This window comes from Scleropages formosus, chromosome 23 (assembly GCF_900964775.1).
Source record: "Scleropages formosus chromosome 23, fSclFor1.1, whole genome shotgun sequence".
Lineage (NCBI taxonomy): Eukaryota > Metazoa > Chordata > Actinopteri > Osteoglossiformes > Osteoglossidae > Scleropages > Scleropages formosus.
Window position 1 is genome coordinate 16,534,443 of NC_041828.1, and position 116,013 is coordinate 16,650,455.

General features: G+C 43.2%; 5 protein-coding genes across 25 annotated transcripts; 2 read left to right on the top strand and 3 right to left on the bottom strand.

Moving 5' to 3' along the window:
- Window positions 1-5,732: 5,732 nt before the first annotated feature.
- On the bottom strand, window positions 5,733-41,664 carry LOC108919250 (protein spire homolog 1-like). Of its 2 annotated transcripts, XM_018727114.2 has the most exons (18): window positions 40,832-41,664; window positions 34,843-34,874; window positions 25,014-25,247; window positions 22,738-22,863; window positions 20,615-20,689; window positions 20,336-20,500; window positions 18,583-18,669; window positions 18,125-18,254; window positions 16,083-16,130; window positions 14,103-14,278; window positions 13,732-13,825; window positions 13,397-13,539; window positions 12,993-13,016; window positions 10,103-10,240; window positions 9,773-9,843; window positions 8,892-8,919; window positions 8,673-8,806; window positions 5,733-7,815 (listed from the first exon to the last, which is right to left on the bottom strand). In XM_018727114.2, the coding sequence occupies exons 1-18, from the start codon at window positions 41,157-41,159 to the stop codon at window positions 7,563-7,565; spliced, it is 2,286 nt and encodes a 761-aa protein (XP_018582630.2). In that variant the 5' UTR covers window positions 41,160-41,664; the 3' UTR covers window positions 5,733-7,562. The 2 variants fall into 2 exon arrangements, with proteins under 2 accessions (XP_018582630.2, XP_029103872.1); XM_029248039.1 differs by lacking the exon at window positions 12,993-13,016 and having other exon boundaries at window positions 5,734-7,815.
- A 1,833-nt stretch (window positions 41,665-43,497) lies between these two features.
- On the bottom strand, window positions 43,498-46,883 carry LOC108919249 (brain and acute leukemia cytoplasmic protein-like). Of its 2 annotated transcripts, none has more exons than XM_029248392.1 (4): window positions 46,807-46,883; window positions 46,080-46,406; window positions 45,143-45,264; window positions 43,498-44,331 (listed from the first exon to the last, which is right to left on the bottom strand). In XM_029248392.1, the coding sequence occupies exons 2-4, from the start codon at window positions 46,234-46,236 to the stop codon at window positions 44,242-44,244; spliced, it is 369 nt and encodes a 122-aa protein (XP_029104225.1). In that variant the 5' UTR covers window positions 46,237-46,406; window positions 46,807-46,883; the 3' UTR covers window positions 43,498-44,241. The 2 variants fall into 2 exon arrangements, with proteins under 2 accessions (XP_029104225.1, XP_018582629.2); XM_018727113.2 differs by having other exon boundaries at window positions 43,498-44,334.
- Window positions 46,884-49,385: 2,502 nt separating this feature from the next.
- LOC108919209 (V-type proton ATPase subunit C 1-A-like) lies at window positions 49,386-60,489 on the bottom strand. Of its 11 annotated transcripts, XM_018727050.2 has the most exons (15): window positions 59,802-59,964; window positions 59,600-59,654; window positions 58,317-58,404; window positions 57,971-58,104; window positions 57,104-57,171; window positions 55,904-55,989; window positions 55,221-55,315; window positions 55,016-55,107; window positions 54,098-54,196; window positions 53,392-53,460; window positions 52,106-52,198; window positions 51,725-51,818; window positions 51,418-51,515; window positions 50,999-51,125; window positions 49,386-50,021 (listed from the first exon to the last, which is right to left on the bottom strand). In XM_018727050.2, the coding sequence occupies exons 3-15, from the start codon at window positions 58,360-58,362 to the stop codon at window positions 49,926-49,928; spliced, it is 1,197 nt and encodes a 398-aa protein (XP_018582566.1). In that variant the 5' UTR covers window positions 58,363-58,404; window positions 59,600-59,654; window positions 59,802-59,964; the 3' UTR covers window positions 49,386-49,925. The 11 variants fall into 11 exon arrangements, with proteins under 11 accessions (XP_018582566.1, XP_018582565.1, XP_018582562.1 ...); XM_018727049.2 differs by lacking the exons at window positions 59,600-59,654; window positions 59,802-59,964 and adding an exon at window positions 60,280-60,489; XM_018727046.2 differs by lacking the exon at window positions 59,802-59,964 and having other exon boundaries at window positions 59,600-59,784.
- Window positions 60,490-64,898: 4,409 nt separating this feature from the next.
- LOC108919213 (antizyme inhibitor 1-like) lies at window positions 64,899-74,868 on the top strand. 4 transcript variants are annotated; one of them, XR_001964900.1, is made up of 13 exons: window positions 64,899-65,075; window positions 66,828-66,950; window positions 67,907-68,098; window positions 68,441-68,614; window positions 69,180-69,352; window positions 69,610-69,738; window positions 69,842-69,923; window positions 70,021-70,095; window positions 70,485-70,650; window positions 70,984-71,099; window positions 71,265-71,464; window positions 71,559-72,452; window positions 73,993-74,868. XR_001964900.1 is itself a non-coding variant. In XM_018727060.2 (12 exons), the coding sequence occupies exons 3-12, from the start codon at window positions 67,997-67,999 to the stop codon at window positions 71,632-71,634; spliced, it is 1,293 nt and encodes a 430-aa protein (XP_018582576.1). In that variant the 5' UTR covers window positions 64,899-65,075; window positions 66,828-66,950; window positions 67,907-67,996; the 3' UTR covers window positions 71,635-72,944. The 4 variants fall into 4 exon arrangements, 3 of the variants coding, with proteins under 3 accessions (XP_018582576.1, XP_018582577.1, XP_018582578.1); XM_018727060.2 differs by lacking the exon at window positions 73,993-74,868 and having other exon boundaries at window positions 71,559-72,944; XM_018727061.2 differs by lacking the exons at window positions 64,899-65,075; window positions 73,993-74,868 and adding an exon at window positions 65,105-66,585 and having other exon boundaries at window positions 71,559-72,944.
- A 4,847-nt stretch (window positions 74,869-79,715) lies between these two features.
- ubr5 (ubiquitin protein ligase E3 component n-recognin 5) lies at window positions 79,716-114,270 on the top strand. Of its 6 annotated transcripts, XM_018727173.2 has the most exons (59): window positions 79,716-79,951; window positions 87,074-87,118; window positions 87,285-87,366; window positions 87,697-87,773; window positions 89,212-89,331; window positions 89,670-89,940; window positions 90,189-90,348; window positions 90,626-90,775; window positions 91,465-91,676; window positions 93,397-93,513; window positions 93,755-93,865; window positions 93,951-94,105; window positions 94,191-94,308; window positions 94,589-94,773; window positions 94,868-94,977; window positions 95,530-95,642; window positions 96,109-96,252; window positions 96,592-96,703; window positions 96,808-96,962; window positions 97,150-97,347; window positions 97,610-97,820; window positions 98,100-98,226; window positions 98,540-98,706; window positions 98,791-98,886; window positions 98,995-99,118; window positions 99,222-99,319; window positions 99,561-99,715; window positions 99,805-99,896; window positions 99,976-100,122; window positions 100,294-100,412; window positions 100,831-100,957; window positions 101,043-101,181; window positions 101,285-101,445; window positions 101,626-101,865; window positions 101,948-102,071; window positions 102,185-102,296; window positions 102,735-102,866; window positions 103,732-103,989; window positions 104,199-104,467; window positions 104,793-105,004; window positions 105,232-105,465; window positions 105,707-105,780; window positions 106,035-106,207; window positions 106,537-106,650; window positions 106,815-107,032; window positions 107,204-107,324; window positions 107,468-107,813; window positions 108,039-108,126; window positions 108,269-108,413; window positions 111,416-111,546; window positions 111,637-111,697; window positions 111,857-112,038; window positions 112,126-112,210; window positions 112,299-112,454; window positions 112,707-112,820; window positions 113,102-113,246; window positions 113,373-113,458; window positions 113,690-113,915; window positions 114,054-114,270. In XM_018727173.2, exons 1-58 carry the CDS (start codon window positions 79,890-79,892, stop codon window positions 113,900-113,902), a joined length of 8,493 nt encoding a protein of 2,830 aa, XP_018582689.1. In that variant the 5' UTR covers window positions 79,716-79,889; the 3' UTR covers window positions 113,903-113,915; window positions 114,054-114,270. The 6 variants fall into 6 exon arrangements, with proteins under 6 accessions (XP_018582689.1, XP_018582688.1, XP_018582690.1 ...); XM_018727172.2 differs by having other exon boundaries at window positions 113,690-114,270; XM_018727174.2 differs by having other exon boundaries at window positions 98,555-98,706; window positions 113,690-114,270.
- The last annotated feature ends 1,743 nt before the right edge of the window (window positions 114,271-116,013 follow it).

Here is a 116,013-nt window from a genome sequence, read left to right on the forward strand (position 1 = left end):
TTATCTGTCACTATTGTCAGTGTGTGTGTGTAATTCCTATTGTGTCCCAACAGATCAGCGACGGAAATACACCCTGTTGGGCCTCCAGCTCCGTCCTGCTGCAAGGCCCTGTGGTCCTTCTCTGACGTCGTCCTGCGGGATCCTGAGCTCAGGTGAGCAGGTAGAACATCTTATTCCGAGTGGCGAAACAGCTGAACTTGTGTGCGATTTGTCGCTGGAGCTCCACCGAGAAGCAGGCTGAACTGGCGCGCATCTAACAAATATGTGTTTTGCCATTTGTTCGGACGCTAGGTGGAGCAGTTGTTGCCGCGCTGCGCTGATGACAAGGTGGCTTTAAGGTCAAACTGGTGGACACTGCTGTTCTGAACTGGAGAAAGTTACAATTAGTTTGTGCCTAGTGTTTCATTAAATACCCGCATGTGACTGCTTTTTAATCTCTTGCAGCTGTTGCGTATTTGTGTAGGGTATGTTCTGCAGTATTCGGCTCCCACCAAGCACAGCCTTCTCCCACAGATTGGCCTTTTGTCCTTGATGTACCCACAGAGGTCACCTGTCACCACAGAGAAATACCCAGGAGAGATGGGCCTCCACTGGTACTTAGACCCCCAGAGGTTTATTTTTCTCCCCTTGTTTGCTCTTGGGGTTTTTTTGTTTTCCTCTCCTCAGGTGTCAGCTGGTTCATCCTAATATTAACTATAATTGTGGATAATCTGTATTGCAGATTAACTGCAGTTGTAATGTGTGATGTAATTAGCTGAGTGCTCCTTGTCACCTTTGTGGGAAAAGGGCTCTATGAAAATAAATTCAACTGAGATTCAACTGAATTTAACTCGACAGAATACAGAACGCTGGTAAATTACTGTACTGTATTATTACACCAAAGTGGAGACTGTGGGCTGGAAGGGACATATGATGAACAGCGTTACAAACACGTTTGTGTCCAAGGGCACCACTTAGACCCACATGGTCACCCCATCTCTCCAGAAACCGTGAAGAGACCATCGTCTTCAGAGTACCATAAGTGCACACTTTGTTGTAGAGACACATGGTGACATGTAGACCAGGCTGAACACCCTCATGTGATGTAGGCTATTTCAGAACATTTATGTTGACATGTCATCCTCAGACAGTAGCCAGACGGCAATGATCCCAGGAGGGTTTTCCACACGGTAAGGAAAAAAATCCTATTAATGTCCTATTTTGTTTGTGTCTATTAGTGTCATGTGTTTTTAAAAAAAACAAGAGGTATCTTTTGAAGTGCCCGTTAGTTTGGAGTCTTATGCGTTGCTTGAAACATTTAGGAATTAAATACTTTTTGTGCTTTGTTGAGATTGCCAAAATTGTTATTAAATAACTTGAACTGCTATCTATAGGTGGCGCAGCAGGTGGGTCTGGGGTTCAAGCCCTGCTTGGGATGCCTTCTGACAGACTGGTGTCACATCCTGGGTGTGTCCCCTTATACCCTGCGTTGCTGAATTAGGCTCCCGTTTGCCACAACCCCACTTGGGACAAGCAGTTTCAGACAGTGTGTGTGTCTGCTGTATGTATATATATATATATGTATCAAAATTGCTTCTTGAGTAATTTCATACTTTTAGATCATCTCATCTCTCAACAGTTCCTGTAAAAGTCTATTTGTTTTCTAATACTGGGATATTTGAGTTTTTGTTTTGGAAGAATATGTCATGAACTATTGAAGGAGGAAAAATAAGATATTTTGGGGGCTTTTTTCATATTTATGCTCCATTTAATTAAAAGATTAGAACTCAACTAGAATAGGAGAGAAGATGATGTAAATGCCTGAAAACTGAACTTGGAGGTAAAAATGTGTATTGTTAATTCATTGGAAATTCATGTTAATTTCATCCTTTGAGAATATGATATTGTTCAAAAACTGTTTACGCAGATTTGCCTTAACCACTCACTTCCATTGAGCTCATCAGAGGAAGTGGCAAAATTTCCAACACCTAATACTCGCGGGACGTCCGTTCATCTGCCATCTATTACCATCCTCAGACAATAAAAGTACAGACGCTATAATAAAAATACAATAAAAGTAACTAGTGAAAGCTCAGTGTGTACAAACGAGATTTTTTGTATTTTGCTTACATATTTGTAGCTCATTTAGTCTGGTTTTAGGACTAAAACAAATGAGTAGTTTATTGTGGCCATAGTCCAGCAATAGCTCATTTTCACTGCTCCTCCTGTTTCTGCAATCCTCATGGCACCACTCACTCTGTGCTCTGAAAGCAGCATATAAACCAGGTGACTTTTTACCCTGGTAAGGATTCTGTGGGTTTCCTCATTGTGGCTCAATGGTGCCCCCTAGTGGACAGAATGGCAAACAACGTCGCGGCCCGTAACAGCACTTTAAATAACAACTGTACATGTTGTATACTTGTGCACATATTGCTTTGGATACTTTGGATGACATATTTTTGGACAATAGTGTGTTCAAGTTTTCAACAGGACTAATTTAACATTTGGGAGAGTACAAACCAGAAGTAAAGTAACCGCACATTCAGACACCTTGGGTCACTTCTCACTTCATCCCACTTAAAACAAACAAACAAACAAACAAACAGACAGGAATTTGTCTTAGTTGATCAGTTATGTAATTTAAGGGAATTCATTTGAAGTGGCTGTTTTCACTCACTGAATCTCATAACTGCTCTTCCAGCACATGGTCCTGGTGGTCTAGAGCCTATCCTGAGCACAGGGTGTGAGGCAGGGGACACCCTATATGGGTCTTTCCATTAAACCATATCTTAAGACATTAATAAATATAATGTAACCCCCCACCATAATATTTTTTTCTTTTTTTTTTTTTTTAAACTTTCATTCTGTTGCATGTAGAGCAACTGGACACAAATCTCATGGCTTCACAGAATAATAAATTTTGCCAGTAGGAGATACTAAAATCACTCCCAGCATAAAAAAGTATTTTTAAAATATCACATCTTAATATTTAGTTTTGCTGATTTGAGCTAAGGGGGTGCAGTAGTGCAGGGGGTTTGACCAGGTCCTCCTCTCTGGTGAGCCTGGAGTTCGAGTCCTGCTTGGGGTGCCCTGCCATGGACTGGCATCCTGTCCGGGGTGGGTCCCCTCAGGTCCCCTCCCCCTCGAGCCCTGCATCCTATGTTGCCGGCTAAGGCTCCAGTTTGCTGCCACCCTGCTTGGGACAAGCGGTTTCAGACAACATGTGATTTGAGCTCTTTTCAGCAAAATATCTCATGCCATTCCATTTTGATACTGCTTTCAGCACCAGCACCTTTCAGAGGGGGGACAGCAGGTGGCACAGTGGCAAGAACTGCTGCCTGGCTGAGGTACAAATCCAACTCTTGACATAACCTTGATCGAGGTACAGTAGAGTACCTACAGTAAAAACTTCCCTACTGCCTAAAACGGTGAATCACTGTAAGAGGATCAACACTCCCAGGCCAAGCTGGTAGAGTCCAGTGGTCAGAGTTGCTGCCTCTGGCCCTGCAGGATGCAGATTCAAGACTCTCCTCCAAATGCAGTACCTTTGAGCAAGGTACTTACCTGGCTGTATGAATGGGTAAATAATTTTAAATAGATTAATATTCAAAGTTGCTTTGGAAGGAAGTGCTAGCTAAATGGTAATGTAACAAGGCAAGTTGCTTCAAAGAAAATTGCCTGATAATTAAACCTTGTATGAGATTAATTTTCTCAAGAGTTAAGCCCCCCAGGAGGGTATTTATTTATAGGAGATATGAAACTGCACGCCGGCATGACTGCTGCATTTCCCCCGGGACTGATGAAAAGCCATATGGCAGCTGAAGAGAATAATTGAAAATGAAAGGGGAACACAACTCATATCCAAGATACATTCATGTTCCACAGGCTGCAGTCAGGATCAGTCCCCAGCAAAAAAACGTTGGTGCTACATACGACATTTACAAAAAAACAAAGTTCTCAAAAAATAAAGAAAGCAAAAGCAAGTAGGTCTGAATGTCAACTGCAACAAAGAGCCCGGGACACCATTTCTGAAACACTTTGTTGGTTTAAAAATCACCACCGGTTTCTGCTCACTGTATAGGAATGAAGGTGACACACGGACTGCGATGCTCACACAGAGGCTGGAAAGACCTTAGAGCCATCATCGCCTCCGTATGCAGTAGCCGTACCGCTGAGACACAAGGCAGAAGGGTAAAAAAGGGTAGCGTGGGGAACTATTCCTGAAACAGAAAAGACGACTGTTTCTGAACGCAGACTTTATAGATGTTTTCTCAGAACTGCTGAATCCTTCTCAACTTCAAGGGCTCAACACCTCTTTCAGACAACTTCATTTTCTCTGGATCTCCTGTCCACTTGATAAATCTGTTTTACATTCTCTGTCTGTCAGTTACCTTTGTATTTATCAATTCTATATGCTGCTATTCATGCAATGTTACTGGATTTAAAAACTGCACAATCACTTCTATATGCAGCTACCCCTCTAATGCAAGCTGGTTTCAACAGTGCCCGACCAACCCCCTACTCAGTGTAAACAAAGAATGCAGACGTGTGATTCTCAGAGTTGTACAGCACTTTAGAGTAAAAGTGTCTCCTAAATGAACGAATGCCCATGTCCAAAGGAACACGGTGATCCAGGACCATCGTGCTCATATGCTGCTTCTGTTCAATGTGCCACTGCAGATTTAAGGCAGAGGGACACACCCCCCAGCTGTGCTGCTTTCACTGCTGTGTAATTTGCAGTGGTCATCCCAAGCAGAGGCACCAACCATGAGCACTGAGCTGAAGATCAAACAGCACCTCAACCACAGAGGCCTCACGTCACGGGCTGGACGGCGCGCGCGCGCGCACACACACGCAGAGAGAGAGAGAGAGTCTGAAACCGCTTGTCCCAAGCGGGGTCGCAGTGAACCGGACCCTAACCCAGCAACACAGGGCGCAAGGCTGGAGGAGGAGGGGGACACCCAGGACAGGAGCAATCATACAGGACTTTTATAAAAAAAGAAAGAAAAAAAAATTGGAAAAAAATACTTTTGAAAACAAGGTCTGTTTAACTTCCATAATTATATTAGATACAGAAAAATAGGGAAGTGAAATTTCATTTTGCATGGGGGGGGTGTCCATCCTCCCTCCAAGCAAGTTAAAAACACTAAGTCTCAGTGGTGCTGATGCTGAGCTTCACCCCACTCTTGTTACTAGAACTGTGACCTTTTCTACAAATGTACCTCATTGCCTTATTTACTAATTAACTCAACATTCCAACTATTAAAGTACATGATGAGCCGAGCATCACAGAGACACAGACAGGTTTTCCTAAAGTAATGTTTTCAATACTTGAAGACTAATGTTGGTGGACTAATGTTCCCATGGCAATGAACCTTGAGAAACTGTTTCCTGCCTTTTATTTGCTTGTCTTAACTGCACATTCAGATACTTTGGGTCACTTTCTCTATAGCTAGAGACAAGTATTTCATACTGCAAATCATCACAATGTGATGTATAACTATAAATCACCTGTACCTCCTCATCTGGTCAAATATCCCCCATGACTCCCACTAATACATTTCACTAATCACACTTTTGTTTACTCACTGTAGCTGAAAGTAGTGGTAAACGATGAAAAAATAAGTACATGATAAAATATTACTCAAGTCAGCAAAGGGGGGGGGAGAAAAAAAAAACACAGCAGCCAGGTAAAACAACATATCATTGGATAAAATTCCCCAAAGTAAGCTGAAACTGAGTAAGTACCACAAAACAAAAAAAAAATAAAAAATACACCTCTCCCAATGTGGGAATACTTGCACGTAAAGGAGAAATATTAGTAAACACAAAAAAGTTCCAGATATGATTCTCAGATTTATAGTTAAAATTAATACATTCCTACTATACATATCGTTTCAGGCAACGCAAAGCTGCAGAAAAAACCATAAACAGAAAACAGCAGATATGGAAAGATGGGAAGTTTAAGTGAATGTGGTTCTAAGCTTCAAAGTGCAAACGCACCAGCTACCGAAAATAGGACAGCCACTGTTCACATAATGCAGAAGCCTTATTGCATTTTAATATGAGAGAGAGGAAAAATTCTCATTAAAAACTGAAACAACTGTGCAGCAAAGAACAGACATTGTGCCAATATTTTTAAAAAATAAATAAATAATGCATTTAGCCCATCTGTAGGACATTCAGCAGCACAGCTCCTACGCCATAAGTGCCATACACAGATCTTACAATCTGTTTGTGATAAACAGGCCTCTTGAGTACATATCACCTCTGGTCAAACTCATGCCAGGCATAAATGGAAATTTAGAAAAAAAAAAGGGATTAAATTAAAATAATGTAAATGCAAAAGTGCTATTCCAGTGCTAGTTTAGTAGGAAGTTACATCACAAAAAAATAATACAAGTAATAGAATAATAGCAATAATAATAGCAAAGATATTCTTGTTGAATTATCAGATATCCCAACAGGTCAGAAACTACAAACAAGTAACAGTTTGCATATACAGGAATATTATAATATGTTTTATTATATTACATTATACTGTCACATGTGCTCTGTCTGTATTGCTGAGCACAGAAGTCTGTTGCTCCCTTTGGAGACATTACTGAACGTCACTGTTATATATTTACAGGTATAAAACGCATCCCACTGAACTATTTTGGCACTGGACAAACCTTCTGATTGAGTAATAAAAAGGGCAATAATAAAAACCAGTTTCGTCTCCTCCCTCAATCCTCTCAACTCCTCAGACAAACAAAAAACAAACAATGACAACTTTGCTTATAAAAACCTACACAAAAAGCCAAGGACTGTGCTTGTGCGATTTCAAAATACGACTGCTGGTCAAAACAATCAAAATTATCAATTTAAAATTTGATTTGTGAATTTCAACCAAACTTTTGGACAAAGACAAAAGCATTTGCATGTTAAAGTCAACATTCACTGGGCTTAGGAAAAAAAACAAGGATGACACAGTCTGAAATCCCATCTTTGGGTAGAACCCAACTCTAAATTCTACCCATTCATCAAATAATAAAAACATAAGCGCGTGCATAAGCACACATCTATCTTCATTGTAACCTGTTCATTTCCAGTGCTCGTAACTGTAAGGCTGCTGCTGCCACCATGTGCTCATTGGCTGTCCTGTTGACAAACAGCCAGTGGCCACACCCCCTGCAGCCCTGAGTAGATCCTCTCACTTTTCCTGAGCGAGCAGTCTGACATCTGTCAAGCCTCTCATTGCGCACTGCATCAGCTAGTCCTCCCGTTGTGCTGTATGTGAGATGCATAAGGAGGGGTGTAAGGGTTACGGCCCATACGACATGACCGTGGAAGAATGGCCACATGGCCAGTAGAGCACATAGAAATGGAATGGACCCTTCACCTATCCTGCTTCAGCCACCCTCAGCCAACTACACAGCGATGTGAAGAACAAGAGCGTGCCTGTTGCCATCTGTGATGTCACCAAGAGACAGACAGAAAAAGAATCACAAAAACGCAGGCCGACTGGCAGGGATCTAGAGCCTTTGATGGGCGCTGTTGGAAGCCATCTCCTTGACAGGAAGTGGAGCAGCCAGGAGCCTCTACACCTCGCTGATAGTCCTCTCGGAGGGGCGGTAGTCCAGCGCACGAGGAGAGGACACGTAGAGAGAGTGGGTCTTGCGCTTCAGCCGGGTGCGCTTGGTGGCCAGAGACAGGCTGTGCTTGCTGGAGGAGATGATCTCCGAGATGAACTTCTTGCAGTCCACACACACCTCCATGGTGCTCCAGTCCTCGGTGAGCTCCTTAGGGAGTTCCAGCTCGTCCCGTGATGATCTAGAGCCGTGCCTGGACAGCCTGGAGGGGTTGGACACACTCACCAGTCTGGACAAGAGATCTGGACTATTTGGAACTTATTAAAAATGTCCCCAGTCAGGATCAAGATATTTCTCAGTTACTCAATGTGGGTCTTGCAGTTATTCAAATATTCCATAAAAAAGGGAATTTTTTTGGAAAGGCTAAGAGTCTGTTTTTGTGAATGGAATGAAAATGGAGGTTGTTTGAGATTTAAAAGTCAAAATGACATTAGGGGTGAAACATATGAATAACTATCATTTTCATTGTTATTGTTCACTTTATCTTTGCACTTAGCCAGAATTCAGGTTACAGTGTTTAATTTCTATTATTTATACTTTTATTGTTATTTGTAAATATTCATTAAGTGTTGTTCTTGCAAGCATAGCAACATTACTGACATGTTTCCACTTTGTTGAAATGTAGTTGTCAAGCTACACAGTTTTTGTAACTTTATATTTTGGTATCATTAAAGTAGTTATTTTATTGGAAAAAACTATTCTGTCCACTCTTAGTGCATCCAAGAAAACTTAACAGAGCAAACAAGAAGTTTTTATTTACAGTATACACAGACACTACAGGTTTGTGTGCTATAATTACATGAAGTCAATTTAAAAAGATATTGCACTACTGCTTACACTGGGGGTGCAAATTAACTTCTGTTTTAAGGCCCCCAAAAAGCAAAGGCTAGCCTTATTATTACTCAAAATACTCTGTTTTGGATGTTTTGATACCATATTCTTGAAAACACTAAATAAAGCTGATCATGTGGTCTGGCTCTGTCTGGAAGGAGTTCTTGGGCCCATGAAAAAAGTGCAGTAAACATGGGGGGCACCACAGAGGGGTGGGAGGTATCGTACCTCGAGACTGTGCGGTGCAGGCTGTGCCGGCTGCTGGAGCTCTTCTCAGGCTTTGCTGGGGGTTCTTTGGGCGTTGTGCTGGGGCCCAGGGAGTAGATGGGCAGGCTGGCATACGGCTTCGAAGGAAGCCTCATCTGTGGCAGAGAGGCAGAACATCAGCACCCGGGGGGGGGGGTCAAACCCCAGACATGCAGACAGGTCAGTAGGGGTGAGACCTACCTTTTTACAGCACTGCGAACACACAGGTCTGAAGGGAAAAAGGAGCAAGAAGTGGCATCAGTGTCTTTGATAGTCATTCGTGGGCAACAACAACTTTGGCCAGGAGCCTCTTCTAAACACTACTCGCTTAGCAGATGGACAGCTCTGCCCAGCGGGTTGTTGTTTCAGTTCTGCAGCGAATCACCTGATTCATCTTACTCTGTTGACTGAATCCATTTAACTGCCTATTTGGGCTTTTAGTGGTGTAAGCATAGCTGGGGAAATGTTTCAGGGCCAATAAACAATTAGACACGATCTCAATTATCACTTAGGACATTCTTCTAGCAATAAGAAATATAATTCTCAATGATATTTATTTTATTTCTGTGGTCCACATCTGATGTTCCCCTATACCAAATATTTGGAAAACCAAAGTAATTAGGTTTCTTCCACTTGAAAAATGAACATTTGATCTGCATGACGAATCAGGTGAATTTTGAAATGTCTGGACACCCTTCTGCAACTTCTTAGACATGGCTGCGTGGTCACATCGTTAAATATCGTAACCCTCACCTTTGTTCGTGGACGGACTAGTAATTGGACCTTTTTTTTTTTTTTTTTAAACTCATATGTTGCTGTGAGCTGCGCTGTTATGTTGTTAAACAAAACAGTGGACAAAGAAAGAGAATTACACTGAGCTTTAAAGATTTTTTTTCTGAAAGGCGCTAATCAGATTTCACTGGGGCAACAGTACTTCAGATTACAACAGGCAATGACTTCAAAACACTGAATGCACGTGGACTGTGTTTCCCCTTCCTCTGGATTTAGCAACTATTGCCCTCTGATCCAAATCCGCTAAAGCTCTGAAGGACGTTGACAAGCTCCAGTTATAAGCTCTTTACCTTTTGCAGAACTGGCAGGTGTAAGACCAGGTGAAGAAGGAGAACCTCTTGGTCCGGCATGAGAAGCAGAGCTGCCAGGGTGGAGAGGACAGCTATGTTAAGACTAGCCAAGGTTTGTGATCACACACAAAGTCCCACCCAGTTGTTACAGTCATACTTACAGCCATAAAATTTCCATCTGTATCTTTCAAGACTTTGCAAACCTCATGAGCTCAAATCTTCAGCGATACTCTACACCAGGAAAACTTGCATACTGCACATGTGCCTTTGTTAACTCATCACCTGGGCCTGGACTGCGACACAAGGTACCGTCCAGTCAGTTATACTCACTTTGCCCTTCTTCAGTGAATTATACACATCCCTGTACTGCTGGTACTTCTCCAGCTCGGCCTTCACCAGCACCTGTCTGATGTGCATCACCTCCTCCACAGTAAGAGCCAGGCACTCCACTGGGTAGCAGAACTCCTCCTGCAACATACAGTCTCCTGGTTACAATAACCTCCATTCCTCCTTCACCCCCCCAAAATCTCTTTGTGCTTTAGTTCCTGTTCAGTTGCCAGGTCTGCGAGCTGAAGGCAGAAACTCTTGAAGATCATGTGCTTTTCCAGCAATTCTGCACCAGAGGTTTCTTAAATCGAGCTTCAATATACTGAATAAAGCTACAGGACAGAGAGACTGCCAACTAAACTGTAGCAGAACAGATGCCTTTAAAAGGTCAATGTACCTCTGCTTCCTCATAATTATAAGTTTCTTCAAAGAAAAGCATTTTGACGAATGAATGTACGATAATTTTTGTTTTATTACCCAGCTGTAAAAGTGGATAATTAATTGCACATTTATGGGATTCAGACAATGATATAGTTAATAGAACCACTGCGTTCAGATCTGAAAGTTCCAGGTTTGAATCCCGTATGGTGCTGTAGGACCCTTGGGCAAGGCATTCACCCTAAATTGCTCCAGTAAAAATTACCTAGCTGTATAAACAGGTAAATTGTAAGCAGCTTAAAACAAAGTTGCTTTGGAGAAAGGCATCAGCTAAATTAATAAATGTAAAAAAAAAAAAAAAAAGTATTACCTTAGCTGGCACTTTTTGACCAAAGCATCTTACACTAATTCCTTATTTATACAACAGGGCCTTTAACGTATGACAACAAGGTATGTTATCTTGGTCAAAGGTACTACAGCAGGAGATGGGATCTTGATCGTATAACTCAAAGTAAGGTATCTCAAGATATGTTTAGCTGGGCCTGGTGAACATCAATCGGGATACACAGGCAGTGTGTGAAAACTCAGGAAGACAGAGCAAATCTTTTTTTGAATCACGGATGTCAATATGGAGGAACCTGTCCTGTTTCATTTTTAACTGAGATTATATTTGTCACATTCAAATCACACAGAGACACACACAAAGACACACAAAAAACTGGTATTATGGCCTGGATCAAACTAGTTTGTTTGCCAATGAACAATTCTGGCCCTCCGTTGATCAATCACCTTCAAACTACAGTTCCTGCAGCACTGTTCTCACAGTGATGTTTTGAGGTCAATTTGAGCAAGAACTGAAAAATATAACACAAAGGGGGCACTTAATAAAAATAATCAACTCATGCAGTCTCACATGAGATGTGTTTTCATGTTCTTAACCCAAGAGAGAACGAAAGAGACAGAGAGTAGCACAGCTAACCCCATGTTCTGTTGCTTGATTTAAGGCACGCGAGGTGGTACCACGAGAGAAAACACAGAGAACTCAGTGTCAGCAGCCTGAACCCAGCAACTGGCCAGGATGCTAGCTCCACCTCAGTGAGGAAAACTTCTCATTTTAGAAAAATAGCATGTCTCCAAACAGCCAGTTACTCCACGTATAAAGCCCCCACCAGAGAAACTCAACTTCCAGAGCACTTCCAGTTGAGTAGCTGGCTGTCTGGAGACAGCAGATTGAGAATAACTGGAAATCCAGCACAAGCGTGTCTACACTATTCAACAGTTAATTTCCAGATCATTTGTTTGAATGAATACATTAACAGTGAGAAGGGCACTGTACAGCATATCGTACTCAGATTATATCTAAAGGTCCATTTTAATAAACCTAAAGCACTACAGCAGCAATCATACAGAAAACCTGACATGGCTATTAATTATCCACTGTATGTAGAGGTGAACTACAACTACTATTACAGTCCATCCACAGAACAACAGATGAGGGGAACAATGGATAAATGCTGGAATTTTAAGTTTTGAAAAGTAGGCATTAAAACATTAAAAACTGATAAATACACCCATACATACAGATGTTCATATACTTGTGTTTAGACAAACATTTGCAAAACATATTCAGAAGAGCCACGTACATCAACCTATCAAAGCTCGTGTTCCAACCAATCAGAGCAAGCCCAACATCACCTATCACCAAGGCTTAGTGCCTCCCTCTCTCAAAGTTAGTAAAGCAGGCGCTCATTGGCATGTGTTTAACAGCAAAAGAGTTAGCCATTGTGGGTTTTTATTCTTTTTCCCCCCCAAATTTACACAATTTTTTATATCAGGAACATACATATATGCATATTTATTTACATTTTCATATAACAAAACACTGTGTATACATTGTACAGTGCTGCCTGAAAGTATGTGAACCCCTTGTGTTCCTTTAGTTTATTTAAAGAGAATCAGTGTTTCTCATGTGACATAATAGGTGTGTAATGATCAATTCCATATGCTCCTTTAGAGGAAGTCAACAGCACAGTAGCAACACAAAAGCAGAGCAGGTGCAACAATAGGTGAACCCCAAGTTGTATTGATTAAACCAAGTAGGTAAGTTGAATTAGATGTGTAAATCATAATTTATTCATTGTATAAGTTTATTTTAAAAGTTTAGATTTTAATCAAAGAATAATTACCATTCTGATAGGGTTCACATACTTCCAAGCAGCACTGTACATAAGTTTGTTTATTTATTTATATATATATATTATACATATACACACACACACACACACACACACACACACACACAGTAAATGAAAATACGAAAAGTTGGGAACAATGGATTTTTGAAGCAATGGACACTGCCTCACCCCATATGGCCCATTGTTCTGAGGATGGACTGTACAACTAGAGAACATTCGTTTTTCTGCCTGACGCCAATTCATTTATCCAGTATCTGACATTCCTAATTATGTTGTCCGACAACAGGGCAAAAAAAGCGCATGTAGTATGAAGCGTTTACCTTCCTGTTCACATCCGACGGCAGCTGCAGCAAAAAGCAAAAAAAGGACATTTGAAATAAAAAAAATTTTTATAGGAGATGCAGGTTTAGGTTATGGCAATATTACGGTTACTGGAGGACAGCTGATCAGTCTCCACAGCTGTCCACAAATGCAGCGTATCATGCTACTGTACTCCAGCATAACGGGTGACAACTACATCTTCAAAGCAGGAACTGCTGCTTCACCGACCTCAAGCCTAATGACGGACACCACGGCATCCACAAGGACACATATACTGTACATACAAACAAACAAATACACACATGGTGTGGAGACCCGACTATGGAAGCAAGGCCCGGAAAGGTGTGTGTGTGTGTGTGTGTGTGTGTGTGTGTGTGTGTGTGTGTATCCCATAGCTACATACGAGGGACTTGGAGCTCTGCCGGGAAGGCGGGATGAACTGGCGCACGTTGGTGGGGGTCTCCTTCTCAATGGAGTGCCTCCTCTGCTGTGCCTGACGTCTCTCTGGCTGCGGAGTCGAGGAGATAGGCAGGAACATGGGTGGAGCTTGAAGAAAGAAGAGATGACAAGCATCAATCTCTGCAGGTAACGCATTCACAGCATGTGCTCTGTACATCTGTCTACGTGTCTGGAGTCTTCAAACATGGGCGGGGTGGGTGTGTGTAGATAGACACACTCATTTTCCCCATAGGGGACTTCAGGTGTGACAGGGTGTCTGTGTGTGCAAATACGACGCACTTTTTTTGCCCACAGCAGACTCTGGGGAAGTGTCATCCATCAAGGAGGTGGAGATGCTAGAGCTGCTGGCTGACTTGCGACCTGTAATCTCCTCCTGTAGGTACAAAACCACATTACAACAAGCTGGTAAACAGAAAACACACAAACCGCTACTAAGAAATCTGAAGGGATGAGAAACCAAAGCAATTAAGAAACTCAACTCTGCTGACACTTCAATTCTCAGCCGACACCCTGAGCTCACTGCCCCACCCTCTTCTGGAATAGATCCAGGAGTTTATCAAGCCCTCTGACTGTTGGAGCAGTCTAAGCAGTCTCACATAGACATGGTGACATACACACACACACACACACACACACACACACACACACACCTCCGAGTCAGAGGTGTCCAGCTCTGCCAAAGTGGGGGCCTTGAGCACCTTCCTTCTCTGGGACAGCGCCTGCGCCTGGTCCAATCCATTCGGCTGGCTTCGGGCTGATAGCGTACCGTTGGTCAGTGCCAGTGTGCTTGCAGCTGTCTTCCTGCAAGTCTCAGGGGTGTAGGCATCTAGGGGCAAACGCAGAGGACCCACGCTGAAAACGACATGATGAAGCACCACAGGGACAAGGCCACCTTAACTGGGCCTCCTGCCACATGAGCAATGAGGCCCACATTTTGTCCCCAGGAGTCCTCCTCTCCTGTCCACTAACTAACCCCACTAAGCCAACGAAGAACATACAGGTGGTCTTCAGGTTGCAGCATAAATTACTTACAACCAACCAAACTTACAATGTCTGTCCCATTGACCTTAATATATTAGACCGAGATTTCAAAATCTGGTCGTAATGTCTAAGGACGACGCTCCATTTGCTGTACAACAACACTTAAGTGCCCACGCTGCTGCACCCCACCATATTTCCTATTGACTATCAGCAAATTGTATCTTATTAAAAGGACTAAATATTTTGTTTGTGATTCCATTGAAGCTTTTTATTCACAATGGTCAGAATCATAAATATAGTGGTGCAGTAAAGAAAAGACCCAAAATAAAACAGATTAAAGTGAAAATAATGGTGCAGAATGAAAATGTTGTACTGCTTTTTGCATTAGTATTAAATATTAATGATTATTATTATTATTATTATTATTATTGTAATACACTACTAACATTGTTTCTGTTAATAAATAACTATGTGTGAAATTAGTGAAAAAATATAACAAACCCCTATTATAAAACAGAGCATCCATGCATGTTAATTGTTTATATATTCTTATGTTTCATATAACACAGTCTCGAGGTACTGTGTATGAGAGCTATGGCGAAGTCAATTTACAACAGGGTTCCATTCTGAGAACCTTCTTGTAAGTCGAAGACCCATTGTAATTACAGTCCAGTTCCAATGCACAATCAGTTAGCAACCGCTTGTGGCCAAAAACACAGTAGAAATCTGGACTTTTTACAATACACTTTATCAAGTATTATTAAGTTGATGATTTTCTCTAAAGCGTCTTGCAATGTTAAGTTACCCTGTTACAAACCTGGGTCATTTTCAGTGGACCATTTCAGGGTAGGAAAGGTCTTATAGCAGGGGGATTCGAACCTAAACCGTGAGGGTCCAAGAGGACAGCTCTACCCACTACGCTACCAGCTGGTGATGTAATGCCAGTAACCAGATGTTTACACAATGAAAACACCCAAAAGGTCTTATGCTGTTTAGGTAAGATAGCAATGCCACACTGTCCATACAGTCTAACTGTAAAGACTAATCGTTTCCCAGACTGTTCCGGAGCGGAGGCCATTTGTTTACAGACGGGCCGTAGGCTCCAGTGTACCGCGTGACCGCAAGCAGGCAGCAGGCATGTGACACAGACATGTGGGACCAGTTATTTGCCAAGAGTCACGGTACACAAATACTGTAAAGGCAAGAAGGAGAGCAGGAATAGAGCCACTGCGGCTTAATCACATCCTCTGTGTTAGTGCTGCGATCAGAATATCACCACATCTTCTGTCTTCTGCTTCTTTGGAGGATCTAGAACCAGAACAGCCCCATTTGTGGGGGACAAGGAGTTGACCATTGGAGGAGGAAACCGTATGAAGGAAAGGAAGTAGTCAGTGTTTCCTTACTGGTGTGTGGCAAGGAAAAAAGCCAACAGATGAGGATGAAAAGTAGCGCATCCGAGTGATGTGTGCAGCAGCCCGCTCCACTGAGAGATGGCCTACTTTGTGTGTGCAACTGCTGCCACCTCACCTCGCAGCAAACCAACACCCTCTCACTCACACACATGCAAAAAAAAAAAAAAAAAAACAAACAGAAATGTGTGTGAAGCATGAGGTGTGTAGCAAAGCAGTGGAGGAGCTGAAACACTTTACCTGGACCACACAGCAGGACCTGGGGGGTGCTGGCACTTTTCCCGGAGCCTGGAGAGAGAACAGATTCCTTCAGTATGGTACCTTAACCGCTAAGACTTACAATGATCAACTCAACATCACTGACCATCTACTATTCATTTTTTTTTGACACAGGACTTGCACACTTTCAGGATGAGGTGGGAGTTTGCACGTGTGATGGTTCTGCACTCACTCACGTGCGTGAGCACACACACACGGACACAAAGAGGAATGGCCACCAGGTAATGGGGACAGGATCTCAGCCAACGGCGCTAGATAAAGGGAGTCTGATGCAGACGTCCTACAGGAGTTTTCTATCAATGTCCAGAGGTCCCTAAGGAGGAGGTTGGATCTACAAGGTTTCAAGGCCAAGTATGGAGCAGACCAACACTGCAGAGACATCAAAGGACGAGGAAAGGACACAAAGCCCTAAAACAACAGGCCAGTCCACTGTTATCCCTTCATTGTCACAGCTGAGTCACATGAAAACAAATTTCAGCAGTGAATTCCCCACACTAAATTACCACCATGTGGCTTCTCAACCGGTTCAACCTGCCTTGTTCAGAAAATTTTCAAAAGAATTAGTTATGTGAATATGGTATAGCTTTCAGCAAGTGAAACACACGTGCCCTCATTGGAGGAAAAATGGTCAGATACTTTTAAAAAATAAAAAAATTAAAAAAACATTTTTTAAAAAGATGTTACCACAGTTGTGCCTGTGACCTTTTGACCCTTTGCCCTGATCAGTTTCTGTTAAGTGTAACACACAGACACACACACATACGCACGAATGAAAAGCATGTATAACCAGGTCCACAGACAGGAGTGGTCAGGACACCACCGCAGAGGGACATTACCTGACACACCAAAGCAGTGAGACATGCTAAGTGATCAAATTACTGCAAAACAAATAACAGGGTGTTACACAGTAGCAGGAAGAAAAAAATAAATAAAAAACACAGGGGGGGGGAATGAAAAATAAAAAACACTATATGCTGCTTATAGATTTATTTTTTAATAGAAATAAGAGGAAAGATAGGTAGCCCCAGAGGGTTAGCTTGGCTACTAGGTGCGTGCAGGGCTGAGTGTTTTCCTTTCAAGAGATACCTTCATCAGCCCATTCGAACATATGAAAGTTGGTTGGTCATTTTTACTTAGAATTTGTTCTTACTATGCTGCAAATTTTTGAAAGCAACCATAATTCAGCAGTAATTCATTATCTCCTTTTTCAATATATGGGCCATTTTTACAAACAAATTACCAGATATCAGGAAATAAGTCCTAACTTTATACTCACTACATTTTCTCAAAACCGTACCATAAACCCTGGCAACACAACATCCAGACCCTAAACCGCTTCAAATGAGTCCAACTGGCACATTAAACATCTATGTAAATAATAAATTTTCAGACTCATGGGTTCGAATGCCACCTACTACTGTAGTACCCTTGATCAAGGAATATATTGATACAGTAAAATTAATGACCTGTATAAATGGGTAAATCACTGTAAGTACCTTAAAATTGTAAGTCTTGTGAGAAAAAACGAATAAGTGTAAATGCAGCAGAAGAAATAAAAAGGGATGGATGGGAACAAAAAGAAAACAGGAGCACTGCACATCCAGATACAATGTGCACAGACACACAGCAGTGTGCAAACAGTAGGCACACAGCATGTACAGAATGGAAGAAGCACAAAGCAGTAATACAGGAGACCCTGGTGAGGCTTGATCAAAACAGCTCAGGGGTCTGAAACTCTCTATGTCTTACACAAGTTGTGTGAATATATTTCAAAATATTTCAGATTGCACCTGTGTGGCAGTTTGACCCAAATCTTGTAAGTAACATGTGAAGCTTTCGACATGTTATTTGTGGAGAAGCCTGCCAGGATCCATCTGTAACATTTTGGAATAAATGTATTCCTTGGTCTACATGGCTGATTCAATCCAGCCGAGAGGTACTGAGACTGTGTGTGTGTATTTCATATATATACACACAAATATAGACAGAAACACATCACTCACCAAGGCGGCTTCTCCGGATTTCATCCGGTGACACAGGTCTCAGCTTCCTCTCAGCCTTGATCTCCTCCAGGATTCTCTCATGCAGGCTGCGGGGTCTTGGGGGGTGGGGCTTCAACTTGCGAGCAGCCACCTGCATGCATGCACCACACACACACACACACACACACACACACACACACACACACACACACACACACACACACACACAGTTAAAAAATGGACAGCATGATAATAACCATATGTTTGTCATTGGTGAGAAATGACACAGGGGCAGTAAAAAATGATTCAGTGGCTCATGAAGGAAAAGTACTATTTAAAGGAATCACCATCATCATCAGGATTCAATTGATTAAGGATTGCGATCCAACTCATTAAGAACTGCAAAGAGATACAGACAGTGGCATCACTGCCAACACAGGTCTTCATGGATCGGAAGGTCTAGAGCAGAAAGAACCTACGGGGTTGAGTGGAGGTCTTGACCTAATGAACTCCAAGATGACTTCATGGGCACTCTTCTTTAATCTGGGTGGGATGTCTCCATTCACCTGGAGAAACAAAAGCAAGGAGCGTGCCAGTTAGGGTGTATACGCCCTGGGGTGTCAACCCGCACAGTCACCTTCGACACACTAGAACACTACTTCCCAGTGTCCGTGACAACACACCACACCCAACAGGTGGCATCTGCGGTTTGTTCCACTCTGTCTGGATCCGGCTACTCGCTCAGCCTAAACAGGGCATTAAAGCTTTCCATGACGGCCCTCTAAACACAACACAATTGTGAATATGTGATTATCAATGCAACAACACAGAAAAATTAAAAATTTTGCTTTATTTAATGGAAATGTTCCTCACCTGTTTAATTAATCTTTAGGCATGACAATGTAATTGCTTAATATGGGCAATGGAAGCCACATAATGCCACACACACACTTGAAAAAGCTACATAGGAATTACTTTTAAAATTACCGACTTGTGCTTTGTCAAACAGGTTTGAGCTTCATGATAGTTAAGACTTTTGTGACTCATGTCCTGGGTGTGGACAGAAGCACTGAACTCTTGGGGAGGATCACGTCTTGGACTCGTCCCGGCCTAGGTGTGTGCCATCCCCCTTCGGCCTTGCTCCCTTTGTTGCCGGGTTAGGTTACGCCTCGCCTCAACCCTGCTTGGGTTAAGCGGTTGTTAGTAATTGATGGATGGATGGATGGATGTCTTGGACTGCAGTCCCAACCCATCAAGAGAATAACCAAAATAATTATGGCAACTGTAGGAGTGTAAAATCCAGAATAAGGACTGAATGTTCCAGCAATTATCAGGCAATGAAGCGAAGCAGGTAAACACTGCGCACCGTAACGTGTTCATGTTTATAGAACCGCCCTATACATAGTGCACTTAATGACAATAGCAAACACCACACCTTGTGTTGAACAAGCTTATCTAGGTTTTTTCTGACAGGACGTATTGAACACTGGTGGACACAGAGATTAAAAAGTCTCCTGGCACGTTTCAGCCACTGCTGTAGACTTTACGAGACATGTATTGTGGTAACCTCACGATGAGACTGAGGTTATCATACTTCAGAAACATCAAAATCAGATTCTGTTAAAGACTGATGCTTTGGAAAGTTGGAGGAAAAGGAAGAGAACAGTCAGCAACCAAATGGATGGATCTAATCTCAGTGACAATGGACACACCTCTCAGAATATTAATGATCCAAGTGGAAGATGTATCATTCTGGAGGAAATCTATCTATGTGGTCATCAAGAGTTGGAATCAACTCAACAGCACTCAAAAAAAAAAAAAAAAAAAACATTTCAATCCCAAATTCTTTGCAATAAGGTTGCTATAAATCATAAGTACTGGCCAGTGGATTAACACCTTGGAAGGTATCAGGGGACCCAAAAATTAGAAATAGTACTTAATGGAGTTAATATGCTGGCTTGCTGAAAACTGAGGGGCACACACTCCAATTATGAATATGACACTAGTTGTATAAGGAGAGAACCCAATGTCTGACACTGAGTTCACATGCTCTGAAAGATGTATTTTTCCACAGAACTCGTGCTGTACTGACATGATGACACAGTGGAAAACATAACATCAAGAATGAGTTTAAACATAGCTCTTGAAAGCCCTACGCACTTGGGTTTTGGGTCAGGTCTTGGGTTTTTACTGTGGTGGGGCTATGGGAAAACAACTCTACTCCAGACTCACCATGACCTTGCGGAGTTTGTAGCGCTTGCAGCGAATGTCATCCATCAGCATCTCATAGGGCGTCAGCTGGAATTCAATAGGCAGGGGATTGTACTGACGTTCCTGGACCTTCTTGAGCTTGACACCATGCCGTAAATCCCTCATCACCTGAACCCAGAACCGAGCCTGAAGCAGGAGAAATCATTTGTGGATACATGGCAACACTCAGACAAGACAGGGAACCCTCCCAGAATGCCTGCATCCAGCCACTCAGTATGACCATCACTGCCCTCCTCATACCCAGTCAGCATTCTGCAGCTCATTCAAATCTCGGACAGGCTCCTCTGCTCGCTCGGCCTCCATCTTCCGCAGGTTCTGCCCAGTTGGAGAGAAACCAGTCATTAGAAACAAGACCCAAACTAAATGGCTTATGAAGCATCCTGGAGACGCCTGTGGATGGTGAAGTCAGACCTATAACTGCATATCAGTTACCTTTTGAAAGAACTATGATTTGATAGGGTAAAATAAGGTCAACATTATCACCTCAGAGGTAGATACTTCAGCCCACTAAGTCCAATAAAAATTCTCAGTACAAAACACATAGCATCATTTAAAAGCACATAATGTCTTGTTTAAGGTGGATTAGGAGTCAGCATTGTAGCATGTACAGTCTGGGAGCTGCACTTAAAAATGTGTGCTCGACAGTGGACAAAAATTAAGTGGTCGCAGGTAGTTAGCTGCAATCAGGGTAAAACACAGTTGGAAAGTACCTTTAAACTCCCTGACCAACTGAGCCTAATGACCCCCTGCAGGAGATCAGGGCTTTCATGTCTTATTTAACAGCTCTTCTAACGGAAACACAGCAAGAAAGCACAGACAGGGTGTCTGAATGGGTTTAACGAAGAGAAGCATGTACTTCCTGGAGGCCTGGTTGCTAGGCTTAAGACAGGTACGTATTGAATAGTAGCCGCTACACAGATGGCCTGGAAAGAAAACAGAACATAAACAGGCATGGGCTGATAGCAAGAAGAAGCTTCTAGAAGGTTCTCCATTCAGTGAACAAGATCTTCATATGTGATGTGATAAGGGATATTACCTGCCTATCTCTCCAAAGGACACCCATAGAAGGACAACTGTATTACTCAAAGAGACCGCCTCAATTATGGTGCCCAGTGAAATACGGCATCACATTATGCTCGCTGAAACACAAACCTTTATTTTACATTTATTTATTTACCAGACACTTTTCTCCAACAAATGTGATTCTTAAGTAAACTTTGTTTGTTTCTACTTTACGCACCGATGCTGATCTCACGAGCAGGTGCATAAAACGCAGAAAAGACAATTCCTTATCACCTTCCTACAATTTTTTTTTTTTTAAAAAGCTACACAAACATTTACATACAATACAGGAGTAGCAGCTGTGTAAAGGGTTATCTGGGTGTGATAATAAAGTTACGGTGCATGAACATTTACACCATACATGAGTTAGAGAGATCACGGGTGAAGTGAGGACGGAAAGGCAAGTTTTCAGACCATTCTTGAATATAAACGGAGTTTCAGCAGTTCTGAGTGAGAGGGGGAGGTCATTCCACCACAAAGGAGCCAGAACTGAGAACCTCCGTGCTCTCCTCTTCAATACCTTTCATTTCATGACACTAAAAATGGAGAAGGCTGCGACAGGTATGTTGTGGGTTCAAGACAGCGACTGTAGGCTAATCAGCCTGATTAGAAAGAGCTGGGGGATAATCCACGGGCAGCTCTCTGGTGCGCCCATGATCCAGCAGCCCTCCACTGGAACACAGCATCCACTGGCGATGACTCAGACTGCAGATCATCCCACTTCCTCCCTTCTTAGTACTGACAGCTTCTTCATGTTCAATACACAACAACTAGCTGATTTGTGTGGCTATACATGAAAAATTGACACCGCTGCCATCTGACAGCTTATTTTTTAATTAATTAATTTTGGCTGTAACATCTTTAAAAACCTATATAGTCCAGGGTATACCAATTAAGAACCTTAGGGAAACTAAACAGCATACTTTACCATGGATGAGACACCTACCTTTTGCAGTGCACACATACACCAATGCTTCTCCTACTGCTGCCTCAGTCAGGAAAAGTACCAAGAAAGTCAAAAAGTATGCACAGTATTCATTTGAAAACCTATTATTCACTTATCCTCATACCTTCAAATAATTACATATGTACTTCCTGACCTTAACAACACAATCAGGGGTTATGAGTGAAGTCCATACTACCTCTCAAGGTGTAGGCTGAACAGGTACCCGACCCTGCCTTCAGTAGACCTGTATGCCATGTGGACACTATAGAGAAGCTCTGGTTGGCACAAAGGGGATGTTCAACATGGTCTGAATGACCTAAACAAACTGTCCACCTGAGACCTACGTGAACCTCACCTCTTTGGCACTTCTGATCTTCTCCAGGAAGGTGCGGAGCTCCATGGTCTCAGCATAGAGAGCACGGCACACAGCCTGGTAGTGACTTGGAGCATCCGAGGGGCTTGGGAGGTGGGCTGTACACAGCTGCCGAGAAGGAAGAGGGAGATCATGCAAACGTTTCTATGAAAGGCAATCTGATCTGAGGATCAGTCACACTCATCTCAATCTTGGCTATTCTGCATGAGTAGAAGGAGCCTAAACCTCTTGTTAAGATGTTGGTAACAACAGCATAGGTGTTCTTCCATGCTCTTCAACTACCTCAATTGACCCACAGTGTAGCAAATTACAGAAACGACACTTGACCTGGCAGAATTTCAGAGCACATCTATATAATCATCACCACCGTCACAATATGTGAGGAAAATGTATGATGAAGAAAAGATTTGCACTTTCCATCCCACCTTGAGACAACCATACCTATCCTTCTCTGCGGGTGATAGTGTGGTACAAGTAAACTTATGCACCTTTCAAAACCAGAGCCTAGATTATAAACCAAACCTTCTGCAGAGACTAATATCCAAACTCTTATGACTCTGGGGGGGAAGAAGAAGAAGAAGGGGAAGAAAAAAAACTGAAAGTCTCCCCGCATATACATATTGGTTTCCAAGTCATTATAAAGACCATTGCAAACTACCTGATGCCATTTTGCAGCATAGTCCTCCAGTGACTCACACAAGAGGAATTTAGAAGTCATCCAATCATGCAGAGGTGTATTGTGGGCAGGTTTTACTTCAGTGAAATCACTGCTCCCATGACTCCCAGGAGTTCCTTAATGCCATTTCAGTGGTGTTCCACAAATACATGCAGGACAAACAATAGATCTACTATAGACCTCACTGTACAGAGGCATGCAGATTTAATAAGCTGTGCAGAGCTGTGTACTTACAGCCTGCAAAACTGCCTTTGAAATTAAAAAGTTCTGAACATTCCTCATTCCTTTACATAAAAAAATTCACATTACCAGAAGTTATCAAAATCTTTTGGAAACCAAGAGTAATTTTGTTTGCCAATAAAATACTTTTCAATTTACTTCCAAAAGTCTGTATATAAACAGACACATACACCTGTCTTTCTTATAGTACCCATGTGAGATATTTACCTTGTTTATTACAAAGGAAACATTTAATAGCATATTTTACCTGTGATTTCTGCTAATATTCATAGTGATTGTTTATTGCAAATATTTCTTTACAAAACAGCCCAACAAGTGCCAATGATGATCCTTAGGAAAGGACCTGCAATATGAGCAGTTAAAAATTCACAACAAGGGCTGAAATAAATTTGTTTATATTTCTGTCATCACATGATAATTTAGAGAATTTCAAATACAAACTAGTGACTTTTTTGGCTCAGGAAATCCTTGTGATTTTTCACTCACTGACTATCATTAACTGCTTATCCAAGTCAGGGTCACGGTACGCAGGAGCCTATCCTAGAAGCACCGGACACAAGATAGGGTACACTCTTGATGGGACTCCAGTCCATTGCAGGGTACTTCATAATGCTTTCCCATTTAACAACTTAATTTATGCCAGAATTTATGAAAATCCCTATTACATTATACTTTTAAATCAAACCAAGTAGCTTTTAGTATCAATCTGTAAATAAATCCCTGTAACATATTCAAGATGTATGCTGCTTTATCAACACAGACCTGTTCTCACATGTCTGAGGTAGACAGTCATTTGCAAATATGTAAAGTCATTTTTAACAGACACATTGCCTGTTGCTGAAAATATAATGGATTTTCCTGTAATTACCTCATTTTTCATTAACCTGATGACCAATTCTCTGAATTTGATGGGGAAAATTTATAATTTAAAAAAAAAAATCTCCACACATCCAAGGATTCCTGTCAAATTTGAAGAAATGTGGTAATTGCACCACTGTTGTCACCCGTTTCATTTAGACCTGACTGTCACCACCAGGTGTGATTGCTGATCACACAACAGCTTTTCCACTAACCCTTGAACACTGTCTGAAACAAGAAAAACATTCAGCAATACATGGCCAAATAATGGAATTAAAGAACCGGGGCAGATGTTTTTCCCCCCTTTTTTTTTTTTAAAGTTTGGTGCAATACAGTGAAGGCTTTGCACAGGTTATTTTAAATATTCCAAAGGAAGTTTAAACGATGACCAATGAGGTGCAGCAGCAGAAGGTGGACAAAGAGTGTATGCGAGCAGAGTCCACCAAATCAGCTCTACCTCCTCACAGCCCACCAGTCCATCTACCTTGAGGACGTCCCGGAAGCCTCGAACACTGCTCACACCAGTCAGGTCTTCTTCACTCTCGTCCTCCTCAGCAGCCTCGTAACCCTCATCAGGGCAGGCATCTCCCTCCCCCTCGGCAATGTTAGTCATGGAGTCTATGAGCCGCTCCAATGGGGGACTCAGCTCCCGCTCCTCATTCTCCTTCAGCCCATAGTCCAGCGCCTTGTACACCATGATGCCCAGAGACTCGATCACCTGTGGGGGGGGGGGTAAACAGGGTATACTGTAGCATCAAGAGCCAACAAATTTTCACCAGCCAAGAATCCCTTTTGACTCTCCTTATGTAAATAAGACTGTCATGCTGATATTCTTGGCACACATTCACACAAACAGAGCACAGAATTTGTGTGTGTGTGTGGAAATCATGCGTGATCTCAGCCCTTACTGACTATCCTGCCAAAAGTCATGAGACATTTAATTCCAAGAAATTAACAGCACACTGGCCTGCCTTTGGGCAAAAAGGCCACTTCAGAAAGTCATGCAAGACCAATAATTTCCAGAAGGGAGATGGTGCTATTGGGCCTCCTCACCCTTTAAAGCCTCAACTATCTGCATTACTCATGAGGGCCACCACAGTTTCTTGTTCACATTCATCTCAAAGATGCTACAGAGGTCTCCTGTTCTGGGCTTGAAAATGCCATTTTCAGCATTAGTCTATTCAAACCACACATTCACAGGTCATTTTTTTTGTAGGGCAACATGGAGATGTTAAAAACAGCCAATCATCAGCCTTGTTTGGGGGCTTCAAACCTGCTCCTGACCCCTGGTCCCCGATGTAAACCAGGAATTCACTCGATGTCTGCGTGAATCCTCAATACGAGCACATTGTGCCTCTCCAGTCCAACTCAAAGGGAGACATGCTCCCAGAAGATATTTACTGCATTATCGCCCCACCTAAAAACCTTATAATTCAAGCAAAACACAAACTTGAATAGGGTGCAGAGTAGTGGCGGTTTTAGTAACACCTGGAAGAGGGCCGAACATGGGCTTGCTACCTGGCGTGACCTAACCCCAAAAATGCAAACGCAAGGGCATCAATTACAGGTAACACAATCACAGCAGCATCCATCATGAGTCCTGAAAGATGAGCCAAGAACACGGTTTCCTCGAAAATAGCTAAAAACAACTTCCCTTTGTTGGGAGATTCGTTTCACTGGGGCTCTGATTGCTGTCCAGGAGACGATAACTCCCAGCGTCAGCTTGCAAGGGACCTATTGGGTCCAGAGCCATATCGCAGGCAGGGAGTACAGCAGGACATGTCCTTTCTGGTCAGGGACTTCTGACCACTTTCCGAGCATGATTTCAAAGACACGTAGTGAAAGCGGCCACATTTCTGAATGAATCAATTATTAGTAAGGAATGAATGTCGATAATTTTAATTAATAATACATCTACAGTTGTATCAGCAGATGCTTTTCACCAAATTATATATGCTTGCTCAACTATATACAGTGCTAGTTGATTTTTACTAGAGCAATTTACAGTAAGTACCTTCATCAAGGGTACTACAGAAGGAGATGGGACTCAATGCTGTGACCCCTGAGTCTAGAGGCAACAGCTCTAACCACTACGCCACCTGCTACCCCTTAACATTTTTGAAAAAGGTAAACATTTTGAGAATGCACTTGAGGTAACAGGTGAAGAACCCCTGGGTTCAACAGTCTAAGATTTAAACTAAATGAAAGGTTTCTAGACATTTTTATGTGGAGGGAGACTAGGACTAGCAAACTGGGAGATTGGAACCCTGCGAAACTGCACCAAACAAATCCCAAAAGCCACATGTGCAACACACACACACACACACACACACACACACACACACACACACACACACACACACACACACACACACACGTTTCCAACTGCATTTTTTGATCTGAAAATTGCAGGTCCGAATCCCACCACCTACCCTAGTACCCTTGAGAAAGGTGCTTACACCGATTTATCCTTTTATACAACTGGGTATTTTTCAGGGTAAGAACCTTAACGTTACAAGTTGCTTTGGAGAAAAGTTTCAGCTAAATTAATAAATGTGATGTTTCAGCACATTTCAGGGACAACCTCAAATCCCATAACCATCATCACACCAAAAACCCATCATCTTGTACCAAAACAGTCCTTCCCCATTACTGATTCCATGGGGGGGGGGGATTAGCAACTTTGTTCCAAAGAGTGTGCAATACACACACAAATAATTATCCTAAATCACAGACATAATCTCCCAGAATACCATAGCATATAACATGTAGTGGTACACTGTGAATTGCCTTGCTGCATAAACAGCTGTGTGCTTGTAGGAAATGTAGTGTACTGTATGCTGCTTCGGAAATTAATTTGGACAAAGGTGTAGAAAAAAAAAAAAAAAGTACAAGTTTACAACCTGCCCGCGGCCCTTTATCTCAGTAATGAGTCCTTGTGGTGTTTGGGTGGTACCAACATTACTGCTACCTTTAAACTTTATTTTAAATTTATTTGCACTCGCTGTCTATTTCTACACAACACATTTATGCATATGCTATTCCAGGATCTTTTTCCCCCATTCTCGTCGTTGGAAACTTTATTGATCCCGATGGAAATTGCATCTGTCTGCCTATCACATTGAAGAATAGCCCCTGCTAAGTAAATTAATTTATAATAGGATTATTATAACATTTCTAAGTGACTTACAGTTTCTCAGCACAATTACAAAGCAGCTAAAAAGGTGTTACTGGATGTGAGAACCTGAACACCCTGCTGTTGACCAACATGGAGGTGTTTGCTGTGAGAAATAAGAACATGGTGTCCTTCTGCCCCCAGAAACAGGCAGCCCAACTATCAGCATCATTTACAGGCCTGTGACTCAGTGGAGGGACAGACTGCTTCCGCCACATGGAAGAAGGGAGGCACTATACATAGCCGAATTGTTCGTCCATGCGGTCCTCACCAGCAGCCCTAGAATAGGGTGGCACAATTAGCACTGTGGTCTCACAGTGCCTGGGTGGTGCAAGAGGACATGAGCTTGATCTCCACTCCATCTGTGTAGAGTTGGCATATTCTCCTCTCCAAGTCCTCTGGTTTCCTCCCACACTCCAAAGACATGCTGTTCAGGTGGATTGGTAATTAAGTCACCCCTAGTGTGTGAGTGACACAGAAAGTGTGTTTCACCAATGTATGGATGAATAACTCATTTTAAGTAGTGTATGCAGAGCAGTGTAAGTCACTTTGGTGAATAAGGTAAGCTGGTAACACTACATAGCGTTCAGTGGAAGTCACTTTGGAGAAAAGTGCCTGGTAAATGAAGTAGCGGAAATGTAAAATCCATCATCACGTGGTGACTCCAGATTTCAGACATCATGGGACACAGAGAACAAAGAGAATTTAAGCTACAGCGTAAAGCTCTGTTATACAACAAGGTATATTCGACCAAACGACAAAGATACAGATGCAGACACATGACTCAAAGTGCCACTAATTAGTGCAATAGCACTGTTTGGGCAGCATGCATTATTCATTATATCGCAATATGCAGCAATTTTTCTCATTTTTTTTAAAAAAAAAAACATAATATAGTTCTGAGAAGTTAGGCGTTCAAGAAAGAAGTGGATCTGAAAGATGTCTTTTGACAGTCTTCCTGAATGTTGAGATGAATTTAGCAGTGCTGAGAGATAGGGGGAGATCATTCCACCACACTGGAGCCAGAACCAAAAACCTTCAGGCTTTTCATTTTTGACCTCTTGTGAGTGGGACCACCAAGCAGCCAGAGGTATAGAAGTGTAACAGTCTAGTTGGGGTATAGTGAGCGCTCAGGTTCTGAAGGGATAGGGAAGGAGGTCCGCTCATGGTCCATACATCTTCAATGGCTTCAAGGCTCACTGCAGCACACATATGCCTCTGAAAGATTTCCTCCACTCCCAAGATTGCTTGCTCTTAGAATTCAGAGAGTTTAAAAATCAATGAGTGCATTGCAACAAAGCAGATGAAAAATACTCATAGCGCAATCACATTTCTGCAGACTGTCATGAAATTACGGCCCACACTGCCAGCTCCGAGCATCTAATGATTTAAACGCACCTAAAGTGATTGGTGGCACAGTAGCCCACAGTTCTGGTCTGACAGCATTTATAAATAATGCTCTTAGCATTCAGAGGTAGGGAATCTACAAAGCCAAAAAGAAGAGGGGGGGGGGGGGGGGGGGGAAACAAAAAAAAAAAACAAAAAAAACCAAAGTTTGGTGAGTGAAAACTGGAAAGAGAAATTGAAATGCTCCATGACTGATTACTGATAAATTATAGTTCATAACTGGTGTCATTCCAAGATGTCCTCTGACCACACAGAGAATTGGAGTTGATTTGGTGTGATGTGCTATACATTAGTGCTTGTTTGACACTGAGCAGCAGCGGTCAACAAGTCGTTTGAGACTATGGCTACAGGGAACTTTGGAACGTGCTCACATCCGAATACTAGCACAGCGGAGCTGCACTTAAGTACAGATTAAGGAACAGAAATAGCAATAAAATACAAAAATTACATACAACTTCCTGATCATACACCTTATGGCATAACCACCATGAGACTGAATTAACACAAAATGATAATATTGCACACAACAAGAAAGATGATTATGAAAAGTACATTGTAGCCAATCAGTCGGTTTCTTTCTACTTGTCCTGGAGAAGGGCACAGTGGAAAAAAACATTAAGTATTCATAACACATGAATTGATTTATTTTTATCTTTTTGGTTTAAGAAAGCACAAGATGCATGACGGGGTATCATAACTCACCGATCTCAGCCGACGTGCCATGCATGTATAAGTGGCATTATTCACATGCAGAAATCCATTTTGAACATTTGTATCCCAGGCCACAAGACACTATTACTGGTCAGGGAGAACTGGACCAGGACAGCCAGTAAACAGAGCCACACGGAGGACCTGAAACACTCCCACGTGTTCAGAACCGCTATTAATGAAGTGTTTATTTCTTATTCATGCAAACAACTAGAAATAGCTCCATAAATCAACTGCAGAACTAGTACGTTCAAATGGAACTGCTTTCATTTCAAACACCATTTTAATCCTACAACTTCCCTCGTTTTGCCCTACCACATGTGCACCTCTGAATGTGACCAGATACGATCTTTCTCCATCCAGGAGGATCTCAGGACAGCACCTGCCATCTGTTCATATTGCAGCCTGAAGCAAACAGTAACTGTAAACAGATTTAAAGACCATTTCAGCAGCAGTAATGAGTCAAGCTCCTGCTCATGCTTTCCTGGTGGAAACGTCGAGAAGAAGCGTAGAGCTCTGCTTCGTCCCGAGGGAACGCAGACACTGTCTCCAGTGGCCAGTGACCTCATTGACCTGTATTTACTGTACTTATGATGGCAAGGAAGGTGTGCTTCATAGACACTTCGGGAGTTTTACAGCGTGACATTGTGGGTAACCTACCACCACAGAGTACAGCCACCAGTTCGACCAAAAACATTGTTGCCATGGTTACACTCAGCAAAAACGGATTACAGCTCCAGGATGGTGAGCTCTGGGAGACACATCACATTCAAAACAGCCTTCCAAAACATTAATTTAAAAAAATATATAAAGAAGCCAAAGAACACGTCCTTCTTGACAAACCTCCCAAACAAGAAAAACACCTCCTGATGAAAATAAACTAAAGCACATTAAGGCATTTTACACCATCTGTGTCTTTCATTTCAGTGAGCACTGTGGAAATGAGCTTCTCAAGCACAAGTTACTAGTATAGGGCAAGTTAGACATTTTGCTAGAACTGATTGATTTCCAATTCCACGTTCTTCAGAGTTTCAATAACAAGACACAAAGCTTCAACAGCTGGTTTATTACATTTCTGGCCATATGTCATCCTGCCTCTGCACATCACTTCTCTGTCTTTTCATAATTCCAAAAATGTACTTATTAGTAGCTATTCAAGGCCTTTTAGCTTCCCATTTCTATTTCTGTGGAAAATTACCAAGTTAGAGAGCTGCTTTGTCTTCTAAAACTCAAAGGAAAGATAAAAACACACTAGTGGGATTAATGAGGTCAAAGAATGATATGGTTGATAATATAATAAAAAATAATTAAGTAATAAATCATAGTAACCAGAACATAATAATCAAAATCTCTTTAATGGAGCGCAAATGTAAATCTAAGGTCAGATCAGATCTAAATCCTTGGTCTGATTCACCGGATCCCACATGGCTCACATTTCAGCCACACTCACAGGACCAACTACACTTCACTTACCAGAAGCAGCTGCCAACATGTACCATTCACAAGGAGAAAGAAAGAGAGAGGGGAGAAGAAAGGAAAAAAAAAAAAAAAAAAAAAAAAAAGAGAAGCCAACTTTATCACCCACCGTACACCATCCTGTCTCTTGAGAAGAACACACACTCTGCTTGCCTCTGGTCTTAGCCCAGCTCAAAGTAAGGCTATTTAATGGAAGTCCAAATTACAATTATAGATAGCATGTTTTTCTGAAGGATGAACCTGTTTAAGCAGTTCCATCACAGCGAAACATCTGAAGGTGAGGCTTATATTTGCATGGCTAACATCTTTACTTTCACCATCAGTCCATGTTTATTTAAATTCATTAATTTATCCAACAATCCTCCTCTTACAGTGTTAAGCTACCGGCAATTGTTCACCCATTTATACAGCTGAGTATTTCTTACTGTATCAATTCAGAATAAGTACCTTGACCAAGGGTACTACAGCAGGGGGTGGGATCCAAACCCATGACCCCCAAGGTTCAAAGGTAGCAGCTCTAATCACTACGCCACCTGATGCCCATAACAGTGACCATAACAGAGTGGACAACTGTTTTCCTGTGCTGCAGAACCAGATCAACGTTGTGGTTAACCGCTTTCAAGGTAAACCATTAACATAGTTAAACACACATGAATGCCCCATGTTGCCACTCCCTGCGGCGCATGAGAACAAGAAGGTTCGACCAATTCTCACTGTGCTGCACACTGCGGTCTTTGTTCATAAGCATCCCTAACCACCCAGAGCCGGAGGGGCAGGGTTGGTAATAGACCAGCAGGACCCCTCCTCAACAAGCCAGACAGCAACAGGGGAAATCAAACTGATCCATCGCTTTCGCCAGGACGACAGGCTGCACATAAAGGCACCCGGTGTTTGACACCTTTACGCAGGGTTCTTTACAGACTACAAGCTCGACCATAGATTGCTTGTTCAGTTTTTCCCCCATTAATTGATTTAAAGGAAATTCATACGCCTCGTAACAAGGTGCACAGCTGTATCTGAACAAAAAACAAACAAGTCCATATTACAGTTGAATGAGGGCAGCTAGTCTACGGTCTCAAGACACGTTTTTGATCACTGTACTAAAGAGCTGACAGGCCCTCGATTGGTGCTGTGGAGGCCAGAGGCTGTTGGTAAGAAGGAAGCCCCAAAGCGCCTCTTTGTGCACCTTAGCAGAACAACACATGTACCATTTTGTTACATTTTAAAAAACCTATATGCAGCTTCTGGTGAAATGTATACTGGTTTATACAGTGGTATGAGAAAGTAAGTCACAAGTCTGCACCCAGATCTCTGCTTCTGGTGGCGTAATGCACTCTGTATTGTTGTCAGAGAAAAGGATTTGCTAAATGAATAAATGTTAATGTAAAGGCGCTCATGTCAATCACTTCACAGGGGGATGTGAGCCACTGTCCATATGGGTATTAGTTTCTGTTACCCCCCCGTCTGCCACTGTCTCCACTGCATCAGTGGTCAGACGCAGGACAGAACCCCCTTCTTTACACATGTAGAATGTGCAGCTCTCGCTAGATGAGACATTCCCCCCCCAGGATCCAAAGCATTACTGGAGTGTTAAACCTGGAGATCTAAGTTTTGCCAGTTCGGGCTTAGTAGTCTGAGCTGCTGAGAAAATTTATAATTAATAAAAAAAAAAATTTTAATAATAAATAAAAGTTAAGGATTTTCTTAAATCACAATAAACAAGCAGAATTGTAGCTGCTATACATTTAAACGTACCGACAGAGCCGCAGCACAACTGTTCCCTGTCAGTGTATGATCGTATTCCCGGAAGAAGGCATTGGAGAAGAATGGTGTGATGTCATGAATCTCTCCCTTTATGTAAACAAGGAGGCAGCCTGGGGGGCCTGGAGCACAAGGAGCCACTGCCCCCACATTGTTGGAGGGACTGTCCAAGGAGCGAGAATAGCTTCCAGATAGGGCACAGTCCCAGTCAGGGTGTGAGCACCTGGGCTGCTGGTGCAGAACGGGGGCAGACAAACATACCATTTTTAAAACAAAAATCACACTGCTAAACAAAATGCAAATATCACCCATTCTCCCCAAGTAGGTGCTATATTTAAATATAAACCTAAATATATTGCATTTAGCTGACACTTTTCTCTAAAGCAACTTACAATTATAATTCCATTTATACAGCCAGGTAAATACCTTGCTCAAGGGTACTACAGCTACAGATGGGATTCAAACCTGTGGCCTCTGCATCCAAAGGTAGTAGCTGCAACCACTACAAAGACTCTGTTGCACTCTGGCTGTCCATGGTCCATAGTGCCATCCTCCTAGAATCCCAATTTACACATAAACAAGCTGCAGGACCCCCAGCTAAACCCTTCCCACAGAGCAAAAATGTGAGGGCATCACAAAGGTGTCTAACAAAGTATTCCACCTGTGCTTATAGGAAATATGAAGACAATTAATACAACTGTACAGCCAAAGCACACAAACACCAGCAAGAGTGAAACAAGTGATGAGACAGCTAAAGCCTTCACTCAGCTCACTGGGGAAAACCTGTCTGAATTAACAAAGTAATTTTAAACTGCAGTGTATCACCCGACTCCTCGTCTTGGATCGCAAAATGAAAAGCAGCCGCTGTGGAGACAGACAGATTATTTCATAACAGTGACTTGACTTCTTTCCTCTCAGACCACATGACCTGTACCAGCGTGCACATGTACACAGGCTGCCCTCAAGCCAGGCTGTCTGGCTCCAGTGGATATGCCCCATAGAGAGCAGGAGGCACCATTCTTTCCTTTTCTCACTCACACACACACACACACACACACAATCAGTGTGGTAACAACAGCACTACAAAGGCCCTATCTGGGCTTTTATGCAACGGTGAAGTCACTAACTAAATCCAGATTTACCACTAACATTGACTAAAAGGTGTGCATCACAGGTGTCTCTTAACAAAAATGTGTGTATGTACACCACACACAAAACCTCATCAGCTCACATTTTTCCTCACCATCATGCTGCTCCACATAACTTGTACTGCATGACCGTGTGATCGCCTCCAGTACACTATGGCAGACAGGCCCTGCTAGTCTCTCTCTCTCTCACACACACACACACACACACACACACACACACACACACACACACACACACACTCTTTGAGTCCCAGATATAACCACAAGAGGAAGATGCAGTCATGCACATCAAGGAAAACCGCACCAGGCTAACAACTGCTCCACGGGATGGACGGTCCAGAGGGAGGGGTGCAGAAATCATAATCATGCACCATGCGTGTCCTCTGGCCGAATTGGAGAACACAAATTATTATCAATCAAATTCTTTCGCTTTACTTCGCCACATCAGACTGCTTTGACTACATTTATACTAGCATCAGGGTGCGAGATACAGTCAGTCAGTCAGATCAGTTCAGTAGTCATTCACCCAAGAGTACTTTCACCTCCTCATCCCCCTGCTAATTATCCACCATACCCTTAGAGTAAATAAGCAATCATCCTACAGCAGAACCCGGCAATACACAAGGAGAGTCACTCACCTGTACAGCAGAGCAAGGCTTCCGGTATTTATCTGTGGAAACAAAGTAAGCAGGTTAGATGATGGTGAAAGACAAAGTTCTTATTTTTCCTTCCATGGGTGAAACTGAGCCAAGAAGCAGTAAAAACTACATTAACTAAATCCAGTTCAGAGTCAGTGAATGTTTGGCAATGCAAGTATGCACATGACAGAGGTTTCTTTGCAACAAACATCAAGCATCACAGCACACTTAATTCATTTTTATATATAATTTTGGACCATTCTTCTTACAATACAGAAAGCAGAAGATAAACTTAATTATGGTAGTTGTGAAGAGGAAAACAAAATGAAACAAAAAACTCCTACTACATAGAAGGGGAGAAAAATAAACATCTGGAGCTTAGTACCAGTGGCTGCCCACCCCTCCTGGTGTAAGCATCACTTCCAATGGGAGAGTGTTTACTACACTCTTCACTCTTCTGAGGTAGTCCTGCTACCATCCCCAACCATGCTCTCACTCATCTACAGCCAGTGATAAATTCACACATACCAGAAGTGTAAGTCCCTATGTGGCCCCGTGAAGTCTTTCTGAAGCTATAGAGTGCCAAGATATGCATTTAATGAATGTCAACAAACATTTAAGTACAACCTACAGGAGCCAGATGTGGGGAGCTGAAGCAATACCCACAATGAATGCACTTGTGTGTATTGTGTGATGCAGACAAACAATAAAACCCAAATAAACTGTTCTAAATATTTTGTTTTTTTCCTAGAGGGTGTCTCACAATATACCAAAGTACTAGGACAGAAAACTGGATTTAGCTGCTCATGATTACCAATAATTGTCTTTATGCATACATTTATGCAGCATTTCTGTATTTCCAAGAGTATCTCAGCACAAAATGTACAAAATTCAAAAATCTAGGAGGAAAAAAAAATTAAATAAGCAATGATCTCTAGTGGAAGGCCAGGTGCTCCATTTCTTATATTATAAAGGTATTTTGATGAACAAACTACATGACTGGGCATCCCAGCCATGGCCTTCCCACATGCCACACTGCCCCTGGTTACCATGGAAACACAAGCCCTGCTCAAGTGACACAACAGGGTAATCAAAAGGTCACTATCAACCAACACCAGTCTTTGCTGAGTGCTTTAGGTTCCCTTCAAAAATGAGCCCAAGGTTTATATTTTAGACAAGAACAATCACTAATGCTACATAATGCAGGGTTCACTTCATTTACTATATTACCCATGAATCCCTGTCATTACTATGATTATAATCTCAGTTACCAGGTATATTAGAACAGTAGAAGATAAACAATGAATTTTACAAGGGACAGTAGCTGACTAAACAAACCTGTGCATAATTTTTCTAACTTGAATCCATAAGAAAACACAGAACTGTACCCTGAACATTACTGGTTTGCTTCTGAAAAGCATTAAGCAAGGCACCAAACTTAAAATTGTTATAGAAAAAAAAAAATACCCAGCCCTACAAGGAGTAAAAATTTAATATTAATTTGTGCCACATTGCTGCATAAGTACTCAAAAATATCAATATATTATCTCAGTGCTCCCAGGTTTGGGGGAGTAAAAAAAACTAATTTGGGTTTTTTACCATAGAGTTAAATAGGCTCACTTGTTTCTCACCTAAGGAGGCGCAGCAGGTTTGGCCAGGTCCTGCTCTCTGGTGGGTCTGGGGTTTGAGTCCAGCTTAGGGTGCCTTGCAACAGACTGGTGTCCCATCCTGGGTGTATGCCCCACCCCCCCTCCAGCCTTGCGCCCTGAGTTGCTGGGTTAGGCTCCGGTTCGCCGCGAGCCCACTCGGGACAAATGCTTTCAGCCAGTGTGTGTGTGTGTGTGTGTGTGTGTGTATTTCTGACCTTTTAAAAAATAAATAAATAAATAAATAAATAAATAAATAAATCCTATGTTGGGACAGATCTCCTAAAAATCTATAGCTCATTAAGGTATGAAATCTGCAAAGCTGTCTGAAAATTTGAGTCCTGGAAAGGAGCACCACAAATTTTGACCTGTTGTGTAAGTGTACCAAACATCACAGGCCAATAGATTACAGGGGAATTGTGAGCTTTAAGTATTTGTAGCACATTAGCTTTCAGATCCCTTGATGACTGATTAAGGCAGTGGAATGAAGAGAATTATCATGAGAAGCTTAGGCTGTCCAGATACCAGTAAAAAGAGACTTGAACCAGTGATCAAAGCTACTGGAATTATGATCGTCATGGGGGGGAATTATGTCCCTACAACTAAGTCCCCTCGGATAAGCGGAGGTTAGAAACACTACAGATATTCCATCAACAGACGTATATTCTCTAGACACCTTTCAATAAACAATCCCTCATGCAAAGCAACATTAATATTCATAGTCGTTTACTATGAAAGCACAGAAGCATTACCGTGGGATATAAAAAAAAAAATAAATCAACTTAATCTTGCTAATTGGAGTGCTTTGGAATATTAATCCTCAGCATCAGCAAAGCAAGATAACACTGGTGGTGAATCAAAACTGAAAAATAAATAAATAAATAAAAAAATAAATAAATAAATAAATAAAATCATCCTTTCCTGATGCCAAAGATAGTGGTCATTGTGCTAGCAGGTAAAACAAGTAAGAAGAGCTCAAGGGAAGGGCCAAAAGGTCCACGGGCCGGTCCATGGTATGGCGAAGGTGACACGAGGGACTGTCACTGTCATGCTGCTGTCATCAGCTTGTGAGAAACCAGGTGGGCTCAGCTGAACAAAGAAAAGGCGCAGAACACCCAGCGCAAACACTCCTCCTTTGTGGATGGTGGTGATGAGTAATGCTTCCCGACGGCCCTCTGATGCGCTGTTTAATCACCATAGGAGAACTTTCCCCACGAACGCCTCCTGCACTCGTACCGTGTCATTTCAGAAGAGCAAAAGTAAAGACAACTGAGAAACACAGGAAAAGCTACCACATGACTCCTGAACCTGCTGACTCGCTATATAACTCTTTACCTTTTCTACTCACAACACATAACTAGTTGGACTAAAATTATAAAACTCACATTTATGAGCAGCAAGGCGCAGTGAATGGAACACAAAGAATGGAGGATTAAAAACATACTGAAGGTCATAACTGGATAGTGGAGAGTTCATCTGAAATATTACTGGATTTCCTTACAGTCCTAGAACCCTGACATGCAATGTGACTAAACTACTGTGATGAAGAACACCCCACACACACACACACACACACACACACACACACACACACACACACACACTTTTTCAGTCCATCAGTTGTCAGACAAGCAGTTAATGTTAACGGATGGATGGACAGCTGGTTATCGAACCCAGGATCCACCAATCCAGAGTCACAGCTGGGGAGCAGAGGGCATTGGGAAGAACACACCTTGGAAGGGACAGTGTTCATACAACAAGGACATCTCACCAAATCATTGAACAACATGCATCTGGAGTATATGAGGTAAGCAGACGACACAGAAAAACCTAAAGGCAAACCAGGAAAATGTGAGATTTGCATGTTTTCCAAAAGACAGAACAGGATGGGGCTGTGAAGCGACTGAGTCCACAGTGAGCAATGTAATTACACTATCTGTAATAAATTATTTTTTTAAATAAAAATGTATTTACTAGTAATTATTATTTTATATTTAATAAATAACAATGCTAACACTATTTCTTGTTTCTGGACCACACTTTTACGGTGATATCCTGACGGCAGAAATAAAACGGAGAACACTGCGTTAACATGCACCGATGTCTGGCAATGATAACGGCCTCCTGGAATAACGCCCTTATAACATCTCATTAATAGGCCGCATTGTGTTGGCCTTTGCTTTCCGTAAGGACCGGAGCAGCATGATTTCCCCCGAAATACTGATCCCACCCGCAGGGCAGCACACATCACGGGCTGAGGTCCATGAAACCGGGTTTTGTGCTCAGTGCTCTCATTACATGAATCAGGCCACCGGCACATTCCTCCCATCTCTCTTTCCAAAACACCAACACTCAAGTCGTTTGGGTTCCGGTGTGAACTTTTCTACTGGATAGGAAGGACGCTGAGGGGCGACCCCAAACAGCAGGCCAACAAGTTTGCCACGGCGAAGGGACGGGTGACACAGGCACACAATAACTCGTTTAAGAGTAAATATTTGGATTGCAAGTTCGCTCTCCAGGTGTGTCAGGTGTAGCTCAGGGACCATTTTAAAGCATTCTGACACCTGCAGGACTTTGGATCTCTAAGAATGGAGTCACCATGTATTAGATCAAGGAACCTTACTGTGCCCATGTGGGAGCTATGATCCACCGTCACACGTCAAGTTCTTATGTATGTCACCAGAAGACCACAGGTGAAGATGGTGACCACAGTTCAACACTCAGGTCATGACCTATAAGACCATCAATGGATCTGCTCCCAGATACCTAAAGGACCTGATCATTCTTGTCCCAAACAGACTACTACACTCCTCCACCCCTGGCCACTTGGTGGTCCCACACACAAGAGGGCCAAAATTAAAAGCCTAAGGTTCTTAGTTCTGGCTTCAATGTCACATGATTTCCCTCTGTCCTTCAGCACTGCTGATTCTCTCCAGAACATTCCAGAAGGGTCTCAAAACATTTCTTTTTGACCTACTGTATGTCTCTCCTGTCTACTCAAACTCCATTACAAGAGATGCATGAGAACATGGAGGGGCAATACTTGAACGCCACATTAAAGAGCAAGGCCACAATAAATGCTGTAACATGTACCTGAAGGACCTGAACTTTAACTCAGCTGATCATCCCTTCATCCACCTGCTGTCTATGGTTCACTGTGCAAATGTCATCACCCAACATAAAATTAATGTTCTACATACGAGACAGTAGGTGGCATCCTGGTTAGAGCTGTTCTTTTCTAACCTGAAGGTTTCTGTTTTAAATCTCCCCTCCTGCTATAATACTCCTGATTAAGGTATTTACCCTGAAAGGATACAGTAAGAATACCCTGCTGTATAAATCAATCACTGTAAAGCTACAGGACTAATACTGTAAATGGTCTGGGACTAAATGTTAAAGATAATCAACCCATTAAAACATTTAAACAAATTCATTAAAATCTGAATTATTCTTAGGTCTCAAATCACTTGGTGCTGAATGAGTTTCTGCTTCCATTTTAGTCTTTATTATATTCTAAAGTAGGGGCAAATAGCAAAAGAAACAAACTAAAGGCTTTATGCAGCTCATTTGGTTCTTCCAAACATCACAGCAAAAATTACAATTTTATCTAAGCGCTATCAGCTGAATCTAATCACATGGTTCCATTGTTTGTCACATGTGGACAGACACATGACAGGGGAGGTGTGCCCCTGCAGCATGTGTGTAAAATTGCTGATACTTCTCCTTCCCCCAGTAGCTGTCATTTTGAGATGTCACAGACACACACACTGAACAACCCAAGTGGTCTTCTGTGTTACGTAAGTGCTCACGATTATTCTGACAACTCAGTCCAGACACACAGGGCACCAAGTGCACTATTTACTGTATAGTAAGACAGGTGCGAGAAACCTCTCTACATGCATACATGTGTATGAACACACTGCAGCTCCAAAGTGTAACATTGTTACCAAAGTGCAATGTAAAAACTGGGCTCTGTCCTCCTTAGCAACACAAGGCACAGTGTGTGTGATGCCATCTTCTCAGAAACAGTACACACACAGGGCAGCCAATCTTCATCACTTCTACTCATTTATCTGATGCTTACACTGAGCTGCCCATTTACAAGCTGGGTAATGTTTACTGGAGCAATCTAGGGTAGGTACCTTGATCAAGAAGAGAGAGGGATTTGAACCTGCCACGTAAGTGCAGATACAGCAACTCTAACCATTACCTATACCCCCAATAGCTAATCATGTGGAGATGCAACTTATTGTCAAAGAGTGTAAATATATGTTGATCATCGAGTAGTAGCGCGGGAGGCGGGATGCGAACCAACAACCCTCGCGCGTGCCGCTGTGTTTTACCTGGAGCGCCGCGATGCTGCAGCCTCACCGTCCCGTCCTTCTGGATGCTCACATCGGCCGGTCCCTCCACCCTCCGGGGATGCTCGAGCGCCGCGGACACCACGGGGCTCCTCCTGCGCTGCTCCTCCGCCAAGAAGCGGCAGCACTGGTAGCACACCGCCCACGCCTGCTCCTCGTTGATGGGCTGCCCGTATAGAGTGAGGATCTCCTCCAGGGACAGATCGTCTCCTCCGTCCGCGCAGTGCGCGTCCACGGCGGGAGGCGGCGGCTCGCCTGCGCGATCCAGCTGGAGCGCGCAGGTGGGCTGATCTCCCCCGACGTCGGCCATGCTCTCATCACATCCACCGAGAGAACGGCCCCGGGTAACTGGACGGGTAACGCAGCCTTACTAACTTAATCATGCGGCTGCGGTGCAACACCGTCCTCCTCCGCTTAGTGGCTCCATTCACTGCGCTCCTGCTCCTGTCTCCGCCTCTCCTTATGCGTCCCAGTCATATGACGGCTCAGTCCGCGAGGTCCCAAAGCCCGTCTAGTTCACGGCTGCCCTGCATGTCACCTGCTCTTGTCCCACATGTGGGCTGCGACGTTACATTTACACAGGCTAACACAGTGTAAGCGCTTCTCGTACACCTGTTTTGGCTCTATATCGTTTTCACCCTGTTCTGTTACTAATAAAAATGCAGGCTAAGTAAATCATGGTCAGACAATGAGCAGATATTTACAATAGGGCAGCAGGTCACATCGTAGTTAGAGCTGCTAGCCTATTACTGGATCTAAAGGTTGTTGCTTTGAATCCCACCTACTATTTGTAGTAACCTTGAGCAAGGTACTTAAATTACTCAAGTAAAATTACCCAACTGTTTAAATGGGTACAACATTATAAGTCACTTTGGAGAAATGTGTCAGCTAAATGAATAAATATACACACACACACACACACACACACACACACACACACATTTTCAGAACCGCTTGTCCCATACAGGGTCGCGGGGAACCGGAGCCAACCCGGCAACGCAGGGCGTAAGGCCGGAGGGGGAGGGGATACACCCAGGACGGGACGCCAGTCCGTCGCAAGGCACCCCAAGCGGGACTCGAACCCCAGACCCACTGGAGAGCAGGACTGTGGTCCAACCCACTGTGCCACCGCACCCCCCCATTGAATAAATATATAATATGTAAAATTATAACACACTGTTATTACATCTCTTCTGTGTTACTCAAACTCATTCTCACAGTAAAATGTTCAAAACTCCAAATTCTGGGTAATAAGTTGACTTTGCCTGTAAACTGTTGTTCTTGGCTTGTTTAACATTTTTTGTTAAATGACCATGTTTTGTGTTCAGACCAGTCCATGGCTGATATTGCTGGCCATAACACAAGCACTTTGTTTGGACAAAGACATCAGCTGGAAAAACAATGCTTGTAATAAATTATAGTGGAGGAACTGGCTTCCAGTAAACTGTCTGCAGTACAGGCATAGCAACAGGGGCATGAGAGGATGTGACCCCTCCACCCCCCATATTGAAGGAAGCCTTCTCCGGCCTTTAGGTATGCTCCCTCAGCACTACTGGTATTTTTTTAGTCCCCAAAATACCTGATAAATAACATTATTGAATTGAAGATCACTGCTGCTTTCTTTCTTTACCAAGGCTTAATAGTGATTTCTCAAGTAACTTCTGGAGTAACGGATATTGTGGAATTATGTTTTTGAAATGTCATTTGAACTTTTAGTTCCTTAAAATTTCTGTCTCACCATTTTTTCCTCCTTATTTTTTCCAGCTTTTTGAATGTTTTGCCTAATTCGTATTTGAATGAGCTGTTTCCATGCTCGCCAATAGATGGCCCCAAGTCTTCAGCTTATGATTTTACTGTTTATTTCTTGTGACAGCTGGGCTTCACATTTAACACTTTTTAATTCCTGAGCATTAATACGGTTCACTGGTCTCTCCTATAACAAATTTCTTCATATGCAGAAAAACTAATCCAAAACTCAGGCATTATTGATGTATGTCCTTTCCTGGAAAACAATACAACTTCTGTACCTTTTTTGAAAAATAATGTATTTCATCTTGTAAGGATTCATTTTTTAAGATTTTAAATGTTCCATCTGAGATCTGTTCTCTTTTTAAATGTAAACAATATCATAATTAAAGGAACGTGTGATATTTTGTATTAATACATGATCGTGCATTGTGACACTTAACACAGAGAGCAACGCTGGTTGGTCACAGAATATAAAAGGTTGCAAGAGCTCAGAGACAACTTATTTCTGAGGATGACTAATGAAAACAACAAAAGCAGGCACTAACAAAGCAAGAACTCCCGTTCATTTCTGAGTGCATAATTGCAATTTCTGTCTCCCTCTGAAAAACACAGGGCTGTAGCTTGTCCATTGTTCCCTACTGTTGAAAATATTCTAGGCATTTGTGTGCGCTAGTTCCAGCGATGCTATTGGAAATAAACCGGAGGGTGGGACAGGAGGTGATGTGAACTGAACATTTAACATCAAATACTGACTGTATGCAATCCATACTACAGTAATACAGTCTCACAGGATTTAAACACAGAAGTTAGGATGAGCCATATTGACACAAGTCATTTTCCGGAGACAGAAGAAAAAAAAAAAAAGAGCTAGAGCTGATTTGGAAGTACCATCAGTGGCTTCATGTTTTTCACATGTAAGAAAAACAAATCTTTTGTGAGGCATACCTTTTTTTCCCTTGACAAGAAATATCACTTCTGTCAGCTTCTCCATGATGGCATTAGAATTAAATAGCAAGTAAAAGTTTATACCTGAGAACATTTATTACAATCAAAACAGTTTATTAATTACAACACAGTATTTAAGGAACATTAGATATAACACTGTTGGTGACATGTCATTGTTATAATACATGGGCACTATTTGTTCTTTCCTGTTTAGGCGTTAGGTAAAACAGCTGTGTATCAGTTTACACCTATACATAGTGTGCAGACCAGTGACTTTGCACTGTCTTATTACAATCACCACCAGTCCTTTGAACATATACTGTTTATACAGTATGTTGGTATAATACTACTACACCCAATTATAACTGCTTTGAAGTTCTTATTTCATGATAACCTGGACCTGTTGCAAAGGTAATGGGCACCTTTTAAGCTTGTGCTCTGTTGCATGTTTGTGTATCCACACTGGGCTGCATTCACACTACATCTGCAGCACTGCATCTTTTTCCTGTTATGCCTGTGACCCGAGGCCCTTGTGACACTACAGAGTGAATCGGGGTGAATGTTGCGAGTGACACAGCTAGGTCTAAAAAACCCATCAGCTCCCAGCAATTTGCTGTTCTCGCACCTCAGAGCAGTCTGACTGGAATCACTTCTGCTCCCAACTTAGTGCAACATAATCGCCGTAACATCGTCTGGGTCTACTTGACATGGCTCAGTGTGGCTTCCCCGCTGGTCACCAGCTGAGTGACTTTAGCAACACTCCCTTCCTTGGTTGCCATCTTCTTCACCTGCTGAGGAACAGGAAAGTCTCAAGCTGTATACAAAGTCATCCCCAGACACCCATACATTACACAATGTGCACAATCAAGACAGAGAACTTAAACCCAGGAACGGTAAAATACACATCCAAACTCCTTGACAAAGCAAAAGCAATTAGTGTTCCCAGCTCTGTGACTAATACATGGTAACAGTGGTAAAAATGGTAACAATTATCCTAGCATTCCCATACAGCTGGTATCTCAAAGTTCTTGGGCTGTGGGTTTAGACATGGGGTTGAATAAAGTCTATGTCTCTCCGAGTTCAAGTGGGTTTCCTCCCACAATCTAAGGGCATGTGAATCAGGTGAACAGGTGACTCTAAATTGCCGCACGTGTGTGTGATAGCCCTGTGATAGAATAGAGTCCAATCTAGAGTGTAATCTGTCTCCATTAAGAGGTGCCATCAGGTAGCATAAATTCTTTAATTCTCCAGGAAACCCATGCAGTGGTACCCTTGGGCGAGGTAGTCAAACCAAACAGCTTTGATATTTAGCTGATGCTTTTGTCCAAAGAAACTTACAATTATTAACCCATTTATGAAGCTGGATAACTTTTACTGGAGCAATTTAGGGTAAGTACCTTGCTTAAAGGTACTACAGCTGGAAGGAAGGTGAGACTCAAACCTGACATCTTTGGATCCAAAGGCAGCAGCTCTAACCACTACACTACCAGCTGTCCTGCTTTCACTTTCTTCAGTGCGCCCGTACACTGTAATACAACGATTAACAGATATGATACGTCTGTTGCTTATGAGGAGAAATGGCTCAACTGTGAGTCACACCTCCTCTCTGCCGCCGGGCCTTCTCTGATGCTTTCCCCCGGAGCCGAGCTGCTTCCCGCACTGCGTCCCTATGTTCACCATCTTCTTCTCCCGGTGGGACGAGGTGGCCTCCAGAACCCTGGCTGCGACGGAGAGACCGAAGCGGCACAGCAGTGTAGGACAGCTCCAAGCGACAAGCTAAAAACACATCCTTGCACTAAGGGTGAAATCACCATTTCACAGGGCTGAGGAGCAACATCCAGAGGAGCGCAGAGCCATCAAGTCTCTCCCTGAGGGAAACTCACATTGGTCATTGCAACAGTTAAGGCATTTTCAGCATTTAGCAGCACTTACAGCCACATCCGGGTGTCACCAGTGGACAAATTCCGCACCTCACCTGAAGACTCCGCGTTCATCAACAACCAAATCATGTAGTGTAGTACTTGGTCCTTAGGTTTTCACTGCAGTTTTACTACAAAACACGTCTGCGAAGGCACATACAAACGCGACGTTTTCCAGCAGCATTTTTTCGCATCCTACTTGGACGACGCCGGCGCAGTTGAAGAGAAGGTGTTTTTGCCACTTGAATGCTGTTTATCATGACACAACTGCTTTTACAACAACGTATTACTAATTACAATTTCTGCACAGAAACGGCAGTGTGGAAGAATGGGCTGGGAAACAATGTCGCGTTACGCCGGCGCATCGCGTTTTTTGTTAACTCCGTGACCAAATTACATCACGATATCATATCTGAGGTAGAAAACGTGAGGGTTTTGTTTTCGGATGTTTCCTACAGCCCAGCCGTTAGGTGACGAGAAGAGAGAGAACGTGACAGCGTTTCGCACCTGTTACATTAATGAACGTTTCGCTGACGTTGTCTTAATATTTCGGCAGCGTTCAATAATCTTCTTGTTTGTTCAGTGCTGCTTTGCTCTGTCGCGCGCTGGCTGCTTACCTGTGTTGGCGCGAGCGGGAGCTCCGTCCTCTGCGCCGGGCGGCGGCGCGCTGCTCTCGGCGTCCGTGTTCGTGAGCCACGTTGACTCGGTCTCGCGCGTCCAGCTCTCGTAGTAGCGCGGCTCGAGGGCGTCCGCGCGGCTCCCGCCGCAGCCCATGGAGAGCGGAGCGCCTCAGCGCGCGCGGCAAGAATGGCGCCGAACCATCGTCCTCAGAGCCCCGCGCGGGCTACGGGATGACTCCTGAGTCAGTGTGTGCGCGCGTGTGTGTTTGTGTCATCCTCAGGAGGAGCGCCACACGAACCACTACGTCATTGTGAAAGAGCACGCTGAAAAACAAAAAAACAAACAAACAAAAAACAGAAGTACGCTGCTCTCACACTGACACTCCTCACTCAGGAATTCCTCATTCTTCTCACTCGTTTATCCCACTCAGCTCCTCCGGAATGAATGTGCCGCGTGTCCCTGTGCTACACTAGTATTATAATACTACTTATACTAACTAAGTATAAGATCAAGTTTTATAAAATGTATGTGCTTAGGATGCAGATTATCCTCCGCGTTCAGGTGACTGAGGAAAAGACAATGTGCGATGACTCGTTAGCTGCTGAACGGCCCGGGTCACATCGCATTTTTGCTCTCCGGGATCATCTTAGCTTCAGCCTGGCTCTGCAAAGCCCTCGCGAAAAAAAAGCTACGAAACACATGAATGACCTTTTACTCTTTTACCTTTCTCTCTATATTCATCCACTGTCAGAGACCGTTGTCCCAGTCAGAGAGGCGCTGGTCCGGAGCCTATCACAGCAGTATAATAGGGTGTGTGTGTGTGAGGCGCTGAGCGCGCTGGACACAGGCTGCCAGTAGCTACACCGAAGCCCAGTATATTAACTTTAAACTGCATTCAGTCTAAAACAAATTCAATACTAGCCTGTACTATGTTTAATTTTGATGGAATGAGCTCTAACTGTGGGCTGTAAGTGTGTGTGTGTAAGACAGCCTTCAATGCATATCTCTGTATCTGAAATGTACGTCGCTTTGTAGAAAGGCGTCCGCTAACCGAACGAAATGCAGTGTAAAGTAGCGTCTTTTAAAAATATGGAAAATAAAAGTCAATAATCTCCCCACCCTAAGTTCCATTCAGTCCCTGTCGCTGAAATGTAATGTTCAGTTAGTGTTCGCTACTGTACGCCAACCTTCTTTATTGTTCTTATCCACACAATGAGCTCAATAATTCAGGTTTACTTCAATTCAATCGTTTTCCATAAAATCTTATGTAGCTATAATAAATATAAGTACTGAGACATTTAATTAACGTTTGGCCCGCATAAAAACAAGGGTAAAGTGAGTGAGAGCAGAAAACGAACTCCTGCCCAAGGCTGTCAACAGCAGTTCATCCCACAAACGTGTGTTAATTTCTCTTTTTCACCCTGTTCCTCAGCAGCACTCAGCTGTAAACACTGAGGAAACGAGTTGAACGAAGGAGGCCCTGGCTCCCACTGCCATTCTGTTCTCTCTCAGTCCATTTTACATTTCGCTCATGGGTGGGCACAAGAAAGCAAGTTGCTTTAGCTCCAGAGCTCACAGATATTTTAGAAAGCAGTACAGTACACTGAAAAGTGTTTGTGTCTTTGAAAATTCGTAGCTCGGGCATTCGCAACAGCAGAGGCCACTGTGTAGTATTACAGCTCAACTGCAGAAAAAGTGCGTGCGCACACACACACACACACACGTCCCAAACGGGGGTCACAGCGAACCGGAGCCTAACCCGGCAACACAGGGCGCAAAGCTGGAGGGAGAGGAGACGCACCCTGGATGGGACACCAGTCCATCACAAGGCACCCCAAGTGGGACTCGAACCCCAGACCCACCGGAGAGCAGGACCGAGCCAAACCCGCTGCACCGCTGCACCCCCCTCTGTAAAAAGTGCTTTGGCACATATTAGGCAATGGCAGCAGGTGGTGTAGTATTGATGTCAGTCCCGCTACAGACTTGACAATTCTGGGTTCAACTCCAACTGTAGTACTTCAGATCAAGGTATCTGTCATGAACTGTTACAGAAAGAACATCCGGCTGTATAAATGAGTAAATCATTCTAAAGTCCATTATCTAACACTGTGAAACACACTGGACTAAGGATTCGGGTAAATAATACTAATAATAAGGTCCAGTAAGAAAGGATGAGAACTTGGGTTAATACCTTGAGTAGGCAAGGAAACAGCAAAGGCCTCCAACCAAAAGTCTGAGATAGAAGACAAATTATTTAAATTTTAAAGGAAAGCGCTCTAACTGTATTGTTACAGCGCATGTATATATATATACATACATATACATACACACACATATACTGTATATGTATGTTACAGATGCAGTAAAGGCCAGTATTCATTAGGACACCAGTGAAAAATGTTTTTAAAGTCTCACCCTTTCCTGTTATTCCTTTTGGTTTAAAATAGAAAGGAGTCAAATGTCAACATAATGTAGCCGTGTTCAACGGTGACTCCAGTGTGTCGCTTGTGTGTAGCGAGGGTACAATACTGTCACACACACACTGGTTTGCTCAGCAAATCCGCAGTCCACACTCACGTCGCAGCTACAGCCTTTCGAGAAATGTTCGCAATAAAGGAGCTCTCCCGTACAGCGGTACCATTATTGAACGTTAATATATCCTTACGCGCATGTCCGAACCACCATAAACCTGTCTTGAGAACAAGCAGTCACAGCAATGCCAACACCACCAGTAGTGTGGAGACCCAAAGCGCTCGTAGAAATAGAATTACAACTAGAAGGGCCGCATGAAATAAAGGAGCAGGAAGTCAAAGTGAGCATTAAGATGACCTATAATGAACGGCATCGATGGGACGAGATCGGACGCAGAGTGACCTGTTAGACATGACGCGTAACAGTTTCCCCCTCCCCAACAAAATTCACTTAAACATAAAAATATGAGGGAACGAGACCCACAAAGAAGCAAACTGAATTTTCTCCCCGTCTCTCATTGGCTTCCTGGTACTCATTTCAGTTAAATTTATTTTACAGAGTGCTCTTCTCACCAAAGTGACACAGAACACAAAGGTTGTGGTAAATGATCCCAAACTACAATTACGAAGAGATAGTTAATAATATTCATTTGTGGATTTAGAACCAGTACCTGCCTCTCAGATGTGACACAAAACAACAATAGTATTGGACAGACAGAAGTGCTGCAGCACAGCAGACTGATCACATTTTTTTGTGACACAAGATACAAAACATGAAATCAAGTGCAAGGTATTATTTTAAATAGTTTTTATTTTTACCATTAATATAGAGCTCGCACATCAAAATATACAGACATTTTAAGATGAGACAAACACATATTGCTTCTTGCATCAGTGAATCACTACAACTGGGATGAACCACACGTAATGACACGAAGGGGTAAAATGACCCGTTCCTCATGCAAATACCACACATCGATGTATTGTTAACGTGGAAAAGCTACAAGCCTCAGCACACAGCACAACACCCGGCGGAATGACTTCAGCCCTCTTCTTTATGGGTTTCGCTGCACTGCAAAAATGGCATGTCTTTGACCAAATACTTGCACATCTCGATCTTTTCTTAAGAAATTGTAAACACAGATTGTATTTTTAAAACGATACACCGATATAAAAAAGGCTCCATTCACCAAGTTCAAATGGGGAGTTTTTTGGAACGAGAACAAGCATGCAAATATGTGCGCGTGAGCATGTTTCAGGATAGGGGTTAGGGTTCACCCACACAGAGAGAAAGTTTAGAAGAAAATCAGGGACGACGTATTTCATCTGAGTTTAGTATTTGTGTTGCAGGAGAAGGGAGAGAAAGCTGCTCTACTTAAAGTCCAGCAGGTTGCAGTCAATCTTGTAGTACACGTATGGGTAGTATTCCTGCTGGTTCAAGTTCAGCCCTGGGATGTCCATGGAAGCCTATGGCCAAAGGATGAGGAGAGAAGAAAAGATGGATCCCAACATGGTACACACTACAAAACACTGCTCCTGTACCTAGGTCTGTGTAAAGAAATGTGCCTGGACATAGTACACAGCATATACTGTACTTACTTCTTGCTGCAGAATATACTGGAAAATATGGATGAAGGTATGAAAACAATGACTGTAGTTACACAAGAGAAAGGATGAATGAACAAGAGTAGGGAAAGGAGGGTACAGGCAGTCCTCAACTCACACCTCAACTTACAATGACGACACTCATGATCGCTGTCTCTCATTATATAAATTTTTATTCCCCGCTGTAATGTGCGCAACATGTAAGGACGATGCTCCATCTGATGCGCGATGGACGCACTGCTACAAGGCACCGTATTTCTTACTGACTCAGTCAGTGCGTCTGTCAACAGCTGCATTCCATTTACAAACACCACTCAAGTTACTTTGTGTTTACAATGGATAGCAAGTGAAAAAGTGATTGTTCTAGTGGTGCAGAAAAGCAGAAGGAAACAGAATTAGAAATGAAAGTGAAAATAATAGTGAAGCAGAAAAATACAGTATAACACTACATTTACACCATTGTTCCATATTAGTATTATTTTAACATGAATGTTAAATTACTGTAGTTTTAAAAACAAAGCCGTGTTATACAATATAGCATTGTTTATGTATCCTTTTTGGTATCAAAGACATTTCCAACACATGGAGAGGTTGTCACAACAGGACCCCGTCATAAATTAAGGGCCACTTGTATTGCTAAAAACAACTTGGAAATGGTAAGCAAACACATAGCGTCTCAAAAAAGTTACACTATTTCTCAATGTGAAAGCATACAAGATGAGACCTTCCTTACCTGTTAATATAAATAAGTAATATTTTTTAATAAGCCATTGCAGCAGCCACGTGATTCGGTACCGGCGGCCACAAAAGAGCAGGGGTGAGGCTGGGCTGGTACTCACATCGATGATGGCGGCAGCACTGCTGTCTAGGTGTTTGTAGAGCTCATACAGCACCTCCCGTAGCTTCTTCATGGTCTTCTTGCTGGGCTGCAGCAACATGGCCTGGAAGTTAACTGGCAGCCCATACCTGTAGGCACACGGGTGGCTAAGCGTCTGCACCAGAGCCAAACTTGGGAGGGAGCCCAACCACAGATCAATCACTCCTTTAGAACATGTTCTCCATATTCTCATCCAACACAACTCCTCATAATTCCAGATTACGGAAAAACAAATGTTCTCTTTTTACAGAAATAATCCAGGCAGAGCTTCTCATTTAAGGCTAGAGCAGCCAGGTCTCCCAAACACTTCAACTTGCAACCTCTTAGTCACAAAGTCACCAGAAATATCGTTAACTGCTCAGTGAGTAACAGTTTCGTCACCTTAAGACGGATTCCACAAAAACGCGAAGGGCTTTTATATGGATCCATGCGATAAAAGCTTCACTGAAGTTGACTTTGAGCCACCGAACCAGCGGTCCCTGTAGGGAGAAGTGAATCAGAACTGTCTTCGTGTTCTTTGCTGAGTTAGAGAAAAATCTGAGCAACTTATTTTACCATAAAACAAATCATTTCAAATTGAACAGGGTTCAAAGTCGTACTTTGTGAACAAATGGTAAAACAAGACGTGGAAGACGGATTCTAGGACAGGCATTAACTCTGCCGAATCTCCTTTCTCCAACATACTTACAAACTGCTTCTTCTTGTCAGTTGAGAGGCGCGTCATTTCCTCCTTGTCAGCTTTCATCTCCTCCTCATTGTACTGGAATTCCCGTATGGTGAACCTGGACCAGCAGAGATTTGCTCAGTGGCTCAGACCTCCCACAGATCCTCAACTGCTGCTCCAGCAAGTCCGTCTCCATGTTTCCCACACTCATGGCCCACACTTGTTAAGTCACCCATCCTCCTCATCATCCTACTGCCAGCATCCACTCTCCTTTCTAATGTATTCGCTCTAGATCTAAGGCCAAGGAAGTCCTTGGCAGAGGAAAAAAAAAAAAAACTGCATTCTCCATTCTGTTAAAGATTCAGAAACGTGAAAGAACTGCAAACTACCATCTTCCAGACTCACTTGTTCTCTCTGGCCTTGTGCCTGAAGTCATCCACAGCCTTTCTGAAGAGGGTCACGGTGAACAGGCCGCTCTCCTGGTCCTCGAAGATTTTGCTATAAAAACAGAGTTTGGAGGAGTGTTAAAGAGCCTAAGATGAGCTGCCAGTCAGGTTTTGGATTTGCACTCATCGGAGACGGTGCAAGAAGCACTGCTCTCGATCATACTGTGCCAACAAGTGGGGCAGCAGAACAAGGCAGCACATTAACAGACACAGCCCGGGGACCTTCAACTCCGTCTGAAGTCTGGCAAAATGATCGTGATGTAAGGCAGTCCCTGCGAGCGACCGCTTCCGAAAGAGGACACCAGCGAACGTCGGCAGGTGAGCGGAAGAGAGCGGTCGCGATGTCTCTCCCTTTTCAGCCTCCTGATCCCGTGGTAAACCAGGTGAAGGACGGAACCAGACACACGGACAAGAGTCACCAAAAATTTCTGTTCAATGCCTGATAACCAGAGCTTTGTTTTTGGCTTTTAACCCCCTTTTACATAGTCTGTTTTGCTGAGTTTATGGGTGGAGATGATCTCTAAACCAGGTTTTTGCTTCATTTCCAGCCGTCCTTGCTTGCATTTGTATGCCACCCCAAATTCCCTCACAATACAGGTGGTCCATGATGTCAGATTCATAATTACAATAGATACCGTTTTCCTTAATACAGAAAAGCATAAGCATTTAACTATAGACAGTCTTCTGCTCCCATTGTCATCTCTTTCGGTATTCATTTACAGGGGAATACAGCTGTGCCAAAGAGAAATTAATCCCCAGATTTCATGGAATTCTTTACTCTGACTTTGAAACAAGAATATCTTAACTTTTGATTTTTTTAATGAAATGCACAAATAAAACAGTTCACTGTGAGTTGTGACAACCTAACACTGACTGCCCAATTCAGTGACATTCCCTCTTCAAAATCAAATCTCTAAAATGCAGTTCTATTAATTTAAGAATTATATTACTGTTATTGTAGCAAGTATGCAATGATATTTTTTTCACTGCAGACTGCAATGTACTAAGAAAAAAAAAAGCGTTAAATATAAATTAGCATCAACTACCATCACTATACCTCTCATATTTCTTTTAAATTTTCATTCATGAAATAAATTTCTCACTATAATAAGAGTACTCTATTAATAAACATGACAAACTAAACCGAATCACACATAATGGATTGTAAAACTAACGTTAATTATTGAGCTGTGCATGATAAAAAAAAAAAAATATTTCGGACACAGTCATTAACAACTTACTCACCGACTAGAACGCGGTACCACCATCTCAGCGAGGGTTTCGTATGTTCTTTCCCAGTCTGCGTAACTTGTCCTGAAACACAAATGAATCTTGATAAGATTTCCATGCGCATCTGGAAGAGAACGGGCAAAACAAAAACACAGATCCAGCCAAGAGACCCCATAAGAGCGAACAGGCACTACCATTTTAGTGCCATTTAAGGAAAACAACATTACTACAGCAGGTGTGGGGATTAACTCATATAATTAACATTATTAAACTTTTTAATTGAAGTACGAATGGAACAAGCAATATTTTCACTATTAGGTTAGTTATTGTTTGATTAACTGCAACTGGGTTTAACACAACCTAAAAATGATTGCAAATCCTCCACTGACACAGTGTCTAAAATGACATGGATCATATGATTGTTTTAATTTAATTTAAAAAAAAAAAACCCAGTCAAGGCTGAGTACTTATGAGCTCAGCTGAAACAAAAACCATCAAACAATGTGGCCTGCATGGTCTAGTGCTCCCCAGCTCTGCCATAAAGTGTTATAAGCCTGGAATTTCAGACAATTCTTCAGAACACCAAACTGATCCAGCAAGATTTAAATGAGAGTAATTAACGCAACGAGGAACTCATACTGAAACAATTAGCTGTGCATACAACGTGTGCTTCGGGTACAGGAGGGGCACCGGCGCTGCTGGAGTCAATATCGGTCCTTACTTTGGCACCACCACCAGCAGCGTGACAAGGTACTCGGAGTCCAGCACAAAGTCTTCTTTCCTCACAATGTCAGCCAAACTCCTGGTCAACAGGCTCCCTCTAGCAAACACACCAGTTTACACAGTTACCATGTAGCTTTACCACATTTCTCACCTTTACATTTATTCATTTAGCTGACACTTTCTTCCAAAGTGACTTACAATGTTGAGCTACTTGCAACTATTTACCCACTTAAGCAGCTGGGTCATTTTACTGGAGCAATGTAGGGTAAATACCCTGCTCAAGGGTACTACAGCTGGAGGTGGGAATCAAACCTGCAACCTTTGGGTCCAAAGGCAGCATCTCTAACCACTGTACTACCAGCTGTCCCTGGTGTAATATCTTTGAGTACTCTTAAAATTAATTCCTTAGCTGACATTTTATTTTTACATGAGGGTAACTTCAGTAGAGTGATTCATGGTAAGTAATTTACCTAAGAGTACTATAGCAGTAGCAGGAGGTAGGGCTTATACAAGTAAGCACCATCAGGTTATTGAGATTGGTCAGTGTGTATCAATAATTCCAAAAGTAATCCCAGAATGTGTGTAAAATAGCATTCCATTCAGTAATTCCAATTTTTATGAACACCATATCTAGATCTCATTTTTACATACCACACCATTGTTAAAGGCACTAATAAAATGTCCCTCTAACACGAATAAAGGCTTTTTGACAGCATGAATTTAGTGCCTTCCGCTGAGTAGCAGATCATAATTTTTGTGTCGGTGTTTTGAAAACTACAAAAATTCAAATAAATTAATCACTGTCTGTTCAAGGAAAAGCATAGCAAATATCCTATTTAAATGAGATGTACACAGTATCTGATATCAGATGCTGCGCAGGATGTCAAGCTCAGGTGCAAGAGGCAGAAGCACTCACACATTCTTCCTCTCCAGATTCTGCAGGTTGCCCTTCAGGTTGTTGTAGGCGGACGCTCGGCCCTTCAGGTCATTGTCTATCTGCGTCACTTGCTGCCCCCCAGGAAGGGAGCAGGGAGGGGTCCATTAGGGCAAGCGAGACAATTTGTGCGCAAACATGTCAAGCAGAGACCTGGTGCAGGACAGCCCCCATGGCGCCTCCTCACCTTGGATATGATCTCCGAGATGTTCTTCAAAGACTGCTTGATGGGATACTTGGCCATGTCCCACTGAAATCTCGTGATGTAGGTTACCAAGTCCACTGGAGTCCAAGGAAGCGCAAGGTTGACTCAGCGTTCAGGTGCCAAGTATCAAATTTGCATAATCATACATACATTTACATTTACTCATTTAACTTAATGCTTTTCTACAAATCAGATTACACTGTTAAGCTACCTGCAATGATCTGCCCATGTAACATGTATGTTACTGTATCATTTCAGGGTAAGGAGCTTGCTGAAAGGTACTACATGGAGGACGTGGGATTCAAACCCGAGTTCTTACAACACAACGTGGTGGTTCCACCCGCTACGCCACCTGCTGCCCCATACATTTGTCAAAATAAAGAAGCTAAGCCAATATACAAATGTTATCATTACAATACAAATCAGAATCCTACAAAAAATATTTGATGAAATTACAAAAATCAAATGAAATAAGTGAATAAAGAAGAAATAATCTGTTATATATTTTTAGCTTTTAAAAAGCTAAAAATATATTGATGTTGATGCCTTTATGACGGACCTCCAATATCAAGGATGATAATGGCAAAATGTCGCCATTTATTTCAAGGCCAATCATTTTTTTTCATTAATATTGACTGTAAAGTAAAGTAACAGAACAGGCTCACCTCCATTGGCCAGCAAGTTTTCCTGCACTTTGTCCCGGCTGTCCTCGAGCACGTCGGCCATGTACTGGGCCACCTTCCTCACCACACTGCAAACAGGTCACAGACACCAGCGAGGGCACGCGGGCGTGCACAAACACACAAACACACCGACCCAGGAGCCTGTTAGACTCAGTGACCAATGGACCATCTATTGAAATCATCAACATCAAATAAGAACATTCTAGAAGACACCATTTAGAGACATGTTTCAGGTGAATTGGTGAAATTTTCCATAGTGATAAATGTGTGAGTGTGGCTACCCTGAGATAAATGGTGTGCAGTCCAGGGGATACCACTGATTATCCTACCATCCTGTGCTTCTTGGACAGACTCCAGACCTCCACAACCCTGACTTGGACAAGCAGTTACCAATGGTGTGAATGAATGAATGAATGAACACACTTTTTATTCTGCAAGGAGTTCACAGCTGGTTTTTGAGAACTTTCAGAACCTCATGAGGCCTCTCAACAAAAGTACAGTGAAGTGCATCATGGGACAAGTGGTTGGTGTTCACCGGCTCTCTCCAACCTCTGTACCAAGAAGCATGAGCCACAACACATTAGCATCACACTGAGCACCCATCCCATCATGCCGCACATGACAAAGTCTCTTCATACCCTGATTCTGGATTCAATCTCAACCAGAAAGCACCGGTTTAAGAAATTAAAACAACAAAAGTTCCAGTAACCACGAGCAGAGCAAAAGAAAAAGAAAAAAAAAGACTCCCACTCTATACAGGAACATCCATTTTCACATCTTCTGCAATAAGCTGTACAGCCACAGTTCTCCATGGAGCAGAAAAGCCGTTGCCGTCACATCTCCCCAAAGATACCTCCCTTTTCACAAAGGGCTCTTCAACTCCCAGCCGCACACAAGACAACAACTCAAATATCACGGAGGGGAGGAACATGACAGCATTACGGTCTGAAAGTGCTATCTCCAGCCTCTCGTCATGCGTCTGTGATATTCCTCGTGCAAACTAAACGAAACAGGAGATTAAAGGTAAGCACTGCAACCGCACTCGACTTCAGAACGTTCCTGAGCCACGGGGGGGTGGACTGACACCATGCGGTGGCCATGCAGCAGACGTACATCTCCACCATGCGTGCTTTCACATGATTAATCACTTTGCATGTCTATTTGCAGCATCTCGCAGTTTACCTCTCGACAAAGGAGTCCAGCTTGGCCAGCTCATCTGACAGTCCCACCAGGACGTCTAGGGTTCCCACCTTTCAGAGAGACCACAGAAGCATGAAAACACATGGAGTCGCTCAAACCCAGCCAGAACTATTGTATCAGCAGTACTGCATCATCTCTGACTGTGACACACCTAACAGCCACACTAGATTAAGTAGGGAGCAGGGGGTGTAGTGGTTAGAGCTGTGGCCTCGCACTCAAAGAAACCAAGTGCAAATCTCACCTCACCTCCTGCTGTAGTGCCCTTGATCAAAGTAGCTACCTTAATTTACCCTGAAAAATTACCTAGCTGTATAAACGGGTAAATAATTGTAAACTGCTCTGGACAAAATCAGATAAACACATATAAATTAAATATAGCAGTGGTAGAGTCACTGTAACACTTTGTTGTGAATTCATTCACGTCCTCCAACGTTACGAGTCACCGATGACACCTGAGAAACAAACTGCTCGAATAACAGCGTTCGTTTTGTTGAAACCCTGTCATGTATTGCAGAGCTCACACTGCAGGACATGATTACACTCAACCTTAAACATGGGCCACAAGGGCCATGGGTCACATCTCACTGTGATAAATGTGGGACAGCAAGGCTGGTGACTACCGGGGTAAACTGGAGTGACAACACAGATAGAGACCATCAGGTGACGTGATCTTTCAAACAATTTTTTATTATTATTATTATTAATCCATTTAGCTGATGCTTTTCTCCAAATCAACTTAGAATGTGAGATGTGTATACTAATTCACTTAAAATTTATTTCCCCGGACTTGGACAACTGGGTCATTTTGCCTCCATTAGAGTCTTGGAGCTTAGGACTGAACAAGCTCACCTTCAAATCAGGAATGTTAAACTTGTGGTTGGTGGAAAGGTTGTTGTTCCGCGTGGTGGCAACCATCATCTTGTCCCAAGTCTGCTGGCAGGTCTTCTCCCCGGGCGCCGATATCAACCAGAACTCCGTCATGGCTGTAGGCAGCAGGTGGGCCGAGAGGAAAGGTCCGGAAACCTCATAAGAAATACAAAGCGCTCACTTTCTAGAAGCTCTCTTCTAGAGAATCCAAGGGGGGTACCTTTCTTCCACTAGAAAAATTAACACTTTATCTGCATGATAATTCAAATAATTTCTGGAATCTTCTGAAACTTCTCAGTGCTACGTGATCATGCCTGTGAACTGCAACCTTTCGCCCCTGTTGTACGTCTGTAGATGTGTCTGCAGTCTCTCATCGTCCTCTTTCTGTCTCTACGCTGCCGTGACCCACTGCTGTTCTGTCGTCAATAAAAAGAAGAAAGAGGTACCCAAACAGTGAACTCAGCAGGGGTCTGAACCTTACCAAGGTGTACCGTTACAGAAAGCCCTCAGTCCTCGCTTAAAAATATATACACACACACATTGACTGAAACCGCTTATCCCAAGCGGGGTCGCAGCGAACCGGAGCTTAACCCGGCAACAGAGGGTGCAAGGCTGGAGGGCGAGGGGACACACCCTGGACGGGACGCCAGTCCATCGCAAGGCACCCCAAGCAGGACTCGAACCCCAGACCTGAGCAGGACCTGAGCAAACCCACTGCACCACCACGCCCCCCTACATATATATATATGTATATATATATATATTATAATATATATTTAAAAAATTCTAGTTCTGTTTCTGTGCTGCATCTTAACACACTGACAGAGGTGTGTGTGCTATAGTACAGGTCACAAGTTAACTAAATAACCAAGCCTAACATGAGCCCCTGATGACTTGACACCACCAACGAGAGGGGCAGCAACAGGGGTGGTGATTACAGCCATTGCCTCTGCACTCGGAGGTCATGGGTTCAAATCCCACATCCTACCGCGGTACCCTTGAGCAAAGTACTTACCCTGAATTGCTCCAGTAAAAAGTTACCCAGTTGTATAAAGGGGTAAATCACTGACAGTAGCTTAATAACATAAGTCACTTTGGAGAAACGTTGTCAGCTTGCATTTATTCATGTAGCTGATGCTTTTCTTCAAAGCGACTTACAGTGTTAAGGTTACAATTATTTACCCTTTTGTACAGCTGGTAGCTTTTAGTGGAGCAATTCAGGGTAAGTACCTTGCTGAAGGGTGTGGTAGCGTGGCAGGTTTGATCGGTGCCTTACTGTGCGGCGGATCTGGGGTTCGAGTCCTGCTTGGAGTGCGTAGCGCTTCCGTCCTTCTCCCCTGCGCGTGCCTCCCTCGACACGCGGAAGAAGGACCTGGCAACCCACTCCCGTTCCTCCCTCGAGAACCACGCGGGCGGACGCTGCGAGTCAGGTTCGACTCGGCGGCACCGATGACGACGGCTGGAGGCGAGACTCGAACCTGCACGCTTCGGGGTCCAAAGGCAGCAGCTGTAACCACTATGAGCTGTCCCCAACATAAGCTACTTTACAATTATTTACACCTCAGGCCTCAACGGCACTTCTTCCAGCCTAACGATTCCTCCGTTACTCACCTGATTCAGGAACAGCGCAAGAAGAAAAAAGGGCTGGGACCCCAGACTGAGAGACCTTACAGTACATGTGTCACAACACATTATATTATTACTACTACTAATAATTTAGCTGACACTTTCTCCAAAGCCACGTTCAATGAAATGGTAGTTACGGTGATTTAGCCATACAGCTGGGTATTCTGGAGCAGTTAGGGTAATGTACCTCGCTCAAAACCAGGCAGGTACTGGAGCCTGGTGGGATTAGAACCCAGGTCCTACTGTATCACTTCGGGGTCAGTACCGGCTTGTCTAGGTACTACAGCAGAACTCGCGAGTTGGGACTAAAACCAAGAAGCTCCAGGTAGAAGATCTTTTTTCACTACGGTACGAGTTACACTGGAAAGGGGGGGGGGGGTCGCTTCCTCCGCACTTCACTTCCGCAGTGGGGGGGACGAGTCGCGCGACAGCGACGGTCACGTGCCAGGGGGCACAGACAGATTCCGTGCAGCAGCAGCAGCCTGGCTGGTGCCCGCTGACCTTCCCGGCTTCCGCTGTCAAACTAAGCCTCCTGCTCGTGTGCCATGTTGTAGCAAGTCACGCTGAGACGTGTGAAATAATCATGCCGCGACATAACTCGCTCGCACAGTCAAGTGACTGAACTGACTGACGTCACGCCACGGTGCCCTCGCGGAGGATCTTACCGGCGCGGCGAGAGAGAGGGGCTCGCGCTCGAGTCGAAACAAGCGGGCTGCGACAGGCTGCGAAGGCGGTCTCGGGTTCGCTGCAGTGCAGTGCAGCTCAGTTCAGTTCAGTTCAATTTAATTCATGTCCCAGGCCTGTGGAAAGAGCGGCGCTCAGTCAGCTGACCGCACGCTCAAGAGCCGCACTTCCCCGTGTAAACAAGCGCAATGGAGCCGCTCAGCGCGTTTGCTGCAGCGCCCCCTACAGGGCTGGAGGCCGCGGTGCCGTCCGTGCGGACATTATTATGCAGGGTTATTCGCACAGGACACTTCCAAAGTTCTGCTACTCAGTGACGAAGAATCATATGAAGGTGTCGTCTGAAACTATGTGTAAAGGAAATCTCGCTGTTTGCTTTTTCTTGAAATCTGCTGAAAAAATTCAGAGTAGCTGCCCGGCCGTGGGTGGTGCATATATTATCACACCTTCAGACTTAGTATATTGCTCACAATTATATAAAAAACCAATTAGCTGGCAATTATTACTGTATCATATCAGTTCAAGATGAGTTCCTAGGTTAACGGTACCAAAGTATTACAGATCTAAGTGGAACCTGTATCAGCAGCATTCAGATTATAAAGGCATGTTCTTAACCGCTGTGGTACCGAGTGGCCCGTGTACGCCAACTGAAGTCATGTATGTATGCATGTTGTAATTTTACAACGGCTAATAAATGTTTACCGAATGCAGTGTGGGGACAGTTCTTTTGTCCACAGGTGCTTCATGGCATCTGTCTTCCAACCCTTAGTGAGAAAAGGGAAGGTGGGTAATGTAGTGGTTACAGCTGCTGCCTTAGCCCCCGAAGGTCATAGGTTCAATCCTCCCTGGCTGTAGTACCCTTGAGCAGGGTGCTTACTCTAAGTTACTGCAGTAAAATTACCTTGCTGTGTCATTACTTCAGTGAAAACCCTAAGTTAAATGAATTGATGTAAAACTGTACTTGTGCCATTGTAACTCTTCATTCAGGAGGCAGAAAGCAAATGTTACAGGTGAGGTTGTAGGTCAAGCCCCCATCATCAGTTGACAAATTTAGCCTCAGTTAATCCTGCTGGTTTTTGCCAACCTGAATGAGCCACTGACCTTCTAGATTAACTGGAAAGGTTAAAGACTCTGTCAAGCAGTCTTCCTCTCGCTTTGCTTTGTTACTAATATTTATTGCTCAAAGGTATTCTGCTGGATTCAACACGTGTGTGTGTGTGTGTGTGTGTGTGTGTGTGTGTGTGTGTGTGTGCCGTTGGGTTGGAAGAATTGTCCAGCAAGGCAAACGTGTTATTTATGCAAATGTGAAGCAAATGGTCATAACTGGGACTCTCCTGCAAAATAAACAATTAAATGTGAGAAAAACAAAAAGTAAAGTCAGAGTTTTATTTAAAAATGTATATAAGTAATATAAAAATTAATGGGAAAAAAATGTATACTGTATATGTAATAGGTTTACATGTTTTCAAAGCTCATGCTTTTGTTAAAGTGTGGTTCTTGTTTTTATATGTGTTAGTTGTTTATAACTCTCTTTGGCAAAAAAACACATGGAACGGATTGCAAAGTAAATTGCAGTGAAACATACTGTACGCTGCGGGAGATGGGAAGACAATATGTTCCTTATTTGAAGCTCTCCGTGCCAGCGTACTGTATGTTTCCTTAGGGCCAGTTGTTTGGACAGCATTTTCAAGACAGCAAAATTAAACAGAAAAAAAATGTTCCTTATAACAGAGTACACAGACATTTGGCTTCTAACGATGTTTGTGTCTGGTCTGTGATCAGATTGGTGTTGTTCACTGGATCGGCAAGCCGTTTAAAATATTCAGTGGGTGCTTTTAAAATAAATTTAAAAAGGCTTAGTGACGACCAAGGGGGTGCAGTGGCGCAGTGGCTTTGACTGGGTCCTGCTCTCCGGTGGGTCTGGGGTTTCAGTCCCGCTTGGGGTGCCTTGCGGCGGATTGGCGTCCCGTCCTGGGTGTGTCCCCTCCCCCTCCAGCCTTACGCCCTGTGTTGCCAGGTTATGCTCTGGCTCCCTGCATAAGACAAGTGATTTCAGTGTGTGTGTGTGGTGACAGCTGCAGGCTAAGTATAATAAAAGCATGAGTCTTTCTTCCTCTAATGACAGGCACACACATGTTGCTAGTGAGCATGATGAGGAACAAAGACCTCTTTCTAGAAACCAAACCTTTTTCACCTGGATCTCACTCCTCTTTGTCCAGCTCATATTTATACTACTATTTTGCAAAAAAACTGAGGGTATGAGGGTGAAAAGCCCCAAAAAAAGAAACCTTTCCTTCGGTCACAATTGGCGAGCGAGGAGCTGTTATGACACAAACAGCAGTTATAGTTGTTGTGTAAATTGTTAGTAGAATTATGTGAACTTATTGAATTCCAGTAGAGTGTAACAATCAGTGTGTGCGAGTGCTTTCAGGGTGTGATGTACACTTGTGTAATACCGTCTAACGTCGCCCTTGGCTCACCTGCCATTATGTGGAGTTGATGGAGAAACTGGTATAGTGCACACTGTCTCAACAGCATTTTACCTTTTATTACCGTATTACCGTATTTTGTTTACACACAGCTGGTTGAAAGGAATAAATACAATTGCTTTTTAACTGTTTCAACGCAGCTTTCCTTTTTATTAAACGTTCAGTAATACAAACATTAAGGCAAAGCCAGTAAGACAGGGAATCAAATAATTTTGCTTGAGAAAAGTTTTCTTTGCACGACACCTACTTTAATCATCGTTTTCATTGCTCCATTTAAAATTTAATGTGCCTGTATGTTTCACCAGTGAAACAAGGCCCTGAGCAAAGAAAAGACAGAAAAATCAAAACAATGTTTACAAAACAGTAATATTCATCTGCATGTTCTCATGAAGATAATTCAGAAAACACAAAGTAGCAAATTTCTTTACTACATGCAATTCCACATAAGGACATCAGTTTACAGTATATGGAACGTAATGATTAATAACACCATTAAATATTAGATCAGCATGGCTAATAATCCAGTCTTATGATTCTTTTGGGACCTTTGGTCTTGTCAACTGGGCATTTTATTCCTTAAATGTAGTGTGTGAAATCCATTACCACCAGAAATGTGAGCCGTTTTGTTATAATTAACCCATAATTTGTCTTGTCCAAGGTCACTTACAATGTAAGGTGATCAACTTTACATTGATTTACCAGTTAACACAGCAGCGTACTATTACTTTATCAGTGTAGGGTAACTAGCTTGATCAAGGATCCAATTTTAAAATGCAATGCAAATAACAGTTCTAACTCTGGGCAGCAGGGGGTGCAGTGGTCACAGCCCTTCCCTCTGAACTCAGAGACCGCAGGTTCGATTCCCCCTCCATTGTAATATCTTCAGCAAAATTGCTCCAGTTAAAAAAATGCCCAGCTGTATAAATGGGTAAAACACTAAGTTGCTCTGGAAAAAAAGCATCAGATAAATTAATAAATGTAACACAAATATACTCGGGAAACTAGTTCACCAGTTCCATTCCTTTAGAGTAAATGCTGTTTTGACAGGGCCCACAGAGATTGGTTTTAAAAATAGTTTGTTACTTTTTTGTTTTAGACAACACACTGTGTACATTAACTTATCTAAGGGTTGTATTTGAGAACTAAGCTTTACATAAAAATGCACAGTAATACAGAGCAAACTGTTCTGTGCCAGAGAAAAGAAGTACAAGCCTGCTTTCATATAATATTATATATAATAAGAGTGGAATTATTTCTAGGTAAATATGCATTCTTGGATTGACAATGCTCTGATAGTACAGTATAACAATTCTGAACCGTATGACAGGTGCAGATGTACTTTCTAGTTGTTGTTGCCCAGTACTGACACACACACACACACACACACACACATTTTCTGAACCGCTCGTCCCATACGGGGTCGCGGGGAACCGGAGCCTAACCCGGCAACACAGGGCATAAGGCCGGAGGGGGAGGGGACACACCCAGGACGGGACGCCAGTCCGCCGCAAGGCACCCCAAGCGGGACTCGAACCCCAGACCCACCGGAGAGCAGGACCCGGTCCAACCCACTGTGCCCCCCTCCCAGTACTGACACTGTATATTAATATTGTTTCAAGCTTAAGTGCAAGTACATCAACGAGGGCTACCACAGCAGGAGGGGGACTCAAACCAATAACCTTCCAATTGCAATACACTACAGAAGTCCAAACCGGGAGACTACCTACTGTTATTTTGTAAGAATAACAAAACTATCACTAACTTTAACCGTCACTATTAAAAGTATATAAAATATAAATTATTTGTTATTTTAACTGACTTTTAGAGCAATATGTGCAGCTTTAAGGCTGGATAAGACACTAGTGAAAGTGTAGTAGAAAGTAACGGGTGTTACTACGTAGTCAGACTGGCTGCTGGGAGCAGAGTGGAAACAAAGTACCCTGTGTGTATTTTATTTTCAATGACATCAGGAGGTGTTTATAATTTGGTCTCGAACGGAGAGATTCGTGGTGTGGAGTCGCGGGGGGTCGAGGCCCGGCCGGTGCCCTCCGCTTCCCTCGCAGTCATCACAGCAACCACAGCACAATTCCTCCCCCCCTCCACCCTCGCCCCCCCTTTCCTCAGCTACATGAGTGCGCGCAGCCGCCCGGCCAAGGAGAAGCGCTCGTCATCCGCTCTAAGTCTATGGCACAAACGGCCCGTTTTCTTTCCTTTGGAAGCCCCGAAACTCTTTAAAAATTCCGCCGAAAAACAGAAGACGATTTTCCAGCATACTAGCGCCGTCATCTCACGTAAGTGGAGCTCGGAGGATCGGAATGCTCGCGCGCTCGGCTGCAACATGGCGATCGCGCGCACCGACCCGTCACCGCGCATCCTGCGGTGCCGTACGGCAGAAATGCTCCGTTCTCGCGTCACCGTACGCGTTACTCCCGTGGACGTTACGTGAGCGCGCGGGGCCGGAGAAGAGACATGATAGATTGACCGTCGATCGGTAGACGGCGCGACAGTGAGTGATAGTTCATCACTCGGGGCTTCGGCTCAGTCAGTGTTGCCCAGCGCAGCACTGACTCCTCTCGCTTATTCATTCGTGTTCAACGCCCACCGCTCTAAAAAATGGCTTGTTGGTTTTTTTTCTAGCGTTTAAAACGAGTCAAGAGAGTATTTGTGTGTTTTGCGAAAGACGCTTCGTTTCGTGGTTTCCGTTCGTTGCGGGGCGCGATTTTTACCGCCAGAACCAGTTTGAATTCTGTACTGAACATTTCTCGTGTCATTCAGCTGGATTAGAGCTAACCCGTTAGAATCGCGCAGAGGAGTGTTATTTACACTGCGAGGAAATCCACATTCCGGTGAACTAGTAGAGAATGGAACACTATACGTTTTTAAACATTTTTCACATCCTCTACTAGAAGTGACTAAAAGTGACGAAGCGCTCGCGCCGCTGTGTGTCCACCTGACCAGGCTTAACCAGGTAGTCCCGCGTTCCTACTAGTCGCACTAATTCGTGATTTAACCGGCCACCGCCCACTATTTCCGTACAGCAATCTGAGCATTAAGTTACAGACAGTGTTAAACGGGTACATTTTTACCTCAGGTTTTCGCGAATATTGCTTATATTTGAAGGTAAAACGCAGTTGCTACTTAGCCCAGCTGACGCTGCATAGACTCATGACTCAGAGATGAAGTTCGCGGCGTTTGTATTTCACAAATCTAGTTTTTCGTCAAAAGGTTCAGTAGTTCGCTGCGCTAATGTAATGCGGACGTGGATTTTGAGAATAACTTCTCATTTTGTCCACTGAATATGAATTCAGTTGTCTAAAAACTGTGTATGAATTGAACTTAGAGAATATTTTAAAGCCGCTGCAGGAAATAAATACACACAGGGTACAGGACAGTGGAGTTCTTGTTTTTGGCTTCTGTTCGGGGTTATAACTTATAGATTTACACTAGTGCCCTCTATAGAGTCTATATTGTAAGATGTTGAGTTGTGCTGTGAAATTTTAGTTTAAAGTGACTTAATGCTGACGGTGTGCAATATAAATTTCCCCGGATTTTACTTCAGTCATTTACATCATGGCAAGGGTTCCTCATGGAAATGGGTCGGTTGGAGGACTTTACTGCGAAGGCCTCTTCAACGCTGGTATGAAACAAACATGGTGTCGTGTGGTGATGCTTCGCTGAGTACAGCGGGCCTGGTGAAGTCCAAGATGTACAGCAAACCACCCAATGTGCTCAAAGCTCCAAAACCCTGAACCACATCTCCACATGAATGTGAAATTATTGTGACGCCTTAAGTTCCAGCTGGTAAGGAAGCGTTCCACACTCTAGTCAGTTCCTGTAAAATCTTGAGTGAGGAGTTGGAATGAGCGCAGCGCTATAGAGGACAGTTCTACTACATGTGACAGGGCCACAGTACGTGAAAATGTGTCATTTCCACATGAGCACCACTCTGCGGTTGAGGGTTGTGTGTTTCTGCGATGCTTTGCCATGCTGCTCATCCCTTGTCCCGATTCTCCCCCCTCCGGGGCACACCACTCTCTGTGCAGTTGTATAACCGCTACCCAGAAGGCCTAGGGGCGTCCCTGTACCAAGAGCAGTTTGACTTCAACGCGGAGCCACCCTGGGATCCCAGCTGATACAGGGGCGGCGCCACCTCCTGACTCGTCCATGTGAGTAGAGCCTCCTGACTTGGCCGGCCCGTCGGCAGCAAGGGCGGCATAAATGTGGTCAATGTGGGATGAAACACAAATTTTTAAGTTTCCACATTCCTAGAAAAGATGGGTCTCATGAACACCGAAGTGGGTATGACTAGTATGTCACTTGCTGAGGTGCAGGTTTGCCTCCTTCCAAGCATTGAACAGTTGTGTAGTTTGGGAAATGCCCTGTATAATTTGTATGTTATATAACTATTTAGTTTACAGTGGGTCTTCTCTTAACATTTTTTAATCATAAGCCTTAACACATGCATTACACAAAAAATGATTGGACACTGCCCTGACAATCATGAAGACCAAACTAAAACCTTGCTATGAGGGCTTAGAAACAGAAACAAAAAAAAAAAAGTGAAAGCCTTTAAAGTATCATTCTCACCCCATGAGTTCCAGCTGTATGTTTGGCTTGTGTCTACGTTTTGGACTTCTTGTACATGATCTCATCTTCCCTGCACACCTCTGAAAACGTCATTTCACAAATGAACAAACTAACATTTGTGGAAATGTTAGCCCTACTCTCTGAAGCAGAAAAAAAAATGGTAGGAGGGTATCAGGATTTGTCTATCATGTGTTTTATGCACCTACTTGAATGATGATCCTCGGTGCAGCAAGTGGTAGGTAACAAACTAGGTTTGCTTGAGTCACATGTCTGCAGCTATGTCTCCTCCTCTTAATGTAATGCATAAATTGTACTTTTACTGAGATGTACGTCGCTTTGGACAAAAGCGTCTGCTAAATGAAAAAATGTAAAATGTTTAATACAGTAAGTATATTAGTACTTCTCCACATGCCTGCCGTGTGTTTGCCGTAGTTTTCGTCTGATTGCGGATCCAGTGTTTCACAGCGCAAAAAGGCCACTTGCTCATATGTTCTGCGTGATATAAACTTCACTTTTCCTTTTTTTCCCCCCACAGTTTGTTGCATATTCCTGGGATCCCAAGGGCTTAGTCCTTTCTTTGATTTGACTGTCTGCTTTATGATCGGATTTGCGGAATACGGTTGAGATGAAAGGACTTCTTGATGAACAAAACATCACTGTTGAACTTCTGGAGGGAGGCACAACTCTTGGAGATGTCATTGATAAGCATATTTACGAGCAAGTGCTGGTAAGAGCTGGAGTACACAAGGCAAATGCATAGGCAATACACCTGTTTTACTACACTGATGGAAGTCAGTGGTGTGCAGCCATACTCAGAGGTGTTCAGTTTTCTTCATCCTCCAAAACTATATTTGGCCAGCATGTGTGGAGAATTTTGTTTTTGTTAGTGTGAACACTCCATAGGATTCTTACAGTAAGACATTGCAGTAAATTTTTGGTCCATTTAGGCCCTAGTTTTATTTCAGTCAATTTGTACTCCTTCAAAAATACACTTGTAAAAGAGTTGCTGTCATGCGCACCTGTCTGTTAGCTTTTATTTTAGAAAGTGTGGGCGTGTTTGGGTCAACAGGCTGAAAAGAGTGCATTTCTTGTGGCCAACCTTGGGGTCCTGATGCAGCAGCATGTTGTCTGGCAGTCTTACATGGCACCCATGCGCCCATTCTACCCTGTCAAATGCAACAGTGACCCAGCTGTCATTGGGGTCCTGGCTGCCCTCGGAACTGGCTTCATCTGCACCAGCAAAGTAAGTTCTTTGACCCGGGACTGTGTGCGTATGATTCTTTTCGTCTGCGTGCACCACAGTCCACATTTTAAGTGCAACATATATACTGGGAATGAATTGCCTGTCTGAATTAATGTTTCCTATTTGTGATCACGTTTATTCATGCTGTTCTGTTTTTTTTTTTTTTTTTTGTGTATCATCTTGGCAGAGCTAGAAACTTAGGCTTAACTGGATCTTTATATCATTGCAAATAAAAAGGAATCCTTTTTGTATGGTTACCTTATGTATTGAACTTTGACTACTTACACACTTCTGTGAAAGGACAAAGCAGGTCTGTATTGCAAGTCATCCTGGACCTCAGTTTAGTCATGCACAGACCTGCCTCCTTAACAATGCATTTGCCTTCGCTGGTTTTACCAAGAAGAAATTCCAGTACTGCATATTAGCTTGTGAAGGAAAGTACTTGTTTGAAATAGTGATTGGATCATTTGCTATATTGACTCTCAGTAACTGTTCCAGAACTAGCATGCATTGCAACTGTGTTTGTGAATGCTGTAAGACAGTGTCTTGTGTTCCCTCATGTCAGACTGAGCTAACGCTTGTGCTGGGCTTCGGCATCGCTCCTGGGGACATCATCTTTGCCGGCGGCTGCAAGCAGCTCTCCCACATAAAGTATGCAGCCAAGAGTGGTGTCAAACTCTTTGTGTGTGACAATGAAGTGGAGCTGTGCAAGATAGCACGCTGTCACCCAGGCGCCAGGTAAGTACCTGTGCAAAGCCAAGGTAGTTGGCAGGTGGGGAAGTGCGACTTAGAATGCCTCAACACATTTGAGATGCAAATGTTTACCTTGGGGGGCCTCCTAAAAGATTTATACACATGAAGTTGAATGTATGTTGTGTTCCCCAAGTGTGCTTCCTGGGAAGTAGCTTTGAGGAATTGCTTGTATTTTTAATGAAGATGCACACCGTGTTCATGCCAAATGTGAGAGGAGCCTGACCCCCTTTACACATCATCAGGTTGCTACTGGAGGTGGCCACTGCTTCCGAGGATCAGGAAACCAGCATGGCCCCCGGCTGCTCACTCAAGGCCTGCAGGCACCTGCTGGAGTGTGCAAAGGAGCTGGACATGCAGGTGGTGGGCATCAGGTGAGTGCTCCCCACTGCTGCTGCCATCTTTTTTTTTTTTTTTTTTAATTGATGATTTGTTTTTCTTATCTCCTTCTAAAGCTCGTGCAACGTTTTATCCCAGGTTCCAGGTACCTTCCTCCTGCAGGGACTTCCAGGCCTATTCCCATGCAGTAGCAGACGCCCAATCTGTGTTCGACATGGGGGTGAGCGACAGGCAGAACAGTAGTCGGAGCGCAGGATGAACCCTTCAGTCCTCCGGTATTTCCAGGATCAGACCTTTAACAGTGGTTCTTCTTGAAGGTGGAGTTTGGCTTCAATATGAGGATTCTGGATATCGGCAGTGGATTCAGTGGATCGGAGTCCCATCTGAAACAGGTATCGTCACCACACTGACTAACATGCGAAACACAATAGGTGAACTGAAAGATGAAACTGCTTCGCTTCAGCCTAATACCATAGTTCTGTCACAAATAGGGTGTAAATAATGACCCACAGAAGGATTGTGAGGATCTCAAATGGTTCGTACCATCTAAACTTGCTTAGACATTGTCTACTGTAAAGCCTGTGACAAACACACTTTTGGTACCACTTGATTTGTCTTACAAAAATGATTTGACTGCATCACCTTTTGTTTTGAGTCTAGACGCATGTGTAGCATTTTCTCATGTTTCCATTATTTCAAACATGTTTATAGTTCCAGTGGTTTTGCTGAGTCCTGATGTACCACTTGAAATGCTCCAGTTCCTACTGCACTTTGTGTGTAGGTCCAGTCTGTCCTTGGGCCACTGCTGAAGGCTTCCTTTCCGGACCTCCCTGGAGTAGATGTCATTGCAGAGCCTGGGAGTTTCTACGTGTCCTCAGCATTCACCCTGGTGGTCAACATCGTTGCCAAGAAGGCAACTATCCGAGATGGCTGTGACCATTTTCAAGGTACATTTTTTGACTGCATATGTCAATGAGTCCTTATTAGAGAATGTCATGTTTTATCTCCAAGCTGCTTTTTGTCTATAAGTGATATTTGAGGGCAGCAGGCAACATGAGTGGTTAGAGCTGCTTTCTTTCACTTGAAGACCCGAGTTTTAATCCTGCAACCTGCTATAGTACCCTTGAGCAAGATACTTGATCTTAATTTGCTCCAGCAACAGTTGCCCAGCTGTTTAAATGGGGAGCATGTCACCAGTAGGTAACACTTTAAATTGCTTTGGAGAAGAAAAGCATAAGCTAAGGGAACAATTACCTGACATTTGTATGGGTGCCCCACAGATGTTTTGTCCCTGGATAATGAGCCAGAGTTCCTGTACTACATGAATGATGGAGTCTATGGGTCCTTCGCCAACAGACTGCTGGACAGAACCATCCCGGCCCCTTCAGTCCACAAGGTAATCGTATGGGCACTAATGGTAGGCATCCCATCTGCTGTAGGGTAAGACAGTTCATAGCACAAAAATCTTACTTTGTGTTATTGTCACTGTTTGCTCAGTCTCACATGCAGCTGAGGCTTGGGTTTTGAGGGGGTTCTCGGTCTGTCTCCCATTCTTTTCTAGAAGGTCTTGACAGTGGAAGAGCCTGTATTTGCAAGCAGCTTGTGGGGAACCACCAGTGATGAGCTGGAGCAGGTGGTGGAGCGCTGCTTGCTCCCAGAACTCAGTGTGGGCGACTGGCTAGTCTTCAGCAACATGGGGGTTCATGACCTGGGGGGCTTACAGCAACCACCTGTCCACTACATCAGCTTTGCTGATCAATGGTAAGGCGTTGCTTCTGTGATTGTTCAGCGTGCTGTTAAAGGAAATAAAACTGAATTTTCATCTTTTCCACTGATGTTTGAATTAATGTTTTAGGTCCAAAGTGCAGGAGGCTGGGATTAGTTGTAACTGCAGCCTGAAGAACTGCTTGATGATTCCACGCTGCTCATAGCTGCCCAGTGAACCGGAATATCTGCTTGCCTGTACAACATTCCAAGGCCTGATTTTGCACCAGCCTTAAAACTCTGTTCCGCAGAAATGAGAAATTGGTGTTAATATTTGCTTTAGTGGTTTGAGAGAAAAGCAAAACTTAGTTTTTAGACCCACCCCACCAACCCACACAAAACAGATTGGTATTTTTAAGTCCTACAGTATGCAACAAAATGGACAAGTCATTCTGCTTCTGGGTTTTCTGAACCCTGCTTTAGTTTAGTTTTCCTAATCATGTGCATTCATAAATGTAGATTTACTAAACTGGAGATTCTATGGTGACCATTGATATGGCTGAAGAATTAGATTTGGATTTAAATATTTACAAAATGTCAGTTTGTATTCATCTGTCATTTGAAAGTTGGTCTGAAATTAATTTTCTGCCACGTCAAACTAATCACAACACCGTAAATCAGGTTGTTTGTAGAATTTGGTTGCACAAAACTTTGAAGACTGTTCAGGAGAGGAAAAAAGGAGCGTGTACAGTGTTTGACAGTGATTGAATGTGTATCGGATCATTTTTAAAGCAGTGCTCTCACTAGGCATGACATGAACTTGACTTTGGACTGGAAGATCTTGGCTTGTCTGCACACAGGGGTTTTTTGTTTTCAGACTGGGTAATAGCACCATGCTTCTATGGACACTGTCTCTCTGCTGCCCACCACCATGCACTGCCTGCACCCAGGATCTTCTCAAGTTGGCTGAGAGGCAGTGCAGCAGGAAGTCACCCTTAAGTCTGTGTCATCCTACAGGGCGGAGCCAACAGGAGCAATAAACCCTGTGAGAATGCTTCTCCCAGGGGTGGGCTCACAGTTTGTGTGTGTGTGTGTGTGTGTGTATTTCTATGTGACTTTGCTATACTTCACATCTTCTGTTAAGATTCAGTTTCAGAAAATATTAACAATCTAACAAACTAATTTTGCCAAGGAACAAATCTTTTTCTTTTGACTGTAATATGCTAAAGGACTGAACTGGGTTAATTGACATTTATATGCTGGTTTTTCTCTAATTTATTAATGTAGAACCAGTGGTCTTGTTTGTAATTCAGTCAGGTGAGTTCTGTATAGGATATGAGACCAGAATGTGGTGGTTCTGATTGCTCAGTTTGTGTTTCCAGTGAAAGACATTTGAGTGGTTTGCTTGGGTTTAGCATGTTGTGTTGAGTCCTGTTCCCGAGTCATTCTCAGTGTCCCTGTATGAGTCCTGGTGACCCTCTAGTCCAAGTTCACTGCCTTCTAAACGTAAAATTGTACAAATTCATTTGTGTTAATAAACAGCAATGTTTACTAAGTTGTCTAAATTAACAATGTGTGGTTCTCTTTTTTTTTTTTTTTTTTTGGCCAAACTAAAATGTAAAGTCACCATAAGTATTTAAAATTCAGCCTATAACCTAATTTAAAGCTCTGCTGATATTTTTAAAATGTGCATGCAGGTTCATAGTGGCTGTTGTAGCTTTGTGATCTATTAGAGCTGACTTTCTCAGCCCAGTGCATGTTAGCAGTTGTATCTCTTTAATAATGCTTGAGCTGTTGATTGAAATGGAAAGTGAAGATGGTTGTCTAACTTGGTTTTGTTTATTCATATATATATAATATAGTGTGTGTGTGTGTGTGTGTGAGAAGTAATGCTTAATCAGTCACTTAAATTAACTGCTTTACACTTTAAGCACCATGCAACATTTGAGAAACTAGTGTATTACAGAGTAGTATTAATAGATTCAAATGATATTTAAGTTAATGTGTAATGCCAGAATTAGATATGCACTAATTTTTTTATGGTTGTAGTCTTGGAACATTTTAAGCTATTTTGACATGAAAACACCAGAAAGCTCTACAACTTAAATGGGCCATAATTGTTTAAAAATAATTTAAATAGGTCATTAATTGTGCCAAGAAATAAAAATACTGAATATTTTACCAAATAATGTTTTACATTTTAGATGCTGGTCCTAATTTACAGTGTGATAGTTAATAAGCAGACAGTGAAATGAGGTATTGGAAATCTTTTTGTTCAATGTGCCATTTAGTGCACCAAATCCATTTGAAATAGAAAGTGATGTTTGCTAGGTGATAGGGTGACATGACCAGGTTGCACTGGTATTTGCTTTAACAGAGAACTGTCAAGTTCAGATGCAGTGGTATGGCTGCAAATAAACTAGTAAATCAAATTTTCCCCCGATCCCAAGATATTCTCGCTCCAAGCATGTTTAATTTCCATTAGTGTTTGGAAACTCGCATCTGCTTGCCAGCTTGGTACATCACACTGCAAAGTCTATTATGTATTGGAATTCAGCCTATGTATGTCCTTTCTCTACCTTTAGTTTCCTGAGGCCCTGCAAGGAGCCCACTGACTATCCACTACCCACCCAAGTTCAGGAACAGGTACTAGCAGCTTGTCTTCAGGGCAACAAGTTACTCAGAATCCTGGTAAAAGCTGTTTTCGAGCACCACCAGATGAATACGAGTGTGTAATAGTGTGATAATTATCTGAGGTTTGTTTCAAACTGGACAGTGACAGAGTCCAGCACCCTGTGAGATGTATGGAAATGGCACAGTCCTTCTGAACCTTCACACAACCGATCGGGGCGAAAGCCAGGATAATGGGACCGGAGTGTGTGTCTGAGTGTCTTTGGGTGTGTTTGCTGAGTGTGAGGAAAGTATGTGTCAGGTTGAAACTGGCATAAACTAGTTTCTAAACAGATATGTGTAATGAATGGTATGTGGGGATGTGAGTGATTAGAGTATTATTACAGACCAGAAACTGTATGTGCTGTCCTGTCAACCATAAAAAGGCAGGTCACCTCTAGAAGGACAGGCAACTGTGGCTATTGTTTTTCAGTAGTACTTGGAACTTTAATTCATCAGAAGTTGGATGATTTAATCAATTGCCTGCCCCAAGAATATTTCAGTACTGTAAGAGCCACCTTTGGGCTTTAGTAACGCATCACCTTACACTTTTTAATGTGAAACAATGAAGGTTCAGTGCTTCACGCTAAATGCAACATTGTTTTGTTCATTGGTAAAATTCTGCAGTTTTGCGGTGAAAATTCTCAGACGTAACAACGGCTGTGTTCAGTCGGTTTTTATTTCTTATACAGTGTGAAAAATTCATTGATTATGTAAGACACCAAAGTCTGCAGCAAAACGGGAATGTGTGTTTTTCTGCATTAGAAGAGGTTTCTAATAAAAATTCAAATGCCCCCATACCACTTCTTTCTTCTCCTTTTCCTAAAGATTTGCACTACTGAAGTGACCTCAGAATGTACTGGGCTGCTCTTTAAATAGCTGGAGTGAGTCAAAGGGGACAGGCTCCATGACAGCAGCGACTGGAGCTGTGTTTGCCTAGTTACTTTTGCACATTTCCTCCAAAAGTCACCCAGCAGTGACAGAAGCTGAAGATAGCAGACAGAAATTTTACCTGGAATGTCCATAACGGGTACAGTGTGAAGTTGTTTGTCCGCTGTCCAATTTTCTCTTTTTACAGCTTTTTGACATGAAATCAAATCCTGGAATCATTGGGAACAAGGCTACAGCTAGTGGGGTAAACCCTGGACCCAATGCCTGTTCATTGCAGTGACACAGGTGTTGTTTTTTTTTCACGTCCTTCGTGTGGAAGATAATGACATGTGGAAAATAATTACCCCTTCAGTCCATAAGTGGTTGCCCTGAAATCTGGAAAAGTAAACTTTTTCACAGCGCTAAAATCAGGAGTGAAATGTTTTTTAGAGTATTGTTTCACTGTTCTCAAATGATTCCGAAGACTAAGATTTTATTTAAAAAATGTGCAGCGGCACTGAAATAAAGATGAAATTACTGTGAGGAAAAAGATCTGTCCAGTCTGCCTTAGTGTTTGATCCCACCGCTCCAACAGCCTTTAAATATAATTGTAAACTGCCCCCTACTGGTTACAGGGTGCAAAAATAGTTTTCAAACTAGAGACCTAATTTTTGATCACCTTCCCCCTGACCTATTTTAAAAATTGTTACTTTTTAAATGCTGAAATCTGAGTCTTATGCATAGCACAACTGAAATGGAAATGCTGACATGATTATGTATTTATACTGGGTGGGGCAGCAGGTGGTTTAGTGGTTACAGCTGTCACTTTCCATTCAAAAGACCCAAATTCCTGCTCTTCCTGTAGCACCCTTGATTGACATACTTTTCCACTAAAATTTACCCACCCCTATAAATGATTAAATAATTGTAACTCTGTATTCAAACCTACCATTGTAAGTCACCTTGTAAAAAAGAGTGTCCATTCGCTGACAGTTAATAAACAGGGTGGTGCGGTCACACAGCAGGTAGTGCTGCCACCTCACAGTGCTTGGGCTGTTCGGGGGTAGGTTTGAGTCCAGCTCAGCTTGTGTGGTGTCTGCATGTTCTCACTGCATTTGCCCAGGTTTCCTCCCACACTCCAAAGACATGGCGATCAGGTGAATGGGTGACTCTAAATTGCCCCCAGTGTGTCCATGTGTTACTACCCTCTGCTGGACTGGAATCTCCTAGCCTTGCGCCTAGCAATTCCAGGATAGGTGCCAAACCCCTGCGACCCTGATTAGGACAAGCAGTCGACAAAATGAGCGAATAAGAAACACGAAACGGAAAAAAGGAAATAACTTGTTTGTTCCTCTTGCTCGGCATATGGTTTCATCCAAAAAAGACAATTTTGAATACCCCTTTGTTCAGTTTCATTCACTGAAACACCTCAGTACCTTCTTCGAGGGTACGGTAGCAGAGCTCTTCATTAGAGCTGAACTAGCCACAGATAGAACCCCACATCACGAACCACTACGCTGCCTGCTGCTGTCGGTCATCCCAGGATTCAATGCTTTTTGGAAGGTTATTTGCATATACAAAATTCGTTTAGTCTATAAGCGAGTGCTACACACCCTTCCATTGAGGTTTGCATCAGTGCTTGCAAATACCAACATACAAAACATAATGAGAAATATCATAATAGGCAACTGCGATTTTAATATTCTTGCCCAGAATAATCCATCCATGCATGAAAGGATGCCTTTGTTGTGGGCTTGAAGAATTTCAGACTGGTATGTGTGAAAGATGGGTTTTCAATAATTAAAAAGGGACGCAGGGAACAATATGGTACGGTCTGATAACTGGTCTGATGATCGGCCAGGATCTTTTAAAGAGAATTACCAGCCTGTCGGATCCACATGCCAACAGTGGGCATGAGGTGGGCCCAAGTGTGACGCTGGCTTTCACAAGTCGGGGAGGGGGGTGAGCACGGTTCTTCTTGCGCCGTTGGATTCAAATAACGGCTTCATAAGCTGGGGGATGGGGCAGCAGTCAGCGGCTTAGGATGTGCATCATGTACGACAGTTTCTCGCAGCTGCTGAGCTCCAGGCTCCAGTCTGTCTCTAAATTCCTTTGGAGCCGACTTCTTACGAGATCAAACAAGATGAAACAGCGGGATGCTGCGAGTCTCCGAAAGCACTTGCTCTGTAGATGGCATGCTCCACCTCCAAGCACATCCCACGCAGCCGTGTCTGTCATCTAAACAAAGACAACAGATGTTTGTTGATGCTCGTGGCAGGATGGAAAGCCTGCTGGTACACAGTTGCAGAGATGAATAAGAATTTCTCCATACTTTGAAATAACCATTTCAGATTACTTTAATGTCTATCGCAGAACAAAATGAAACAAAAAAGAAAAAAATCAACGTGGCTATGAAGAATGGATAATATGCAGTAACAATCTTAATTTTGGGGTAGTCAATCTGCTTAATGAAAAACAGTAATAATTCATCCCAGAGGCTTGGAAGACTAAAACAGTTGTGGCAGCTGTTAGACCAAAAACAATGATCACTTTTATGAATAATTCTCTGGGGTAATTCCAGGCCGTGGGTCTCATAACAACCAGACGAGTACTATTTGTATATGTGTGCGTATGTGTAATTTACAGGTCATATCCAGAAATCTGCCAGTGAATGTGTTGCATCTGCATTTTAAAATTTTTCTTTCTTTTTTTCAGTTTTAATTTTCTTCTTTTTTATTTTTTTAATCATTATCACACTTTGCCATATCTGTGGAATTTGTTGACACTCTTATTTAAACACACTCATTTTGACCCTGGATGGATTACTCCTTTTTATCTGGAATTCATGGAAACCTTTCATTTGCAGACAAATTGTGAAATAATGTGGTATTTGCAAAGCCTTGGTTCTGTTTTGATGGTCACCGTAATATAATGTCAAAGAAACTTGTTAGTTCAAGTGTTCAGTAATATTCATTGCAAACTTCAGATACATATTTTAGAAATAAACAGGCAGAATTTCACAAGTATTCATAAAAAATGTTTGACCTAGTATAAATACATACACCTTTTGTTACATTATTATTATTATTTTGATGGATTTGTCCAAGGCCACTTACACTGTGACTACAAACCCTAACCAAAACTCTCGGCCGCCCCTTCCTGCTCTCGCCTTCCCCTTGTCCCTATCTCTTCACCCTCCACCTGTGTCTCTCTCCCTCTTCATCTTTCACCATTAACCTTTATTTGACATTTACTTTTAAAAGGACCATCTCACCTTTCATCCTCCCCTTCACTTTCCCCTGTCTCCTTCTCTCACTCACTTTTGTTAACCGCTTGCCCTGGTCAGGGCGGTCCTGCGCCTATCCAGGAATCACTGGTTTGCAGAGGTACAGCCTGGATGGGCTGCCATCGTATCACAAGGTCTCATACAACCACAGAATGGGAAATTCAGAGCATCCAGTTCACCTGGACTGCATGTCTTTGGACTGTGGGAGGAAACCAGAGCACACCGAGGAAGCCCGCACAGACGAGAGAACTCGCAAACTCCAAACTGATTGAGCTGGATTCAAACCGCAGCCCGATCGGCACAGTTAGTGCTAAATGCTGTGCCACCATGATGCCCCTTTGTCTTCTCTTCACCCATAATAATGTAACCAACTTTATCTTATCCTATAGCGCCTTACAGCAGCTTTTCACCTTAACCTTCTCCCTCCCTCGCAGCTTTCCTCCTCCTTCCTTCTTTCCTTCCGACCACCCATTCAGTCTTTTCCTTCCAACAAACTCTGCTCCAGCCCCTTCACCCTTTTCCTGCCCTTCTCCATAAACCCTCTCCTCCCTCCTTCTTCCTCTTCGAGCCCCAGCCGGTTCAATGCCGCTTCCGGTTCCTCTGTTACTATGCCCTCATTCTGCCGTGCGTGCGTGCGCGCTCTCGTCGGAACGAGCGCGAGCCTGACGCAGGACGGCAGAGCAAAGCGGCCTCGAGACAGAGCGATGCCATCCATTTTTCATCCGTTATCAACGTGCCACAGCGCTGCAGACAGAGGAAGTTAGTTTGCGGCAATGCGAGTCTGCCTTTATTATCAATATCAGTGCACTTGGGGAACAGAAAGCACGAACTGCATTGTTCTGCCATGATTATTTCACAAAACAAAGACAAATGTGTGCAGTGCAGCCTAGTAGAGTCTAGACTAAGTGTTAAAAACAACTTGCCTGCCACACCATCTCACGTGAAAATTATATTTTCCGCCTAAACTCACACTGGTATACAAACAACGTTATACATATGGTTCACAATTCACAAAAGATAATTAAAATAATTAATAATTGTTCCGTTTGTGGAGGTGAAACAAGTTCAAAAAGCAGTTTCGTGCTGTTACAGATCGTAGAAAAGACTGAATAAACAATAAAAATGGTGTAATTGGTTGCAGTTTATTAATAATGAAGTATTTTATTCAGTATTTCAATTACTGTAGGCCTTATAGAAAATAGTCGTAATTGAGACGAGGATATCGTGGGTTTTAGTATTTCCATAACAATAAAACAAGCTCACATGATAATTTTCTGCTATTCCCGAAAAAAAAATCGACAAATTTTGATAACTGTGTTACTTTGAGGTACGGTATTCAGACAGCACATGGTCGAAAGTGCTCACATGACAAAACCTTCGAGTGTCTTTATTCCTATGACCCAATCAGCTTCGCCGTTACATCCTTCCCCGCTACCTGCAGTCGTCCAATGAGCATCGCCTTTGTATCTGAGCGAATGAACGCACAGCGAAGAGACCGATAGTGCTAAGATGGCGGAGTGTGGCTGAGGGGGAGTAGGTTAATGTTCTGCCTGGCATGTTTTAGTCGAAATATATGAAACCACTGTACGATATTTCTGACTAAAATAACTATAATTTCATCGTTTGCACATACTGAGCTTATTTGGGACGGAACTCATGACGTCTATACACTTCGTGGTACACCCATTGCCTGGGACCGAAGACCAGCTCAATGACAGGTATTTTGTTGCGGGCGAGAAGAGGGTTTAAATCGTTACGTGGAGGGTGGGGTGCGGCGCCCTTTATTTCTCGTAACAAATGTACCCTCGGCCGTGTGCTGATGTCGAATGAAATCGAATCTTATTTTCGGGAAGGCGAGGTGGAGGCCCGGTGTGTTGTTCGGCGCTTCGACGCGGGGTGATTGGTGGAGAGAGCCATTAGTCAAAGTTGATCTGAGGCGGACAATGCGGCTGGGGGGATGGGGGAAACGGGCGAAAAGAGAGGGAACATCAATAGAAATCACGTTTACCCGTAACACTCAGTGATTCCGCGCGGTCTTAGCACGCGAGTGGCACGATAAATACATAGAACAGCCGACACAGAGACGGGGGATGTGCGATTACGAGGCGTCGCGGGGGGGTCGTCAGAAAAAAAGTAGACAGGCGGCTAGCTTAGCTTAGCCAGACGAGCTAACAAGCTAACGGCGTTAGCCAGCGGCAGTGGTCGGCTAGCTGTGTTGTGCTAGTGAGCGATCTGCCCGGTTGATAGCACACCTCGGCGCCACTTTGCACGAGCTGACCCATTTCCGGTGTCAGATTACAGCATTTCTTGAGACCATTTCGGCCACGTCCCAGTTACATTTGATTCGCGTTTGACAATTTTATATATGATGAAGGAGGTCGTGGTGGATATATTTAGACTTGAGTGCGCCGGAGTCTTTTGAGAACGATCCGCGCCGAACACGTGATAATTCGATGGCTCGCTCGACAACATTGAACATCGGTTTTTAATTGGTGAAAATTACAAATTATAACCGGATGGCCAATTTTAATTGCTGTTCTGTACTATTTGCCCGCCCAGTTTTGTATACAGATTATATTATAATATTGAACTCTTCCTGGCTGACCAGTTTGTGTCTAGCTATTAATGTGTTTTAACAGACTGCCCAGTCTGTTTAGTCATTGATATGCCATATCAGGCTGACCTGCAGAGTTAGTGCTCAGTGATGTGCCAGATCTGTCTGGCTCTCTCCATTTGTTTCTCCAGTTATGCATTTATTGTAATTCATTGGTTTGTCTTAATTATCTGTATCTGAATCTGGCTGATCAAGTTGTGTCCAGTTATTAATATGAATGTTTGACTTTGGATAGCTTCCAGAGTATTGCACTACCTTTCTGCTCTTCTGCCTGCGCTACTGATTAAAGCAGTCAGACTTGTAAGATTACAAATGACCATTGTTTGCACATCTTTTAACACTTGTACTACAAGCCAGCAGTTTGCTTTAAGTAGTTTGTTCAGTTTCTTTAAAACTAATAAAACCCAACAATTCAGTTTGCTCTCTTTGTACTGAAAGTGCCTTTCTGCTGGATACAGTTACAGTGATGTGAGAAAGAAATAACACCCTCTCAGTTATATGGTTTTACATTACTAGGACACCACCTCATCTAGTCCCCACCAAGTCATAACAGTAGATAAGTCTAACCTTCTGTGGCAAATAATATTTTTTTCACTTTTGAATTCAACCAAAAATAACTGAGCATGCAGAAGATGTGTTGTGAAAAAGTGCACCCCATGATTTAGTAGCTTGTAGATGTGCCTTTAACAGCAATAATCAAGTAATTGTTTTCTGTTAGCTTGTCTCTTGCATCACATCAGAGGAATTCTGGCCCATTTCTTCATACAACATTGCTTCAGCTCATCGATGTTTAAGGGTATTTGCTTTTTGCGCAGTTCTCTTACGGTCCCTCTGCATCATCAGTGGGCTGCAGGTGTGTGGACATGGCCATTCCAAAACACAGAATCTTTCCTTTTTCCTGTAATCTTTTACTGCCATTCTTGGGATAATTTTCTTTTTGCACCAAGCCTTTGTTGGGGGGTGGATGGTATGAGGCATCCAGATCTTATTGTTGAATACAGCTCCAGATTGTCTCTGCTCCACCTCCATGGTTGATGGTTGTATGATGTTTTTGTGATGATGTGCAGTGTTTCATTTGTATTAAACTTGATGTTGGGCATTACAGCCTGACAATTCCAGTTTGGTCTCATCTGTCCCAAAAATAGTATCCCAGAAGTCTTGTGGTTGAATCAGGTGGAGTTTTGTGAACTTAAGCCATTCTGCAGTGTTCCTTTTTGGAGCAAAGTGGTTTTCTTTTGCCTAGAATGGAAAGCCATCTAAAAGTGATTCTTTCTTTGTTGGCAGAACCTTGTACTCTGGATGTAGTTTTGTGTTCTTTGCAGTTTCTCTAAACATCACACAATGTGAGCTGGAGGTGAATTTGCTGGAATGTTCACTCCTGGCTAGACTGGCAGCTGTCTTGAATATACTCCATTTACTAAATTATCTTTGTCATTTTTGCACTTTTAACTCCATATTCTTTGTAAGTGGTTCTACAATCCTTTCCAGACTGATTGGCAGCAACAGATGCTTCTCTGAGATCACCACAGATATCCTTTGTCCTTGGCATGCTTTACATAAACCTAAATATTCCTGACTGTATTATCAGGTACTACTATTATGTGAAGGTGGCATTACTTGTTTTGGTGATAGATTCATCTTGTGTAGCTGATAAGCACCTCTTAGTTCTATTTACTTTGAGTTGATGGGGGCTGTAAGGGTGCTTTTACTTTTTTCAGATGTGTTCTGCATTTTTACTTATTTTTTTGGTAAAATTTTGTTGTCACATGCTCTCAGACTTGTATGCTGTTAGGGCTGGGTGAGAACTAGATGATGTTTTTAATGTCTTAATATGTAAAACCATATGACTGAAAAAGGGTATACTTTTCACACACTCTAAATATCAATATTTCAGATGCCACATGTGGATAATCATTTTGTTCTCTTTCGAAAATGTTTCATTGAAAATTGCCAGGGGGAAATGGACAATTTTCTGAGTTCTTCATATCTCTCCTTAGGTTAAAGAAAAAGTTCCATCCATAGGTCAAGTAGTGCTTATTGAGAAATATGAAGAATTGAAAAATTTGGTTTTGCTCTGGTAACAGTGAATCAAAACCTTCCCAATGTCTGAAGTTGTACAGTTTTTGCCAGGACACACAGCTACAACATTCTCAGAGTCCTGGATTCACCATCTGGACGTGGTGTCCTTGTAATGTAGAATTTATGTTAACCATTAGACCTGTTTTGATTTGGCAGTCAAAATCAAAGGTTCAAAAGGCTCATGGTTTTAAACCAATTTCCACTATGACATAATTGACACTATGTAATAAGCTAATACTTATGTTAATTAGCTTATTAAAGTTGCTAAATTGTACTCTAGGGTATATTTTCACAGTAGAAGGAACTACAGTTGTGGATGTAGTACTCTTTCTTGTTACGTTCTTGTAAGTGACATTGACAGTTATGAAATATTGGCAAATATATTTTCTTAAATTCACTTCTAAGGATAACACTGGTAAATGCTCAGTTCAGGACTACAATATGCTCAGTGTTTTGTTACTACTTAAAGAAAAACTACTTGCCTACTTCAGTTGAGTGCATACATCCCTGTATCACAATATGAAAACTTTGTTTCTTCATCTTGTACTTGATTTTTTTTAAGAAACGTGGTTTATAGTTAGGGAAAGAGGACCTTCTTATAAAAATGTGATTGTAGTTTAAAGACGACATAGTGCCTGGATGACAGTCATCAGAGGGAAACAAAGAAACGGAGGCAGAATTAGCTAAGTCATGCAACCCTGAAACATTTGCATGGATTTTTGTTTTTGAGCTTCAGAAAGTCTAGAATAGCTGTTAATTCTTCTATTTTTTAACAAATATGTGATGATAACATATTTTCAGAAAGGAGTGCAAATACCTTAATGTTGTAAGTTGCTTTGGAGAAAAGCGTCACCTAAATGAATAAATGTAAGTAAGTCAAGTAACAGTCATCAGTGGTAGGTGAATTGTTTGTGCAAAAACAGATACATGCTTTTAGCTATTAACCTTTCAGTGGGGAACCATCTCTATCATTCTTGTTACATTGTTATGTTTGGGTAAGCAAACTCTTTTGGCTCCATATTATTTGCTTCTGAATTGCTTGTTACAAAAAGACAACTGGCCTCTTAAGAGATGAAAATTTTGCCATGTCTGTTCCTTATTAGTGGTGCCAACAAGATAGCAGAATTTCAGAGCCATTGCTCTTTTGTGTGGACTGTTCCATTTCACTGTATCAGTGGTCAGAAGCAATGCTGGAAGGCTTCACATACCCTCAGAGTCATTGTGCTAGATGGATATGAGGGCATACGATCAGCTCTGCCAGGAAAGGCGGTGCGTGTTGCAATACGCTCCTCCCTGGCTCCCTTCGGATAAGAGTGTCAGCTAAATGAATAGGATGTCATTTATCTCTTCCACTGCACTGAGCAGTTTCTCTGTATGCCGAATGAGCCATGTTGTTTTGTCCATATGCAGTCTCGAGTCTATTTGTCTAGAATCACTGATCGCTCTTATTTAGGCAGAGCAAGCTGATCCTGAGCCGCCCTGGTAAGAACCGCAGTGTGTGAGCATATTTTTGAGGGCTTTTCCTTTAGACAGTTTTGTGATTTTGTAAGTGTTCCAGCCTGGCGTGATGCATTTACATTCCACAGCATTATTAACTGGTGCTGGCAATGTCTGACGGGAGGGAGTGAAATGCCTTCTGGCTCCATCCCTTGGCTGCCCTTTATACTTGCCAAAAAATACTTCAGTACACCATGTCCTAGGTATCAGATTGACCCAAGCGTTATTTGTTACTCTGCTGCTGGATTTTCTTTTCAAGAGCAGCTAAAAGTCAAGTACAAGATACACGTGTACAGTTGCAAAACATTAAGACTGTTGATGAACACAAAAAGGTCTCTGCTTTTACAGTAGACAAATCGCTGCATCTGGTACCAAGAAGCAATATACACATTCAAATAATGAAAGTTCATACACAAAAATGCGTTTTTACCTTGCCTGTCCAAATCCACTTAGCATGTTGATTGGATGAACTGTAGGCTGTTGTTTCGTATTATTCCCAACAGAGTCACCGGGTGGGTTTCAGCTGGAGGTAGTGATATTGATTTTGCTGCGGCAAATGAAAAAATGAGTTGGGGGCTTGGGGGGCTCTATATTAGCATTTTTAATGCAAAACCTCCTTTTACAAGTCAGTCCCAGACTGGAAAAGACAGCAAAAGTGAGCTGTCATTGTTAATAGCTATGTTGCTCTTTTATGGTTCTTTTTTGTCTGCTGCTGTAGCCAGCAGCTTGTAGTTCAGAAATCATTGTGGAAGCAACAAGCTGGATAAAACATCACTAACAGAATTAGCCTTAGATGCTCTGTATTGGTGTTATCGATGCCTAATGAAATGTTTTTCATTGACTTCTCACTGGGGGGTGCGGTGGTGCAGTGGGTTAGCCCACGGTCCTGCTCTCCAGTGGGTCTGGGGTTCAAGTCCTGCTTGGGGTGCCTTGTGACGGACTGGCGTCCCGTCCTGGGTGTGTCCCCTCCCCCTCCGGCCTTACGCCCTGTGTTGCTGGGTAGGCTCCAGTTCCCCGTGACCCCGTATGGGACAAGCGGTTCTGAAAATGTGTGTGTGTGTGTGTGTGTGTGTGTGTGTGTGTGTGTGTGTGAGACTTCTCACTCAGCCAAGTCTAGCCATGTAAGCAATCTGTAAATAATGGGAAAACTGCATAATGTTATACTTTTCCTCTGAAAATCTCATGTGCAAATCTATTTATAATAGAGAAAATTACATTTTTCAAGGAAAGAAAGGTTTTCCATTTTAAGCAACTAGCCTTTGGATACACAACACTGATATTTTCCCTATATCCAATGGCATTTATAGACTTCTTTAAATCTTTTGTCCACTTCAGAAAAGAAAACTGTCAGCTCCATTATATATCATTTTTATAGCACAAGTCTTAATGTGGGATTTAATGTTTAGACTAGTCTTCTCCAGTTGGTATGAGTAAAATGAAAATAATTTGTAGAAAAACATTTTTATGTTCAAGCATTTAATAGTTTTTCCGTGACATTTTGTCTTTTCAGTTTCGAAAGATTAGATGGAAAGGTCATGTTTCTCTGTATAAAAGTTTTGCGCTGCTATTCAGATATAAATTCCTAGTGTCGGATTGTGATTTTCATGCCTTAAACCTTTAAGACCAACAAGGTCTTAACACTCTAAAAACAACGGTAAATTAACAATGCTGATTACCGAGATATGAGATCCGGAAAGTGTTTTCAACAAGTCAAGAGCAAAGTAGTTTGCAAGTATGAATAAGCTTTCCAAGTCAAGTCTTAGCTGTCTAACATGCAGGTGGTGGCATCACATAAGTCATGCTTCACTTTGCCTTGTCACCACAGAGGATAGAAATGAGGAAAACTGTAGGAATCAAGAACTGGGTCACACTTTCATTTCAATAGGACAGTTACCCAAAGAACACTAAAGCCACACAAGTTATAAAACAGACAGACATCCTTCACCGGGTCTGTCGGAGTCCTAACTGGACTCCAGTTCAAAGTCCATGTGGATTTTCCCCTAAACTTATCTTAACCAAAGTAATTTTGCTGGGACTAATGTAAAAGTTCTAAAATTCAATAAGCAAATCTTACTGTTTTATAAAAATAATTCTCAGCAGCAAAGGCTGCCAGAAGTGGCCTTCAGACTTGAATGTTTTTACAGTTCTCCATTTCCTTTGGTTAGATTAACCCTTTGTATGACACTAACTCTAATCCTAATAAATGTTCATGTTTATTGTGTGTGTTGTGTTCAGTAGTTAAAGTGATTTTGGCAGGGGATTAATGCTTCTGCATGGTGTCATTCCTGCAGAGGTTGATCAGCCTAAATGGGGAAACTGCTCATTTAAATTTTTTTTTAATGAAATTTAGTATGACTGATTAGCTAAACAGTTTAGTTTATTTTGTTAATGTTTTTACGAATATGATCATATCTGGTGTTATGGTGAATGACATGAATAGTTTGCTTGAAATTTAATTTACTCCCTGGCAGAATGGAGAACAAGTGCTGCGTATTTCATTCATTTTCTGTGTTCTGAGTCTTAAATTTCACCCTCCATGTTTCAGGTGTTCTGTTATATTTGTCAAAGTTGTCTGCTGTGCTGAGAAGGTCAGCTTGTCTGAAAGGATATCGTTCATTTTTGAATTCTGTTCTATTTTCCCTTTTAACAGGCTGCGGGAAGTTTCAGAGAAACTCAATAAGTACAACTATAGCAGGTGAGCTGAACCATGTGTATTTTTGCATAGAGAATTTTTTAGCTAAGATGTGTGTTGTGAGGGCATTAATCTGGAAGTTTATACATACAATTTGAATGTGATTCTTAGTAAACTTTAGGTTTGTTCAGTTGAAAATATTAACATTTGTTTGATTCCCCCACTCCAGTCACCCCCCACTCAATGTGTTGGAACAAGCCACTATTAAACAGTGTGTGGTGGGACCAAGCCATGCAGCTTTCCTTTTGGAGGTAATCTCTACTTGCTTAATGTGAGCCTGCTCAGAAGCTGAACATGGTCTTTTGAATATTCGGATGAAAGTGGCCAGTTTGAGTTTTTGGATATTTATACACTGTGACAGACGAGCTTTTGTATGTTATTTTACACAATCTTCTACCATTTTCATAATCATAGCGAGCATGCTACTATCCAAAAACATCTGTCATTGATGTACTGTGGACATTTTCTTCAGTTTTTTAAAATGTTTCCAAGATAACTAAAGTTACATATTTTGTCTATACAAAACAAATTAATTAAGCATTTGCAACATCTATGGTAAATTGCCTTTGATATGTTTTTAGGACGGTCGCGCTTGTAGGATTGGTTTTGCTGTACAGCCGGATCGACTGGAGCTGGGCAAACCAGATGGCAATGATGGGTGAGACTTTATTTTCAAGAGAATGAAATTTTCCATTACAGAATTCATAATAGTATAAATATACTTCAAGTTGTAATGTGTACTTTCTTCTCTTGGTTCTGAATAGTAGGCACTGCCCAAACACAGCCAGTATCTGCTCAGATGTTTTGTAGGAGCTTAAGGTTTTAGGGTGGTACTATAGTTTAGCAAACACAATCTATTTATTTAAATTAAATTTCAGTTGTACATTTGTCCTTTAAAGGTGCACAGTCAGTACACTGTATAGGTTGCTTTTAGTCTTTCTAGTTGAAATGATTTCTGTCTGATCTCCTGCAAAGTGATCAATGACTAAATCCAATCTGCAGCATTTTGTCACTCAGCCCAATGAAATAAGCTGAGACTTGGGAAATAGTGTGGTGGCTTCAGGTTGTGATTTTATGTTTTTTTTGAGCTGTCATCAGCATCATGTTTATTCTTTGCTGTGTTGTTCAGGTTTTCTTTGAGGACCAGTTGATTTCATTTTAATGTATTAGCCATTCTGAAAGTGAAATGATACAGCATCCATGATTCACTGGAGGCTCTGATAGGACGAATAATGGTACATGCAACTGTTTGTAAATGCGGTATTAAATGGAACAGCCACTACCTGGGTATTAACAGTTGACATAATATAACTGGGTCGGGTGATGAGAGGAAATGGATTCTAGTGTGTCCAAGTTATAATTTTGTAGCACTCCTTTTAAGTTGTCAGAAATTTACTTTAACTTGGAGGTTCTCTGTTGAGGTGTATTAATTTTGTGACTGGGACAGTGCAAAGTGAGTACTTCCTTACTTTGAAATTGCGGCAGCTTTAGAGCAAAAAAAAAAAAAGGGCTCGATACTGTACAATGTTAGCTTAGTCTTGGTTTTTTGTGTGACAGTTTATATCTCTATGTATTTACTGAACTTTGTGTATAAAAATAGATGTCTTTTTACCTTGGTGGATTGTCTGTTTCTGCTATGAAGTACCATATTTCTTCATGTTTATGTCTCCAAACACCACTGTCTTCCCTGGATAGTTTGTGACATGTTAAGTCATGTAGAGTCACATTTAGCTACTAATTGAGGTTCACCGAAAAGAATAAATGTATGTAAAAAGATTAAAAGTTCAACAACACCTTTACAGACCGTAACATTGTATTAATTTCAGTCTACATAGTATGAAAAGTGGGAAATACAGAAATGTACAACATACATGAGGTATCCATCTTATTCTTCCCACTGAAGCTCCTAGATGTGAACATTCAAATGTTCGGTGTTTTCCACCAGTCCCAAGGGTGTTGCCTAAGCTAGTTAACCATCACTTCCCCCTGGTTTTTATAGCCCCAGGGCTTTGAGACCTGGGAGTCTCCAGGCTCTTCTGGAGGATTTTATGTGGGGGCTATAGGCTTGTAACTGATTTCCCATCTTTTGTTTCCAGTTCAAAGTTGAGCAGTGGTTCAGGGACAGGAAGGAGCTCCAGACCAGGCAGGGCTAGTGATCCGCCCTGGTTCCTGTCTGGTTCTGACACACTTGGCAGACTGGCAGGCAACACCCTTGGGTAAGTTTTGGCAGGGTCATTACTGACACACACCAACTGAAATTTAATACGCTAAACTACAACCAAAGCACATTGGGAATGAACGTGGCTAAGGAAGTTCTGCACTGTTTTTAAATTTCTGAGAAACATGAAGCAATTTGGACAATGTGACTTCCTGAAACAAATGAGAGTTCTCATGATAATAATGTATGCTTTATGGGAGTGGAACTTGCCTGCTCAGTGCAGTGTGGGAAGACCATTGATGACCTTCTGGTAACAGGTGTCTTGTCCTCTTGGTGTTCCTGAGTGTTCCCCCTGTTTGGATGACTCCCTGACCTCTGGACCTTCCGTTGTGACAGGAGTCGCTGGAGTTCAGGAGTCAATGGTGCAGCAGCCGCAGGTGGAGGTGGGGGTGGAGGCAGCAGTAGCGGAGGAGGGACAGGAGGAGGAGGCGGAGGTGGAGGTGGAGGTGGGGGCAGCTCTTCTGGCCGGTCTTCAGCAGCAGCACGGGACTCCCGTAGACAAACCAGGGTGATCCGCACGGGGAGGGAACGTGGCTCTGGCCTCTTGGGCAGCCAGCCACAGCCTGTCATTCCAGCCTCCGTGATACCAGAAGAGCTCATCTCTCAGGTTAGTTAGTCATACCGTGACTTTCCTCACATGGGGATCTTTTGGAGGGGTGTCATGATGAGCACTAATTTTTTGAACCCAGTCATGATTCTGTATACTGTAGTTGTATTAGGAGTGGGCGTTTGGTCCTTGAAGCAGTTACCAGTATGTGGTTTCAAACCATTATTGCCAATTCACTAGTTTATCTCAGAATGTGCTTGCTATTTTTCCATTTTTTTTTTTCTACGCTTGTTTTTGTCCCTCCACAGGCCCAAGTGGTCTTGCAGGGCAAGTCCAGGAGTGTCATAATTCGGGAGCTCCAGCGCACAAACTTGGATGTGAACTTGGCTGTCAACAACTTACTGAGTAGGGATGATGAAGATGGAGATGATGGAGATGACACTGCTAGTGAATCCTACTTACCTGGAGGTCTGTATGAACTTTTATCTGAACACACGTTAATTCTCTACCCTCTTAACCTTTTAGCACTATATTTTTAGTTTATGTGCAGATGACTGTACAGCTTTATAGCAGGATTTTGAGCAACAAAATGTGTGATGAATTAAGCAGGAAATTTGCAACACTTTTTAAGGTGTTTGTAAATGTGATGAACTTCCAAATTCCTGGAATGAATGGAAATGAAAATTTGCTCAAGAGGTTCATCCTGCATGTTCTGCCATTTCTGTTCTTTTTGCACAACAACCAGAAGACCTCATGTCTCTGCTGGATGCTGACATCCACTCAGCCCACCCGAGCGTCATCATTGACGCAGACGCCATGTTCTCTGAGGACATCAGCTACTTTGGATACCCTTCCTTCAGGCGCTCCTCCCTTTCCCGCCTGGGCTCCTCACGAGGTAAGTTGTGCAACAGACCTCTTACTCACGGACAAAAGTGTCAGCGATCCTTTTGTGCCGTTTTTAAACCTAAGTAATTTTGAAATATGAAAAAAGTCTATGGCTACACTGTCAGTGCTCTTATCCTAACAAGGGAGCTGTAGAGCAGGATGGTGCTGCATTGCTTCTGGACAGTGTGCTAAAGGACTAGAAGCTTGTATATTGCACATCAGCTGCTTTTATAGTAGAGCAGGGCTGGTGTTGCATTGGTGGTTGCCATATCCCAGTAATGACGGGTGCAGCCACACGGTAGGTCCAGACTGTGTGCGTGGTGTTGTGTATGTGATGTCATGTCATGTAATGTAATGGCTGGGTGTGGTCTGTGTAAAGTTACATGCATGGGCAGGGAACCAGCCTGCAGTGAGCCCTCTGAGAAAGGCCCGCTAGGCCCCCCTGCTTCTCCAGGGGTTGAAACTGAGCCAGATCCTTCCCCTTTCCCCCATGCAGCTCCACAAATAAACCCCCACCAAATTGACCTCCCCGGTTATTGCATGCCTTAACCTTTTTTGTTTTATTTTGGTTGTGACCTCGTTAATTCATCCTTATCATTATCTCAGTTCTTTATTTTGCTGCCTTCTATTTTTCTTGAAGGGTCTTTCCCAGAGAGTGGCTTACTTTTATCCCACTGGTGTGACCCCATTGCATACCAGTTCTCCTTCTCCCCTTAGAACGCGACTCGGAGCTGTTGCGTGAGCGTGAGTCTGTGTTGAGGTTGCGTGAGCGGAGGTGGCTCGATGGGGCCTCCTTCGACGCGGAGCGGGGCTCCACCAGCAGGGAGGCTGAGGCCGGCTTGGACAAGAAGAGTGTCCCTATGCAGAGCCCCGTCTCACTGGGTGAGGAACTCCAGTGGTGGCCCGACAAGGTATGTTGTCCCAAGCATTGGAAGTTTGCTAAAATGTCTGCTGTATGATCACCATTTTCGTCTTCAGCTATAGTCCTGTATTCTGAATGGCTGCAAAGGGTCCCCTGGTTCCTTGTTAGTAATATACATCTACAAACAGAAAATATGGCTATATTCCTTTTGTAAGCCAGTATTCTCTGTACCGTGTAATTGCTTGGACCTTTTTTCAGGTATTTTCTCATTGCTGCTCTGCCGATGCTTCTTTCCATACCCAAAAACTTGTAACCTAGGCATATAGCCATCAAAGTTCCTCTTTAGTTGTCCATAAATTCACTTTAGTTCCTGTTAATAGTCTGTTTTACATTTCCATTTATTCGTTTAGCTGCTGCTTTTCCCCCAAGCAACTTATGTCAGGCTACCTACAATTATTTACCCATTTATACAGCTGGATAATTTTACTGGAGCATTTTAGGGTAAGTACCTTGCTCAAGGGTACTACAGCTGCAGGTGAGACTTGAACCTGCGATCTTTGCATGTAAAGGCAGCAGCTCTATCCACTATGTTATCAGCTGCTCATTTTAAAAGATGGGGATGAAGCTGGATACAGTCACCTACTAATACAGTGGGTCCTTGTGTTAGAAATGCTTAAGTTTTGAATTTTTGAAGATTCATTATCCCTTATTTGTCTTTAATTGCATTTCCTTCCACTATTTTCAGTAAATTCTGTGTTCCAGACCATAAGTCACTTGCATTTCCACGTCATTTCCTGACGTTAGCTGGCAGCAAAGAACACTCAAACAGAATAGGAGTATTGGAGCACCTCACTTCCAGTGTTTATAGCTCTTGTTTGGTGATTAATGGCAAATGTTGCACATCTGATGTGTCAGGAATTAACATTAGATATTAATTTATGGAATCAGCATATTTTTATGCAGTCGTTTAAAATTTGATTTAATGTAGTTTGCTTATAAAATGTTAACTTTTACAGCATATTTTTTGATTGCAATGTCCAAGGCTTAAAAAAAAAAAAAAAAAAAAAAAACCCATTCGGTGACTAAATTTAGGGCTGTCTTTTATTCATAGGAAATAGTGCAAACTGAAATGGATGTTTTTTGGCAATTGTGTTGAATTTGTGTCATCCAAAATATTGCAGTAATTACCTGCATATTGTGTTGCCCTTCAAGATTCGTTACATATGAAATATTTTCTCTTCTGAGACAAGCAGTCAGATGCTATGGGCAGTGTAAGATACTGAAAATCTAGCAGAAATAGGAAAGCAGTCTAATGCCTATTTATAACTTGTAAGTGATAGTGAATAAGGAAATGGAATCATTCAACCAGAATTCTGATGGTTTTAATCGTCAACTTAGTTGAGAGCTAAATGGTAAAGTAGTCATTGCTCATTTGCCGTGTTTGGGAAATGTCTGCTACATGTGCAGGTCTGTGAGTCAGGGAAAGTCACTTTTCTTCCCCTCTGTTGCCATGGATACATGTTGCTGTGTGTTGTCACCAGGGCACACAAATTTAATTTTGAAATGCCTGGTCCCCCTGTTCTAAATCAACAGAACTACAAGACTTTGGTTCTACTCTCAGCTTGTTATTCTTCCATGTCTGTTCACTTAGTTGCTGAATGCAAGATTCTCAAGCACCACTTGTTTTTGTGTGTTGATGGTGGAGGTTTCTCTGGATATGTATTACTGTTCATACACATAGTGTATTCCTGTACTGTCCCCTCTTGTAGGATGGCACCCGCTTTGTCAGCATTGGTGCTTTATACTCTGAACTGGTGGCTGTCAGCACCAAAGGAGAGCTGTACCAGTGGCGATGGAATGAACCTGAACCCTACCGAAACCCACAGGTAAAAGAGTGGTCCATGCCTTGAACCTATAGACTTTTCTCAGATAGGAACCTGGTACAGTATTACTGGGACAGAATGCACAGTAAGTGATGATCTGAACCCCTGGTCCAATTGAGAGGCTGAAGTCTTTGAATCATACTGCTTTTTAAGACAGATGTTGCCAATACAGGAGTGTGGGCATAGTTAAAATATCTTTCAGTTGCCTTTTTTGAACAAATGTCCCACTTGCTTTTTCATCCAGAATCCAGCTATTCACCACCCTCGATCCCCATCCCTGGGCCTGACCAATGAGAAGATCACGCTCCTGGCAGCCAACAGCATCAGAGCGACAGTTGCCACTGAGAGCAACAAGGTATGAGTGCAATAGAATTTTTGTAAGTGAGCCTGCTGTGTACATCCTTGCTGATGTTACTTGTCCCATGCTATGATTTTTGCAGGTGGCCACCTGGGTGGATGATACGCTAAGCACCGTGGCCTCCAAGCTGGAGCATGGCGCACAGGCCTTCCCAGAGTTGCAGGGGGAACGTGTGGCATCGCTGCACTGCTGCGCCCTGTACACTTGCGCCCAGCTGGAGAGCTGCCTCTACTGGTGGTGAGTGAGCGTCCCCATTCTGTCAAGTACCTGGTTGAATTAACCACGGCTCTGAGGACAGATGACAATTTTTGTGCTTCCCCAGGGGCGTTGTGCCTTTCAATCAAAGGAAGAAGATGCTTGAGAAGGCCAGAGCCAAGACCAAAAAGCCCAAGTCCAGTGCAGGCATTTCCTCCATCCCCAACATTACTGTGGGAACCCAGGTAAGCTCAGCCTGCACATTATTGTCAAGGGTTGTTCCTCTGTCCCACCTGTATTTCTTACTGATGAAGCAGCACGACATCTCTCTTTACACACAGTTAAAGCGAGGATTGTAAATGGAATGGAAATGAAAGATTTTGGGTTTTATCTCTTCTATTCTACTGGATAAAGGAAGAAAATTGGTGAAAATTTTGCAGAAGTCTTCTAAAATTGACCTTCATGTGAGGCTTGAATGTATCAGTCATCCTTCTGAAATGCCTGAGTAGTTGGTCCCTTTCACAGGTGTGTTTACGGAACAACCCACTATACCATGCTGGAGCTGTGGCCTTTTCAGTCAGTGCTGGGGTCCCCAAGGTGGGAGTCCTCATGGAGTCTGTGTGGAATATGAACGACAGCTGCAGGTTCCAGCTGCGCTCGCCTGAGAGCCTCAAGAACATGGAGAAAACAGGAAAGACACAGGAAGCCAAGTATGGAAAAATACGCTAATAGCATGGATAGCGTGTGAATTGTGGAGGAGATGTACTCACTCATTGTCTCTTCCCCTGCCCCACTTCACCACAGGACAGAAAACAAGCCGGAGTCAGTCAAGACAGAGATGGGGCCCCCGCCCTCTCCAGCCTCCACCTGCAGTGACACCTCTTCCATAGCAAGCAGCGCCTCACTACCTTACAGTATGTCAGCAATGGTTCATGCTGAAGGAGCTTCATCTCCAACCAATGACCTAATATCCACATTTCTGAAATGCCATTTCCTGGAGTATTCACAAGAACTTTATATTTATTTAAAATTTGTTTTTAAAGTTTTTTTTTTCTGCTGACACAATTACTGTATTGCAACTTAGATTCACAAGTCTTAGTCCGTGAAGCACCAGTCTGTGTTATCACAACCTTTTCCCCAATCTGCTTAAAGGAGGGCATAATTCTCCATTAATTACAGAAACTCAAGAATGTTATTGAAGTTTTTCTTTGAAATCTGCATGTTCAGAAGTAATTGAATAATTGGAGTAAGGAACAGAGTTAAATTGGTTGGAACAGAAACCAGCATACAGAACAGGCCCTCCAGAGGCCTGACATTTGTTCTCCGTGTTTGTGTGTGGTTTGTGCGGTTGAGAACAGGACACCGTGTACAGTGTACAGCGAGTTGTAGTAAAGACAATGTTGCAGTGGCTTTCATGCCTCCCTGTTTTTGTGTCCATTTCACTAACTATATATCGTGTGCTACAGAACGCCGTCGCTCCACCCCAGCCCCTAAGGAGGAGGAGAAAGTAAACGAAGAGCAGTGGCCTCTTCGGGAAGTGGTGTTTGTTGAGGATGTTAAAAATGTCCCTGTTGGAAAGGTGTGTGTGGTTGTCGTCCCAGCCATGCCCAGCTCTCCTGTGGGTGGGGGAATGGGAGGGGGGGAATGGGGACTGTGGGCATTTTTGTTTTAGCTTGTGTAATTTAATACGTTTGTATGGTTTTTTTTTTTTTTTTGGTAAATATAATCTGTTCCATCTTTAAGATCAGTAGCACAATATACAATGTAGTTCTGTTTTTTTCTTCAATAACCAATTCAGTATGTAACTTAGATATGTCATTCTAACAATGTAATTAATTTTAGTTAACAAACTTGATTTAACATTGTTCTTGGTTTTCTTCAATTAACCTTGTTAATATAGTTTTCGTACTTAAAAGTGTAGTCTGTATAATGTACTGTATTTCTTGTATGCTGCTTTGTTGTTTTCTCTGTTCTGTTGTCACTGTTGTGATGTGCTTCTTCCATGACCCAACATTTGCAGCAGTTTTCTCTGTTTTGAACTCAAGGTGCTAAAAGTCGATGGTGCGTATGTTGCTGTGAAATTTCCAGGGACGTCGAGCAGCGTGAGCAGCCAAAGTGCAGCTCCCCCTGACTCTGACCCGTCCTCGCTGCTGCAGGACTGTAGGCTTCTCAGAATAGATGAGCTTCAGGTATGTAATAGTGATATGTCTTCATTTAATCACTTGTATGTCATTCATGTGTGAAGACACTTAAATGACAAGAACTCATAAGATATTAATAGTTGAAGCTATGTGAAAACCTCCCACATCCTGTTACTTGAAAGGATTCAGGTTGCTTACCCCAGTTTAGAGTAAAAGGAAATAGTAACTATCATGCTTACAATATAAGATTGCTGGCATTTATTTTAATTTTATTAAGCATTAATATTTTCTAATTGGTTTTGAAAAAAATGTAGCAACATTTTATTAAGGTTTAAAATAATTGCCTTTTGGGCAGATGTTTAATAAAATAATTCTTCTCACCTACAGGTAGTTAAAACTGGTGGAACTCCAAAAGTTCCAGATTGCTTTCAGCGCACACCTAAAAAACTATGTATACCTGAAAAAGCTGAAATACTGGCAGTAAACGTTGACTCCAAAGGTACTATTGTATTCATTTTTATTGTACCAAGAAATGTTTTTTTTTACTGGAGCTTTTGATACTTAAGGTATTTGGTGCTAACCTGATGTTCTGTCTTTCCTCAGGAGTCCATGCAGTGCTAAAAACGGGAAATTGGGTAAGGTACTGTATATTTGACCTGGCCACTGGCAAGGCAGAACAGGAGAATAACTTCCCAACCAGCAGTCTGGCCTTTTTGGGCCAGAATGAGCGCAATGTGGCCATCTTTACTGCAGGACAGGTGAGCTTAGGGTTTGGTACTTCCTAGCCAACATGTATCATAGCTCTTAGAGAAATGCCAGGTTACTTGTGTTATGGGACACATGCATCCCTCCCACATATAATCTGGAAACAATTACATTTATTTATTTAGCAGATACTGTAATTAAAAGCCACTATGAAGTTAGCTGTAAAATTTTGTTTTCCAGGAATCCCCTATTATCCTTAGGGATGGCAATGGAACAATTTACCCTCTGGCCAAAGACTGCATGGGAGGGATAAGGGACCCAGATTGGTTGGATCTACCTCCAATCTCCAGCTTGGGAATGGGTGTGCACTCCCTTGCCAACCTCCCCACCAACTCCACAATCAAGAAGAAAGCTGCTGTCATCATCATGGCAGTCGAGGTAATGGCCATTGAAATATGTATGTGGCACAAATTTAGTAGTTCTTGAGCTTTTGTTCACACCTTCAGGAAGCCCAGGAGAAATTTTTCTTGCACATGTGAGTAGGTTGAAAAGTCCCAGAAGCAGTACAGCGCTGAGATAAAAAGCTTCAGCAGATGCGCAGCAGTGCTGTTTACTGTGTTATGCTGAGCCAAATTTGATGCAAGGCTGTGTGTTTGTAGGTAGTGATGTCACTGCTTTGTTTCCCCACTTTCCCCCACAGAGGCAGGCACTGATGCAGCATGTGCTGCGTTGTGACTACGAGGCATGCCGACAGTGCCTTGCAGGTCTGGAGCAGGCAGTGCTGCTCGAGCAGGGGCCTCACGCCCTGGGTGCACTGTTGGGCCATCGCTGCGATGGCAACCGTAATGTCCTGCACGCATGTGTGTCTGTTTGCTTCCCTGTCAGCAACAAGGAGACCAAGGAGGAGGAAGGTATGTTCAGATTAAGTGAGGAAAATTCTGTATCTGGTATTCGGGGGTAATTAGGATAAGAGAGTCCACCCTTTTTCCTTGGTTTTTCTTCTTTCAAGTATGAACTTGTAGTATTTTCTTTTTGATGCACGAATATGGTAAATGCACTTTTATCTGTAGCTAACCTTGGTATCTTGGCTCGTTCTAAAATAAATATTAAAGAATGCAGCTGAATACCACAGAGTTCTTTGCTGGTACTGTATACAGTTATGAAGGAACATATTTGACCTGCTGTTCTAGAAGCAGAGCGGTCTGAGAGGAATACCTTTGCGGAGCGGCTGTCGGCCGTAGAGGCTATCGCTAATGCCATCTCCGTAGTCTCCAGCAACAACTCTGGCAACCGGAGCGGCTCATCCAGCAGTCGAGGGTGCGTGAGTACTGCTGTCTCGCTCTGTTGAGCGTATGCTCTGACAGGGAAATATAACGGTATTGTGTGTATTCGGTTATGTATTGTATATGTAATATATATTTAATCACGCTTAATGGCCAAAGTTGTTTGAAATGTGCTATGAGGGAGATGTCATCAGTCTCCTCCCTGTGAAGTCTTTAGTGTTGGTAATAAATGTATAAGAAATTCCACTTTGATTGTCAACCATAATGTGAGAGAGAATTTGTGTGAAATGGGATGGTGTGCTACTGTGAGTGAGCAGCACCGGTAAACCAGTGAATGTGTAAACCAGGTGTGCTTTCCCTAGTCTGCGCCTGCGTGAGATGATGAGGCGCTCTCTCAGAGCTGCCGGCCTGGGCCGCCATGAGTCAGGCCCTTCATCCAGCGACCACCAGGATCCAGTGTCTCCGCCCATTGCCCCGCCTAGCTGGGTACCAGACCCACCACCCATGGATCCAGGTGGGATGTACTGGGTAGTTTCTCATTCCTGTGTATTTTTAATTTTTACCTTTGCTGCTTTAATAATATTTGGTTTCTTGCTAGATGGTGATATAGATTTTATCTTGGCCCCTGCTGTGGGATCTCTTACCACAGCTGCTTCTGGGACGGGTCAGGGCCCCAGCACATCCACAATACCAGGTAAGTCTCTTCATGCTCCCCATTGTGACTCAGTTCTTGAGCTATGTGAGCACTCTAAGATGCTGGGCTGGTATTGGTTTGTTAAGCTGTTGTTCTGCTCTTTTCCAGGTCCTTCATCTGAGCCCTCGTTGGTAGATTCCAAGGACCGAAAAGCTAACGCTCACTTGATTCTTAAGATGATGTGTGACAGCATTGTTTTGCGTCCCTACCTCAGAGAGCTGCTGTCTGCAAAGTATTAACATCTTTTTTCAAGGGAATTGGAGCTTAGTGAATCATGTGTAGTTTACATTTAACTCTCAAGATCTATATGCTAATATGGGTGCCATACTTGACAGGGATGCCCGTGGAATGACCCCCTTCATGCTGGCTGTCAGTGGGAGGGCATACCCAGCAGCAATCACCATACTAGAAGCAGCCCAGAAGATAGCCAAAGGTAGGGGAACCATGAGATTGCACAGCCTTGAGTGTGAACAGAAAACATAACGAAATCATTAAAAGCTAGAACCTTACAGCTGTTCGTATTTGTGTAATATGCAGCTAAAGGCAATATTTGTTCATATACAAAAATGTTGCTTCTATAGGTTACTTTCAATCAGCTAATTCATTGCATATCACTGACCTTTATGCTAATTAGCTAAATCAATTCCTCATTTATTCTTGCTATCCACCTACAGGTGATCCTGGGCCAGGGGACAAGGAGGATGCAGACTCTGTATTTATGGAGATGATCTGCCCCCCTGGGACCAACCCAGATGACTCCCCACTCTATGTACTGTGCTGCAACGACACATGCAGTTTCACCTGGACTGGAGCAGAGCATATAAACCAGGTAGGCCCTTGGTAGGCAAAGGGGACTGTCTCAGTGCTGCAGCTTCTCACAGAGCATGTACAGCTTACTTCCTCTCCGCTGGTTTTCAGGATATCTTTGAATGCCGGACATGTGGCCTGTTGGAATCTCTCTGCTGCTGTACAGAGTGTGCCAGGGTTTGCCACAAGGGACATGACTGCAAGTAAGTTTATTACTGAGTCTACAGTGCTTTATAGATATGGACTCTCTTTGGAAGTAAAAACCCAAACCTTTGTGTTCAGGCTCAAGAGGACTTCTCCCACTGCCTACTGTGATTGCTGGGAGAAGTGTAAGTGTAAGACCCTAATTGCAGGGCAGAAATCTGCCCGCCTGGACCTGCTCTACAGGCTGCTTACCACCACCAACCTGGTCACGACACCCAACAGCAGGCAAGTACAGGTGCTTCTGTTGAAATTGCTCATTGCAATGACAGGGTGATTCACATTGGTCGGACCATAACAGGTGGCACTTCAATGGAGGTAACCGGATGCTAGACATAGGAATAAAGTATCAGTCCCTGTGACCTTGTGCTGATGTGTTTCCTGTCATCCTTACCACAGGGGGGAACACATCTTGCTCTTTTTAGTCCAGACTGTTGCAAGGCAGAGTGTGGAGCACTGCCAGTATCGACCGCCTCGCATCCGGGAGGACCGCAACCGCAAAGCTGCCAGTGCTGAAGGTGCACAAATCAAACTGCTTCGTGTGTGTGTGTGTGTGTGTGTGTGTGTGTGCGCGCACACGCATTGCATGTACATATAAATTCCTTTTTTTATTTTTTATTTTACAGCAGGGAATCAATGTTTAGTTACCTTTGAAACCCCATCTTTCATCGTTTACCCTTTCAACTGATGCTCTTCTGGCTGCCAACCAATTTGAGCTGATTCTAGAATTGGACAAAAATTTGTTTCTTACTATAACAGTTGTCAGCAGTGTTTCCAAACAGGACTTTAACCAAAGCAATTTCAATCATTTTTATCTTCAAGCATGAATATATCCATGTCAAAGTCCAGAAAAAAGAAAGTGAGTTTCTGTGTGGAAATGTCGTGTCACCATGCCAATTTTATGCTCATTGGTGCATTATTTGCTTTGCCTATCAGACTCGGACATGCCAGACCACGACTTAGAGCCCCCACGCTTCGCTCAGTTGGCCTTGGAGCGTGTGCTGCAGGACTGGAATGCCCTACGCTCTATGATCCTTTTTGGCTCCCAGGACAACAAAGATCCGTTAGTGAAAGACAGACATCACGCACATATCTCAGCAGTATGTGTTTGGCCTCCGGCTCACCTTCACTTCCCCTCTTGTTCTTAGCCTGAGTGCCAGCAGCAGGATAAGCCACCTTCTCCCTGAAGAGCAGGTGTACCTCAATCAGCAGAGTGGAACCATTCGTCTGGATTGCTTCACACACTGCCTCATCGTCAAGTGTGCCCCAGACATCACCCTGAGCCGGGTCTGTATCCCCTCTCCTCGGAGACCCATGGGTCAGGTCTTTGGAGTTTGTACACCTTTCTTCCACTGCCTTCCTGTTTGACCTTGTCTGTTTCCTTGTGCAGTTCATTGACACCCTGCTGGGCACCCTGGTGAAAGAGCTGCAAAACAAATACACTCCGGGTCGCAGGGAGGAAGCCATCGAGGTCACCATGAGATTCTTGCGCTCTGTGGCCAGAGTCTTTGTCATCCTCAGCGTGGAGATGGCTTCATCTAAGAAAAAGAAGTATGTGTTAATCCCTCGCATGGGTGTCTGACCTATTCTACAGTTCACATTACAGCAAACTTTTAGAGCATTGTTTTCCCAACACCTTTTTTCCCCCCATTCATGTGTGGTAGTCCATATAGTTTGTAAATCCTATGTTCTTGGCTGGGTGCTGACCGCAAGTGTCTCCCTCTGTTTCAGTAATTTCATCCCACAGCCGATTGGAAAGTGCCGCCGGGTGTTCCAGGCCCTTCTGCCCTATGCGGTAGAGGAGCTGTGTAATGTGGCTGAGTCACTTATTGTACCTGTGCGCATGGGCGTGGCCCGGCCCACAGCACCTTTTACCCTAGCCAGCACTAGCATTGACGCTGTGCAGGGTAGTGAGGAACTGTTTTCAGTGGAGCCCCTCCCACCTCGGCCGTCCCCAGACCACTCCAGCAGGTAATACCTTGCTATGTTTGTGCTTCACTGCTGTCTGTGGGCATGTAGTTGTATGTTCACAATGTTGCCTTCTGTCACAAAGCTCCAGTCAGGCCACCTCTTCCTACATCATGAGGAACCCACAGCCGCGACGCAGCAGCCAGTCCCAGCCTGTCCGTGGGAGAGACGAGGAGCAGGATGAGATTGTGTCTGCCGACGTTGAGGAGGTAGGCCAACACCATTCACCCCAGCTTTGCAGCTTCACTGCTCCATTTTCTACATCTTCAGATGATGCCTATATAGAATGGCACTGTTAAGTAATGCTGTGAGTCTGCTTCAGGTGGAGGTAGTGGAGGGTGTGGCCGGTGAAGAAGATCATCACGATGACCAGGAAGAGCAGGGGGATGAGAATGCAGAGGTGGAAGGGCAGCACGATGAGCATGATGAGGATGGTAAGGGTAGTGTAAACAATCTGTCCACCCTGTCACTCTCATATCTTGTTGTTTGCTTTCCCAGTAAGGCCACATTTGTAGCGATGTTACTGCTCTAAGCTGTGTCTGTTCAGCCATATGAAACCATTTGGGCTGCTGCAAGAATACCCTGACCCGGTCCTAAGAAGTATCAGGGCTCATTTCCCACATGTAACACCTGAAATGGCACGACTACCTTACTTCCTCTATCAGAAGGCTAAAAACCATACATTGACCAAAAGATCAGGTTAATGTGGTGCCAGATGATCACTTTTTGGAATAATTTTTTCAGAGTAATTAAATTAGAATGAGCCTAGGGGTAAAAGGCATCATTAACCTATAGTTTACAGAATTCCATCTATTGTTGAACATAGGCCATTAGGATGATAATGCACAACTAACAGGTTCATTGTCCCTCAGGCAGTGACATGGAGCTGGATTTATTGGCAGCAGCTGAGACCGAAAGTGACAGTGAAAGCAACCATAGCAACCAGGACAATGCCAGTGGGCGCAGGAGTGTCGTCACCGCAGCAACAGCTGGCTCTGAAGCAGGTACTCAGATGGGTTTCTTAAATGTTCTTTTTGCACAAGAAACTTTGACACCCATAAATTATTTAATGGTCAGTTTTAGATTTGTCTGCATTAATCTGTATAAATGGATTCTATAGTAATTCTTTTAGTTTTCAGATTTTTGTGTACATACTAAAATGCATTGTTGCACACTCTTCATGTAACATTGAATTGGCCCTAGTCTGACTAATAACATTTAGAATGAATCGGTTTGCAGTCATTCCTCGTTAAGTTGAAATGAAGATATTTAGGGACAGAGCTTAGCCTTTGGTTCAATGGCCATTTATGTCGTTTGCAGGAAGTAGGGTGTCCTTGGCATTTCCTTTCTTTGGTATGGGTTCTTCTTCGTTTCAAATGCACATGTCAGGATGAGCGTGAACTTTGACCTCCGCGTTTATCAGAAGGCTTCCTCCAGCACAGCCTGTGTCCATCCCTTACCTTCTAACACGACTCTTCATTAACACGTTAAAATGCCTGTCGTGTTTTTTGGCATAGTCCTATTTGCGTAATAGACTAACACATTTTAAACTCATTGCTAACAGCTGTGGGGCTTGTACGGATGTAATAGTAGAATTCATGACTTTAAGCTCTTTAAACCTAACTGCTCTACCCCTTACATAAAATGCTGTCTGGTTATTACCAATCAAACCACTACACCGCAGTGTGTACTACTTTGCTATGGACTTGCTTTGTGTGATTAACTGTCAAGCCAGTATGAGTGCTCATTGTGTGACAGAAGTGGCTGTAGTCAAGCACTAACTACAGTGTCTCAGGGCCCCACCCTGTCAGCCCCCCTACCACTGAACTGTCTCTGTTTCAAACCCCACCCTCTGCTCCCTTTTCAAAGGTGCCAGCAGTGTCCCTGCCTTCTTTTCAGAGGACGATTCACAGTCCAATGACTCGAGTGACTCAGACAGCAGCAGCAGCCAGAGTGATGACGTGGACCAGGAGACCTACCTGGTGGACGAGCCTCTGGAGCGGACTGCAGGAGCTGCCCACGCTAACAGTGCTGCCCAAGCTCCACGCTCCATGCAGTGGGCAGTGCGCAATGCACCCAGCCAGCGTGCCACGGGGAGCGCGCCTTCTGGCTCTTCCACACCTGCAGGTGAGCACTGCCTTCATTACAGCAAATAATTCCCTAGCTTATCCTCTTAAGACACTGTATGTTACGCTGATTGACTTTATTTGGCTAAGTGTTGAGTTTTACATTGATAAACTGTTCCATGAAAGCACACTGTAGAGTATTGTTTAGGTTTCTCCCTATGCGGCGCTAACTCTGAGTGTAAGGGATGCTCTTGTGTTGTCTCTGCACAGCAAGCTCCACTGGTCTCATCTACATCGACCCATCCAACCTTCGGCGCAGCGGTGCCATCAGCACCAGTGCAGCTGCTGCTGCCGCTGCCTTGGAGGCCAGCAGCTCCAGCAGCTACCTGACATCAGCCAGTAGCCTGGCACGTGCATACAGCATCGTCATTCGCCAGATCTCCGACTTAATGGGCCTCATTCCCAAATACAACCACCTGGTCTACTCCCAGTACCCGGCTGCTGTCAAGCTCACCTTCCAGGATGCTGTCAACTTACAGGTGGGTGGTGGGGCTGCTCTGTCATTGGCCCAGCCTCATGCTGTCTGTGTAGTTGGTCATGCCTTACACGTAACAATACTGTCAATACTGTTACTGAAAGGTCATATTAAATGTTTTTTTTTTTTTTTTTTTTAACTTTCAATTGAATAGTAGATATGTGCTGAATAGAGAGAGAAAATATTTAATTTTTGATGAAGTATTTGTGAGGAACTTTCTGAGAATGTATTTAGGTGTTCTGTTATGGTTAATATGTAGCGTTCCCTGTAGAATGTGTCATAGGCTGCTTTTGAATGTTGTTTTACAACCATTCGCAACACTGTTTTAGAACTATGTGGAGGAGAAGCTTGTCCCCACTTGGAATTGGATGGTGTCCATCATGGACTCAACGGAGGCACAGCTGCGCTATGGGTCAGCACTGGCCTCAGCAGGTGATCCAAGTCACCCTAGCCACCCGCTGCATGCTGCACAACATGCTGGGCGTCGAGAGCGCATGACGGCACGTGAGGAGGCCAGCCTCAGGACATTGGAGGGCCGCAGGTGAGAGGCCTGCACTGACACATGTCAAGGATAGGAGGAACCATGAAAGAGATCCAGAGTTCCAATCAAAGAGAATCCTGAGCAATGTTCAGATGTGAACATATGATAAACCTCATATTTTAACGACTTTTCTGTAAAACATTATAATCTTGGATAAAGGGTGTTGTTATTGGCATAGCTAGTAATGCTGGTGGAATAACAACTGTGTTCATGTGTGTCTGATGCAGGCGAGCTGCGACCCTCCTTAGTGCCCGCCAGGGCATGATGTCAGCGCGAGGGGACTTTTTGAACTATGCCCTATCCCTTATGCGTTCACACCATGATGAACATTCGGACGTGCTGCCCGTGCTGGATGTGTGTTCACTCAAACACGTGGCCTACGTTTTCCAGGCACTTATCTACTGGATCAAGGCAATGAACCAGCAAACCACCCTGGAGACCACACAGCTGGACAGAAAGAGGTCAGCCCTCTTGGCCTTGTGCAGCCGCTCTAATTCACTGGCAATTACCATGTCACTGTCTGCTGGTTTACTTATTATTCAGAGATTAAAATCCATCTGAAAATCTGAGAAATTATTGTGATTTTTACTAACAAAATGTTATTTTGCAACATTCAGATGCATAGAGCATAATTGATTAATCGATTCTTGGTTTTTATTGTAGTACCAGTGTCATATTTTGTATTATCTCCTGTGTGTGTAGGACCCGTGAGATCTTGGAGTTGGGCCTGGACAATGAGGACTCTGAGCATGAAAATGATGAGGACACTAATCAAAGTGAGTTTAACATAGTCATTGATCCATGAGTTCCCCCCCCCCCCCCCCAGATTCATATTGTACTCCTCAAAGTGCACCATGCAAAGGTTTATAAACAGCAATGGAAAATTGTAATGTAAACTGTCTAGTCATTGTGATAGGAGTTATGCTCACCCCATTGTCCTGTAATGCCTAACAGTTTGATTTATACATCCTCTTCACTTTTCCTCCAGTGTCACTATAAACATTAGACTGACATCCCCTCTACCCCTCAGGTTCTACCCTCCACGACAAGGATGAAGACCCCATGCCTGCAGAGACAGGTCAGAACCATCCCTTCTTCCGCCGCTCTGACTCTATGACCTTCCTCGGCTGCATCCCCCCAAACCCCTTTGAGGTGCCGCTGGCAGAGGCCATTCCCTTGGCAGACCAACCCCACCTGTTACAGGTAAGTCTGACTTCATCTTCCAGTATTTTGTGTGATTGAAAAGCCAGTTACCACTCCATCATTTTGTACATGGTTGTGTCTGTGTGCGTTTCATCCAGAACCATTTGGAATCAATTTCTTTATTTTTTTTCCATAAGTTTGTGTATTTTGCATACAAGATTTTTTTTTTTTTTTTTTTTTTTTTTTTTTTTAAACATGTAGATGGCTTGCCTTTTTTCTAGTATAACTGATTGTCCTTTATATTTTGCTCACACGTATGATGATAGGAGCTCTATTTCATGTGTTTAAAACAAAATATAAGTCTTTTTTTTCCCCACTGTTGAATACAGCCAAATGCACGAAAGGAGGATCTGTTTGGGAGGCCAAGCCAGGGCCTATACTCCTCCTCCTACAATGCCAGCAAGGGCCTCACAGAGGCGGCACTGGACAGAAATTGCCTTGAGGTAAATAACCTGTTACAACTACACTTTGTATGTTCCTCTACATCTTTGTTGCTTTTAGCAATGTCTACTTTTTATTGGGACAAATGATAAAGTGCACTTTAACAGAGTCCTAATACTAAGGTGTTAAGAAGGAAGTCAACATGTCTCCCGGATTTTCACCATAGGTGCTGCCAACCAAGATGTCCTACTCTGCCAATATGAAGAATGTAATGAACATGCAGGCTCGCCAGAAGGCCAGCGAACAGCAGACCCCAGCAGAGGACCACACAGCTGGTCCCAAGCCTGGTCCATCCGCCCATGACCTGGCAGCCCAACTCAAGAGCAGTCTGCTGGCTGAGATTGGGCTGACAGAGAGCGAGGGACCACCCCTTACCTCTTTCAGGTGTGTCTTTGCCTTCCCTTCCAAGTAACCTTTCAGTGCACATAGCCATCACCAAAAAGTAACTTCTGTACCAGTGAAATTTAAATGTCTTCTCTTTAATGTCTTTGCCAAAATATGTAATTTAATATATTTGTTTGGTTAAGTTGAGATGTTCTGCTTCCTTTATCTCAGGCCTCATTGTAGCTTCATGGGAATGGTGATCTCCCATGACATGTTGCTGGGCCGTTGGCGCCTGTCGCTGGAACTCTTTGGCCGTGTCTTTATGGAGGATGTGGGTGCTGAGCCTGGATCGGTGGGTACCATGGCCCTCTAGACGCAATGACCTCTTCATGAGGTTGTCGTAATTTTATGCGTGAAAATGTGATGGGGACAGTAATGAAGACTGTGGAGGGAGGAAAATTACCAGAAATTAAAGCAGTTTTTTAACCCCTGCAGATCCTAACAGAGCTTGGAGGCTTTGAGGTGAAGGAATCCAAATTCCGCCGGGAGATGGAGAAGCTTCGGAACCAGCAGTCCCGTGACCTGGCCCTGGAGGTGGACCGCGACCGTGATCAGCTTATCCAGCAAACCATGCGGCAGCTGAACACTCACTTTGGCCGGCGCTGCGCTGCCACACCAATGGCAGTTCACCGTGTCAAGGTCACCTTCAAGGATGAGCCTGGGGAGGGCAGTGGCGTGGCACGCAGCTTCTACACAGCGGTGGCACAGGCCTTCCTGTCCAGCGAGAAGCTGCCCAACCTGGACTGCGTGCAGAGTGCCAGCAAGGGCATGCAGGCCAGCAGTGCGTGTAGTTCTTCTATTGTTACAACTTCATCGTACTTTAAGATCTCAGAAATAGTTCTGTTAACTTTTTAAATTAGGAGTTTTATTAATGGTTTAGAATGTTTATTCTTATTCTTAATTTTGTCTGGCTATGATTCTCCAGACTTGCATTGTAACTTAAGATATGTTAGTGGCCTGCACCTCTGTAAGCTCTCCTTAAGACTGTTTTTAACCATTTCATCAGATCTGATGCAGCGGCTGAGGAACCGTGACCGGGAGCGAGAGCGTAGGAGTGGTGGTCTGCGAGCTGGATCCCGCAGAGACAGGGACAGGTGAGACTGTGCAACTAGTTCTCTCATATCTTACACCTCGGCAGGAACATTATTTAGCATCAGAGTCTTACCATTCCATCCCATTGGCTGCCACATTTTGCTGAAGAGAGCTACTGTCCAGCCTTCTTTGTGTGCCACTCAGGGACTCAAGGAGGCAGTTGTCCATTGACACAAGGCCATTCAGGCCTGCTTCTGAGGGGAACCCAAGCGACGAGCCAGACCCCCTGCCAGCCCACAGACAAGCCCTGGGTGAGAGGCTGTACCCCCGGGTCCACGCCATGCAGCCGGTAACCACCTTGTCAGATTTACTCATTTCAAAGTCAAACTGTGTTTTTCAGTGAGATGCACATGGCTTCCTTTGCATGACAAACTAGTATTCAGTTCACATGAAACATGTTTTTGCACTATAGGAGGAAACATGCACCAACATGGAGACAGCATGCAAATTCCCCATAGGTAGATCCAGGGGTTATGAGGCACCAGTTCAACCTGCTGTGCCATGGTCCAGCGCAAGAACAACTGAATAATAAAATAAAAAGAGAATGAATGTAAAGAAATGAGAGGGGTAGGAGATGGAAAAGGCTAGCACTCAAATGTGTGGTAAATTTTGAACCTCTTGGTCTTAAACATGTACATTTATTCATTTAGCAGATGCTTTTCTCCAAAGCGACGTACATCTCATACAAAATACAATGTGTGCATTACATTAGCAGAAAGACTTAGATGGAGACACGTGATTCTAAAGTACAGTTAGTTACTTTCCACCGTATGAACCAATGTACATCACACGAGTAGCTGCATAAAACTTTATCCAAATATCAACAGTTTCTAATCACATTCCTAATTATATATATGTGTATAGTTGTTTAAATATATAAACGATTTACATTACAGGAGTAGCTGTGTAAAGGTTTATCTGTTAACAGGTATGATCTCAAAGTTATAGTTCATGAACATTTACACATTATATGAACTTAAGAGGTCATGGGTGAAGTGAGTCCAGAAAAGGTGAGTTTTAAGATCCCTTTTAAAGGTGGACAGATTTCACCAGTTGTGAGTGAGGTGTCGTTCTACCATATTGGAGCCAGAACCGAGAACCTTTGTGCTTTTGCTTTTGGACCTTTCATACATGGGACCACCAAGCGGGTGGATGAGATGGAGGAGAGGAATGAGCGGGGTGTCATAGGTGTAGTAGTGGTAGTTGAATCCATGAAAGGGGATGACATGGTCGAGGGAAGAGGTGTAGACTGAGAAGAGTAGAGGGCCCAGTACAGAGTCCTGCAGGACACCAGTTGAAAGAGGCCGAGGAGATGAACAGGAGCCCTGCCAGACCACTTTGTAGGATTTGTTTGACAGATGGGACTCGAACCATTTTAGTGCTGTTCCTTTGATGCCAGGCTGACCAAGGGAGGAGAGTAGAATCCAGTGGTCGACAGTGTTGAATGCTGCAAACAGGTCGAGGAGAGGGAGGTCACATAGTAGCATCAGAAAGCATCAGACACTGCCAGGAGCGCTGTCTTGGTGGAGTGACCAACTTTGAATGCAGACTGATAACCATCGAGGAGATGGTTCTGGGTGAGGAATTTAGATAGTTGATCACAGGTTGCCCCTTCCACAGTTCTTGAGAGAGGAGGGAGACTGGCCTGTAGTTTTGCACTGAGTCAGGATCCAGAGAGTGTTTCTTTACCAAAGGTGAAATCAGGGCAGTTTTGAAAGCAGATGGGAAGCAGCCAGAGGAGAGCGAGGAGTTGATGATGATCGAAATGAAGGTGGAGAGTTGTGGGAAGATGTTCTGTAGGAGTGTCGTTGGGATCAGATCGAGGGAGCAGGTGGTGGCTCTGTGTGACAGCAGGAGATCAGAGATTTCCGTTTGACGGGGGCTAAATTCGGAGCCCGTGACTTCGCAGGGAGGTCCAGCTTGATCAGGGCAGGCAGATGCTGAGACTTGTCCGTTGTCGGGAGCGTTGTCATAAAGATCAACTACAACAAGAGTGTTTGGGATAGTGATAGAGACAACATGCAATTCAAAGGAGGACTGGCCATGCAGGTGGAGAGGGAGAACAGAATATTCCCACCGGGGAGAGATGAGCAGGCCCGTGCCTCCACCTCTGCCAGAGGGATGAGGGGTGTGGAAGAATGAGTATTTAGTGAAGAGGACTGCGGGTGTAGCTGTGTTGTCTGGGGTAATCCAGGTTTCAGTTAGGGCCAGGAGGTCCAGTGAGAGATGGAAGGCATAGACCAGGATGAAGGCAGCCTTCTTCACAACAGACTGGCAGTTCCAGAGTTCCATGGAGAGGTTGAAACAGAAAGGGGGGCTTGATAGACAAGGATAAACCAAGTTACTGTAGCAGCAGTGGCGTCTGAGTCTCTCACAGTGATGTCTCACAGTTTGGGTGCCGTGGACAACTTTGATGACATGTTTGAGGCATGATCCCTCATGGAACACAATGCTGACGGCAGAACTCGCATAGTAGCAGAGGCCTCTCTCGGTGGGCTCCTGAATTTAGACACCCTTGTCTTTGTACCCTGAGTCATCACACCTTGAAGCTGCCGCTCTGCGTCACGTACTGCAATTTGAAGTAGGCTAATTCACGTCAACTGAGAGGCCAAATCGAAACTACCCCAACAATAACCAAAACAAACACATGGTTATCACTCAGGAGCATTGATTAATCCAGTCTACAATACAGGGTACAAAACAGAAGCTTTCCACACACTATCAGTACAACTACATGATAAGAATGCGTGTCGGCATATAGCAGTAGCAAAACAAACTTACCGGAATAACAATGAACTGCAGCAGCGATCCTCCAATGCGAAATATAATGCACAATGAGTGGGACTGATGAATTTCACGCTATTTATAAGGAGTCAAGGCCTGGGAGCCCAAATCAAAACTACTCTGACAATAGTAACCAAAATTAAACCTGGAATTAAGGGTGCCCAGAGCAGTTCTGATATTCTGGGCTTGGTTTTGAATTGGGGTTTCTCAGTATTTAAAAGATAAAGTGGGATATTTGCATGTTTGGTGGAAAAATTTTTTGTCTTTCCTATTTAAATAAATGGTAATAAACTTTGTTCCAAGAGAAATCACCATACTAGCAGATTTTCTGTAATAAATATCTCTCCTTATGCAAGGGAAGCCTGTATTTAGACTTGGAAGGAGTACCTTGTTGATGATACATATTAAATTATGGTTTTCCTTAATTTTTGTTTTTTTTTTTTTTTTAAACGAAGTTTGTTTAGATGTGTCCAATTCACATTTTGAGTGCGGCATTCTGTATGTCAGGCCTTTGCCAGTAAGATCACAGGGATGCTGCTGGAGCTGTCGCCCGCCCAACTACTGTTGCTGCTGGCCAGCGAGGACTCTCTGAGAGCTCGGGTAGAGGAGGCCATGGAGCTCATCATTGCGCATGGACGGTATGAGTGGCTGCTCCCTCCAGCTCCTGTCATACTTATTTTGTTGTTTGTTTGGTTTGTTTTATTCACTCTGCTTTACTACTTTTACAGTGAGAATGGGGCAGACAGCATATTGGACCTTGGCTTGCTGGACACATCAGATAAGGCCCAGGTAGGTTTGGATGAGTCCAAAATGTGTAAGGTTATGTGGCAGGGAATGTGTAGATATAGACCACAGATCATAATGTAACAGGAGATAAATGTTGAATAGAGGATTGTGGGCTGGTTACAGTTCACCTGTAGACACACTTGACACTGGGTCTCCTTTCAGCAACAGGACAACCGCAAGAGACATGGCTCCAGCCGCAGCGTGGTGGACATGGAGCTAGATGATGCTGATGACAGTGATGACAACGCCCCCCTCTTTTACCAGCCTGGCAAGAGGGGCTTCTACTCCCCCCGACCTGGCAAAAACACAGAGGCCCGCCTGAACTGCTTTCGCAACATTGGCAGGTATGAGCTCCTCTTTGTTCATTTCCATCAACAGTACTGCCAAAAACGGTATTAAACACAGAAGAAATCTGTGTCCTTTCTTTCCAGAATACTTGGGTTGTGCCTGCTGCAGAATGAACTGTGCCCGATCACCTTGAACAGACACGTCATTAAGGTGTTACTGGGGAGAAAAGTAAGTGCTTAATACTTCTAGCCACTTGAGGACATAAGGATACATCCTACTGTGTGTGCCACATTCCTCACGAGGGCCTTCTGTGCAGGTAAACTGGCATGACTTTGCGTTCTTCGACCCGGTGATGTACGAAAGCCTGCGGCAACTCATTCGCCACGCTCAGACTGGGGAGGCAGACGCTGTGTTTGCCGCAATGGACCTGGCCTTTGCCATTGACCTTTGCAAGGAGGAAGGCTCTGGGCAGGTAAAGATCTAGTTCAGTTTGTTTGTTTCATTGTGCTCCAGGGAGCATAAACAGTTTTTACCCTTTCAATATAAATGGGACAGAATATAAATTAATTCAGAAATGAACAGTGAATTGTTTAACAGAATATTAACACAACTCTTCTTAAAAGTTCAGTTCTGAGGAATCCCAGATGCTCAGTACAGTTTATCAGCAGTTGACCCACATGCGGCTAGAAGCCTGAGTTAATTTTGGCTGCTGGCTGTGTTTCAGGTAGAGCTCCTGGCTGGAGGGGTGAACATGCCCGTGACTCCGCTGAATGTGTACGAGTATGTGAGGAAGTATGCAGAACATCGCATGCTGGTGGTGGCAGAACAGCCTCTGCATGTGAGTACAACTCAGTAGGCTTCCAGTTTGACTGCAAACTGAAGCTCAAAAAGAGTGGTTTTGCCTTCCCAATCTGCATTTTTTTTTTTTTTTTTTTTTTTTTTTTTTTTTGACAGCTGCACCACTTTGTACAGCTGACATTTATGTAACACCTGGACAGGAACAATGCATCTATCTCTAGAAATATTTTTTAGAACAGTGGTCTCCAGAGAGCTGCATATGGAGAACTGAAAGGTTTTTTTTTTTTTTGTTTGTTTGTTTTCTTTTTTTTTCTGTCTCAGGCAATGAGGAAGGGCCTTTTGGATGTGCTGCCCAAGAACTCCCTTGAGGACCTGACTGCTGAGGACTTCAGGTTACTTGTCAATGGCTGTGGTGAGGTCAACGTACAGATGCTCATCAGCTTTACTTCCTTCAACGACGAGTCAGGTACATGGCACACTTTACCAGCATGTGTGTTAATTCACATCCGATTCCTTATTTCTTTCTTGGCTGAGGTTCCCTTTATTTACACGTAGACTTGTTTTAATGAGTTTACTGCCTTAATCTGAACAGGGGAAAATGCTGAAAAGCTACTGCAGTTCAAGCGCTGGTTCTGGTCCATTGTTGAGAAGATGAGTATGACTGAGAGACAGGATCTGGTAAGAGCACAATAATACACAAGTAAAAACCTCAACGGTGTGAAATATTTTTGCAAACAGTGTGACAAGGTTGATCACATGGATATTCTGTTACCAAATTTGTCATGGGACAAGTACAGCTTCTGGAAAAAAAAATCAGCTTAAAGAATTAAATACATTAAGTGCATGTTCTTAGACTGTTCACTTTCAGTCCTTGCTACAGGCTAACTGCTTTCACTTTTGTCACTACAGGTGTACTTTTGGACATCCAGTCCATCCCTACCAGCCAGTGAGGAGGGCTTCCAGCCCATGCCTTCAATCACTATCCGCCCCCCTGATGACCAGCACCTGCCCACCGCCAACACCTGCATCTCCCGCCTCTACGTGCCACTATACTCCTCTAAGCAGATCCTCAAACAGAAACTCCTACTGGCCATCAAGACCAAGAACTTTGGTTTTGTGTAGAGATTAACAAGCGGTGTGTTTACGGTTGTGTAATATTACTAGTTCCATTTTTGTAGAATTATTTTTTATTTGTCTATACTATTTTATGAGGGTTAAAATGCTGTCATATCCCTGACGGTAACTCTTATTTTGCTTTGTTTTATTTCTGAAGAAATGTACATTCCTCCATTGAGTGTGTAAAGAAGAAGCCCACAAGTCAACCATCTTAGTTTGAATTTCCCACTCATTTTGCCTCATGGACAAACTCATAGGATGTATCCCGGCCAAAGATGACAGCAGACATCTTTAAGAAAAAGAAAAAAAAAAAATTCACTGTGATTTTATTTTGTTTTTCCCCACCCTCAGAATAAATACTCACTGAAAATTCACTGCTGCCTTTGTGAAAAGTCTGTTTTTCTTGTATAGGGGGAGTAGGGAATTTAAGAATAAACTTGACAATGCAAAAATATTCAAATGGTCTCTTTTTTGAAATAAAAACATAATGATAAAGGAGACTTGTAGGCAACTTTAAAGAAATCTTCCTTCCTCATCATTCTCCACTGGTTTCCTGTAACTGCTTGTATCAAGTTCAAGACTCGACATGGGAACTGCAACTGGTACCTACAAGACCTGATCATTCCCTACAGTCCAGCAAGAGCAATGCTTTCTTCTGCCACTGGCCCAATCTGGTTCCACTCGTGAAAGATCGAAATGGGAAATTCTGCAGATTTGCAGGTTTGGCCCCAATCTTGTGGAATGAATTTCTTCTGAAGTGCTGAATCCCTTCCAACTGTCAAAACAGGTTTCAAAACATCTCTCAAATCCACTGATCTAACAGTCACATAATTAACATTATACCATTTGTAATGGTCACTTTAGTACTATCTGACTCTGTTCTACAAGCAGCTACTCATGTAATGTACAGGAGCAGAAACAATCAACTGAATTTCAATAGTCATGTCTATGTCGACGAACCTCGGTGTAGCAAGTTGTAGGTAACAAACTAGGTTTGCTTGAGACTTTCATGTCTGCAGCTATGTCTCCTTCTCTCAATATAATGCATAAATTGTACTTTTGCTGAGATGTACGTCGCTTTGGACAAAAGCGTCTGCTAAATGAATAAATGTAAATGTATTTTGGAAGCTCTTTGTTGTGAAATACATTTTTGTTTACTCTGCATTGTACATTGCTTTGGAGAAGAGATTCAGCTACAAGATTAAATTTATGTGACGCTTCTCCAAAGCAGTTTACATCGATTTAACCGTTTATACAGCCAGGTAATGCTTTTACAGGAACAATTTAGAGCAAGTACCTTGATCAAGGGTACTAAAGCAGGAAGTAGGATTCAGGCTCAAAATACCCAGTAGCTCTAACCACTCTGGTCCCTGCTGTGCCTGTTACAGCCTAATTGTAATGTAAATACAGTCAAAATGGAGAACACGCAACATCCTGGTTACCGCTGGTGCTTTACAATTTGTAGGTTGCTGTTGAAATCCTCTCCTGCTGTAGTACCTTTGATCAATGTACTTCCCCTGAACTCAGTCAGTAAGATGTGTCTAGAAATAAATGCACCAACAGGGTGATTTCTAAGGGTGCTTAGTGGCAGATACTTCCCCAAGATGCTACAATCAATGGCGAACGTGACCTCGTAACCCAGCTGACCACGGACCCATTTTCGGAGGGTTTTTGCCCCTGAAGGCAACGTGCTGCAGAAGCTCATTAGTTGCACACTGACTTTAATGAGTAACAAGTCCCATTGCCATTTGGTGGGGGTTTAGCCAGAGCCCACTGTGTGGCAGGTCTGGGGTTCGAGTCCTACCTTGGGTGCCTTGCAGCGGACTGGTGTCTCATCGAGGGTGTGTCCCCTCCTCCTCCAGCCCTGCACCGTGTTGCCGGGCTAAGTCCCGGCTCACCGAGACCCTGCTCGGGACAAGTCACTGTACACACTGTCTGTCTGTGTGTGTGTGTGTGTGTGGTGGTACTAAACAAACAAGCAAGATGTGCTTTCATAATTGTGGGTCTGTGTTTAAGGCTCTTACGTTGATGAACAGCGTGTACCTTGGGTGTATGTTGCTTTGCAGAAAAGAATCTCACATGCATAAGTGTAATGTTTTTTGCTAGTTAATATAGTG

Bases quoted from the DNA above. Each gene is read 5' to 3' on its own strand.
- LOC108919209 (XM_018727046.2), bottom strand. From the start codon at position 59,680: ATGTGTTGTGACACATGTACTGTAAGGTCTCTCAGTCTGGGGTCCCAG. The intron at 54,197-55,015 runs GTGAGTGCTTCT...TGTGTTTGCTAG, and splicing joins AATCTGGAGAGGAAGAATGT to AGGGAGCCTGTTGACCAGGA. The intron at 50,022-50,998 runs GTGAGTACCAGC...CTTTGGCCATAG, and splicing joins GTGCTGCCGCCATCATCGAT to GCTTCCATGGACATCCCAGG.
- ubr5 (XM_018727172.2), top strand. From the start codon at position 79,890: ATGACGTCTATACACTTCGTGGTACACCCATTGCCTGGGACCGAAGAC. The intron at 95,643-96,108 runs GTGTGTGTGGTT...TTTGAACTCAAG, and splicing joins AAAATGTCCCTGTTGGAAAG to GTGCTAAAAGTCGATGGTGC. The intron at 100,123-100,293 runs GCAAGTACAGGT...TCCTTACCACAG, and splicing joins GTCACGACACCCAACAGCAG to GGGGGAACACATCTTGCTCT.
- LOC108919213 (XM_018727060.2), top strand. From the start codon at position 67,997: ATGAAAGGACTTCTTGATGAACAAAACATCACTGTTGAACTTCTGGAG. The intron at 69,924-70,020 runs GTGAGCGACAGG...TTCTTCTTGAAG, and splicing joins AATCTGTGTTCGACATGGGG to GTGGAGTTTGGCTTCAATAT. The intron at 71,465-71,558 runs GTAAGGCGTTGC...TTAATGTTTTAG, and splicing joins ATCAGCTTTGCTGATCAATG to GTCCAAAGTGCAGGAGGCTG.
- LOC108919250 (XM_018727114.2), bottom strand. From the start codon at position 41,159: ATGGCCGACGTCGGGGGAGATCAGCCCACCTGCGCGCTCCAGCTGGAT. The intron at 16,131-18,124 runs GTGAGTGATGTG...TTCTCTCTCCAG, and splicing joins AATCCGGAGAAGCCGCCTTG to GCTCCGGGAAAAGTGCCAGC. The intron at 8,920-9,772 runs GTAAAGAGCTTA...TTTTCCCTTCAG, and splicing joins ACCTGCCAGTTCTGCAAAAG to ACCTGTGTGTTCGCAGTGCT.
- LOC108919249 (XM_018727113.2), bottom strand. From the start codon at position 46,236: ATGGGCTGCGGCGGGAGCCGCGCGGACGCCCTCGAGCCGCGCTACTAC. The intron at 45,265-46,079 runs GTAAGCAGCCAG...TCTCCGTCGCAG, and splicing joins TCCCGCTCGCGCCAACACAG to CCAGGGTTCTGGAGGCCACC. The intron at 44,335-45,142 runs GTGTGACTCACA...CCTGTTCCTCAG, and splicing joins GGCCCGGCGGCAGAGAGGAG to CAGGTGAAGAAGATGGCAAC.